Consider the following 140,961-nt stretch of genomic DNA (forward strand, 5'->3'; position numbering starts at 1 on the left):
GCAAAAAATTTTTCATCTTGACAGGCATGTGATTATGAAGAGAATGCTCAAAACTTCTTATTTTCCCACAACTGAATTTCAATTGATACACTTAAGTCCTTAAGTTTTTGAGCATTAAGCCTTCTTTCTGGCAGGAAATTAGGTACCTAAAGGAGCTTCTTAATTCTGTCAAATATTAAGTCAGAAGCCAAAGCCACCGGCTCCAGATCTCTAACTTCTTCACTTATTACTAAAAACAGCCTTAGGGGCCAGGGAGCCTGGACTTTCCCTGCACTTTTATGAGACTTTCCTCCATCTTAGCTGAATTAACTCAAAATCTATATGTGACTCAGTCAAACTGTTACGAATCCAATAAGAAGACGTTTGCATTCTGGGTTAGAGGCACAAGAAAAATGCTATAATAGTTTAAAAAAAAAACCTCACATCTCCCATAAAAGGTGTATTAATTCCTTTTTGAGTTTTACCAAACGAAAGATGTTTAAATCTCGTGAAGATGGCCAGTGGTTCAGCTCTACCCTTTGTATCTGTCTGTGTCCTAATCTCCTTTTCTTGTAAGGACACCAGTCATAATGGATTAAGCCCACCCTAATGACCTCATTTCAACCTAACTATCCTCCTTAAAGACCCCATCTCCAAATACAATCACATTTCAAAGCACTGGGGGTTAGAACTTCAAAGTATGAAATTGGTGGGGGGCACAATTCAGCCCACAGTAATAACTAAATCGGGTTAATTAAGTAATTTCAGAGACACAAAAGAAGAATAAGCCCAATGAAGGAAACTATGATGGAAAATTAAGAAATCAGAGTAGAACTGAGAGACCATGGTCACAAAAGCCAAGAGAGAAGAAAGGTTGAAGAAGGAGGAAGTGTTACACAGTGCTGCAGAGAATTTATGTAAGATGAAGTGTCAGGTGCCCTTCCACCAGAGGAAGATGCTATTCCTGGAACTAGGATGTTGCCCTCTGCATCCCTGAGCTGTATAACTGTCAGATGACCTCTTCTGTGAAACACTAGCTAGGATGATCCTGTGCAACTGGAAATCATAACTGGGGAAAGAGAATACCTCAGTGTCTCAGAGTTCTGAAAATGTCTAATAAATTTCACTGAATAGAGGCACGTTTAATCCTTTCCAGAGTATCTTTCAATCCACTTTTTAAATCCAAAAGACCTCACTCTTACTTAATATTTTGAGGTTAAGGGTTTACTCCAGTAGTAAAATATGCCAGATCAGATTCTGAGCTCAGGAACTCAGAGTGAAAACATTTCTTGAGAGATATTCTACTCGTAACATTAGTTATGGCAAGACACAGTTTGCTATACAAAAGAAAGATGCTGTTAAGAAGCCAAGAATTATCATTGTGCCGTGTCTCCATTCCCTTTGTAGTCCTCAAAAACCTTGTGAAGTTATGAGTCTATAGAAAGTAAACCATGTTCACTCAAGGGGGAATGTAAAAATAAAACCATTTACCCTTATCCTGATGGGAAATGTGAATTTTTAAAATGTTCTAATGTTATTTTTGCAAGTCAGTATATAAGCATTACTGGAAAGTCCAATATTGCCTGAGTTTTATAGCTCCCAGCTTTTAGGAAGACATTTAGATCAGAAAACAGTTTTATCTAATCCTTTGAGTTAACACAGGTTTTGATAACATTGACTGAATGTATGGATTAGAAGTTAGAAGTATTACTATAATTGATCCTTTTCTGATATATACTTTTCCTCAATAATTCATCAATTCCTGACAAAACAATTAAAACTGAGCATTTATGGAGAGCTCACCTTGTTGCAGACAGTGGGCTAAGTACTTTATATTTATATCCAGGCCCTTTCTACCTGCCTCTCAAGAAGCCTCATCCTTCACCCCACATCCCAGTGACTAGAAAGCTCTCCCGTCTATCACACACCAGACCTGGAGATGATAGAGGGTCCCTCCTCAATCTCCTTCCACTTCCAGATCCTTCTCCCTCCCTTCTACTTTAAATCACATCATTGCCCCTCATTATTCCCCACCTTTTCCAGCAATATCAGTTCCTGGCTCATTGGTGCCCTCTCTACCATACCTCCTGCCTTCTCTTAGCATGTCCAATACAAGGGTAATAATCCTTCCTGTGCCCCACCCTTTCATTCCACTGAACTTCTACCTTCCCATCACCTTGACTTCCTTCTTCACATAAACAGCCGCTGATTTCCACGGACACACCCACATCTTGTCATGACCAGTTATTATGGTGCTTTGCCCCTCCGGACTTCTAAGTACTGGAGAGTCCCCAGGCTCAGTAATCGGTCCTCTTTTTGTCTCTGTCTCTACTTGCTCCCTGGAGATCTCATCCAAGTTCATGGCCAGAAATACCATCCACACGCCGATGATGCCCAAATGAGTATCTCCAGTCCTGTCCTCTATCCTGAACTCCAGAACTGGACATCCAGTAGTCTACTCATCTTTTTCACTTGATTATATAATACATGTCTCAAACTCACACGTCCACAACTGAGCTGGCTTCCCCCACCAAGCTTGCTCAGCCACAACATTTCCCATATTAGTGGACAGCAATTCCATCCTTCTGGCTACTCTAGTCTAAAACTGAAGTCTCCTTGGACTCACCCTTGACTCCTCTTTCTCTCACGCCCTATATCCAATCTATCAGGAATTTCCATTGTCTCTTTCTTCAAAATATACCTGGAGTCATCAAGAAAGCAATGAAAACAGAAGTCTGCACTTGAAACATTATTACATAAATCTAAGATTAAAATATGTAATCTGTTCTGCCAACTCTGTTTCCATACTGAAATGGCTTGTGTACTTTTTCCTGCATGATCATCATCATCTTGTCAGGCCACTTCTCAAAACTGGAAACATCAGAAACTCAATGCTTAAGTTTTCAATCTAATTATCTGTCACTCACTCAGTTTTCAGTGTGGGCTACAGGCAGCAACACATGGCTATGAAGGATTATTCACTAGATTAAATACACTATATAGTAAATAAACACTCAACACCTTTAGCAAAAGGAACAAGAAAGTCATTTTAACCTCATTTTGGCCAATAGCTTCCTAACTGTCCTCTATTTTCCTCCCAGTGGTCCACAAGGACCAGACATTGGCAAAGCCCAGAGCAGGTCAGCAGCAGGGCCTAGAACCTGAACTTAGCACCCTTCCCAATGTGTGTCTATGCTGTGATGAGGGCAATAAATCAGGCACAACAAGAGACATCTTGGCCCTTGCTTAGTCCTGTGCCAAGAAGGCTGTAAAAGTCGGGCTTTCCATCCTATTCCTCAGCCATTCTTTTTGTCATTTTATTCTACTTATCTATTAACAAATAACCAATTTGGGAACATTTCATGATCGTGGTTGAGAAAACTCTGGAGTGTTAAGGAATTGGCTGAGTGTTTTGATAACTTTTCACGGCATGTTTGGCCATACTGCATAATTTACTTCATAAACATCCCAATGTGAACTTAATTAAGTCTGGTGCGAAGCAACAACACTCTCAAGAAATAAGAGAACAGCAACCAACATGGTTCTTGGCTCTTGCAAAAATTAGATTTAGACTACTATAAATATACTCCACTGCGCATACTGCCAAATACTATATTTCAGTGTTTGTTCATAAAACATAATTTGAAATACATGTCGGATGATAAACAGCCTTTTTGTAAAAGGAAGTTATTATCTGTGATAAAAGCAGTTGTTGACATTAGAAATGTGGATGTGAGGATCCAGATGGGAAATTTAATAAAAAGAAAACAAATGTGGCAGGGAAAAGGGGGGTTAACAATATGGCAAAGCAAAGCCAGATCTGGCTGAAAATATCCGCCTACAGGCAAAACCTGGACTCCTACCTTTCAGATGTGCCATCAGGGGCCACAAGAAGCAAAACATGGCCTCAGGTTTAGAAAAGGAAAATAGACTATTCAATGTATCACTGCTTGCTTAGCAGGAATCCTGTGAGTAGACATAGGTACCTGTTAATTCTGAAGCACCACTTCTTTTGGTGTCTAATGTTAATTGCCTGTGGATTTCCACTTTGCCAACCTTCCTCATCCCACATCCTCCAGCAGGCCCAACCCTTAGTCTGATGAACTGGCTTTAATTATAATCCCCAAAGATTTGCAGATATGAGACCACACTGTAGGAACTGTATTTCAACATGTTTTCCTAGGCTCAGCTAATCTGTTAAATGTTAGCTTCTTTAAATAAAACCCACTGGAAAGTTCTCCCCTCTCCACATCTGTGCAGTTTCCTCCTGGAAGTGATTAGCACGGATCACCAGGATCCTGTGAGACTCCCAGCGTGTCTTCCGGATGCGCACCATAGCAAGCCATCACAGTGGATGCAGCCACTGGTGTTGATGCTGTTTGGAGCTCATGTTTTTAGTACTTCCTGTAAGACAGTTGTGTTTTTCAGCTAGTGTTTCACCCCAGGCTGTCTGTAGCAGGGCTTTTTCCTTAATGTCCAAAAGAATTCCACGCCTACACAAGTAACTGAAAATTCATAGGTTTTCCAAAAGGGGTTTGTGGGGTACCAATTAAAATTTGTCACTGGACTCCAAGGGTTTACTTAAGATTGGCTTTTAAGTTAGACATTTGTTCTAAAACCCAGAAAGGATATACTAAAAGCATCAAAGGAGAGTCAAGTTTTCTGATGTATTTTTAGTACAGGTGCAACCCTTTCAAGATGGAAGCTCTTGAGAGTTCTCCAAACTTCAGCATAATTTAGCAAACCACTCAACGATAACGCCCTTTCAGGTTTGAGAATTCCTATCACTCAAGGCAACCCGTAATCTTGAGTACCACAGAGCCCCTGTCTTTTCCTTCTCTTCCTAAGTAAATTGCTGGAAGATTCAAATTATAATAGAACTAATGCACATGAAAACTGTGGGTGGTGTGGAAACGTTTGGCCCTGCCTCAAACCCACAAAAACTCCAGAAGGAAGGCAGCACCCAAGGGTGTGCATACGACATCACAGAAAAGGACAGACCTTGAGATCCTGAATGATTTCCTATGTTTCCTGTGTGTTCCATAGCACAGAAATGTTTCTAATAAGATGATTCTCAATAAGAATCAAACACTTCTTCAAGTCTTGCCATGAATGTATTTGAAAACAATAGCCACATGAATAGAAATCAGATCTGGAAAGATCTACCCAGGTTGATTTAAGGGCATCCAAGCTAGGGAGTTTAAGAAAGTTTAGACCTTTCAACATTTTCAAAGCAGTATTAGGCAGCACCCAATTGCTAGTCGAGACCCACAGCAGGGGGATGGAGGTCCTGCATTGAAACTCTCAGACTTAGGGGCCATTTTCAGCCTCTGGGTGAAAATCCAGAGCTGGATCTTTGGGTGGTAACTGCCTCCCAATCCTCTCTGCTGATGTGGGTTGGCAGCCCCACAGAGCAAGCACACATGGAGCCAGCTAGTTAAATTTTGGGCAAATAGTAACCTTAAAGAGGGCACTTTCAGGATCTGGGTATGAACATGTAATTATTTCTTTTAAAGATTTCAAACCTGCAGGATATTGAATAAACAGGTAGTTAAGAAGGTTGGGGAAAAGCCAATCTGAATGCAAACCTCAACTTCAGAGACACTCAGTACATTCATTTGTGAGAATGCTGTGCTCGCTGTGATACAAAACAAGATGGTTATGTACAGAGACTACTAGTCTTTCATTTTAATTCTAATTATTTGCAACTTTTCTTATTGCAACAGGAATACATGAACGTAATATAAAATCTTAGAATATATATATGCAAAAAGGAGAAAATTGGTGTCATCTCTGATCTTAGCCCACAGAGGTAACCAATGTTAGAATTCTGGTGTATGTCACTCATTCCTTTACTCCTTTGTTACTCAGTTCTTTATTTAGCACCAATTAAGGGCCAGGACTACATATATTCTTTCTGTTCTTTATCTATAGATAAATATGCATATATTTAAAACATGGAAATATTTTCTACATAGGACTTTAAGCTGATATATACTAATATATTAAAAACATTTTATATCACCTACTGTATACCATATTAATAGCTATATAATATTCCATTAAATGTATTGATGGACCATTATTTAAACAAACTATGATTGCTAAGCATATGCCTTTTATGTAATTAAAAGTACTATGCTAAATGGAAGCTGTACACACATCGATGACGGTTTCATGATCGTAAGTTCTTATAGGTAAGCTTACTATATCAAAGAACACGTTTTTTAAAGGATTTTCCAAACTTATTACCAAATTATCCAATACTTATATTTTATATTCCCACCAACAGTATGTGATTTCTGTTCCAAAAATTGATCCTTTTTTCAAATTTTACCAATTTGCTAGGTAAAAATGACACATCATTTTGACCTGCAGTGTTTTCAATTATTAGGGAAATTGAGCTTTTTCTCATTTGGCTAGCTTGTTCCTTCAATCAACAATAAAAGGCACTTATTGAGTACCTATTATGTTACAGATCAGTTCTAGGCTCTGGGGAAGATTAGTGCTTTGCAAATCATGTGAAGAATAATGAAATACTAGGAGACATAACACAAAGCAAATAAGACTTAGAAGGGACAGTCATTTCAAGAGCTACAGTATGAAAAGGAAATTGGATCAGATGCATTTTTTTCTTCTTGTAATCTCTTTTTAAACTTTTTGTTTTGTACATATACTACATACAACAAAATACATACAAGTTAACATTTTAAAGAACTATAATTTGAAAATAAATGAACCAAATGCCCACACACCTATCACCCAGCTTAAGCAACAAACACAGCTGACTACCCTGAAGCCCTCCTATGATGCCTCCACCTGCCCCTCCTTCCTTCCAAGAGGTTAGCTGCTGCATCTTATATAAGCCACTCCTTGATTTTCTTTCTAAATTTTCCCAGATGTGAGGGTATCCCTGAATAACATACTGTTGAGTTTCGCCTGGCTTTGAATTGTGTGTAAGTTCTTCCGCAAATTAGTATTTTGTTTGTTTTGTTCTATTTGGCTTTTGCATACACTGTGTTTTTACCTGATCTGTGTTGACTACAGATTCATCATTTCCACTGATCTAAAGTCTTCCATTGCATAACACACCCCAATATGCATATCCATCGTGCTGTCAGTGGACACAGAGATTTAGGGCATTTTCTCTTCAGAGCTGCCACAAGCAATACGGCTGTGAATAATCCTCCACGTGCCTCCCAATCAAACAGTGCGAGAGATCCCCTAGGATATCGCTTAGATCTGCCCACATGAAATGATCATTTTTGAACGTTAAAAGTGGTTGAGTGATTAGCTTGTAGGATATACATGTGTTAGACCTAACTCCTAATAAATTGTTTCCTAAATTGGTTTCATCAACTCACTCAGGAACAGCAGTGTTTGAAAGCTCCTTTTGTTCCAAACAACACTTGCCATTGTGAGACACTTTAATTGGGGCCAGTGGAGGGTGTACAGTGACATCTCATTGCCGACTGTCCTGATAACTAGTGAGGCCAAGCACTTTTCACGTGTTCAATAGTTCCTCATTCCTCTTCTGTGTCTTCCCTCTTCATAGTTTCTGTCTCTGTTTTAAGTGGGGTATTCATCGTTTCCCTATTAATTTGTAAGCATTTGTATGTATCTTCAGAATACTAATCCTTTGCCAGGTATGTGTTGAAATATCCCAGATTGTGATTTGCTTTTTCACTCTCTCACTGGTGCTTTTTGAAGGCCAGAGGGTCTTAACTGTACTGTGGTTTAATTTATCCACTTTTCCTTTATGGTTCCTGCCTTTTGTACTTGATAAGAAATCCTGCTCTAGTCCCAAAGTCGTAAAGATATTCTTCTATGTTTTCTTCTAAGTATGTTAAAGTTTTGCCTTTCACATTTTGGATTTTAATCCACCTTGCCCTCTGGCTTCAGGATTGTCATTTGAATCTGGACTATGAGATAGCTTTTATGATTTTCCCATATACATAACAGACCCCAGCACCACTTGTCCAATAACCCATCATTTCCATGTGGACCTGCAATTGTGAGCTCTGCTATTTATGAGATTTCTGTTTTACAGGCATATTTCTGGGTTCTCTATTCTATTCCTCTGGTCTCATTGTGCTGATTGTGTCTTAACTGCTAAAACTTTATAAAAAGACTTGTTATCTTATAGAGTTATATGTTCTGCCTGGATCTTCTTAAGACTGCCTTGGTTATTTTCATCAATTTACCCTTCTATTTAAATTTTAGAATCTGCTAGTCAAGTCCCACAAAAAATATCCTGTTGGAATTTTTATTAAATGGCTTTCAGCCTCTAATCAGAGATCGAGAATTGACAGAATTTGCGTCAATTGAGAATTTAATAATCAGTGGTAGAGAACTGACATGTTTGTGATAAGTCTTCCTACCATGAATATGGTTCTTTCTCCATTTACTTAGTTTCCTTTATTGTGGTTGAATACAACTGTATGTGTCTACATTAAAGGACCTGCAGGGCATTTGTTAAATGTGTGATGGGCATTCTCCCTTTGCCCTCGAAAGTGCCCTTCACCATTCCCATCATGCCCTGTGCCCAGGAGATGAACTCTGTAGATGCTACATCAGGAAGTCCCTGCATCCTGACTCCCAAGAGGGATGGAAATAAGCAATGGCCAGGAGATCACAGGAAGAGAGTAAGCCTAGGCGTTGTCCTCCTGCCCCCTCTCTTCAGGCAACTGGTCAGAAGGGCTGTGCTCTTCTACTGAAACACTCACCTCCCACTTTCAGTAGTTGCCTAAAGCTGCAGCTCCCCCTCCAGATTCTGTTAGCCACTCCCCACGCTCACCCACCGAAGATCTGAGGGTCCTCTGGTGTTACTTACCCTGGGGGTTTGGCCATCTTTGTTGGTGTCCCTTCACCCAGCCTGCATCTTTCTAGTCATCAAACTCTACCTTGAGAATGCTACCTATTCCCTATGGAGACTGTGACTAGATACAACAGTGTGTGTGTGTGTGTGTGCGTGCGTGTGTGTGTGTGCGTGTGTGTGTGTGTGTGTGTATGCTCTCTAATCCAGCAATTTCACTTCTAGGAATAAATTCTAAGGAAATAATCAAATAAGTATAAAAAATGTATATACGCCCCAAACATTTAACATAGTATTGTTTATACTACATTGGAAACAAATGTACATAAATAGGGGACTGGTTAAATAAATTCCAATACTTTTTGAATTAATGAAAAACTATACAGCTACTAAGAATAACATTTACTGAAAGGAAAGATAGCCATACTATAAATAATATTAACAAGTTAACAATATTAAAGTGACTAAAAATCAGGCTGTTAAACAACTTGTAGAGCAGGATCCCTTTTATGTTAAAATATAGATAGGAAGGTAGATAGACAGACAGGTAGGTATGTAGATAGACGATAGATTACCTAATAAAGAAAAATCCACACTGGTAGATAAAAAGGCAATAATGGTTGTCTGTGGGGGATGAGGTTGTATTCAGTCTTTCACTTCTTGGTAAATGCAAGTAAGGTTTTAACATTTCATAATATAATATGTATAACATAATATAACATTAAGTTATACATTTTATGGTCTGATGGTTTTACAAACATTTTTTCTTCGATACAACAGAAACAGTACAAGCCCTTTAAATTGTACATAAGATCTCCTAGCCCCTCCAAAAAAAGATAATGGCCTATTTAATTCTCTGTGTTTAAATCATTCACTATAAAGGAAGGTTCAAAGGAAAGGTGGCCACACGTGCTGGGTGTCCCATGCTGGTCCTGGGTTGCACACACTGTCCTGCCATAGTTATTAAAACTGTCCACTTCCACTCTCAAAGTTTCCTGGTTGGGGGATAAACTATAAGATCACGCCACTCAAAGATGAAATCTACAAATGTAACACTGCTAAATTTTATCCTAATACACAGTTTGGCCAGTCTCCCAGAAGTTCTGTTTGCATCCTCCAGGCCCCTCAGCCTTTGCTGTCTAATCATTTCATGTATTATTTATAGACAGAGACCAACCTAAAATATCCTGCCCTTTGATTCCCTCTAGCCAACAGCTGAAGGAATTTACCTTTGCCTTCACTGAAGACTAAATTGTCTCATTAAGGCTTCCATCTAAACCTTGTTATTTTGACTTTTTGACTTGCTTTGCACTCTCTGACATATAAAGTAGCAACAATTTCTACAATGAACAAGTGTATTTGTCCACCAGAAATTCTTTCTGTCCCTCAGCTTCCTAATGGTTATGTATCTGATAATCTGAAAAATTGCCTCTCACGGTTTAACGAGAGCATTTAAACAGACTTTCCCTACAAAGCTTATCAGGTAGTTACTTAACCTGTATGAATAGGTTAAATATTTTCCATAGTATTTATACAAATATGATACCTGGTATCATGTTCAACCTAATAAAAAGGAAGTTATTCTTTCCTTAAATTACTCCCGTTTCTTTCATTTTTTTCTTTCCCTTCTTTACAACCACTTGACTAACAGAAATGCACAGGGCAGATGTGGAAATGTCGCTTTATAAATACAAGATGCAGCCAGTATACTGTTGTTGTCCTTGTTTTGGGGAAAGAAAAGATAACTATTCCTCCAGGATGTACGCTTTGGCCATGAAACTGAGGTCTAAAATCAAGTCAAAGGACTATGTCAAGTTAAAAACAACAACAACCTGGAAATGAAACAATCTATGTGCTGCATCCAGAGTGGTGATGCAGAGGCTAGTGTGATACACAGAAAGTATCCCAGCACGTTCTGGGTGCTTAACAAAGCGCTCCTTGTTTCTGTTATTTCCCAAAGGCTCCAAGCACACATACGCTGCAAATTCTCTGCCAGTGGAGAAACGCTCTGCTAACGGCTTCATTCATTCCCACAAGCTATATTTATTCATTCTTCAACCAAAGTGGCATATTGAACATGTATTCCTGGAAATTCCTGAAATCCATTCATTAGGCTTTCAGCTAGCTTCTCATGCACCTCCACATGCCAGGAGCCAACCCTAGCAAACCCAAGTCCCAGATGCTCCATGGTCAAATGCCTTCATATCCAGCGCCAGGCAAGGAAAAGGCCTTTAGGCCAAGACTGCATGATGGTGAGTGATCAGCTAGCCCTGCATGTAGCCTTTTAACTCATAGTAAACCCAACCCCCTATGACACCACCCAAAATATTGCCTTCCGTTGCAGGTCCTATGCCTTCTGCCTTCTGTTTGTTTCCCTAAACTCAGAATAGAAGCAGATTAGACCAGCAGATGGCTGACACGCTCTTGTGATCTGGGACAGCCCTTGAAAGTAGGAAGCTGGGAGGGAACAGCTTCAGACCAGCAGGTCGCCCACTGGCAACCTCACCTCGATCATTCCGTGCAGCCCAAGAGACAGCATGTCATTCAGAGGGTAGACAGCGAAGACCCTGACAGCTACAGCTCGAGGACCATCGTGCCCCCAGCACAATTTACATTTCTCAGTAAACAGGGAAAGAAAGCCCCCTGGAAACACATGTGAAATTGGGCAGTTTCTAACAGAACTAGAACTAAAATGTAAACCTTTTTTAAATTACATTTTCCCATTGTAAAAATTTCTAATTCGGAAAGACTATGGTTCTAGTGCTTCAGTTTACCTATAAAACCAGAAACACCGCTAAATACAGCTAATGACAAGTGACCTCACAAAGCTGTCACAGCTGATGTCTGGAACAGCAATAGGATATAGGGGATAGTCCCCCAAAAAAGTTTAGAGACAAATGAATTATTCCATGAACAAAAAGAGGGGCCAATCTAAACATCAGTATATGAGACAAATACTACATGGTATCACTTACATATGCAATGTAAAAAATACAACTAGTGAATATAACAAAAACACAGACTCACAGATACAAAGAACAAACTAGTGGTAACCGATGGGGAGAGGAAAGGCGGAAGGGAAATACAGGGGTAGGGGACTAAGAGGTACAAACTATTAGATATAAAATAAGCTACAAGGATATATGGTACACCATGGGAATAGAGGCCAATATTTTAAAATAACTATAAATGGCATATAACCTTTAAAAACTGTTAATAACTATAGTGTACACCTATAACTTATATAATACTGTACAGCAACTATGCTTCAATAAAAAAATAATAATTTAAAAAAACCAAAGTATAAACATGCTATATGAATGCCTCCATGAGAAAAACACTAGGTTGGGAGTTAGGAGACCTAGGTTTCAAGTCCTGCTCTGGGGGTCATCCAACATATGACCTCAAACAACTTAATCCCTCTGGGTTTCTATTTCCACATCTATGAAACAGACATTAGATTTGATGATCTCTAAAATCCCCTTTCTGCTTGAAATGCATATCGTCCTGTAAGGGACTGGATTTTCAATTTAAACCCCTGCAGCCCTGCAGAGAGTTCTGAAGCTACAAAGCCCCGGGATACCTTTTCCCTGTCTTATAAGCAGCCCACAGGCTGTGTCTCAGATTCCCACACTGGGTGCCCAGGGGCTCAGCTGTCCTGGGGAACGCCTGAAATTTAGGCAGGGGCCGCTCTGGGGCTGAGGGAGCAAAGGGTGCAAATACTAAGATGAAATGCTGTGATTTTCACTGAAAAGTACCATATCCAAGCAAAGCTAGTGTTCACACTTTCTCCTTAGCTTAGAGGTCTTTCCTGGAAAAGAAAAATCACCAGCAAAACCACAGTCCCTAATCAGTAGGCCCCAAACCCAATCTTTCAGCAGGACGAGAAAGGTTCAGGGAAAGCCAGAGCTGTACTTCCCGGCCCACAGCCCACCATGATCCAGCCCAGCATCAGCTCCAAAGGTTGGGAGGGGAGAGGCAGGCCGCTTGCAGCCTCCTCCTGCCTGACCCAGCTTCACATGGATGGAGAAAGAGAACCCGCTTCTGGATTCTCAGCCTGCACAAGCCACAGCTCCTCTGATTCTATCCCTTAAATCCAGTCTCCATCAGGAAGCAACCAAGAAAATGTGTTCTGTCCCGAGGCTGATTCTGGAACAGGGGAGATAGGTGACCTCCAAAGAATCCAGAACAGGGGAATGTCTTCAGCTACAACAGAGGGCACTTGCGCTAGATCTAACAGCTCTGCTTCATGAGTTTAATAATAATAAAGAAAAGCCCAGAGATCAGAGCCACTGACTAAGGCAGCTGTGCAAAAGGAGAAGACATCCTCTGTGGAAACATTGCTCAGTGATCTATCAGTGAGGGTACTTATGCTCAAAACTAAGTTACATAAACAAGGGCCAGAGTCAATACAATGAGGCCTGCACCCCTACCAAGCACCACTGAAGGGAAGCCGCTTGTAGCTCCAAAGTCAACGGCAAAGTTTTATCAAGTAAAATAGCAGAAAAGGGGAAAGCAAAAACGTAACCTGTTGTCACAGATATTTGAAGTATTTGAAAACAAATCCGACCAGAATGAGCAACTCACCATTCAAAACGTAATTCAAGAAATTGCAAGAAAGTATTTGAGAAGGAAACACAAGTAAAAAGGGCAAGAGTTCTACCCTGGGTACAGCAAGAAAATCTGGAAACAACGTGTTCGTGTCCTGGGGAGAGAAAGCTAACCCTGAAGAGATGAAAGAGGCACTCACAGAGAAAGGAGGACTAGCAGATAAGGGGAGGCGAGATGGGGCCTGGGATAAAAGGGACCCACGTCAGTGAGGAGCTTCAGAAATCTAAGTGACAAAAAACATGCAAAGACCACGTACACAAATTGTCTGCTGGGAGGCAGCCCAGTTCCCACAAGGAGGGCCATTGTCATCGGCACCGAGTGAAAGGGTAAGACGTGATTCCACCCTGCCCGGGGTCCCTCTGCCCTAGTCCTATCTTTTAAACCTGAAACAGGAAACTCTTCTTGGAAGTAAACAGAAGAAGCGGGGTGAAAAGTGTCAGGCTTGAGCTGCCTGGCACTGAGGGCAATTAGAATAAAGTGGAGGTGGCACATACAGTGAGATATTCTGGGGAAATGCTTATTTTCAAGAGAAAAATGAGACTCTGGTCTCAAAGAAGAGGAGACTAGGCATAGCCCAGTGTGAAGCCTGAGGAGGGGCAGGAGGGATGGGAGCTGCCCTCCTACGGCTGCCACCAGCTGGAGGGAGAACCTGGCATGTGGGGTCCACAGGGAAGGGATGGGCTCTGTCTTCCAGGGTGAAGCTGTGCCCCAGGATGAAGCTGTGCCTGGACACAGCAGGACTTAAGCTAAGGTATCCTTCCTCTGCTTGTCACTCACACCCTAGGTGGACAAGAAGATGTCTCCTGGAGTTGGGAAGGAGGAAGACAGAAAGGTAGCACTACGACATGCCCGTTCACTCCTGCATGTGTGATTCAGCCCAGCTATGAAGAAGTCACTGGCATCACTGCCACCACCCTGGTCCTGGCCCTCATTATTTCTCCCTGGACCATCATGATTAGAGTCTTCCACACATCTCTTCTGACCTAACTCTCCCTACACCTCAGCCCCACCAAATCTCTGCCACACTGCTTGCCAGCAGAGTACGCTTTCCAATGCACAAATCTGATAACGTCCTTTCCTGCTTAAATGTCTACAATGCCTCCCACTCTCTACAGCGGTCAGCAAGCTGACCTGTGGACCAAATCTAGCCTGCAAGTGACAAATGGGTTTAATGTGTTTAAAGAGCTGTAATAATAATAATAATAATAATACTGGAATACTACTCAGCCATAAAAAAGAAGGAAATAATGCCATCTGCAGCAACATAGATGGGCCCAGAGATTATCTATACTAAGTGAAGTAAGTCAAAGAAAAATATATGCTATCACTTATATATGGAATCTAAAATATGACAAGTGAACTTATTTATAAAACAGAAACAGGCTCACAGACATAGAAAACAAACTTATGGTTACCAAAGGGGAAAGGGAGAAATAAATTAGCAGTTCGGGATTTGCAGATACAAACTACTATATATAAAATAGATAAGCAGCAAGGTCCACTGCAGAGCAAGGGTACTATATTCAAAATCTTATAATAAACCATAATGGAAAAAAATATATATATCCGAATCACTATGCTGTACACTAGAAATTAACACAACACTGTAAATCAACTCTACTTCAATTAAAGAAAGAACTGTAAAAAAATAAAAAAGGAATATTTGACAGAGATGTATGTTCCCTGCCAGGTCTGAAATATTTACTATCTGGCCCTTTTCAGAAAGTTTGTCACCCCTCATAACTTTGGCAAAGAGCAAAGCAGCCAAGTATACAGCAGATCTTTCATGATCCTGCCCGGCTGCTCCTCAGCCCCCTCCGCCCGGCTCTCCCGGCTCTGAGCCCCCCGGCGACGGAACCATACCTGGCCCTGGTTCTCACGGTGCTCTGTCCCGTCGTCCCTCCGGGAAGGCCAGCTCCTGGCGACGATCGCTGACTCAGGCTTCCTAGGGAACTGCACCTCCGGAAACAGGGCACTTCGGCCGCCCCTCGCAAGTCTTTCCTTTCTTTACACCCATCGGGCCATTAATTCACAGGGGTGGGTTTCCGCGGGGCTTCTGCGAGGCTTCCGCGGGGCTGGCTCCTTCCCCTCGGCTCTCACGCCGCCTGCCTCTGGCCCGGGGCAGGCTGCCGCCTCACTGGAGCCCTCTCCGGCTTCCCTCTTTCTCCGACCACTCCGCCGACACGAGTCAGGAAGCGCTTCCGCTCCGCGCGACGGGAACCGGGCCCTCGTTCGTTCACAGCGATGCCAGCAGCGCGCTGGGTACCGCCGCCGCCGCTTCGTGGTGCCGTTCGCGGGGCCTGCCTTTTCCAACAGTACCTATGCCCTCGAAGGCTCCAAGGCCCCTTTTCTTGTAACTCCGCGTGTATGGGGCCCCAGGAGCCACTCCACGCTTGCTAAAATGCCTGGAGAACACACAGCGCGCACCGCTCCGCTTCCCCTCGGTGTAGGTCCCTTCTGGAAGCCGCTGGAACAAGGCGGGGCGGGGGCGGGGGCGGGGGCGGGGGCGGGGCCCGCCCCGGAAGAGGGCGTGGCCACAGGGCCCGCCCAAAAGAAGGGGGCGTGGCCACGGCGCCCGCTCCAAGGACCCCGGGTCAGGCTGCCCTCCGCGCCGCCTGAAGAAAGGCAGCCACACGGTGCTGACGGTGTTCCAGTTTCTCCCTGATGCCAAGGCACCTGTCCTGATTCTTTGGGGACATGCCATCATGTGCAGGCCAACGCTGCTGCTTCCTGCTGCCCAGATTCACCGCCCTTCTCCTCCAGGGGCCCGATTCGGCCACCTGGAGCCCTGGAAAGGCTGGCGTGTCCGTAACCGCCCCCTGAGGTCCGCACCTGCCGTGGGCGGCTGGCTCGTGGGCACGACGTCCGTCTGCCCCTCCCTCTGTTGGCCTCGGTACCCTAAGCAGAGAACCTCCCTCGGGCAGGACTTTTCCAAGGATGGGGAGTTCGGAGACGCAGGAAGGGCCGGGAACCGCTCAGCACCCCGTCTGTCTCTTTCTCTTGCAGCCTGCAAGTACGCCTGCCACAGGACATGTGAAGCCAAGGTAAGCGCCGCCCGGCTCCCGAGGGGCTGCTGGGGCCGCCTGGCCGCTTTGGACAGCGTCGCGGGGGGCGCTTTGGGCCGCGGCCACGGGCACGGCTGCTCGAGGCTTTCTGATACGGGTGTATCGTTTTCAGCCCAAGAATATGCCCAGTCGCAGTGAAATCCGTGTTTTCGAATTATAGAAAAATAACTCCGAAGAATTTGGTTTCAGATAAGACTTCGGTCATTGTGTCCTGGCTGTGTGACAGCTTTTTCTCCACAACAAATGATCCCTTTTTTCTGCCGCTTTTTGGGGCAGGGCGGGCGTGGGGACGAGGTCGAGGGCACGCGCCCGGCATGGGGATTTTCTGGCCTCTTTTGAGGGTAGTTCAGAATTGGGATGGGGTTTCGGGCTGTCACGGAGGTCTGGGGCCCTGGATCGGGCTGGGTGCCTGCGTTTGTGTCTTCTCCGGAGGGGTTCAGTTGCTCGGTTGAGTTGGGACTTAAGTTAGTAGGAATGAAGGTTCCTGGAGGTGGAATGTGCCTGGGCCACAGTGTCTGCACCGGCCAGGGGGTCCACGTACGATGTTACCCATGGATCGCCCCTGCTGACTGGCCAGCCCCACCTTTGCGGACCCCTCAGGGGTCCTGCAGGCTGTGCCTTGGGTGGAGGTCCAGGGAGATGGGGTTTTGGGGAGTGTGGGGATTTTGTCACTCCTGAGAATTTCCAGCTGGTCCTGGGGCTCCAAGCGGAAGGGGCATACGTGCGCTGCAGGCTGGCTTGGTGACGAACCACGAGCTGGCTTCACATGCGTGTGTTCTCCGTGTGAGGACCAGGGTCCTGGCCCCTCCACACTCCCTGCCACGTGCACAGGCAGGAAGACGCACTCACGGGGGTCCCCGTAGTGCACACCTCCCACACACACGCACACCCATGGACATGCACCCACCCACACGCACGCCCGTGCACACGCACCCACACACATGCACACCTGTGCACGCACACCCACACACATCCACACCCGTGCACACGCACCCACACACCAGCACGTGTGCACGCACACCCACAGACATGCACACGCAGAGTTGGAGAAACCAGAGGTGGGTCCAGCCCTGCTTTTTTCCAAGAAAGTGGTTAAATGACTTTTCCTGTGTAACTTTCCATTTTGGAGCGTTTGGGGCCCACACGGGAGTCGGGGAGGTGAGCTGGGCTCCGTGGGACCCGTGGCCCAGACCCCATGCTGGCCCCCCACCTCTCCCGAGGTGTCATGGGATGTGTGCTGTAGCCCGTCTGAGACCAGGCCCCACTGCAGGCGTTTCCAGTCTTGCTCTGGAGAAGCTTCCCCTTCTGTCCGAGGCCAGGCGCTCCCGCTCACACCCACCCCTGGCCTGACTGATTTCTGACCCGGCTCTCCTTGGGGTCTGCTTCGCCTGCAAGTGCACTGTTCTCCATCCCCGCTGCGTGCTTTACGCCTCACTGCTGGTGTCTAGGGGTGTGCCCTGGTGGGAGGGAGGACGTCCCCTTGGGGGAGGATTCTGAATTTCGGAGAGGGTTCCCCACCCCTTGTGAGGATTTATCTGGGCCCCCAGCCCCCGAGGGTCTCTGTCCTGTGTAGCTCGTGGCTCCTCACCCAGGTGGGGAGGCTGAGGGGAGAGCCACCCCCAGGGGCACAGCAAGATGTGTCATTCTGCATGTGTGTGCATGCATGTGCGTGTGTGGACGTGTTTGTGCACGTGTGTGCATGCTCGGGCGTGCACGTGGATGTGTTTGTGCATGTGTGTGCATGCATGTGTGTGTGTGCGCGTGCTCGGGTGTGCCTGTGCGGGCCCCCACCTGTGACACTCTGGCCAGCCGGCAGCTCCGGACCTGCAGCTGCACACGGCACCGGCTCCTAAAAGGCAGCCCAGGACCAACGCCCCAGGGGATTGAATTCTTTGGTTCAAAGGAAACTCCAGGAGGCTCTCCTATCCCGGATCCTGGCATCGCGAGCCCCGTAACTGCAGCGTGCTTGGCTAGGTGAGCTTTTCTTCGTATTAGATCATGGTCGGGGGAAGCGTATCCGTGTCCATTTTTTCGATAACGCGGCTTTGAATGGCAGGAGAGAGCGCCAAGCAGCGACAAAGGCCCTTCTGATTCCAGAACCGCAGCGCCGTTGCTGCTGGGCAGACGAGGGCCGTTAAATTCTCAGCCGCCCCCGGAGGACGGGTGGTCAGGGGGCCGCTCAGTCTCCCAGGATCTGAGACGTGCTCTCTGACGGCTGGTCCCCGCTCACTCCGGGTGTGCACCTGACTGTGTGTGCCGGGTTTCTCTGGGGATGCTTTGGTCAGGAACATGGGCTTCAGTCTAACATCTGGTCCGTCCACTTACTGACTCGGGGGTGGAGTGGCTGCAGGTCCCTCTGCCCTCCTCTGCGGCCCTGGGGAGGACCAGAGGGGAGGGCTCACTCTGCGGAGCATGGGAACCCGCCAGTGTTGACGTCATGCCGACGCCACCAGGGCCACCGTCAGAGGCTCCCAGAGGGCCTGGATGGCCCCTGGGGGACGTGGGAGGAGAGGGTCCTCCTGCAGAAAAGGGGTCGGGAAGTTGGGCTGGGAGCTCGCATCAGGCCACTGTCTTCTGGGTCTCGGGCCTCGTGTGTGCCGAGGTGAGGCTGCATGGTCCAGTCCAAGGGCACTGGGAGGCAGAGACCTGGGCTGCATCCCAGCAGGGCACTCGTCTGCTGGGGCGCGTCCACTTCCCCGAGCCTCAGTTTCTTCGTGCATCAAATGGGTGCATGATCCTTCTGCAGTTCCCCTGAAGCAGCTTGCTGTTAGCTGTTAGTGGCAGTGACTGTAATCCCTGAAGCTTTAAGGACGAGGAGTCACTCATGGGTGCCCGCCGGGGAGGCTGGAACTCCGGGGGTCTTGCTCGCTGGGGGGCCGTGCGCCTTCACGGCCACGTGTGCTCTTGGGGCATCGTGATTTGGCTTTTTCCTGGCCGCTGTTCGCTCCTGGTGAGAGGAAGAAGGAAGTGGGAGAAACCAAGCCGATTCAGGAAGGTGGACGATGGAGAGCGGACGGGAGGGCGGGGCTGCTGGCAGTGCCCTCAAGCTGTGACAGAGGAGGGTCCTTGCTGGGCCACCTGTCGCCCAGGCCTGTCCCTGCCCGGCCCCTGCTCTGAGAGGCATCCTGGGTTCAGTCTCAGAGGCTGCACAGACCCCCAGAGGTTCCTGCTACTGTCGGCCCCAGAGCTGGGAGCACGTGCCACTGGCTCAGAGGATGCCCCTGGGCCCCTCTGTCCATCTGGGCTACACAGCACGCCGGCCGGGCCCCTTTCTGGACCTGCTGTGATGGGCGCCTGGTCGGAGACACAGCCCAGGACCGACCACGAGTGCTGCCTGCTTGGTTTCAGGATGGGAGGGGCGTCCCGTGCTCTGCCCAGCCCGCCTGGCTCCCGCGGGGGCCGCTCCCTCCTCCATCCTCCCTGTGGCTTCACGTGGTGTCCCAGCTGGGGGCCGCCGCCCACTTCCGCTTCACACAGAAGCAGAAGTCTCTGCCCTGAGAAGGAGCATAGCACCCTGCCGCAGACCGCCACCCACTCTGCCTTTGCCATGGCCCCAGGGACCCACGTCACGCTGATGGCTGATGCAGGAGCTGCAGTGACTTGGTCGGACAGGCCGTCTTCCAGATGGCATCTCTGTGCCAAGGGACGGATGAGGCCCAGAGCCGGCGACCTCCCCAGCACCAGCCACCACGCCTCGCCTGGGTGTCCACAGGTACCCACTGGCTTCACGCACGGGTCTGTTTGGTTTTTAATTGAAGGATGGTGGATGACCAGTGTTGTGCTGGTTTCTGGTGTACAGCGTTCAGTACATGTGTATCTGTTCTTTTTCAGATTCTTTTCCATTATAGGCTATTGCGAGGTATTGAATACAGTTCCCCGTGCTGTACAGTAGGACCATGTTGTTTATCTCTTTTATATACAGTAGTGTGTGTCTGCTAATTCCGAACTCCCAATTTATCCCTCCCCACCCTTTCCCCTTTGGTAACCACAAGTTTGTTTTCTGTGTCTGAGTCTGTTTCTGATTTATAAATAAGTTCATTTGTGTAATTTTTTTAGATCCTACATATGAGTGATCTCATGTGGTATTTTTCTTTCTCTTTCTGGCTTACATCACTTAGAATGACAATCTCCAGGGCCATCCATGTTGCTGCAAATGGCATTATGTTGTCTTTTTTATGGCTGAGTAGTATTCCATTGTATAAATATACCACAGTTTCTTGTTGATGGACATTTAGGTTGTTTCCATGTCTTGGTTATTGTAAATGGTGCTGCAATGAACATTTAACTTACGACCTGTAAACATTAACTTATATGTCTGCTGGTTGACCTTTGTCTTCAGACGGCTCTTCTCCGTGTAAGAAGGTCAGTGGCTTCCCTTCTGGGGCTGCTGTGTCTCTGGCCTGGTTGGTCACTGGATGAGATCCCGCAGTGACATGACCCACCCACTGTCACACGACTTCCAGATGCTGGCGTTCAGGGGCGCTGGGTTTCTGAGTTCAGGTTTCTGCTGTTCCGGGTCGCTTTGGTGCTTTGCGTCCCTCACACATCGGCCATGGAGCTGACGTGAGTCTGTGTGTGCTCCTGGTGGAAGCCCCCAACCGTTGGGAGCTCCGGCTTGCTGCCAGTCTCCTTGGAACCCCCACCCGCAGGCTCGGGCCTGGGCTTCCCTGCGCTGCCCGGAAGGATGCCCCGAGGACCCAGGCGCCTGCCCGCCCCTCCCCGTGGCCCTGCTCACCTCATGTCTGTGATGTCTTCCCTGAGACCCCGGCCCTCCCCGGAGACACAGGCAGGAGAGCATGTCTCCCCGGCTCCCGGCAGCTCCTGGTCAGCTGGGCTGGGCCTGAGCTGCTGGGAATGTGAGTGTGGACGTCCGACGGCCTCGCTGCTGGAGCCCGAGACAGCCCTGCACGAGGGAGCTGGGGTGCTGAGCCCCATCCTCCTGCCCAGCCCTCCCGTCCCTCGAGGCCCCAAGCCCACTAGCCAGCTCCGATCCGGGCAAAGCGCCCCCCTTTGCCCGCACTGAGCCTTCAGAGGCATCCGGTGCAGGAATGAACTGGTCTCATGGTGGGAGAGGGGTCTGCCTTTACCTCCCGCAGGATGTCGGCTGTGGCATTCCTTCTCCTGGGAACAAATGACCTGAGTTAGTAAAAAGGAACGAGGGAGTTTTCTCTAAGACCCCTGGTCCCACGAGCAGGGCGCCTGTGAGGGTCTGTGTGCGCGTCACCCCGGCCCCACGTCCACGGGCAGCCTGACAGCCTCGTGAAGCACAGTGGTGCCTGTGACCCAGCGGGTGGCTTTGGGGTGAGGAGATCGTGCAGCCCAATGTGGAACCAGCAACTGGCCACTAACACATCTCAGAAGTGAGAGCCGTCAGCCACGTCCCTGAGGGTCATCCGTGACAGTCTGTCTGTGAGCACCACGGCCTCTCTGGGAGGTTGTCCTGTCCTTGCCCAGCCTCCAAGGAGGCCCGGGGCTCAGCCTCTGTGTCTCAGGAGTGTTCACCCCGCCCTCCCCTCCTCCCACTCCGCCCGTTAAGGGAGGAGCCGGTTAATGTCTAAACTGCCCAGGTTAGCAATGTTCCCAGATTTGCTGTGGGCCAGGCCCCAAGCTGGCTGCCAGGGCCACGTGGGCTGCCGCCATCCGGGACCAAGCAGGGAGGTCAGTCTGGGTAGAGGTTCCGTTGATCCACGTGTGCATGCGTTTTCACATTTGGCCATTTTTTTTTTAATGAATAGTTCTGTTTTAGGGCAGTTTCGGGGTCGCAGCAAAATCGAGGGGAGAGTACGAATTCAGGGACTCGCCCAGAGCCCTCTTCCCACTGGTGTGCGCGCAGGCACAGTGCCACCTGTTCAGCGACGCTCCAGCACTGCTGCCTTATGGCTGACGGAGTCCGCAGTGCACACGGCGGCTCACTGTGTCGTTCGCCCCGCGGATCTGGACAAGCGTCCGATGACATGTACTCCCCGTTAGGGTCCCACAGAGAGCAGCTTCCCTGCGCCGCACGTCTTCGGAACACCGCCTGTTCCTCCGTCCTCCCCCGACCCCTGGCAGCCCCTTTGCTGTCTCCATGGTTTTCCGTATGGGGGGAACCATGCCGCCGGCAGCCTTTTCGGACTGGCGTTTTTCACTTAGCCACGTGCATCGAAGGTCCCTCCCTGTCTTCTCGTGACTTGACCATTCACTTCTCTTTACTGCTGAATAATATCCCCCTGTCCGGAGGAACCGCAGTTTATTTATCCATCAGCCACGGAAGGACATCCCAGCTGCTTCCCTGTCCTGTGTTTCATTTTCACAAGTTGTCACTGTGGTTGGAAGAGCCATTAAGCTCCCGTCCCTTTTCCTGTAAGACCGCTTTCCTGGTAGGCCGTCCCCACCCATCTTTTTTGATTTTTTTTTTCTTTAATTGTGTTCCACATTTTTATTTGTTTATTTTTGGTGAGGAAAGGTAATTAGGTTTGTCTGTTTATTCCTGGAGGAGGGGCTGGGGCTCGAACCCAGGGCCTCACGCATGCTGAGCGTGTGCTCTACCACTTGAAGTATACCCTACCCCTTTTTTGGCTTTTTAATTAGAAGAAAGTCACTCTGCACATTGCAACCCCGAAGCTGTTACCCCAAGGCCCAGAGTTTGGGGGCTGCCCCCACCACGTGAATTCCTACCAGCAGAGGCCGTGGCCCACGCGCGGGGGCTGCTCGGGAGGTCAGCACGCCTCGTGCAGCCGTGCCAGGGAAGTGCTAGTTTTCTGTAAACACAGCGGCTTCCTTTGTGCAGAAATTTGTGTTTTTAAAACCACGAGTCATCTGGGCCCGAGCTGGGGCGTCGGTCTGGGCCTTGGGTCTGCCTTGAGCTCGGAGGCAGCCAGCAGGACAGGTCCCCCGGGGACCGGCTGGCTCTGCTGTCGGTGGCCGCGGGTCCCCATTCTCCGTGCCCGTCTCGGGGGCCTTGCTGGGCACCAGGCAGGCTGGTGGCACCGCGTCTGCCGTTTCACGGGAGGAGACAGAGGCCGACGTGGAGGCCGGCATGGATGTGGTCGCGTCATTGAAAGTCTCGCCCCCCCATGACTGATTCGCTCCCCAGTGCAGCCCACGTCTAAGTGATGTTTATGTAGGATTCACCAGCCTGCCCCCAGAAGAGCCCAGAAGGGAATTCTAATCTTTTGAAATACATTCATTTTAAGTAAATCATAGAATATAAAAACCTGCCCTGTTTTCCCCAAATCGTCACTTTTTGTTCCACATTGTGGAGTGGGTGGCCCACGAGGCAGGGCCCACGCAGACCCAAGGTAGACCTGCACTCACCTGCTGCCCGGCAGCCTCCTTACCTGGGGAACAGGAGGCGGTGGGACAGCCTGGGCCACCACACGTCCAGACGCACTCTGCTATTTATACATGGGAGGCGCCCTGGGAACCGACTTTTGGGCCACATCCTTCCCACTCCTGGAGCCACGTGTGTCACACATTCTTACTGGAGAGGCCATCCCTGAGGGGAGGGGCACCTGGGCCTGGGGGCCGCTTACGTTGCTCAAAACAGCGTCTGAAATTCTGGGAACACGCGTTTCTCCGCATTCACTGGAGGCGGCTCCGTGCTCCAGATGTTTGATAAACCCCTTGACCGTGGGTCCTGGGACCCTTTGTCACAGCGGTCTGCTCCTGGGCCTGACTCAGGCCCTTGGTCAGTCCCAGCGGGGTTTTAGTTCCATCAGCTTTTTTTGTAGTCATAACACAGTTGGATGCTAGACACATGGTGTCTCCAGGTGAGCCTTGGAGAGCTGCGGTCATTTAAATGTGTACATTCTGGAAGGTTCCTTCCAGCACCGTCATCTTTGGCCAGGCACCTTGTGGTCCTTTATAGGGAGACCAAGGACCAGGGCCCTGTCCCCGCCCCCACCCCATCCCGAGGACCTAGGGGGACAGGATGGATGGTAACAGCAGTGTTTTGAGAGATATTTTAAACAAAGTGATTCCAGTTTTCTCTGGGACCTGCCTTGGGCACAGGGGACCCAGTTTCCCGGGAGATGGTCAGACACAGGTGAGCTGGCTCGCTGAGGCCGGAGGCGGGGAGCAGAGGGGCGCCTGCCTGCGGGGCATCGGGAGGGCTGTCCCACCTGACCCACGTGGCCGGGCTTTGGGGACAGAGTAAGGGCAGCAGGACCGCGAGGCCCCTCGATTCAAAGCAGATGTCCCTCTGGTGACATGTCAAATGCGTGTCCTGGTGGGTCAGGCGGTGAGGCGGGAGCCGGGCCGAGACAGGCCCCTGCAGCCCTGAAACGTGCTGTGGGCGGGGCACCTGCCACTGACGTGTAAACAAAAACAGGACGACGCCCTCGGCCGTGATTATCTGCCCTGCTGCCTGTCAGAGACGGGGCTCCCTGTGCATGGAACCCTGTCTCAAGTGGTTGTTTCTCTCCCTGCAGCCGCGCCCTTATGGGGGAACAGAAGTAGTAAACGGGCGTGTCCATGTGTGGCTGTTGGAAGCTGCCCCTCGAGCCAGGGGACCCCCGGGGAAGGACCCCCGGGACTGGGTCTGGGTTCTGATGGCCCCGTGGTAGCTCGTGACTATGGTGGTCCCCCTACAGCTAAGAGGATGGCAGCGAGTCCCTGCCTGTCCCCGGGTCTGGCAGGGTTTTGTGTCTTCCGCTATCCGCAGATCGGTCCTCCCGGCCCCTCCTCCCCCCTGGGCCGTCTGTTCTGGAGTCGGGCCTGCAGTCCCTGGTGGTTTGGGGGTGGTGAGGTCATGACACGTCCTGTCCGGGAGAGGGGGTTCCAGCCGGGTCATGGTCTCCAAGGTCCCCCCTCTGCTGCCCTTTCCCTCTGTTGTCTCCCAAGCGTTACATTCAAGCTGGGAGGGGTGACAGAACCCTGTGCCAATGTCAGTGTCCCCTGTCCCCCGTGGGGAGGACAGGCTTGTGGGCTGTGGGACCTCTGCTCTGCAGGCCTCATGCTCAGGGCACTGGCTTTGGACCCGTCCACACAGCTCTGGACACCCGGTGCCTCGTGTCAGACCCCCTCCCCACCGCATGTGTCCGTGGGCACCCCCGCCACCTTGGGGGGCCCCCCCACCGATGTCAGGACTGTGGATGGACACGCGGGGGTTTCATGGGGTCTGTGGGCTCCCTCATGCCTCCTGTTTGAAGTTACTTGTAGTTGGAGGAGAGGAAGATTTCTAACCAAGCTGCTGGCAGTGCTTCTGCGAGGCTGCTTGTACAGGCTGGGTTTCAGCTGAAAAAGCCCCGGTTTCTCCTTCTTTCAGCTCCATTTTGAGCAGCAGGATGACAGTAGTCAGCCACGCATTGGAGTCCCCGCCTCCACATTTTAATTTGCAGAGTTAAACTCCAGTCTCGCCCTGCGCTTTCTTTTCTCTCCAGAGAAGCTGTTTATTTTGAGCAGGGATTCAGGATGTGCCCGCCTCCGTTTTCCGTCAGGCACAGAAATAGCTCCTAGGGGCCCCTCTGTCCCCTCGGGGTCTCGTCGGCGTGTCTCAGGGCATTCTTCTTCTTCTGTGTCTCTGCTCTGCTCACCCCCCAAGCCCCCCTGGAACTTCCCAGAGCAGGTGTGCCGTGGTTTCTGCCCGGGGCTGTGCACGGGGCTCTGGGCGGCCGGCCTCCCCCAGCCCCACTCAGGGCTTCTTCAGAGGAAACTCACCCGGCCTCTCGCAGGGTGGAAGGCAGATATCCTGGTTCTGGAGTCTTAATCTGAAACCTTTTTCTCCTTAGAGATTTCCTCCTTTACTTGGGAAAAGCATTTTGTGGGAGAAGCCTGTGGGGGAGCTGGGAGCTGCCCAGGAGAGGGGAGGGCTGGGTTCTGGGGAAGGGGCGGCAGGAGGGAACTGCTGGGCCTTTGAAGGAAGGCCTGGCAAATGGAATGGGCCCCGATCAGAGGGGCTGGGGCTGCAGGCAGTTCTTAGGCTCTTGGGTTGGGATTCTGGGTGGAGAGTGACCCCCATGAGCAGGATTTAGCAGACGTGGGTGGAAGTTTCGCGGCATCAGGTGAACCCAGGCGGGTTTATGGGACATGGGTACGTGGACATTCAGACTGAGCTAGCTGGCCTTATGTGGCTAAATCTGCAACATTTTCTTCTAAGATTTTTTTTTTTAATGGAGGAACTGGGCACGGAACCCAGGACCTCATGCCTGCTAAGCACACGGTCTACCACACGCTCTACCACTGAGCTATCAAAAAGTACCCTCTTTTAAGATTTTTTTTACTTTGTTTTATTTATTTATTTTAACTTTTTTTATTGATTTACAATCATTTTACAATGTTATATCAAATTCCAGTGTAGAGCACAATTTTTCAGTTATACATGAACATACATATATTCATTGTCACAGTTTTTTTCTCTGTGAGCCACCACAAGATCTTGTATATATTTCCCTGTGCTATACAGTATAATCTTATTTATCTATTCTACATTTTGAAATCCCAGTCTGTCCCTTCCCACCCCCCGCCCCCTTGGCAACCACAAGTTTGATTCTATGTCTATGAGTCTGTTTCTGTTTTGTTTTTTGTTTAGATTCCACATATGAGCGATCTCATATGATATTTTTCTTTCTCTTTCTGGCTTACTTCACTTAGAATGACATTCTCCAGGGACATCCATGTTGCTGCAAATGGCGTGATGTTGTCAGTTTTTATGGCTGAGTAGTATTCCATTGTATAAATATACCACCTCTTCTTTACCCAGTCATCTGTCGGTGGACATTTAGGCTGTTTCCATGTCTTCGGTATTGCAAATAGTGCTGCTGTGAACACTGGGGTGCAGGTGTCTTTTTGAAGTAGGGTTCCTTCAAAGGCTTGATCTCGAGAATATATAAGCAGCTCATACGACTTAATAAGAAACAACCAAACAACCCAATCCAAAAATGGGCAGAAGACCTAAACAATCAATTCTCCAAGGAAGAAATACAAATGATCAATAGGCACATGAAACAATGCTCAGTATCACTAATTATCAGAGAAATGCAAATCAAAGCTACAGTGAGGTATCACCTCACACCAGCCAGAATGGCCATCATTCAAAAATCCACAAACGACAAATGCTGGAGAGGCTGTGGAGAAAGGGGAACCCTCCTCCACTGCTGGTGGGAATGCAGTTTGGTGCAGCCACTGTGGAAAACAGTATGGATATTCCTCAAAAGATTAGGAACAGACTTACCATATGACCCAGGAATCCCGCTCCTGGGCGTATATCCAGAAGGAACCCTACTTTTTTTCTTTTTTTTTTTTTTAATTGAATCTCTTTTAAGATTTGGTGGTAAGTTGCAAGCTATTAAAATTTGTCACTTTTTCCTTTTCTCCTCAGACCTTCCCTGGATCAGAGGACAGTTGGAAAAGGCCAGGCTGCTCATTGTCCCATTTTTAGACATGTAAATTGTGTTCTTTTAGGTATTTTGGGGGAAATCCCCTCGGTATCCCCCTTTGTGGACTGCACCATTTCCATCCTTAAGCAACTGTTGTTTCTGTTTGCATCTTTTATTCCTTTCTGTTTGCAACAAGGAGGGTGTGAAAAAGTCGTGGGGGTGGCACCATATCATTTTTAAGCTCTTCTTTTAAGAAAAAGGAAACGTCCCCCCTTTATTTGTCCTGAAGTTTCAGTGCAGCTCATGGTCCCGTGTGTCCTGGCTCTGCCAACCTTGTGCACAGAGACTGTTATCTGGGCCAGTCTGGTCGAGGTGTTCAACCCTGAGGGATGGTGTCCTGATCCCTGTCCTGGGCCCTGGGTCCCTGGCTGCAAGGACGCCCTGGCCATGCAGCTGTCAGCCTGCAGTGTTGGGGGGAGGGGGCTTGGTGTGGGAGGGTGAGGGGAGGGGCTGGTGCCTGTGTGATGGGTGGGACATCCCCCCCCAGGAGGACACCTGCAGTGGTCCTGTGGGGCACAGACTGGCCAGGGACAGATGCTCCAGGCGGGATAGGTGCATGGGTACCCTGCTCCTGCCCTGCTGTTGGGGGTCCTCAGGGCAGTCCTGGCTCAGTGCTGGGGTCCCCTCCATTGTCCCCATGTGCCTTCTCCTCGGCCAGGACCTTAACTTTTATTCTGAGTATGAGTAAATTGAAGCAAAACGTGCTCCTTCACTCACTAAGACCACCAGGCAAGTTGTTTTCCACGTTACCTGCCAGACCTGACATCCAGACAGGTCCTTCCCCAGAAGCACATGGAATTCCGGGGAGCAGCAGGGGTCCTGTCCCCGCCGTGGGACACCACCTTTCAGGTGTCCTCCCCTCCCGGACCCACCCAGGCAAATGCCAGCTCGCTCCCTGCTGCGGGTGATTCCAGAACCAGCCCTGCTGCCAGAACACGCTATCTGTGCTCTGCAGGGAGTGTCCCCCAGCTCAATGGGATGGTCTTCCTTCACTGTCCCCCTCTTGTAGGGATCTGGGTGCCCCCCACCCGCTTTATCAAAGCTGCTCCTGGTATCTCTTGGTTCATGGCCCCGCATCCCCCAGGAGGTGGGATCCGCATTTCACAGCCAAGGAAGGCTGAGTTCACAGAGCAAGGGCTCCCTGAGTCAATCGGGCAGGGGCGCTCCAGAATTTAAGGTCCTCAGCCTTTTCTGTTCTATCCAGCTGACTCTGTGGCACTGGAAACTAAGCATATATTTGAAAATCAACTTTATTTAAAATTGAAGCCCACATTCAGAAAAGTCCCATGTCCTAAGTGTCCAGCCCAACGTGTTTTGATGCTGGACGCACCTGTGTGATCAGATCCCAGGTGGAGAGATGGAGCATGCCCGGCGCCCGGAAGCCCTTCTGCGCCTCTGTGGACCCCGCCTGCTCGGACCCTGCTTCTTCACCCTGGAAGCGGGCGGGCTCCTGGGGAAGGGTGTGCGCCTCTGCCCTGAGTGGGGGTCTTTGCGTCCCCCTCCCAGCCCTGTGTCTCGTCTCTCCTGGCGGGGTGACCGGAGGCGCCCCGGGGGGCTGTCAGAGACGGCCGCACTCCTCCTGGAGAAGGAGCCCCACATTGGCCCTGGGCATCCGCAGCATGGCGGCTCCCTCGGAAGCCAGGTGCAGGCTGCGCCTTTGTGGGGTGTTCGCTCACTGTCACACGCACAGTCACACGGGCACACTCACTCCCATTCCCCGGGGCACGGTTGCTCCCGCCTGCAAGGCCCCCTCTGTCCTGCCCACTGGCCCACGCGGCGGCTCCGGGGCAGGCTGCTGCTGATAAGGGCAGGCAGCAGGCGCCCTGCAGGCGGGTGCGGCTGGGCGCAGCCCTGTTTGTTTGTGGTCGTCCTTGGTAACGGCGACTCGCCCCACGTGGACCTGTGATAGGGCCATGAAGTGCAGGCCTCTGGGGCCCCCTCTGCGGCTTCCTTAGTCACTAGTGGGCACTGGCTCTGCCTCCTACCCCATCCCTCAACGTCGCCTCCCTGACACCCTTACCGAGGCTTCCGTTCCTGTCAGGGGAGGAATGTGGAGTTTGGACCCAGCGTCGCGCCTCCTCCCTGTAAGACCAACCTACGTGGCCCAGACGGGACGCTCAGCAGCTTCCCAGGTTGTGCGGCAGCCAGAAGGGCCTGCAGGTGTGCCTGGACCTGTTGGGACTGGGCCGAGGGCATCCCCATCCACACATACCGAATTGCACATCCCGGTCCGAGCGTTCGTGCAGGTGCATCCCTGTCCGTGCATCGCTCGCTGCATGTGCATCTCGATCCCTGCATCTCCGTCTGCGCATCTTCCGCGCATCTCCCACGCATCTCTCTCCGCGCGTCCCTGCAAGTGCATCCCTTCCGCTCCTCTCTTTCCGTACATCCCGGTCTGCGCATTCTTGCAGATGCATCCCCAATCCCTGTATCCCCGTCCGCTCGTCTCCCTCCGCGCATCCCCGCAGGTGCATCCCCGTCCGCGCATCTCTGCATCTGAGTCCCTTCTGCGCATCCCCATCGGCTCGTTGCTTTCCGCGCATCCCGGGCCTTGCGGCTGCTGGAGGAAGCTGTCCTCATCCCGCCACTTGGGCGGGGAAGGGGCTGCTCAGGGGAGGCGCCTGCCCAGACCCCGAGGGGGTGCCTGGTGCCCCCGAGCACACTGGTCTGGCCCTTGGGTGTGTGGGCCGCACACACAGGGTGGGATTGAGGAACAGAGCCGCGTTGGGACCCCCACCCTCCCCGGTCCTGAATGTGTGCTGGCTGCCCCCTTGGTTTTCAGCCCCATCAGTGAGTGGGGGCGGCCCTGCAGAGGCTGAAGAGACTCTTTCACGCGGAGGGTGCCCAGGCCACCTGGAAACGCCCTAGCGCCTCGGTGTTTCTGTCTGTCCCATGAAAACAGCAGGAACCCAGACAGCACTGCGAGGCGTGTGGTCACAGGTCGCACCGGGGACCGGAAGGGAAAGCCGTGAGCTTGCGCCGCCGCTCCTGACCCGACCTGAACCCAGGACAGCCACCGCATGGTTACTCGGGGCCTCCATCCTGAGAGAGCACTGCTTCCGACTGGGAGGCAGGCAGGGCCTGGAGGTCAGAGGGGCAGGTGGGGAGCCTGCAGCTGTGTGGCTCCAGCCCTGGGTCCCGGGAGCCCGGTGCTTCTGTCTCTGTGGTCAGGATGCAGAGCTGGGGGCTGGGGGCCGCCTGAGGCTCCAGGAGGTGCAGCCAGGGTGCTGACTGCACTCTGCTCACACCCGTAGTGCCGAGCACGGTGGTCCAGCTCCAGGTGCTGCCAGGCTGTGGTCAGCCACCCCCTCTTCCTTACCAGAAGGGAGGACATGTCACGTGCAGGTAATTCCCATCCTGGGGTTCTTTGTGCCATGTGGAAGGAATGGGTGTCCGTGTGTCCAGTGGTCGGTGGCCTTTACTCAGTCAGGTGTCTGCAGTGCTGATGCAAACGTTAGTTTTCTCCTCCTGGCCGGTGGCTTCCCCCCAGACACTCTTGTCTCCAAGTCAGTATGTCCTGTGCATGGTCATTTGCAGGCATTCTGCCCCGAGGCCTTTCCTCAGACGTTTGCTGTCTGCCTTGCACAGCAGTGCGTGTGAAAGACAGACAGGAGGGTCGGAGTCGGTCCTCTGGCCCCTTTCTGGCAGGAACCCCGGGGAGTTTTGCTCCTCTGAGCTGGGAACCCCGCTCACCCCGCCCCACGCCCAGCTCACGGACTGACGGAGGGGACAGTCCATACGGTGTGTGGGAGAACTGCCTGCTCCCTGAGGGCTTGTCCATTTGTGTAGTAACGTGTGCCCGACAGGAGAAGGCACTCTGCAAAAGTGACAAGACTGGTGCAGCTGGCACAGCTCTCAGTGACTTGACCACAGCCCAGACTCACTGTGCTGGCCGGGGAGCAGGGGGCCCGGGGGTGCCCAGAGCACAGCACCCTGCCTCGTGTTCTGGAGGACTCCCTAGGCCGGGCCTGCACCCCTGCAGCCTCGGGGCAGGTCCCTGGCAACCTCTGATCTCCTTTACCGTCTCCACGGTTGTGCCTCTCCCAGATGCCACAAAGTTGGACTCATTCAGTACCTTGCCTTTTCAGGTTGGCTTCTTCCATTTAGTGAATCAGCAGTTGAGGGTCGTCCAGGTCTTTTCATGGCCTGATAGCACATTCCTTTTTATTGCTGAATAATATTCCACTGTGTGGAATTCAGATAGTGATTTTTTCAAAGATGGGAGCTCTGATTCCTTGCACGTTCCTCACCTGTGTCAAGTGTTTAGTGAGGCACCAGGACACAAGCCTGTACCAAATGAAAACTGGACAAAGGATGGAATTAGTCATCCTGCTCCAGTAACCATGGGGCTCCTGGTCTGACTGCCAGCACCATCCTGTAACACCCTGCTTTTCCAGATTGTTCCTGCTTCCCGGGAATTCTCAGTGTCGAGCAAAGCCAACTGTTGGGTCAGCCACTCTGGGCAGTGGGAGGGGCTGTGGAGTGTGTGGGGAGGGGGCTGCTGGGTGTAGGGGAGGGGATGGGGTCCCAGGTAGAGGGCCCTGCCCCAGGCGAGAGCGTGAGTCAGAGTCCTGGGGGAGTAATGACACGCCCCAGACAAATGAATGACTGTGTGTCACGTTCCTTGAGGAACTTGGTAAAAGAAGTTCCTTGGCATAGGAACTATAAATAGTCATCAGGGCAGGAGCCAAGGTCACCGGCTGCACACTCCAGCCCACAAGGACAGTTCGTCAGATCCCTGCAGTTTCTCCTGCTGTGCACACTTTCAGAAAAATCTCTGAGGATGGGGATGCAAGGAGTCCTGGGGGAACAGAGCCAGGAGGCAGCTCACGGGAGCTGGTCTGTCTTGCAGTGCCAGGATCTGGGCCTTCTGGAGCTGCACGAGCTGGTCCCCTCCCCTGCCAACCGCCCCGCCTGCCTAGGGAGGCTGCCCTGTTCTGAGACCACAGGCTCCTGCTCCCTGAGGCTCTCGGACCATGAAGTCGAGGCCCAGGGTGATCAGAGCCCGAGGCCCCATGGCCAGGAGGGGGCGGAGCAGGGGTCCCACCTGCTCCGGGGTCTTTATCTCCGTTAGGTCTGTCGTCCCGGCTGCCGGCAGCCGTGTCTCTCATGACCTGACTGCAGTGGTGGCCTCATCACGCTGGCCCGTGTGTCTTCCTCCGTGCACTCACGTCTGCAGGGGCCGGTGGTGGTGGCGCCAAAGGGACCCCCTCCCACCGGCTCATGCTCAGAGCTCCAGCCTAGGGTGAAGTGTCCGCGCTGAGCTTGCCTCCTGTTCGACTCTGTTTTCAGTTCCACTTGTGGAAATCGTTCTAGGAAAGGCAGTCGCTTCATGAATGGGAGCCCTGGGTGTGTTTGTGGGGGGGGCGGGGGGCGGCTGGAAGACCCCCAGGTGGAGCCCCGCCTCCTTCTCCTGGCCCCGCTCCCCCCACTGCTGGGTGAGGAGGGCTGGCACCAGCTGGGAGTCCCCCAGGTCCCCCCCATTAGAGATGAGGGTCTGTGTTTACGAGCCGTGGGCACTTCTCTTGGGGGCAGGCGCCCTGGTTTCATGCAGTCTCCAAAAAGCACCCCGACTTTACAAAAGAAGTGAGCAAAAGCTTGCACTCGCTAAGTCGGGTCTTTGTGTCCTGTGATGCTGGGGCTCTGGGGCCGTGCCTGTGGTCGGGGTGGATGCGGGCATGGGAGCCTCACCTGGCCGTGATGCCTCGTTTTCCCTGGAGAGAGAGGACGCATCTGCTGACCGTGTTTCTTCTCCCTCCAGTTGGTGAGTCCCCACTGTGCGCGAGCCCACCTGGAACAGGTAAGCCCTCAGCCTCTCCTGGGGCTCTTCCTGCTTTGCCCTCTCTGGGGAGCCTCCTGGTCCCTCGAGGGTCCCGTCCGTCTGGTTAGCTGCAGCTTCCACTCACGGGGCTCGCAGGGATCCCGGACCTCCCCGCACTAGTCACGTGCACGCCGTCCTGAAGATGAGCGAACCGTGCACGCCTCCGTAAGAGCACCTTTTGGATCCGTGAGTTACCTTCCAGGATTCAGTCCCTGAGCCCGAGTTCCCCGGCCGTGACATAAAGATGCGGCTTGCCTGTTTCTCTTAGTGATAAAGGCGTGGGCAAAGCCCTGTGCCCAGGGTTCTGTGTGGGTGGCACGGTGCCGCGGCTCCGGAACAGGACGCTCTGTCAGATGGAAGGTAAACACAGCAATGACACTGTCTTTGGCAAACATGAATGGCTGTCTGCTTTTTAAGTGGAAATGTTCTTTGAACGGCCTGGTCCCTCTGGGTGCTGTCTGCTGACCCTGATGGTTGGCGACCGGGGGTTCAGCCTGGTGTGGAGGACTGAGTGGGGGCTCCCAGGACCAAAGGATGGCAGATTCCCACACATGGAGGTGACTCACCGTGGGGGCGCCTGCCTTCCCAGCCTCACCTGTGCGGGGAGGAAACAGGTGTGCCTGTGTCTCCTCCGGGCCACCTGCTGGGTGAGTCCGCGGTGCTTCCCAGAGAGGATGCGACCCCGCGCCCTGGGCCCCGGTGTTGCCATTTACAGAACCAAAATCGTGGTGGAACTTTGCCACCTGCCTGCTTCCGGTGCCTCTGATGGCTGAGAGCCTGGTGGCCTCTACACCCAGGGGGGCCTTCCCTGCAGCAGCAGTGGACGCCTTCCAAGGGGCTCAGCTCTGTGTCCTGGGTGTGGCTTCCTCCCGGAAACTGGCGGGGTGCCTGTCCCTGCTGGAGGGGGAACGGTGGGACGGGTGCGGGCAGGGTGGTGTAAGCGGCCGGCTGTGTCTGGTGGAGCTTTGGGGACACCCACACGGTGTCACTTCTCGGGGCAGAAAGCACAGAGGCAGCCTTTCCCTTCCCGGCCCTGCACCGGCCAAGAAACTCCTGGCGCCGTGGACCTGGCATTTAGGATCAGCACGGATGCACCTCCAGGTGACGCCAGGCTTCCGGATGCCACCTTGGGAACCACAGGCCCGACCAGGCCACCTGAGAGCCTGGTCCCGCTTCTTTCTCTGTTACCTTCACTGAGTTCCTGCACTGCCCCATGGAAGGCCACCTCGGCTCACCCAGAGACGGGGGCACAGGGCTGAGAAGGGTGAAGGGGGCTCCCCAGGCCGCAGACCCTGAGCGGCCATCACCTCTGGTCTTGGCCTCTTTTGCTGGCCCCTGGACGTTCGAGGTGAGACAGGCTTGTTGGCCCTGCTTCTGAGTGTTTGAACCCCACAGGGACACCTGAGCAGGGACCACTCTGTCTGTGTGGCTGGAGAGGACGTCGGTGGTGATTCCATGCCCCCTGGGCTCCAGACCCCAGCTGCCCTTTCTTTTTATTTTTTAATTCAAAACCGTTTTGAAAACTTACTATTTCTATACCTGGAAAGACTGCTTTTTGTTCACGTTAACATCCATGCATTTTGATTTTACTTCCCTCATTTTTAGCAACTGTAGCATTTTTTTGAGTACTTTTCACGTTTGCTGAACACGGCGTGCAACGTCACCGTGTGAAAATGCCCCGCGGAGATGAGGGTGTCAGGCCTCCCCAGCCCTCAGCCCAGCCCTCTTGGCTGAGGCGCACAGGGTCCATAGGGACCTGTCCCCGTCCCGTCCCTCCTGTATCCACGGTGGTCGTGGGCAGCCGTCCGCCTCCGCCTTAGGGAGCAGGTGTCCTGCCTCCTTGACCCCCGAGGCTGCGCTCAGCAGCCAGCTCTGGGTGTGACTGTGCCTTCCCACACATCTGTGTTGGCCCCCTGACCGGCTGCATCCCATCACCTGCGGTGCGGGGCCCCTTCTCCTGGGGGCGCTCCGCTGCTGTGGGATGTTGCCGCATGCAGGGAGCCCTCCTGGGAGGTGGCGGGGCAGCTGCACCTCAGCTCCCTCTAGGTCTCCGAGCCGCTGGGTCTGCTGAATTCCTGGGGCGTTGGCTTGCGGCACGAGTGTTCGGACACCCCCGGTCACCGTTCACCGTTCCGGCCAGAGCGGAGGCGTTGGGGGTGCCAGCCGGCTTCCTGTGACTGCATCGGGCCCGCGGTTCTGCTCTGCCAGGGTCTTTGTCAGCCAGGCGGGTGCCCTGGGGACATGCGAATGAACCAAGGACCCTTCCTCTGCGGGTCGCATCCGCACCCTTGGCCGTTTGCCCTGGTGCCCGCTTTTCTAGAATGTTCCCGGTAGCAGGCCCTTTGGTTTATTTCAATGGTGTAAAAAGTGGGTGTGAGGTTCCAGGAACACATGGGCTAAAAATGGAAACCTTTTGGATCCGTGACAGTTACTTTCTGGGATTCACTCCCTCTGTGAATGGAAACCTCGCTGACGAAACGTGCTCCGGCTCTCCTGGGAGCCGCGCAGCAGGGACGCGGCGTGATTGGCACATGCCTTCGCAGCGCAGAGGGGGAGACAGTGCCCCATGGGAAGTTATGCCCTCCGGTGTGGGCTGTGCCGGCGGGGACGGGTGCTGACCCGCAGAGCCCAGATCCAGTCCAGGGACTGTTTTGGGGGGCGGCAGACACAGGCTCTGTGGCTTTACGGGGCTGGATGCTCTGCTGTCTGTCTGGGTCACACATGGGGGCCTCGCCCGGGATGGGTTCTGCCAGCTCGTGTGGCAGGTGCATCCCTGCTTTGCTGGGTGACTGTGATCTTTAGCGATGGGCGAGGGGGCAGGGTCGCCAGGACCGAGTCCCACGTGTGTCCTGGCCGCTCTGGAGACGCGCACGCTGCTCACACACACAGTGTGCAACAGAACGGGGGGCTGGAGCCCGGCGGGTCCCCCCGCCTGTGACCGTAGGACAGCGAGTGACCCTGGCCTGAGTCCTCTCGCTCCGGGCACCACATCCCTCTCCTGGAGAGTGGGGCCGCTCCCACGTGCCCCACGGGCCCCTGTGCGGATGGGGGCAAGTTCCAGGTGGAGATTCTCAGCGGGGGCTGGGCCCCCGGAGCGGGCACCGTGGGTGGCAAAGGGCCTCAGCCGGGGTCCGGTGGCTTCGGGAGGGCGGCCCAGTCCCTGTGGCCTTCGGCATTGGAGGCTTGTTTTGGATCATTGCTCTTCTGCCGTCGGCCCAGACGGAACCAGTTTGGTCAGTTCCAGAGCGTGTCCTTGGCTGCGGGAGGGTGAGGGCCCTTCCAGACAGAGGCTGCCCGGAAGCCGATGGAGAGAGCCCGCGGGCAGGATGCAGTTGGCGGGCGGGGGCGATCGCAGGGCCTTTTATGACGCCGGCCTCATGACACGCCAAACGTGGCCTGACAGCTTTTACAGACTGTCCAAAGCAGGGCTGTTTGTTTTTCCACCTTATCTTTGCCTTTTCCCTGCTGCCCGAGGGCGTGGACTCAGTGCACCAACGGAAACTCTGCTGGGGGGCAGGTGTCGCTGTCACTGGGACCCTGGGTCCACGTGTCTGAACCAGCCGCCCAGCCACACCCACGGGCCACCCCCGGGGCCGCCGTCCCCGGCAGGAGAGGCCCCCAGTAGCCGCCCTGCGCGAGTCGGAGAGGTGCACGCTCTTCAGAGCAGCCGCCGTCCTTGAAAGAGGCCGCAGGCCGCGTGCAGGAGGCGGTCGGGGCGGCCCGGGGGCAGCGCAGGCGCAGCTCGGATGCAGGTGCAGGCCCTCACCTGGCGCTGGCACTGGCTCCCCCATTGTCTTTGCTTGGCCCTGGCGGTTTCTCACGCTGGAGGAGAGGTTGTGCGAGAACAGCTTCTGAAATCTGAGTCCTCTGTTTACCGAACACTGATGGCTGTTTGTCTCTGTTTAATTAAAGTGAGGACAATGGGTAGTTTCTGCCAAAGGTGACACCTGGAGTCAGGTTACCGTCTGAGGCTAGCATGTGCAAGCTGGGTGCTGGCAGCTGCGTGTGTGTGTGTGTGTGTGGACTTTGTCCAGCCTGGTTTGCTTAAACTCACAAAGGCAGAGGACGTGACCGTGAGCGGCGAGGTTGACCCAAGGGCGGCGTGACTTCAGGACACGTGCCCGTAAGCACGGGCTGTCAGGGTCACCTTTCCCTCCGGTGGCCCATGACCCATTCTCTCCGAAGCACTGAGCTGTTGCAGCAGGAACGCCCACCCGACTGCGTGACTGGAATCGCGGGATGGAGGAGAAGGCATCTCTTCAGAGCACGTTCCCTTTATTTTATTGCAGAATTAGGTAGAAACAGCACCGTTCCCACGGTCCACCTGTCCCACCCTGATTTGTAAGGAGGTGTCCCTGGGGCTCAGGGAACCCCGGTCTCCCCTGCCGGCTGCAGCCACGCAGACTGTGCGTGAACTTCTTGTCCCCGTGGTCACTCAGTGCAGGTGTTCCTGGGGTGCTGGTTCTTCTGCGGCCCCTGCAGTGAACTTCAGAAGTCTGGAGGCGGGGTGCCTAGACGGCAGGGTCTCAGCTGAGTGAGAAGCGCTGTGACCTGGGAATCACAGCCACGTGGACACGGGCTGTCCAGACCCGCGGCCCGGCTAGGGTGGGAGGGGCGTGCTGGGCGCACCTCTGCAGGAGGGGCCCGGGTCACAGGGGTAGGAGGGGGCGCATGTGAGGTCAGCATGTGTGGGCCCCCCTGCCCTCCCAGGTGGCTGGAGGGCCTGTGTTTGCTCTCGGGGAGCCTCTGGCCATTTCTCCTGCTGCCACTTCCACAGACGCTGGCTGGTTCTGCGTCATCTCGGCAAGGACGGACGGAAGGGTGCACAGAGTGTCCTGGGATGTGCAGCTCGGGGGAAGGGCGGGGGCGTTGAGGATCCGGTGAACCTGAGTTTAGATGTGGCCTGGGGGCTCCGTGTGCCCAGGGCCCCCTCGGTGGTGCTGACCCCTGCCCCCGGCCGTCCCAGAGCAGGTGCACGGGCTCTGGGGCTGGGCTGGTGATGTCACTGCTCCACTTCAGTTCTCAGTTGCGCACTGGTTGTCATGAGTCCTCTGTGGAGGTTGGGAGCTGGACTGGCGTCAAGTCCCCGTGGGCCCAGGTGGGGCAGGGAGACCCCTTCCCTTCCTTCCAGGCCAGACTGGCAGAGCCCAGCCCGTTCCCATTAGGGGAGAGGGCCTGACCTTTGCCCCGGCCTCTGCCTGCCACTGTGTGGTGGCCCCCCGCCCCCACACACCCGGGAAGAGGCACGTGCCTCCGCCCTCCCCTAGCCCCAGGCTCCGCTCCCTCCCACACCTGAAGCAACACCCTGGCCTGCGACCTCGTTCAGCCCCAGGTGGGGAGAGTTGCCCGGGTTTCTGGGAAAGGTGGCGGGGAAGGGGCCAGGCTACATCTGGTTTTCCTTAGTGGGGCCTCCCTCCAGGTCGGCCATCTGGAGCCTGCCCTTATGTCTCACTTCGGAGGCCGAGGGACTGCCCTCCACAAATTAAGAAAAAGCCCATTTAAGCTACCCGCCTTGTCCCGGGGTTTGAAGGCCGGAGGGCCACCTGCTGTTGGTGGTGGCCAGGCCCCCCCGCAGGTGTGGGGACCTTGAGGAGATGCTTCAGGGACACCTAACCCGGGGGCAGCACAGAGCCTGGCTGATTATCAAATCCGCAGGGACGCTCACCCTGTCTGTTCCCGTCCCGTCGGCCGTCAGCGCCCCTGCCCGCCCACTGCCAGGTGGCCCACATGGCCCCGCATCCCCCCATCTGCGCTCCGGGGTGACAGCTTCCAGAGTGGCAGCTCCCCCCAGTAAAGGGCCGAGGAAGTGTCCTCAGGGGACAGGTGGGTCTGCCCCACATCCAAGGCTGGACGTCTGCAGCGGGTGGAGAGGAGCAGCTTGGTGGGTCTTGCTTTCCCTCACGGCCTGGGTCCCGTGGCCGTCGTGGGGGTTAAACGTGGGGGTGTGTGGAGACCGAGGTTCTGGGTGATCGGTGGTGGGAACTGCAGGACTTTTGAAGGGAAGCCACTGCTGCTTTTTTTAATCCCCTAATCAATCGGGTTCCCACAGCACTTGAATTACCAGAGTGTATTTTCACCCGCAAGAGGGGCTCGTTCGAAAAAGCAGACAGCAGCAAGCTCCCCAGAATCTGTCTCTACTGGGGAGCAGCGGCTGGGGGCCGGGTGACCCTGCCCGTCCGTCTGGGAGCCCAGAGGGGGTGGAGTTAGACCCCCCCAGGGTCTACGTGCCCCGGACCACCCCCTCCAGCCCTGTCTAGTCTCCATAACTGGGTCTGGAGCAGGCGTGGAATCCGGGATCAGGGGCCCCCATCCGGGCTGTCACAGCTTCAGCTTTGTGACGGCGAGGCGTCCTTCTCTGACCTGCACAACCTAACAGGTGCTTAAAGAAACGACAAGTCCTTGTTTGTTACCCTTGATGGGGTGCTGGGGGGCCAGCTCGTGGAATTGGGTGCAGAGACGCAGAAAATGTTTAAGCCTCATTTCTTGCACAAACAGCACTTCAGGGTTAAAAATAGATGAAGAGAGAAAGTTTTCGTTTGGTGAGGAATTCCGCCGGCTGCCGAACGTTGAGAAAGCGGTGGACTGAGACCAGCCCGTGTCTCAGACTCTGGTCACCAGACCGTGGGCTCCAGGCTGTGACCTTCGGTAGCCTTCTCAGTCACAGAAGGAAGCGGGTGAGGTCACGTGGGCCTCACGTGAAGGGCAGTCTGCCCGTCCGCTTAGTCCCTTCTGGAGAAACCAGAACTGCAGCGAGGCCAGGCCCACCCTCAGCTTGCAGGAAACGCAGGGCCGGGGTGACCTGGGAGATAATTCCGGTGCGGTCAGTGGCTTCCAGAATGGGGAAATTCTTACTCGGTGAACAGAGCCCCTGTGGTTTTCAAATAAATTGCCAGACAAGGAGGAGGAGGAGGAGGTCCCTGCATGGTAACGGGACTGAAGAGATGGATTAAATCAACGTGGTGGGACTTGATTCCGAATCAGACGGTCAGACCGTAACCAAACAAAACCAGAGCGAAACTTGTAAGACAGGGACCTCTGAGCACTGATTACACATTTGTGTGCAAGTATGATTGCGTGTTTGGTTTTCATTTAAGAGGGATGGCTAATGTATTTTGCGGTTGTATTTACAAAAGAAGTCTGTTTCCTGCAGATGCAAATTGAAGTGTTTTCAGATGAAGTCACGTGATGTCTGAGGTGGGCTTTGCATGTGAGCTCTGGGTTCAGGGGCCGGGGATGGAGGCCCAGCGACCGGGAGCTGTTTCCCGTCGTATGGTTTGCCCACTGTGTTTCACGGTCCACAGCCAGCTCACCAGCCTGCACCATTCTCTCTTCCAACACCCGATGGCTCAGGACTCACCCGCGAGTGGCTGGTGTGGCCGCCTCAGGTTCCCCTGTCCTGTTTTTGCATAATGTCCACCCACGATGATGCCTCTAAAAGTCCCGTTTGGGCGTCCTCAGGGCTTTGTGAAAGCTTAGAGGGACCCTGGAGGTGATCTGGCTGCACCAGCCCTCTGGGTCAGCTCCCCACCCTGGGTCTACCCGCCCCGATTGGGTCTGAGCTCCGCTGAACAGGCCTCCTCCCCTCCCAGGATGCAGGGCTGACCAGCCAGGGACTGATGGGGGCCTGCAGGGCTGCTTCGCTGGGACCTCTTTATTTGGTTCTTGGGGGCAAGACAGTTTAATTCCAGTCAGCAGACCGAAGGACCCAAGCTTTGACGTGGCTTTTCTGGCTGCTGCAGCCAAGACCCGCTTTCCATTTTAATGCAACATGTGTCTGTCTTTTCTTGAACGTAATCCCTTGTCATCCAGCCTTTAATTCCAGTTTCTGTTTACCAGCCCCCCATGGTAAGCATCTCAAACATGGGGAATACCCTCGCCTGTCAAAAGGGAGCCTCGTTTCAGAGATTCTCCCAAATGGCAGGCCTGCCTTCTCCGGAACCCTGGTGTGCACCCGACCAGGGCTCCCTGGCCGCCCTCTGCAGGGAGACCCCTGCTTGGGGAGGGGGCACGGGGAGGGGGCCAGCGGCCTGCAGACCCGGCCTTCGGCTCCTGGGCCTCCCTCAAGGGCCTTACTTTATTTCCACAGACACACGGGCCCTGCTTGGGACACCCTCGGTCCTTGGAGCTGGCGGCCAAGCCCATGGGGCCTGGTTTTGATTTGCGCACTGTTTGTCCAGGGCCCGCCCAGCAGGGGCTGCCCCTCGCTGTGTGTCACTGGACAGACGTGTGAGAGGACGGAGGCCCTGGTCTGCCTCCGTGTGTCCAGCGCGTGGGGCTGGCGGGGACGCCTCTGCCGGTCTCTTCCCTGACCCACTCTGAGCCCGATTCCTCCAGCTGAAGTTGGTCCGTGGTTTGTCCTGGAGCCCAAGAAGGCACCGTCCTGTCCTGGGCTGCATGGACATCCCAGCAGGGCAGGCTGGCGGGCTCCTCGGGCCCCTCCCGGGACCCTGAGCCCTGCGCTTAGGCCAGATCCTGGCCACGGGGGGGCCTGCCCCTCGGCCCGTGCTGTCGGCACCTGAGGGTCTCTGGCTGTGTGGGGTGGCTTTGCCGCCCCTCGGTTTCAGTGGGGCCATCCTGGTGGGAGGCCTGGGCTGAGGCAGGGTGGGCCTGCAGGGCCAGACGCTGCCTGGCTGGGCCCCCTGGAGTGGCCTCACCTCCCTGCTGCAGATGCCCTCCCTCTGTGGAGAGCTGACCTGGCCCGGGGTGAGTGATGGACGTTCTAAAGAGGGCACCGGGTCTCTGCTGGGCCACAGGTCACCCCGGCCTGCTCCGAGCATCCTGCGTCACTCACGTCAGGCTGGGCCGCTGTCCGGAGGCTGCTGTTGGGAACTGGGCGTGTCTCTGAGAGCCGGGGCCCTGCCCCGCGAGTCCTCCATGCCCACCGTCCTTGGGGCGCCTCATCATCGTGATGTGAAATGCCAGAGTTGGGCTGAGCCCCCTTCCCATCCCGTGCCGCGACGGTGAAGGGTCGGGCTTTGTGCTCTGGGACTGGGGTCTCTGGACCTTTCTGCCCTCCCAGGAGGCCTGTGAGATGGCCACTGCCCGCCCACTTCACGGGGCTGGGAACTGATGCTCAGAGGGGTGGAAAATCCCGCTGACATGGAGGTAAAGGGACGGGTGGCCCGGTGACTCCTCGCCCCCACAGTCCCGCTCAGGAAGCCCCTGCTGTCCTGCAGGGACGGCGCTGGCCCAGGTGGAGATCCCCGTGGTTTCCTCCAGAGCCCCCCAAGGCCGTCATGCCAGGGGTGGGGCTGTGAGGGCCACGTGGGACCCCCGCCCTTCCCGTGGTCCTCGTGGGAGGAAACGCCCCGGTAGGAAGTACTTGATACAAAGAGAAACCTGTGTAAGACGGGATTATAGAATGAGCCATATGCATCTCCCTCTCAACTTAGGGGACAAGCCCCTCCACCGGCCTGCAGTGTAGACAGCTGGTGGGGGCGGGTCTGACAGCAGGGCCGAGACTCCGGTCTGGGCAGCTCCCTGTCCCTGCCCACAGCTCCGGCATCCAGTGAGCCGGCTGCGTCCGGCCCCAGGCAGGTCGGGTCACCTGCAGTCCTCCTGGTCTGACGTGCGTCCAGGTGCCACCTCCCTCTTGTTTTCGCCGCCTGGGAACCCGGCGCCCAAGGAACAAGACGTTTCTGGATGTAACGGAGGTTTCACAGCACCCGCTTTTCCTTTCTGGTCCAGTGATGAGCTTTGTTCTTGTTTTTGTGTTTGCTTCCTGGTTCTGAGCTTGTTAACAAGGACAGAAGGTGGGCGGACACCTGCTGGGTTCTGGGACGCCTGCCTCCCAGGATGGGGAGCCAGCTCCCCTGGAGGCGGGGCTCCTGTGCCAGCAGGACACAGCCTCCTGCTCAGTCCGGGGCTTGTGGGTCCCTCTGATTCCTGCAGGGCCCTGGCAGGTGGCCCTGAGCCTGGCCCGTGTCCCTGCCCTGCACGCTGGGCCCCCTGCTCCCGTGTGCCTGCAGCTCCTGGTGTTGGAGCCCCGAGCCCGCGCTCCCAGCCTGGCCACCTGCCCTGGGCCCGCGGCAGGGTGTGCGGGGGCAGCTGCTTCTGGACAGGAAGCCCCTCCATGCCCCCTTCCCAGCACAGTAAGTTCCACCCGAGGGGGACCTGCAGCGGCCCCACTGCATGCGCTTGGCACTGAGCCTGTCCCCGGCGCCCTCCTCCATTTGTTTGCTTCCATCCTCGTCCCACGGCAATGGGTGGTGACAGTTTCCTGGAGCGCGTGGCCTGCCGCTGGCCCCTGCCCGTCACTTCCTGGGGGCGGCCGCTGCCTGGGACCTCTGCCCAGCCAGCCCCTCTGGGGACAGAGGAGTTGACAGAGGAGCTGGTCTCTGCCACCTGTCCTGGGGACACCTCCCTTCCTCCTTTCATCAGTGTCTGTGTCTCAGAAATCTGAGTGTCTGGGGGACACATCAGCACAGACAGAGCCTCAGCCTGAACCAAACCCTCACCATGGAGTTGGGGGCAGTGTGCCATCACTGTAGCTCCCTAACTTCGGGGCGGGGCGTGTACTTTTTTTGGTAACCCCCGTGATCGCTGCTCACATGTGACAGCGTTAAGAAGATAATCAGTTTGGTCCCCGCGTCCTCGCTCTGGGGGACATGGTCTGGCTGGCCGGGTGCCTTTGGGGACAGCTCCCCCTGAGTCTCACTGCTCTTGGCTGGTTACTGCATTTGTGGCGGAAGTTGCCAGTCCCTTCTGGCATCCACACACGGGGCGTGGTGTTTATCTGTCACGTCCCACATGCCAGGGGCTTCTCTGAGCTCTGCGCGTGTGTCTCCTTCAACCCTCCAGTACCTCCACTTCCCAGATGAGAAAACTGAGTCACAGAGGTCGCTTCCCGAGGTCAGGCTGCTCGGGGCAAGACCCAGGCATTGGATTCTAATCAGGGTGCTCGACCGCAGCCTGCGCCCCTCCAGGATGTGTCGTGCGAGCTTAATTCTGGGGAAATTACAGAGCAAACCCCGAATGGTTTTCTGGAACCTTCTAGCCAAGCCAGGAGAGGAGCATTTGGCAAGATGGGGGCTTTAGGGGGCTGTGTCGGCAGTGACGCAGGAGCCCCGCGGGCAAAGCAGCGGCGAGGCGGCCTGGTCACGTGGTGGTCAGTGCTGGGACATCGCAGGTACCCAGGCCCCTCCACTCCTCGGGGTGTTGCTGTCTCTCCTGCTTTGCTTTGTCCCCATTTGTTTGCACAACCTGCTGACGAGAGTTTGCAGCTCTTAATGAAGACGCAGGCAGTTTGGAAAGGACCAGGGGACGGCTCGGTCCCCCCGTGCTGGCCTGCCGTTGCGGGCGGCGGTCCCCATCAGCGCCGGTGGCCCCTGCAGGGCTGAGACCTGCTGCTATCTCTCTGTGGTGGGGCCTCGGGGAGGGCCAGCCGCTCTGTTCAGTTATGAGTTACGCGCAGGGCCCACTGGGCAGACGTGTTGTGTGCACTCCTCACACACTCAGTGTAACGCAGCTCGGTGAGCGCGGCTGCTGGACCCGAAGGAACAGCAGACAGTAGACGGTGCTTCCAGGAGGGCACCCGAGTCCCGTGACGGCAGCGGGGAGGCCAGAGTGCCACGCCGGGAGCTGGAACTCCATCTGGGCCGACCCTGAGGTATTGTGCCGCCTCCTGCCAGCTACAGAAGTAAACTGTGCTCTAAGGAGGAAAGGAGAAAACGCCCATGGAAGAAAAAGTAAGGAAAAAATATAAACGAACGTTCAGAAGCCAACCGCTGCCCCGTCCACCCGCCGTCTGGCCAGATGTTTCCGGGTGTGTGTTCGAGTGGGAGTGAGTGCAGGTGTGATCACCCACCCTTCCCCGGGGAGCGGGCTTGTGGCCGGTGGGGGCAGGCATCACGGCCCCTCTCGGGCCCCCGTGGGCCTCTCTCTCGGCCACATGGTCTGTCCTGTGTCACTGAGGCACGTGGCTGCCCTCCCAGCCATGTTTCTCCCACGTAATCGAGGCATGTGGCCACCCTCCCAGCCACGTGATTTGTCCCGTGTCACCGAGGCATGTGGCCGCCCTGTTAGGCTGTTGTCTGTTTTGTGCTCGGTGCAGTGAGCACCCTGTCCACGTGGACTTAGGGATTTTCTGGTCATTTCCTCAGGAGCATCCCTCATGTTGCTAAGTCACCAGCTTCAGGCCTTTTAAGGGATTTTTATATGTGCAGACACGCTGTTTTGTAAAATGGATCAGCTTACGTTTCACCAATACTTAAAAAAAAAACAATTTAAGATTTTAATCTCTGCTGTTCTAATAGGAAAAAAATCTCATTATTGGGGCCTGTCTAACTGGAGCCCACCGTGGCCAGCGTTGATTGAGCACCTCCTGTATACAGGGGCAGTCTGAGCCATCAGTGGCAGAGCCAGCGTGGGGCCCCGGGGAGGGTGGGTCTGCGAGGTCGGGGAGATGCAATGGGTGGAGGGCTTGGTGGTTCTGCGCCCGGCCCGGCTGTCAAGCCTGCAGGGAGCCCCCAAGGACAGTCAGCCCCGTCGGTCCCCAGCCCCCTCTGTTAGAGGAGACCACCTCGGCACGTGTCTTTGCCAGGGAAGAGTGGACAGCCCGGGGCCCCTCTCATGTCTGCACGGAGGAGGGGGCTTCCGGGTCCTGCGTCTGTTCGGGGCTGAGCTCATGACCTCTGGGGTTGGGGGCTGGCCTGGGTATGTGTTGTGCGGTTGCAGGACAACATCTGTGACCATCGCTGAAACAGCCTTTATCTTCATCCTCCATCCCTTCATTTCACACCGTGGGGACCACGTGAGCCAGGTGCCCAGTGGGGGCACTCACCGGGCTTGGGAGTGGCGTCAGCACAGAGCCGGGGGATCTGTCTACCCACCCGGAGCGTGTGTCCTGGGCTGGGCCACAGAGCAGGGTGGAGATGTGGCGGGCAGGCAGGGCTCATGGAGGAAGGCATTCAGGAGAGCCATGACAGGGGCCCCAGGGTTCTCCCCTCCATCCCTGTGACAAGACCGCACACCCCTCTGAGCCTGGGCGTCCCCACTTCTGACACCGCAGAGGTGACTCGTCCTCACAAAGCTGGGGGTGCATCTCCTGAGATACTGTGCCTGCTCCCTAGACTGTAACTAACACAGCCCTCACCACACGCACACACGCACACACGCACACACATGCACAGGGGAGGGTGTGTGAACCAGAAAGTAATTACAACCTGACGCTTTCCCTGCTGTTGGATAAGCTTTAAAAAAAAAAAGAGCAGATAAAATTGAAAATTCTCTCAGTCATTAGCTGGCTCATTCACGTCAGCGCTGACAATGATGATCGTCATGGGGGCCGGCGTGGACTGAGCGCCTTCTGTTTATGAGCACATTTACACGTGCTGGCCCAGGGCATCACTTCGTCCCCCTTGGAATCACGCGCTGTTGGTTCCCAGAATCGTGTCCCCTGTGTGTGGAGTCTTAGCGCCGAGAGGACCTGCTAAGTGGGTGACCCTCCAGGTGGGGAGGTGGCCGGTAGTGGCGGCTGTGACTTAATGTTTACGATTAAGCTGCAGAGAGGCCGCGGCCCCTCCCTCTCCACGGGGCTTGCAACGTGTGGGTGGCGGGAGACTCCAAGTGACCGTGTCTTGTCATTTGCAGGCTCTGCGGGCCCCCTCGCTGGCCACGTCTCTGTGCTGTGACAGACCGTGCAGGTGAGTGTCGGTCACCCCGGCTCCTCGGGGTGCCCCTGGCCGCGGGCAGACCTCCCAGCATTACCCGTGGTCATTGAGATGTCGTCTTCAGTTTTAAGATGAATGCTCGAGGGGGCGTCACGCCATGGCGCTGTCTCTTTTTCTGGGTGTGATCGCCCAGCGTTAGAATCCCTGACTGTGGAAACGCTCAGTAAATAATTACATAGCCGCAATTTGATGGTGAAATGCAATTTGGGACGGGGGCCAGGGGTGAGTTCCAGAGCAGACTCCAGCCCGCGGAACACGCAGGTGCCCGGGACGGCCCCAGCCAGCACCCCACGCGCACGGGCCCCCAGGGAGATGACGGTTGTCCAGGACACACTGCTGTTTTTTAACACCAGTGTCAAAAACCACGTGACTTGGTTTTCAAAAAGGAATCAAAACTCTTTCACATCCATGTCTGGGGCATAAGGTAGAGAAAAAAACCTTGGCCATTGTGTAGATTTGAATAAACCCACTTTGAAAGGTTCATGATGTTGAGTATTTGACCTTGTAGTAGATATCTCTCAAACTTGTCTTTGTTGTTTAGAAATAAATGTAAAAATGTTCATCCCTGAGGCCACCCGCCTCCCCGGGGCCTCTGCTGGGAGGTGACCTCGGGCTGCGGTCCCCCGTGCAGCGCGTCCTCGTGATGGGAAGCGGGGCACTGCCCGGGTTCCCCGGGCCTCCCCACACCAGCCAGCTCTGGCCAGGGGCTGCCCTCTGCCACCGGCTTCATGCCCTGGGCGTTTCTACCCCCCTCCCTCCCTCCCCAGACCCCATCCTCCGGTTCCTGCCATCTGCCCTGGTCTGCTCGCCCTCGGTTCCTGCAGACGTTAGCTCTCACCTCCCACGGCTGGGATTCCTCCCCAGCCCGTCCCTGGGCCTGCGGCCCCCACACCTGGCAGGGGCTGGTGCACACAGGACTAGCTGCCGGCATAGATGCCTCCACCACCCACCCCACACGATGGGCTGCTTCTTCCCAGCTCCCTGCCGCGGGCCTGACGCCCTAGAGTGAGGAAGGCTCCTCACTCCAGGGTCCCGGCTTCCTGAACCCGGCCGGCCCGCTGCAGGCATCTCCATCAGGCCCACAGCGCTGCCGGGAGCCCCTTGTCCTCTGCATACGCCCTGCCCCAGTCTGTTAAGGCCACTGAGACGCGGGCCCTCCCGTGACGGGAAGTACTCAGACTGTGGACAGGAATCCTGCAGGTGCCGGCATCAGGTCCGGCGTGCACAAAGCGAACGTCCCCCCTCCCCTGGCCCTGGTCCTCAGGGCCTCTCCTGAAAGCCGCCCCTCCCCCAGGCCTGCGACGTGGAGCCCCACCATGGAGGACGGCCGCGAGCTGGACCTCACCTACATCATCGAGCGCATCATCGCCATGTCCTTCCCCGCCGGATGCTCCGAGGAGTCCTACCTGCACAACCTGCAGGAGGTGACACGCATGCTGAGGTCCAAGGACGGGGACAACTACCTGGTAAGCGGGGCTGGGGGGGCATTGAGCGTCGGGGTGGGGGGACGCCAAGTGTGGGGAACGCTGAGTGTGGGGACGGGGGTGGACACAGGGTGAACACACTGAGGGGAGCCCTGATCACGGGTTCAGCTGGGAGGACACTGAGTTTGCTGAAACTTGAGGAAGCCGCCGCCCCTGTGTCCTGGGGGCCTCTCTGGCCGTCCGTCCATCTTTCCACAGGTTGGTGCTCTGGGACCCATGGGTCACGAGCAAGGTCCCCAGGGAGCAGGACTCACAGGGCCGTGGTGGTCCGGGCAGGGCCGCCCTGGGGGACGCCCAGGTCTCCTTGGGCCAGGGCAGCCATGGGCAGGGCAAGGCCCGCCTCCCCGCTGGGTTGAGGGTGGTGGTTGGCCTCCCTGGTGTGGATGCCTGCTTTCCGTCCCCCCGAGGTCAGCTTGGAGGACCGAGCATTGCCCAGGTCCACTGTGAAACGCGGGGCATCTCTGGCTGGAGTCCACAGTGAGGAGAAGTGGGGGACAGCATCTTCCCAAACCCCCTCCGTCTCCCCCAACCCTGTGCCTGTCAGTGGCCCTGTGTCTGTGTCCTCCGTGGGTTCTGATCATGACTTGACTTAAATTCCAGCTCCTCGCCTCCCTGGACCTGCCGGGTGTGGCCTCGGGTATCTCCTTGAAGCTCTAATCTTTACCCCAAGCCGACATCCTTATCAGCCCCCTCAGGTGACGAATGGCCAGGCAGGACCCAGAGGCAGCTCGGCCAGGGCCACACATGGAGGCAGTGTCCGGTCCTCCTCCCTGCGGGCCGTCTCCTCCTGACCCCTCCCAGGCAGTGTACGTGCTGAGCCTGGTCCCTCCTTCCTCCCTGCTCCAACTCACTGTCCACAGGGGTCTTGCCAGGGCCTGGGGCTGGTGCTGGGGGGCAGGTCCTCCCCTGATGCCAGTGGGGCCTTGTCGAGGCCACAGCCCCTCTTGCAAACAGCAAGAGTGTGGGTCCCCACCACTTTTGGGAACAAGGAACTCAGAAAAATCGGAGGAAAGACATGCAGTGTCTTCTGCAACTCTAAGGACCCCAGACTGCGCCTGTCTTCCCCAGGGACATCTGAATTGTCTGCTCTGATAGGTGACTGCGGGGACAGAACGTCCCCACCGGCACGCTGACCCTCCAGGGTGAGGTGTGTTAGCCCCAGGCGCTGGCCCTTCAAGGGAGGTGCTAAAGGGCACATGTCCCAGGGCATGGGAGGCAAAGAGCCAGGACCCAGGTCTGTGCTGAAGTACCCCCTTGTTCCCCTTCTGCTTTCCCAGGGGTGTGGTCGGTTCCACAGACCACACTGGTCCAGGGGCGCAGCATGTGGCCCTGGGGTCTCCCAGACCAGTCCCCTCGCAGCTCCAGGGCAAGGACAATCTCCTCACCCTGCTGCCATCCTCCCAGGAATGCCACGCCCTCTGGGTGTGTCTGCTGGCCTGAAACATCCATTTGTTTTGTTGGTTTTTCATTCCGTGACAGTTACACGCCGTACACCTCAGTCTTCCGTCCTCCTTGATATCTCAAAGGCAAATGGCGCTGAGAAGGCAGGTCTCTCTTCTCTGACCCCTGAGGGTGACAGTTTGACTAACGGCTGCTTCTTCCCCCCGTAGGTGTTAAACCTTTTGGAAAACAGATGTGACCTGACAAAGCTTAACCCAAAGGTAGGTCCATGATGTTTGTCCTGCTCATATGAAAGTAGTTTGTGGCAGTGCTGCAGAAAAGGTGTGACAGCTCAGTTGTGACAGCAACCTGGATCCAGGCGAGAGACCAAGCAGCACTGGGAGGGGTGGAGAACTCAGGTTTATTACACCAGCGGGCCCAGAGGAGTTAACACTCCAGGCTCTGGACCCCGGCTGTAGGTTTACACAGGTGTTTATAGGCTGCCAGTTTACACTTTGCAACATCATATGCAAATAAGGTATAACGAAAGTTGACTAATTAGGAACAAGCTTTGTAAAAATGGACCAATCAGGAGGGAGAGAAATAACCAATCAGGAGTGAGGGAAATGGACCAATCAAGAGTGAGAGAAATAACCAATCAGAAGTGAGCTCCATGCAAAAGAAATACTACACATGGACCAATCAGGAGTGAGGGAAATGGACTAATCAGGAGTGAGAGAAATAACCAATCAGGAGTGAGCTCCATGCAAATGAAGCACTACAAATGGACCAATCAGAAGTGAGCTCAGGGAACCAATAGAATTTTAGGGGTAAGTAACCTGGTTCAGAGGCAAAAAGTGAGACAGAGCCTCTGGGATGGTGCCAGCACCCAGATGGTGCCAGCAGGAGAGCAATGGCCCTGCCTGGGGGTCCTGCCCGTCTTTTTATGGGGCTTCCCGCCTCAGCAGGTCTTTGTGGGATACGACGTAAGAAGGGGTGTTAGGGACTGTTCACATCCAGGACTAATTTTGTTTCATCTGTTTTTTTTGAGAGGGGGAGTTAGGTTTGTTTATTTATTTATTTTTGGAGGAGGTTGTGGGGTCTGGACCCAGACCCTCATGCACGTGAGCTTGTGCTTTACCACTTGAGCTATATCCTCCTCTCTATGACTAATTTTTTTTAATTAACCTTTTTAGAGTTCAAAATAGTTATAAACTCACAGGAAGTTGAAAAAAATAATACAGAGAGATCCCACAGAGCCCTGGCCCTGTCTTCCCTGGGGGTCATGTCTTGCATAACTCAGAGTAAAATATTAATGCCAAGAAGTGGACCTTGGTACCATCCACAGACTGCATGAAGCTTCCACTGGGTTTCCCTGCAGCTGTGTGTGTCTGAGACCACCGCCACGATCAGATCCAGAACACTTTCACCTCAAAGATCTCCCCCCTCCATCCATTATTCTTTTTTTTGGGGGGGACATAATGAGATAATTGAGTTTATCTATCTGTTTAATATATTTAATATATTTACTTAATGGAGTTCCCGGGGGTTGAATCCAGGACCTTGCGCATGCTAAGCACGTGCTCTACCACTGAGCTAGACCCTCCCCTCAATATTCTTTGTTTTTGGTACAGTGTTCTTTTTAATAGGCAAGATTTAGGGGACATTTTGGGGATTGTTGTAAGTGTAAGTTATGGTATATATGGTGCATGTATATATATATATATATATATTCCACATGTTGGGATATTTGGAACCATTGGAATACAAAGCAGGGCACAGTGAGCTGCCTGTGTCACTGCTGGTCAACAAGGCAAAAGCAAGGATTTAAGTCTTAACAGGGATTCAGCTCTGCACAGTGTGCACAGAAATGCAGTGCAAGGGGGTCATGGCACTGTACAGCTGTCGGCTCCGAGTGGGGAAGGGGTGTGTGACTTTCTCTGCTCCCGGCCTGTTTCTGAATTTCGCCATCACTTGGCACAATTTCTATTGCTTTTATAAGAAGTCAGAGCTCTGCCTCCCCTCCCCGCTGAAAAAAGGAGAGGAAAGCAAAGATGACACCCTTGCGCCCGCGGATGTAGACCGGGGTGTGTGTGTCTGTGCACAGACCTCGTCACATGACGATGGCTTTCTGTGTTTCTCGGTTGTGACCCAGGTTCGGAGGCCTTCCTCTCTGCGGGGCAGGGCCCTCTCCTCTGAGGAGAAGTTATCTGCCCCGTGAGTGGGCGCAGGGGTGGCTTGTGAGCTTTCCCAAGCTGCCATTGCAGTCTGAGCAGAGGAATCTTGGCAGCGGCTGGGGCCAAGCACCCCTGACCCAGGGCTGGCCAGGCGGGGCTTCTCCCTGTGAGCCAGGCATTCAGCGGCTCCCGAAAGCCATTCCCCGAGTTGCCCTCCCAGCTGCAGAAAAACAGCTAAGACCCCGGGGGAAAACACAATCTTTCATGTTCTTCCGTCCAGTAAAGCAGCCTGGCCGCAATTCCCACTACGTTTTAGAAAAGGAACAGGCAGTGTTGTTCTTGACTCTAAAATGAAATATTTTGCTAAATTAAAAAGAAAGAAAGAAAGAAAGAAACACTGTCGACTGGAAAAAAAAAAAAAGCACAACCTAATAGTTGAGAACGAGGTTTTATTCAGTGGAAGAAACTGAGGACTGAAGCCCGGGAGACAGCGTCTCAAATCTCTGGGTGGGACTTCTCTGAAGAGGTAAGGGAGGAGCCAGGATATGAGATGTTGCATCAAAGACGGGGTAGTTGGAACATGAAGCGATGCCTGTTAATTAATGAAAACCAGGCATCTCAGGTTAAGGAATTTAGTGCTTTTTTATGTACGGGAAGGTACAAAGTCTGGGCTCATTGGAATCACCTTGGATGTGCACCTGAGCTCTCCAGGGCCAGTGTCCTGTCCCCCCCTGTCCTGAGTACCCCCGGGCACCGCCGGGGGTGGCGCAGCGGCTGACGGCTGGACGGCGTCGGCATCCTTTGTTCACTGATGCAGCGGGGCACCCTTCTCATTCGCACCATCATCACCTTCTCTATGTGCCCCGCAGATCCTGGACGTGGGCTGGCCTGAGCTGCACGCGCCACCCCTGGACAAGGTGTGCACCATTTGTAAGGTGCAGGAGGCCTGGCTGAACAGCGACCCCCAGCACGTGGTCATCATTCACTGCAGGGTGAGCGCCCGCCCACTGGGGTTTGTGGGTCAGTTTTCAGAAACCATCCTTAGGGGAAAAAAAACCCAAGAGTCTTGCAGCCTCCCAGCATCCAGCTTCAGCACGTGTGGGGCTGAGCTGCACGCAGTAAAATACCGCAGGAGAGCGCGTGCCTTCATTTCCACGCACTGTTATCAACGGAAGCCCCTTCTCCAGAAGCAGGGCGCTGCTACGACACGGGCCATCTGCTCTGCACGGCCGAGCTGGCCAGACACGGCGGACAGGCTGCTTCCCCTGCAGGCTCCCGACGGGACGGGACGTGTCCACCCTGGCGTGGGCAGCATCCGGGCTGCCCGGACCTGCTTCCCTCCCTCCTCCCGTCTCCTGCTTCTGCAGCTTCTCGGCTGCCTTGGAGTGTTCCCAGCCTCCCCCGCAGCCCCCGATTCTGCATGCCTGATCCTTTCCCCAGACACCACCATCTCATGCCGCGCCCGGAGAGGAATTCTTTGCCCAGGGAAGGTGCGGAGGGCGGGCTCCGGCCCGGAGGGAGGGGCTGCCCCTGCTCTGTGCATTTTACACTGAACTCCGAGGCCATCAGCATGTCTCGTAGGTGAAGACGTCTCTGCCTGGAAGTGTTTCTTCTCTCCGACTTGGCACGCTCAGAAGCTGCACAAAACCCTCTGCATCAGGGACCTGCATTTAAAAGAGCCGCCCCTTCGTGTTGTGGCCCCGCAGGAGCCCTGAGACCGGCCCCGAGGGTGAAACAAAGCTCCCACGCCCCGGGCACCTGACGGTCGCTTGCCCGAAGAATAGCCGCCGGGCGCACAGAAGGCGTCTCTCTGCCTGTCTTTCTCTCGCATCTGACGTGATCACATTGTCTCGCCAGCAGCCAGGTGGTTCCAGTGGTTCTCCTGCCAAATTAACCAAGTTAAAATGGAGAAACAACAGAGAAAAAGTAGTGAAATCAAAAGCTGCGTCTTTGAAGAGACAAGCGAAGCTGATCATCTCTGGACCACAAGGGACTTGGCATTCAGTGACCTCCAGAGCACGCCCTTTCCTAGACAGCGCTTGGCTCTCCAGACGCATCTTGTTAATGGGATTCACCGGCAACACCTTGAAGTATCTCAAGAGCAGTTTGCCCACCTCACACTGTCGGGGAGGCCGTGAGCCCTTCCCGAGACGTTCTAGGAAGCGTGCTGTGGGGGAGAAGCAGCCTCGTGATTGGGACCTGCAGGCGTGGACGCTGAGGGAAGTCGGTCACCCTGCTGCAGGCGGGATATTGTGGACGTCTGTCCAGACGTGCTGGGCCTGCAGGTGTGCCCCTCCTCCCAGGAGAGGGCCCAGTGCATGGGGCCGACGGGCCAGCCTGCCACGGCCCTGCCCAGGTGGGTACACGGGGTGGCGTTCACGGGGATGTGTCCCCAGACTCCCCTCACTCGCTGGTACCGGTTGAGCAGAACCACCCCGCGATTCTTCTGGATGGTTTCGCCCCCTCTGCACCGTTGAGTTTGGAGTCATTGGAGAGGAATGTTCACGGCGAATCCTGCGATCAGTGATCCAGATGAAAACTTCAAGTCCCAGAGACGGTTGCTTGTGCTTGAAGACTTCCTGCTCGTCAGCAGTGCCCCGGAAACAGTGGCTGGTGGTTGGGGACAGCCGCGCGGAGGCCCCCGCGGATGCAAACTGGGCGGAGGTGCTGTCTACGTGCAGGGATTGACAACAGAAGCCCCCCAGGGGGTGCACGGTTCCAGCTGCAGGTGCTGGGGTCCAGTGTGGACGGCTGGCTGTGCGTCTGCCCCAGTGCACTGAGTGTCCACGAGGACACGGGGGTCATGAGGCCGAGGGGAGGATGCTCCTGATGCCGTTCACGTGTCAGGATCCAGCCCCAAGTGTCCTCCGTCCTCCCTTGTCCAGGACGCACCGGGGACCTGCGTGCTGGTGGCACAGCCGTCTGGCCCACGTGATTCTGGACCAGGGCTGTTGCCCACTGTTCTGGAGAGACCCAGACGAGCACCCACAGCTCTGGGCCCCGTGGGCCCGTCACACCTCCTGTCGCCGGTGGACACAGCCCCGAGGTTCCTGAGCAGCCAGGCGTGGCCGTGTTCTGACAGAGTTTCCCCGGGGACACCGACGTGTGACGTTCACGTGACTTTATGTGTCATTGGAATGGCATCCTTTCGGTTTTTCTTCAGCTGTTTGAAAGTGTAAAAACAGCTCTTAACTCACAGGTGGCCGGTGCTCCGGGCATGGGCAGAGGTGGCTGGTCTGCCGACCGCTGTCCGGGGTCGTGGCGGTGTGTTCCGGAAGGTGGTGGTCCCTGGTTCCACCAGGGGGAGGGGGCCCGTCACGGAGCCCAGGTGCCTGCAGCCAGCTTATGGTGGTAGCAGAGACCTCGGTCCTGCCGGGCTGCCCTGTCTGGGCTCCTTGGTCCTCTGTGATGCTGGCGGCTGGCTGGGCTCGGCTTTCCTGCTCCTCTGGGCCGTGTGTGCAGCCCTCCGAGCCCTGGGCCTGTGCGTGGGGCATGAGTCGTGTCCATTGCTTCTGCCCCGGCTTCACTGGGACACGGGGAACCGAGTGGCCGCCTCTGTGCAGACCAGCCTGGGGGGCATCCTTGGATGCCCAGGGAGCACCTGCTTCAGCCGGCTGCCGGCCAGCGGCCTCCCGTAGGCGTGTGCCCCGCCCCAGGGCAGGTCTGCACAGAGGACGCTCCCCTCCAGACAGGCTCCACGCCACGCCACGGGGTGAAGGGCTGCGCCCCGCTCTGACCACCTCTCTCCCCTCCTGCAGGGCTGGAAGGGACGCATCAGAGTGGTCATCTCATCCTACATGCACTTCACCAACATCTCCGCCAGGTAGGAGGGTGTCCTCGCTGCCCTGGGCATGGGGGGGAGGCGGCGCGGCCAGGACCCGACCTGCAGGCCGAGGACGGCCGTGTGCTCGGCGCGTCCTGGGTGCCCGGAGACCCGGCCGCGAGCTCGGGGCGTCCGGCCGTGAGAGAGACGCTTTCCTAGGTGTGGGGCGAGGGTCACCCCGGGTCCTTCTGCGGGAGATGAAGCGAGTTAGCAGAGCCAGGGCGGGGCCGTGTCACTGCTCACCTGCGCTCTGTGCACCGTCACGGCAGGGCAGTCCTCACTCCCACTTCAGAGGTGAAGACACTGGGGCCTGGCGGGCGCAGGCAGCTCGCTCGCAGTCTCATGGCCCATGAGCGGGAGGGGTCCGGGCCCCTGGGGACGACGGGGTCCATAGGGTGGGGGACCACATGCATGTCCCCGTGGGTTTGCGTCTGCAACTGAGGCTGCGTTCAGCAGCCCCTCGCAGGGCATGAACCCCTCCTTTCTGACGGGATCCAGGCCCATTCACATCGGCCCATCAGCCTCCCTGTCTCGTATTTGGGAGTGAAACCTGACTTTCCACGTGTTTTCTCTGGAAACACACTGGGGGCGGGCCATGCTTGCCAGGCAGGAAGCCCAACCCCCCGGTGCAAATCAGAGCCCTTCCTGGGGACACTCAGCACCTGTGTGTGCAGACCACCTGGCTTCCTGGTCACCCCGCCTCCCTCGACAAGCCAGGGACTCGGTCAGGGAGCCGGTTCCGCCCGGCGGGCTGCGGGGCACACCTCTCTTCTCTGCCCGCGACAGGGCGGCTCTGTCCGGAGCCAGCATTCCGGCGCCCTGGGCAGGCCCGCGTTTATGGAAAGCGCGGACACGCAGCTTTTTCACTCACAGCACATCACCGATACCCTCCTTAAAAGCCCTGCTCTTTCCAAATAGTCAGTGCGTCTCAGCTACGCCTGTCAGGAGGCCCTCGTGGGCGGCTCCGAGCCTCGGGGCCTCCCCTGGGAAGTGGGCTCGACGCTGGTACCTCGCAGGATGCTGTGACACTAGCCCAGCGGCCGTGCTGGTACCGGTGGGGGTGACGCTGGTGCCCCCTCCCTAAGACGGAGTGACCCACCACGCTCGCTGTAACCCGCTTTCCTCAACGAACGCTCCTTCCTAAATGTCTTTCCTGACATCATTTCAGTGGCTGCACCGTTCACCGCTCGGTGTGCAGGGTGTCATGTATTTAAGCATTTACTGACACTGCCTCTCCGGGTCGTTTGAAGTTTTTCTTTAGAATTTTGGTTGCTTCCTTCTGTGATCTTGTGTCCCTAATGCATGCATGAGATGCATGCGTTCTCACCAGCACATCTTTTTTCCCCACATTAAAAAAAAAAAAAAACAAAGTGTAGTCAGTTTACAATGTGTCAGTTTCTGGTGCACAGCATCACGCCCCAGCCAGACACACAGTAAGAACATCTCAGTCATTCCTACCACTTCCTCTTACACGTTCTTCCCAGAAGCAGAGCAGTCCTAAGGAGCAGATGTCTGGAAGGCCTTTGCCACACACCGTGCACATCTTGGAGCAGACACTTCAGGTCATGAAGGAGGATGAACATTCTTGTAATGGCCCCAGGAAGATGAGGGTCGATAAAGCGTCGGTTCTGACGTCTTGAATGCTGGCCACAATGCAGTGTCAGCGTTTAGTAGAAGTGAATTCCAGGGGACCGAAGGCTTAGAGATGCACGTGTGGGTATGGAACTCTGCTTTGTGACTTAAAACACATGCACATGCAGAGTCTTAGATATTCAGGGCGCCTGCACCTACCCCTGCCTCCGTGCAGGCCCCACCCAGCCCCTTGTTAGACGGACGTGAGCAGCCCATCTGTGCACCTATCTCTGCGTGCTTGTCTAGGTCTTTCTGGTGTCCACGTTCCTGCACGCCCCGTTTTCCGGAAGGGGCACGCGCACACACACACAGTCCAGGGAAGGGCCACATTGTGTGTGATCAGGGTTTCAAGGAAGCTTTGGGCTCAGGTGATCTGAGGACTTTGTGCGTCCTGCCCCTCGGCTTGTGCTGAGGTCAGATCAGGAAGCTGCATGAGTGCCCGTCTGGGGTGAACCTGTGGGCCCCGTGTGGCTGGAGTTTAAGGTCCCGTGGGCTGTTGGAGAACCGAGTGGCCGTTGTGGCGGTCACTTCGGAGACATGGCCTCTGTCAGCTCTCCGCCCCACCAGCTGAAGCCTTCTCCCCATCTCAAGGTGTTCCTAGACTGGAACTCAGAGTGTCCCCTGCGGGTCCCAGACTCGCCTCGTGGGGCTGGTGGGCGGCACCAACCGCAGGGCGTGCAGGGCCCCTCCTGGTCCAGAGGCCTGGGTGTGCCTGCTGGCCTCCGCAGAGCCCACTGATGCTGCCCCCATGTGGCGCCCATGTGGCAGGAGAGTGGACGCCGGGCCTGAGCCCGCCTGTGGGAAGCAGGGGTGGGCGACCCCCTGCCAGCATGCGTGGGGCCCAGTGATGCCCAGCAGAAGGGACTCAGACCCTGCAGGCCTGGCCCCCTCGGCCCCTCATCTTCTGGCGGGGGAAGAGGCCCGAGAGGAGGTGCTGAGTGGGTGTGCCGGGCAGTGGGGCTCCTGAGGGTGCGGGTCCCTCAGAGCAGCCTGGGGGCCCCCATGGTGGCCGTGGGGCTAACTCTCTCCCTCTGCCTCCCCAGTGCTGACCAGGCCCTCGACAGATTTGCCATGAAGAAGTTCTATGATGACAAAGTCTTGACTTTGATGCAGCCTTCCCAGAAATGATGCGTGTCGTCCCAGAGTCAGAGCGCAAAGGCCGACGAGGCCTCACACCTGAGGACATCGGGGCGGAGGGGGTGCCTCCTGGGAGCGGCCGAGGCAGGAGGGGTGGTGGTCGGTGCCCGGGGTGGATCCGGGGTGGATCATGACCCGCCCTGGCCGGCTCTGGCGTGGACCCAGGGCCCCTCCCTGCGCTCAGTCATCGGTCCCTCCGTGCACTTGGCTGGTGTCCTGCCTCCAGGACCAGGGGCAGGGAGCTGCATCTGAGCTGAGCGGGGGGCCACGCAGCCTCTGCCAGGGTGGCTGCGGGCGGCGGGATGCAGCCGCACGCTCTCCAGGACGAGTGTGGACACATGCAGGTTTGGGGTTGGTGGACCCTGCACCCGGCGTTAGCCTCAGAGGCAGAAGCTGCGGGGGGCCGGGGAGCAGGCCCCACCCAGGTGAGCCACGCCGCCCTCAGGCCCGTGGAGCAGCGCCGGGTGCCGGCAGCCCGTGCCTGGCAGACACCCTTTCTCTGCAGGTGGGGCCAGGGGGCTAAGGACACGGTCACCGTGTTTTCACTGTAAAGTGAACAGTTACTGAGACGGTTTTCCTGAGCTCACGTCTGTTTCCCCAGGGCTGAGGGCTGGGCCCACAGATGCAGGGCACAGAAAGTTCCAGCCGCACCTGGGGGGAGGCAGGGCCACAGGTGTGTTGGTCCAGGGCCGAGTCGTGATGTTTACACTGGGGAAGGAGCTTCGGGGACCGCAGAGGCTCCTGCTGCTCCATCCTGGGAGATTCTCGCGGCTGGGGCATGTGTTGTGGGTGTGGGACCGTGGGACACGTGAGTCACCGAGGAAAACCAGGATTTTATTAGCCTTGCAGTTAAACGGCCCCGTGTTCTATTTTGAGCCAGAGAGTGTCATTTCTGGGCTGAGCTTTTTCTAGAACGGTGACATTTGTACGCGCCCCAGCGGGAGGGTGAGCAGGGGTAGTGCAGCCCAGAGCGCAGTGCTCACTGGGGACGGGTGCTGGTCACCCTTCCCTGCAGCTTATTAACAGCACTGATGGAGGAGGGAAACTTCTCCCTCTGACGTGCCCCAGTCATGGTGCATCTAGTGAGGATGGAGGCCGGAGCGTTGACGAGTGGTCAGGGCGGCGTGGATTACGTTTGCACTCCGAGGCTCATCTCCAGCCCCGCAGGTCACCCCGCCCAGCGCCTGCCGGGGAAGATGCTGGTCACACCATAATCCAGCTGGTCACAACTGAGCGAAGCAATGCAGGAGCATCTGAGACCTCCAGGAGGCGTGGTGACCATGTCCGCGGGCACAGGCCAGGGTGGGAGCCGTGGCTGTGGCCCCAGATGGCCCCGAGGGCAGGCCTTGCAGGCCGTTTCAGGACTGAGCTCAGGAAACCATCTCAAAGCCAGTCTGGTGGTGAGAGTGGATTCATGAGCTGAGGCTTGTGGTTCTGGAAGCTCGGAGCCTGGCAGCAAGGCTCCTCCAGCCTTCACGTGATTAGTTTATGGGCCTGGGAGGCCGGAGGCCCGTCTGACGGATGGCAGATTCTCTGTCACTTTGTGCCTTCCTCCTAAAAGCCACCGAGCAGGCGGCCTGTGGCAACAGAGGCCCCTTGGAAGTCGCTGGTTCCCAGTGGGGTTTCTGGGCGGGGGTGCCCTCTCCCCGCACCTGTCACCTGAGCAGACCGAGGGCAGCGGGTGGAAGCCCCGGGGCGGCCTCCAGCGGAGGCCGACGGCCCTGCTGCGTCAGCGTGGCCCATGAACATGGAGGCCCCTTCAGTTTGATGGGGAATTAAGAAAAGAAACTTCTTCTCCGGCCTTCGTCAGCACAGCCCGGCGGGAGCGATGAGTGAAGTGGTGGCAAGCTCACCCTTTCTCCCACTTCCCTGTTCCCAGAAGGAGCAAGACGGCACACGCTTCTGGGGTCCCCCCTCTGAGAGCGGTGGGGGATGACGGGTGACCGGCTCCTTTGGGGCAGCAAACCCCTCGCAGGGGTGCGGACAAGAAGGGACCCTGGGGAGACCCCGGTGGGGTGGTTCCCATGTCCCCTCTGTGAGGCGAGGGGGAAGCCAAAAGTCCGGGTACACCCCAGGATTCCTGGGTGTCTAGTAGCCGAAAGTTCCCCAGGCTGTAGGATTATGTGGTTTGGAATATTTCTGTCATTTTGGATGGAGGGGAGGTAGGTAGTTTTACTGAATTATTTTTAGAGGAGGGGCTGGGGATGGAACCCAGGACCTCGTGCCTGCTAAGCACGCGCTCCACCCCTGAGCGACACCCTCCCCATTTCTCCCGTTTTTGACACGATGCCGTGAGTGTCCGAGAGGACCTTGGATGGGAAGCAGGGAAGGTGCAGAGGGCACACGTGCAGGTCTTCTCTCCGGAGATTTTCCTAAAAGGCCGTTCCGATCCCGGTCAGGTGTCTAACAACCGGGTGGTAAAACTGCAGTGTCACAAAATCCAGGCCTGGGGCTCGGGAGTTACGGCTGCATCGCATCCTGTGAACAAGTTGCCTGCAACGACTTCAGCTCCACAAGGTCAGGCAGCAGGATCGCCGGGAAGTGGCGCTTCATGAATAGGAAACACTGACTTACAAAATGACTTTGTGTTTCTTCCCGACAAAGGAAGCGCGGGGAGGAAGAACTCGGCTGCATTTCATCCTAACACTTTATGTCTTTGATTCACCTAGAAAGGTGAGAAGTCTGCATGCACAGCAGACGTCTGAAATGGGCAGGTGAGAATTTACACATGAGCTGCTTCAAGAGGAGGGTTTTTGGTGCAATGCCATGAGGAACTGGCCCCACTGGGCAGTGCGCCCGGGGCCCAGGCAGGGGGATGCCCACCTCAGTTCCGTCTCTGACCCCTGGAAGCACGGCCTGGGCTCTGGGAGCTTGCAGGGAAACGGTCTTCTTCTGCCGTCACCCTGACCCTTGACCCTCCTCACCCGAAAGAAGCAACGTCCATGCTCCCTCTGGCTGCTGGGTGGCAGTGGTGGCCGGGCTGTGTCAGTGGAAGTGGAGGACCCTCCGTACGTGCACAAAAATGTGAAACAAACTGACCACCACCCCTCCTTCCTGACACCTGGTCTGTGTGCTCATGGGTCCCCGAGTGAAGGGCCACCTTGTCCGGAGTGACCAGTGCAGGCGGAGCGAGCAGCCAGGTGCCCACAGAGGAGACACACTGGCTGGGCCATGAGGAGGCCGAGGGGTCAAGGGTTGTGACCAGGGCTGCCTGGCACTGCAGGGAGGACGACCGCTCTCTGGAGCCGGCGATGACCACGTCCGTGGTCCCTTCTCTTGTGCTCAAGACCAGGGAGCTGCAGGGCCTGCAAACTGCAGGGTGTGCACTGGGTGATAAGCAGGCAGATGGGTCCTGAGGATGGAGACACCCGTGTCCCTCAGTCTGCATGAGAGGATGGACACCTGTGTCCTCACGTCTGAACAGGAGAATAAAGACACCTGCTGTCCGGCTAGAAGGTGGGACAAGAAGCCGAGTGGAGCCACCTGGTGATCCATCCCTGCAGCCACGGCCCGGCCACGGGGCCGCCCACCACCCAGGGCTTCCATCCAGCCTTGCCATCCTGCGGTGAGGTCTCCGAAAGGGAAGAGGGGCATCTGCCACCCGGAAAGTGGAAACACTGCAAAGGACACCCAAGCTGAAGCCAATGTTCTAACGTTTTTTCTAAAAGGATAGATTATAGGTAGGGGGTTTTTTGGTCTTATTTGTGTGTGGGGGGGTAATTCGGTTTATTGCTTTATCTTTAGAGGCGGCACTTGGGATTAAACCCAGGACTCGTGAGTGCTAGGCATGTGCTGTATCCCTGAGATCTACCCTCCCTCTACTATAAGTGGAGGTTTTAAACTTCTGTTTTTACAGTTTACTAGAAATTTCCTTCTTGTTCTGTTTGCTTTGCTTGCAAATTAAGCAGCTTGAGATAACGGACTGCCTCTGAATTGCTGGGGTCAATCAGATACTTTTAAAAAATGTGAGTGTGCCCAGCATGTGGCGTTGTGTAAGTTTAAGGCATACACACATTGATGTGATGCATTCCCGTCCTGTGAGGAGACCTCCAGGACTCACTCCTCCTCCGTGCAGGTCTGTACCCTCAAACCCCTCTTGTCCCCAAGCCCCCAGACCCTGGGGACCACCATTTCCCTTTCTTTTTTTAAAAGTTTGGCTCTTTAAGATTCCATATATATGACTGACACAATGTGAAGAGACGCTACCTCCCACCATTCAGATGGCCGTCATCAAAAGGATGAGAAAACGAGCATCGGCGGGGACGTGGTGGGAAGGGACCCTCGTGCACTGTGGGTGGGGATCTAAACTGGTGTAGCCACTGTGGGCGACGGTGTTGCAGGATCCTCAAAATATTAAAAACAGAACTGCCGTGTGACCCAGCAGCCCCAATCCCAGCTGTACACCTGAAAGAATGAAAGCAGGACCTGGAAGAGACGCCTCCACCCCGTGTTCACTGCAGCATCGTCCACAGCAGCTGAGATGTCGGAGCACCCAGGTGTCGCTCCGGGGATGAGTGGACGAGGAAGATGTGGTGTACACACGTGAAAGAGGACTCAGCCGTAACAAATGGATGAAAATGTGCCACCTGTGACAACGTGGGTGGACAGTATGCTGAGTGAAATAAGCAGACAAGTTTCTTAGCATAAGTACGCTGAGCCTGGCAGGGGTCCCAGTCATGGGGCGGGGGTCCCTGGCTCCAGGGGGAGTGGACGGGGTGGGGGGGCATGGAGGAGCCCATGAGTCAGCGGGCGCCTCCTCCCTGCACCTGGGGGGTTCTGTGTCGGCGTTGGGGTTCCGAGGTGCACGGAGGTGCTGCGTACCGTGGGCTTTTGGTTTGCTCCGGAGTGAGGCGCTGCAGGGGGAGGGAGAGGCTGAGGCCAGGCTGTGTGTGAGATCCCGGCAGGTCTGCGCCCACCTGGGGTCACAGCCAGCACCTCGTGTCCCGGGAGGAGCAAGGGGGAAGCACTCCTTGGGTAGGGTCTCTCTGGACCGCCAGGTGCACCCACAGGGCTGTCAGCCGGCAGGGTCTTCAGAGAGCAGGGTGAGACAGGCCGTGGGGAGGGCAGGCACAGAGGAGGAGAAGGCAGAGGGCAGGAGGGCAATGCAGGAGCTCATGTGGGGGCCCTCACCATCAGATGTGTCACGGAGTGCGGACCCCCGTGCCTTGGGTTTCCCAGGGAGAGCAGGATGAGAGATGGGTTGGGTGACTTCAGAGGTGTGAGCTGGTTCAGAGAACACGTGCATGGGACCGCAGGGCTCCTGCTGTCCCGTCTCCCGGCCTGGGGACCGTGACAGTGCCATGCCCTGGCCTTGCCTGGCTTGGGGTTCCGTGGACAGAGGTGGTGCCCGGTGCTTGGGGTGCAGAGCAGGTGGTGCCCAGGGTTCTGTGTCCAGGTCGTGGGCCACGTCAGCGTGGGGGCCCGGAGGTTCTCAACGGGTGTTGGGCCTGGTTTGCGCTCCAGGGCGGGGACCAGAGCCTGGGGTGCTGGGACCCCTCCCGGCTGTGAGCAGTCACATTGAGGTCTCTCCTAGGGCTCCTCCCTCCTCCCCAGGGGGCCCCCCCAGGGCGTGGGGGCGGGAGGGACCTCACGGGCACTCTAAGCCGCTGCCCTCCGCAGGTACGTTCAGTTTCTCAGCGGGCTCCTGTCAGGAACGGTGAAGATGAACGCGTCACCCCTGTTCCTGCATTTCGTCATCCTGCACGGGACCCCGAACTTCGACACGGGTGGAGGTGAGTGTCTCCACACCTGCTTCCCAGTGCCGGCCCTGCCTCCCGTTCCCTCCTGAGATGTCCACGCCGGGGGCTGGTCCTCAGTTCCCCTGGCCCCTGACCACACAAAGCTGCCAGGGTGCGGCAGGGCCGACCTGCCTATCAGGGGCACCGGTGGCCAGTGAGGGGAGTGGGACCTGCCCCGGGAGCGCGGTGTCCCTCGCTGTGGGTGACTCCAGTGCTGCTGCCCCAGGCCTCGAGGGCAGGCCCCGGCTCCCCTCTGTCCACGCATCCGTCCGTCAGACTGCGGTTCGCCTGTTGGCTTCGCATCTTTACAGAGCACTCTGTGTGTCTTTCAGCCTGCCGGCCCTTTCTGAAGCTCTACCAGGCCATGCAGCTGGTGTACACATCGGGGATCTAGTGAGTGGGTTGCCTGCGTGGGAGCACTGAAGAGCGAGTGAGGGGCCTGGCCAGGAGTGGGGGGTGGGGGTGGGGTGGGGGCGGGGGTCCCACTGCAGAGCTGGGGAGGGGCCTGGGCAGGGTGGGGCAGGGTAGGGGTCCCACTGCAGGGCGGGGGCGGGGGCTGTGGCAGAGCCCAGATGGACCCCCAGGAAGCCGCCCGGGAAGCCGAGGTGGGGGACCTCCGCCATACCTCTGGCAGGCGTCTTGCTACTGTCACAGCGGTTGGCTCCATCCAGGGGCCCGGACGCTGGGACCGGAGTGGGGCTGAGGGGCCCCATGCTGCATGGAAGGAATCGGATACGGCTCTCATTTGGGGGCCGACCACAATTTGCCTCTCTCTCCTTTTTGCGTTTAGACAAAGGGCAGGCACACATTTCCAGAATGTGTATGAGTTTCTAGATCTTTTTGATTGGGTTTGTTTCTGTTTGGATGAGCATTTTATGCACATTGATGGAAAATGAACAAAGGTGAAAAAAAGGCTTCTCATTGCTCGGAAGGAGCTGTTACCACGTGTCTGGACTCCTGTTGGACCCGGGCGTTGGTGACACGCGGGTGGTCACACTCTTAGCTTATTACAGAAGCGGGGCTGTGAACGCCCCTGGGTTCCACGCTGCCTGGGGTCTCTGGTGTTGCCCCCAGGACCTTGCCGGCCCCATGGCTTTTTCGCACCTTTTGGACCCATTTCCGCAGGGGAGAGTCTAAGGATTTGGGTTCCTGGGCGGAGCAGGGTACCTTGTGTGATGTCCATCATGGGGCTGCTGTTCTCAGAATGCATTCTTCCCACTAAATCACGAACCCTGTGACAACGAACCTTTTTGTTTGTTCTGAAGCAACGTTGGCCCAGAAAACCAAGGCAGGGTCTGCATCTCCGTGGAGCCGGCCCAGCTCCTGAAGGGGGACGTCATGGTGAGTGGTCCCCTGCCCCGCTCTCCCACATCACACCCCAAAGGCCCCCGCCATCCCCCCACCCAGAGAAAACCCACAGGAAGAGTGAGAAGCAAGCCTTTCTCTTTAGGCAGTTGGTTGATTTTTTGAGTAAAGCTGTGCAGGTTTTTGTTTGCTTTTTTTTAAATTGAATATAGTTGATTCAGTGTTAGTTTCTGGTGTACAGCATAGCGATTCAGTTACACATACTTGTTCCTTTTCAGATTCTTTTTCATTATAATTTATTACAAGAAATTAAATATAGTTCCCTGTGCTGTACAGTAGGACCTTGTTGTTAATCTGTTTTATATCCAGTAATTTGTACTTGCAAATTCCAAGCTCCTAGTGTATCCCAACCCCCTTCCCCCTTTGGTGACCATAAGTTTTTTTTGTGTCTGTGAGTCTGTTCCTGCTTTTGCAGTGGAATACTATTCAGCCATGAAAAAGAAATAATACCTTTTGCAGCAACATGGATGGACCTAGAGGTTCTATACTAAGTGAAGTTGGTCAGACAGAGAAAGACAGATACCCTATGATACACTTATATGTGGACTCTAAAAAAAATGAGGCAAATGACCTTCTTTACAGAGTGAGTACAGCCTTTTTAACAAAGGGAGTAAACAAGGCTACTTGCAATGTGCACCCTTGAAGTTGAAGTCCTAACCCAGCCACTGCTCTTTCCGGGTTCCCACTTCTCGACCGTAATGCCCGTCTTTACGTGACCCAGGCCTCCCAGGCGTAGATGCAGATGGAAAGTGTTCATTCATCATTAGTAGTCTGCCCCCCGGCTCTGGGCCCCGGCTCTAGTCCTCCAGCCAGAAGGAGGCCAGAAGACCCAGAGAGGCCGAGAGAGAACGGCGAGGCTGCTGTTGTGATGGGCACCCAGCCGCTGGCTCCAGGCCTCGCCTCCAGCCCATGGCCTGGGGGAGAGCCTGCTGCTAGCATCTCCAGGCTGGGGGCTCGCTGGGGTCTATGGTGGGTCTGTGGACCCACAAAGGGCCCAAGTCCCTTTGTGATGGCCTGAGGGAGGTGGCCAAAAGCCCGGGACGTGGCGGGTGACTCCCACACCAGGTCGTGGGGTCCTCTCCCAGAAGGAGCGCCTGACTGTGGGCTGGAGGCTGCAGGTCCTCCCCTTGCCTGGGCCAAGGGCCCGTTGTCAGCCAAGGGCCTGTTGGGGGCCTCACCAGCCCTGCCTCCGTCCCTCCCTTTCCCCTTCCTTCCTTCCCATTAATTCATTTGTCCAGCAGCCCTTTCTGAATGTTGGTAGCTTTCTGAGTGTCTGCGTGGGGCCCTGGCACTGGGGGGGGTGGGGGGACATCTTTGTCCTGGAGGAGCCTGGGGAGTGGTCATCTCCAGGAGGGGATCCGGAGAGCCCCGCAGAGATGGTCCTGCCAGACAAGGCTGGCGGGCCAGGGGCTCCAGGAGGACGTGCCCTCAGGCCGGGCGCAAGGCGCTGGGCGGGGTGTGAAAGGCGCAGCGCCGACCCTGAGGGTGCCACTGTGGGGGTTAGCTGTCCTGCGAGACTGAAGCTGGGTGGTTCAGGGCTTTTGCAGCTTGCTTCTGGGAAGCGTGGTGTTACCGAAGCTCTTTCCCGTGTCCTGACGATGCACTGAGCTACACCCGAGGGTCCCCGCCGCAGGACTGAGTTGGAGGCGCGGTGGTCAGGGGAGAAAGCCCTTGGTCTCCGACTGAAGGCACGCTCCAGCCACAGCGGATTTGGCCAGGACAGGCCTCGGCCCATGCCTGGGCTTCCGCCAGGTTTGCGGCTTAAAGGGACTGGGTGGCCTTGGATGGGTCACTGTCCAGACCCGAGCCCCCCTGCTGCATGGGAACCACATGGGGGTTCGTGAGGACGCGATGGGTCAGCGTAGCTGGCGGGGTGAAGGCCACTCGATGTGACCTTGGGCCTGCTGCGGCTTGGCCTGGGGGCCTCCACCTCGGGAGACCCCCGACCCCAGGAGGCCCCAACCCACCGGTCTTACCGCTGCCCAGCCCTGTGGTGAGCTGACGGGGCGCTCCGCCCGGGGCCCCGTCCACACCTGACAGTCCAGAGCCCACCCCCGGCTGGAGTCCCTGGGCAGGCCCACAGCCCACAAGCACTGTGGGCCACTGTCTTCCCCAGGGGACCAGCCGTGGTGCTGCTTTAGGGACACGTGTCCAGGCCCGTCTGCATCACAGCACAAGTCGAGGTGCAGGCACCCCGGCAGCTCGAGGGCTCGGGAGCCTCCTGGGGGAATGTTTCCAACATAAAGACATCTCCGTGGTTTTCTGTTCCTGGGAGAGATGCCGGCAGGCAGATAGGGTCTCCCAGACCCTTCCCAGCACACAGCCCCTCCGTAGGCCAGCCCCTCCCACACCTCTGTGCTCTCCCAATGCAGAGAATTTTGGGAGTGCATTATGACTTGCTTTGTACTTCCTGTGTTTACTGTTCACTTTTGCACACTCTGCACTTATTTTTGCAGCATTATCAGATGGGAGGAGGAGGATGTGAGTTACAGCTGGAAAGGCGTACTTTTCCATCACACAGGGTGGGTTCCCCTTGTGCCGTTTGTAGAAAGGAGGTTTGGTTTACTGATCGAGGAGGCCTCCAGGTAGCTGTGACCTCCCATGTTGGTGTTCCCCGCGCTCCCAGGACAAAGTCCCGCTGCCTGGGGGCTCAGACAACCCGTGATCATCCTCTCCCCATCCTGGAGGCCGGAGCCCAAGAGCAAGGTGTCGGCAGGGCTGGTGTCTCCTGCAGACACTGTCTCCTCCCTGAGTCCTCACGGGGTCTCCCTCTGCGTGTCTGTGTCATCTCTGCTTACAAGGACACCAGTCCCATGGGGTTGCCCCACCTCAATACGACCTCATTTTATGTTAATCACCTTTAGGACTTCAGTGTATGAATTTGGGGGGGACAGAATTCAGTTCCTAATACTTGTGTCCATCAAGTAAACCTGCCCTAGTGAGATCAGCGGTGAAATCGGGCTCATTGTTCCCCCCTCCCCCCGCCCCGGGCTGTGACCTGACCGCTCGTTCATTCTTAGAGGACGAGAGGGTGAGTCACACGCAGCCCCCACTCCCGCGAGTTTAGATTCCAGCTGTAGAGTGGGACGAGCCGGCGGATCCTCGTGCGTGCTCACCTGTGCACAGAGACACACGGGAGGCTCGCGCCGGGACAGTCACGGCGGGAGTGGTGATCCCAGCCTGGGGAGGAAGAGGCACTCGGGGACAGGCCCCGGGTGTCAGCGCAGCCACACTCAGAGCGCAGTACATTGGCTCCTTGCTCGAAACCCCAGGGCTGTTGGCTCCACCTGAAGACAGCCCGAGAAACCGCACGGGAAGGGCAGGTGCCCGGAATGTCCCTCGCAGTGGCAGAGCGTCCTGGGGGCGGCCTGAGCTGCCCTCCTGCACGTCTCCTCCCAGCCTCTCCCAGCTCGGGTGAACTTTGGTTTGCCTGGTCCTGCATTCTGGCCAGTTAGCGCCTGGCGTCCTCCTCTGTGGACCCAGCAGACGGCCCTCGAGTGGAGGAAGCTGCGTCGGGGGAGGGGACGCTTCAGGGCCTTTTCTGTGTAAAGGTTCAAATACACAGGCGTTTTCATCTCTCAGCGAGAACCTGGCAGAGGCCGGGACTTGGACGGACACCTAGCTGCAGGGAATGAGTGTCTGAGTTCCCACCACAGGGGCTGAGGGCTCGGCCAGGCTGTCTGTCTGGTGTGTGCTGGGCTCTGGACGGCAGGAGGGGCTCCCCGGGCCGGCTGGCGGCCCCGGCCACCGTTCTGAGACGACATTGTCCTCGGATTTTTCCCTCCTGGAGTTTGGTGAATGCATCCTTGTCACAGGTGCCGTCTCCTCCCCGCATCCTCACGGGGTCTGTGGGCTCATCTCCTCTGCTTACAGGGCCGCCCACTTCCCGCCCCTGGGATTCTGTGTCAAGACCGGTTAACACGGGTCTCAGGGGTCGAGTTCCGAGAGGTAAGGCCGCGTCCGCTCTGGTGGGTTGGGAACACTGTGTGGGAAGGTGGAGGGCTCCGTCCTTCCTCCCTTCCCCTGGGGGGCTGGCGGGAGGGCTGTCCCTCCCTCCCTCTGCACACCCCCACCCCACCTCCCCGTCTTTGCACTGTGCTCGCCCGAGGGCCAGATTTTCGAGGCCACCCCCTCGGGTGCTCAGCAGACTCGCTGCCATTGGGGTCTGCCGGCGTGTCGGTATGTAACCTCGCTGAGGAATCCGCGTGGGCGCGGCCGCCGGGAGCCTGGCCGAGGTCCAGGCCCTGAGGGCTGGTAAACAATTTCTCAGACACGTGCCTTGTCTTGCTGTCTCTGCTGGTGCCCCGTGGCCGCTGAATCCCACCGCCGTGGTGGCAGCCCCAACCTGGCCCCAGCAACCAGCCTGTGTAGCTCCTGCTTCCTACTCAGGGCACTTGGGTGACGTCCGGGCGGAGGACGCGCCCGGGGTCCCCGGACTTGCTCCTGCGGGGGCTGTTGTCGGAGGCGGTCGTGTGTCTGTCTGTGTATTGCCCTGCGAGTATGTGCTGTCAGGCGTCTTTCTCCCCCGTTGGGCCGCGGGGCCCTACCACCCTCTGACATCACTGTGACCTCCATCTGAGTGAAAGCACGCTGGCCCTGGCTAACGCAGGCACTCTGACACACCAGGGCAGCCGACAGGCTTGTGAAACCTTAGGGTGTGTGGCTGTGGCTGTGTCTTTGAGGACACACGTTCCTTGGGGCCGTCTAGACGGCCACCAGCAAAGTGGGTGGAAACAGGTGACCCTCTTCCTGGAGGGGGCACATGGCAGCTTTGATGACTGAGGGAGGATGGAACTGAAGAGGGGCCTCCACTGACCAGGCTGGGACCCCAGAGGGCCGACCTCTGACCCTGAGGCAGGTGCTCCGGGGAACGCGTCCTCTGGTTTGGAATTTCTAGAACGCATCAACCCTTGGCCTTCAGATTTTAGAATATTTGCATTTGAAATGACAATTCCAAGAGCTGGGTCTCAGTTTTGCACGTGGGGAAAATACCCCTTGGTCCAAGGTGCTTTTACTCCTGTAGGTGGAAAGTGTGAAATAAAAACACACCAGTGCCACCTCAGGATTAAGCAGGTCTGGTAGTATATCAGTCATTTAAATTTTTTTTTAATTTTTTAAATTAAAAAAATTAAAATGTGTCAGTCTTTAGGCTCCAGATTGTTGGAGAATGTTTCTCTCAGGGCCGTTGGTAACAAGTGCATAAAACGCAGCAGATACAGCGAATGTTTGGATTCACATACTGTGTTCCTACATGGTGCTGATTTGATCCTTGTCACAAATTCGCAAGGCCGTGATTTTAAAACAGAGAAAGTCGTGTCGCCAGAGGAAGTAAGGGTGTTCCCCGAGCCGCAGGCCCACCCCGCCCACACCGTGTGTCTCCGCTGTGGGCTTTGGAGGATGGCCTGTGACAGCCGATGGCCTTTGGTGCCCCACTCACTGTTTCAATTTTTCCCTCTGTTTTCCCACTGTTTCACTGGTTTCCCCTCGTGCAAAGTTGAGCACTGGCTCTTGTGAGTGTCCTTTCAAATGCAGATAGTCTAAAATCTGAAGGCCAAGGATTGCCATGTCCTAGAGACTCACTGGGGAGACCTAGGTAAATAAAACTGCTAACGTAGATGGATGAGGGGTAAATTGCAGACCTTGGTGGCTCGAATCTTTATGCAACGTCACCAACACTTGATATCTTCAGCAGTTCTCCCATGGCACGTAGACAGGTGATTCTGGTCTCTTGTCACCAACACCACCGAGGTTGGCCGTCGTGGACGGTGATCAGTCCGGCTCTGCGGAGGCCCCCCGGCAGGGCTCCTGTAGGATGGGTCCATCCCCTCTCTGGTCAGAGCCGCCCAGACCCCGAATGAGGGAGACACCCGTGGTCTTCTGTGCCTTCGGGAGACAGCCGGGGTCATTCCTGAGGTGCCCAGGAGTGGGACAGGTGGGGGGTCCACCCTAAGGAGGGGGGAGGGAGGTCCATCCACCATGAAACAGTGGGAGGGCTTCGGGGGGGGCTCAGGTCTCAGGAGGGGGCTGTTCTTGGGAGGCTCCCCCTCCCTCCCCCTGAGCCCTTCTTGTCCCTGGAAAAACTAGGCATCTTCAGACACCCAAGTCTCGCTGGGCCCAGGGAGGTGCCCGGCCCCGGCTCCCCCGGGCTCCACCTGCCCATGGGCACTGGCCCGCTGCTGGCGGTCCGGGGTGCCATCTGCGGGCTGGCCTGGCCTGGGGCCGCCTGCTTAGGGGAGATCAGTGCCTGGAGGCCGTGTTTTGGGCAACTGGGCCGCACCTCAGTGTTTATAAAGACTTGAGCGCCCAGACTGGGGCATCTCTGAACCTCTCTTTCCTTTTGTCCAGCTCATCCCCTCTCTTGCCCTAACTTCCAAGGCACCACGGGGAGAGGGCAGGTGGGTCGCGTCAGCCCGTGGACACAGGCTCGTGGGGGACCACCGTCCTGTGGGGTCTCACCTGCGGCACTGGGGTGGGGGCCTCGGCCGAGCGGTCAGTGCAGGACGTGGGCCCTGGTGCAGTGAGGGGCAGGCAGCACATTCTGGAAGGAAGCTGAGAAGTCAGCCTCTGATCCAACCCTGCTGAGGGGCCGGAGGACGTGTGGCCGGCGAGCCATCTGCTGTTGGCAAGCAAGTTGAAGTTTTCACGTTTCTGCAGAATTCTTGTTGGCTGGTTCCAGATGGCTGGGCAGGGCCCTGAAGCCTCCAGGTGCCCCTTCTGCTGGGCACGTGGGGTGAAGGGAGTGCCCCCTCCATTCTGTGCATCTGAGAGCAGAATCCAGGCTGATTCTGGCCGCAGACCCCTGGGGGCCCTGGAGAGGAGCCCCTGCCCTGCTGTGGGAGGGAAGAGGGGTCCCCTCTCTGCAGCACGCCGCCCCTCTGTGGCCTTCTAGCCCTCCCCGTGGCCAGCGCTGCCCAGGTTGGGGTGGGAAGTGATGCTCAGGGCCCCTCCCCTGCCTGCCCTCCCCTGGTGGTACCAGGTGCCTAGAGGGGTGCCTCCACCCTGTGCGTCAGTGCGGTCAACCCGGAGGCCTGAGCTGCACCCCGGGACCCTGGGCCGCCACAAACAGCCCAAGGTCAAATCACATCCCTGGTGCTTCTGGAGGCTGGTCTCAAATGACCACTCAGGACGCCTGGACAGCCTGGCACTGGAATTTAAGAGCCAGGCCTCTCTCCCCTCCCCTCCCCTCCACCCCGCGTCTCCGTCTCTGTGTGAATTACAACCTGCAGAGAAGCATCGAGCACATTACAGGAGGTCCTGACCAGCATCTTCTTCCCCGAGGACAGGGAGGCTTTAGGTGAAGCACGGAGAGTTCAGGTCAAACTAGGAAAAAGAGGCCACAGAATTTCATTCTGTGGATGTCTCTCAGAGTTAGAGGTGCAGTGCACCCGAGTTTGCAGGGCTGCGGGCTTCCTGCCCTGCTGGGACAGCTCGGCGTACTTCAGAGGGACCCACACCTGGGGCGGTGACGCCAGCAGCCCGACTCGGGGGCGGGGCGCTCCCTGGGCCCTCCTGCAGTGCTCTGCCTGTGCGCCCCTTGAGTGTCACCCGTGGTCTAGTGTCACCCATGGTCCAGTGTCTGTGGTCCAGTGTCATCCGTGGTCCTAGTGCTGTCTGTGATCTGGCTGTTGTCCGTTGTCCCGGTGTTGTCCATGGTCTGGTGTTATCCATGGTCAAGTCTCGTCCATGGTCCAGTGTCATCCGTGGTCCAGTGTCCACAGCGTGCCCTTGTTTCCAGGTGAAGTGCTACCACAAGAGATACCGCTTGGCCACCCGCGACGTCGTCTTCCGCCTGCAGTTCCACATGGGCACCATCCAGGGCTATGGCCTCATGTTTGGAAAGGAGGACCTGGACAATGCCTGCAAAGGTGAGGCCCCCCCACCAGGTGTGTGCAGACGTCCCCTGCCGCCACCTTGTGCCTCCCTCCCCACCTCTGTAAATTAGCCCATTGTTAAGTTATGCAGTTCCACAAAAGACTGATTGATCCAGCAAGGAAAAAACTCTTGCATAGTGAAGCTACCGGCACCTTCTCGGCCGTGGGCGCACTGCTGCGGACGTGGGGGTGGTGCTGCCCAGGCTGGCCTGTGAGGTCAGAGTCAGGCCCACCGCGAGTCCGCGCACGCAGCAGCGCCTGGGCGCGGGGGTTGTTCGCGCGTCTGGCTGTTGTGACTACAGCCGCGGGACGCTCTGTGCACGTGTTGACCCCATGCTGTCCCCCACCGCTGCTGGTCTTCCCTCCCACGTTGTGAAGTTTCCGCCTCTTGTCACGTAGTCCTCATAAGGTTGTGCTTTCTGGGTGCCTTCTCTGTGCTTTCGGGCCCCGCACCGGGGATCGCTCGCCACGTGCCGCAGGCCTCCCGTCCGCAGGGTCATGCGGGAGAACCTCCAGGTCTGCTCTGGGTTAGCTGCGGAGGCCCGGGCACAGAATCCCCCCGTGCAGCATTGGGAGGCCGGAGGCCCTTTGGAGCATGGTGCCCAGAGCCCCCCGTCGGCCGCACAGACCCCGCCGTTGCAGGGGAGCTCAGCTGTCATCGCCTGCCCGCGTGGGCTGCATGGTCGGGCCCCGCCGCTGGGACCCGGGGACAGGGCAGCGTTCCCAGCGCGAGTGCCCGGAGGCCATCTGCAGCGGCACCGCCGAGACCTGATGCCCGCTGGCACCCCTGCCACGGACTCCTGGAGGCCATCCCAGCGCTTGTGTGACGCCCCTGCTGCAGGAGGAAAGCACGCCCCGAGCCCCAGGCAGTGGGAGACGAGCCCAGGCTCCCTCTGACACAGCTGGAAGTGGAGAGAAGAGACCAGACTGCCGCGATTTCGTCCCTTCCTCGTCATGGGCACCTTAGCTGGTGTTTTCCGCACGGCTGTCAGCCTTGGGATGGAAGGGTCAGCTTTGAGGACTCCGTCTTTCAGGAGGCGGGGGACCCCACCCGCTCTGGCACCCCAGTCCTCAAACCCGATCGTTCAGAGTTCCGTTTCTAATCTCGTTTCTTTTTCTTTTTGTTTTTTGGGAGGCAGAAGTAATTAGGGGTCTTTTTTTAATGGAGGTGCTGGGGATTGAACCCAGGACCTCGTGCACGCTAAGCACACGCTCCACCGCTGAGCTAGCCCCTCCCCCCATCTCATTTCTTCCAACGTGAGCTCTTCGGAGGAAAATGAATGTGGTCAGTCCGACCCTCCTTTACTCGCAGTGGCACTGTTATTTGTGAAGTGGGCCAGTTCCCTGGAGGGGAGGCGGGCTGCTCAGTTTCCTCCACCCAACACCAGGCAGAGTGGGCCCTGCCCAAGAATTGCAGTGTGTCCCACAGCAAAAGACGCTTTCTCCACGGTGCAAATGTGCCGCATGCCGGGATGGCTGTTCCAGGGGCGGGGGGCGGGCCGTGCTGACCTGCTGGCTGTGCTCCATGTCCCTGATGGGTGCTGATGTCTGTGAAGTTCCGGCATGTTCTGGCATCAGAGGGGGCTCTGCTGTTTGCTCGGTGTGTTCTGTGCATTTAAAGACTCAGAGCACCTGGTCAGCCGCTGGCTGGAGCCCCCTCAGCTGCACAGACCACAGCCCCAGCAGGTGCTGGGGCAGGGCATGCCCTGGCTCACGTGCTGAAGAACCAAGTGAGGCTAGAACTGCGTCGGTCAAGTGATGGGCTGGCTCTGGCTCCTCCCATCAGCCTCTCAGCTCGGGGAGGGACACGCTGGAGGGAAGCCCTTGCCCCACCTCCTCCTCTGCCTCCAGGGTTCAGATTGCACTCCACCTGATTGCAGGGAGCCCCACCCTCCTGTTTACGTTGCCCTGGCTTTTTTTGGTGGAACCAAAGTCCGTCACTTAGCGGATCTTCCTCCTTCTGCCCAGACTAGAGAGGGAGGCCAGGTCCCTGGGAGGGAGGGGGACACGCCCCCGCCCCGGGGATGCTGTGTTCTGGGCTGGAAGGCTTTCCTTCGTGGAAGAGAGGGGTGAGCAGTTGTGGGCTGAACGGGCTGCCAGGCTGGTTGGAAGGAAGGTAAGCAGGGAGCCTGTGTGCATGTGTATGCATGTGTGTGTGTGTGTGCACGCGCGCACACACTTCTGCTAGGCTGTGTCCTTGAGACCAGAGGGGCAGGACGGCACCCCGTGAAGGCAGAGGGCTTCTGATGACACGCAGTGAGCTGAGGGCAGTTTTCACCTGGCAGCGGGGAGGTCAGGCGGCCTCGGGGAAGACAGTTTGCAGGTCAGGGGCGTCGGGGCTGCTTCTGCCCTTGGAGGTCAGTGATGGCCAGAAGCCTGTGGCTGCTCCGTGGCTGGCTGGCCGGCTGGCTGCTGAGTCAGCCCCGGGCACCCCCATGTCCCCGGCCGGCCATGGCTCGGTGTGTTTGCTCAGTTAGGAGTGCTGTTGACGGGAGGCCCGAGCGTGGGTGTTGGGTGGGCAGGACAGGCGCCCATGGGAGCGGCCCTGCCAGCGTTCCATTTGTGTGGGCTGTCCGGGCGTGGTCACTGGGGTGGGGACACGCCTGCCCCAGCCCTGCCGCGAACCCCAGCAGCCCTCCAGCTCGTGTCCCCAGCCAGGGTGCCAGGAATCTGTGATGCTGGTGGCGCCGCCCCCCCTTTCTGGCTGGAAAACCCCACTCTCGCCCTAGTTTTTCTAGTCTGGGTTTCTCAAGGCACTTCCAGCCTGCTTTGTTTTTAGGAAACTTTTACAAGGGAGGGAGCACTTTCCATCCGCCCCCTGGCAGGCCAGGGGTCTCAGGGTGTGAGCTGGCCACTCAGGAGCAGTGAGTGGTTTCTGGAACTCGGCCCTAGCAGAGGAAGGGAGTCGAGGTGTCTGGAGGTTCCTGGCCATCCAGCACCATGTTTGGCCTCTAAGTTCGAGGAGCAGGCACTTTGCATCTCTCCCAGTCTCTGCTGCTGTAACAGGACTAAAGATCGTAGGCTCAAAGGCCCTGGCGTGGCCATCACTTTAGAGGTCTCGATTTTCTTGGGAATAGAAACTGATTCAGTCCACGTGCAGGGGAGTCTGTAATTAGCACAGAGGCAGATTCCTGCTGCAAGAAAAATAAAAGCAAACCTTGTTTCCCAAGAGGTTACAAACACCACACTTGCAAACGTCCAAGTGGAAGAAATGAGAGAGAGATCTCAGTGTGAGTGACTTGGTGAGATGACGGGTCTCCCCTAAGAGGGACACCGGCCAAGCCCAGGCGTTTCCCGTGGTTGTGAGGCGAGCCCTTCGGCCCCCGAGGGAGGAGGCATCTTGGGACACTTCCAAAGCCATCTGCAGTTCCACACCTGGTCAGAGGGCGTGCAGGGCCGCTCACCCCCTGGAACAGCCTCCTCTCTGGGCCCACACCCCTTCCAGCTGCCCGGTCGGTGATACCCCGTCCACGCCTCAGAGGCCGGGACCCCTCGGTGCATGAGACTGCGGGCACTGAGATGCCTGCCTGCTTCTGGGCACCTTGCAGGGCTGGACCAGTGCCACTGGGCCTGTTCTCAGAACTGAAAGGTGGGCAGTTTGTCGCTGGTCCTGCAGCTGGTCACTGAAAGCAGCAAGCCTGGGAGAAACGGTCTCTGACCCCTAGGCTGAGGGTTCCCAGGTGCACCGAGGGGGCGAAGGCGTGGCTGACACCCTCCCCCTGAGCCCTGTGGGCCGGGGCACGGCCCCACGATCCCCCGGGTCCAACAGGGGCCAGTGAGTGTTGAAGCTGCGGACAGTGCAAAGGCCCGGGGGTCGCTCAGGGTCATCGGTCCCTGAAGAAGCAGAGACGGCCGACTATGGGGCTCAAACGGTGTCCCAGCTGGTGAGAGCTGGAGGGGGCTGTCTGGGGCCAGAGGGCCACCCTGTGCAGATGTGCAGGACAGTTGACACCTGGCAGTTTGTGTCACTAGAGACAATCAGTGACATAGAGAACTTTCCGAGAGGGTTTAAAGATTCCATTTTTTCTTTACATTTCCATGAAAAAGCAATTCCTCACCATAATCCATCCCAGCTAACGAGGCTGAGTTAAGAACAGTCATTGCCTGGACACCATGAGGCATTTTCGTTCCCGGGCTCTGGGCCAGCGGGAGCGCAGGCAGGAACCGGTCACCAGTGCAGTTGTGGGGACACGCAGGATGGGGGTCACACAGTGCCCACCCCTGCTATTCCCTTTGCCTTGGCCTCTCCAAATCGCCACGGCCACCCCAGGACAGCCCTCATCACACACCCCGTCACCAAGCAACTGCTCTGCCAGTTAGGGGAGTGAAGCACAGAGAGGTTGAGTAACTCACCCAAGGCCACACAGCTGTGAGGAGTTTTAATCGGGACTCACGCCTGGGTGGGACTCTGCCAGAAAGTCTAGAAGGGGACAGAAGATGTGCCCATAAATTACATCGAAGAGAAGGTTAAAACTATCTCTGTTCCACAAGGTGGGCACAAAGAGACCACAAAGCTGCCCCGAGGAAGAGAGGCATGCACTGTCTCAGGGAGTCCAGGAAGAGGAGGCAGGAAGGCCCTGGGAGGGAGGGGGAGGGTGGAGGGATGGTGGGGAGGGGGACACGGCAGGGTGGGCCCTTGGCACGGTGAGTTTCATTTCTGTCTTGAAGTCATCATCCTTTTTAAAGTCGAGGCATGGTTCACAAACAGCAAAGTTCACTCTGTTTACCGTGCACTTCCAGGAGTTCAGCGTCCTCTCCTGAAACCCCCGCTACAACTAAGATACAGAATGCTTCTGTCACCCACACAGTCCCCGATGCCCATCTGCCACCTCCCCTCCCTTCCCGCCTTCCCGGCACCCATCTCTGCCCACGGTCGGAGCCCGCAGTAGAAGCCTTTGGAATGTGGGTGCTTCCACTCAGTGCTCTGGGGGCAGGTGCAGGTGGTGGTGTCATCTGTGTCCTCATCTCGCACTCTTTCCCTGGGAGGACCCTCTGCGGGGCTCATGGTGTCCGATATGGGCATGTCTTGCTGCTGCCTGGGTTTAGCCGGGTGGCCCCGGGCCATGAGTTATTTCAGGGGCGAGTGGGAGGCGGTGTTGTAGGACCAGAAGTGAGCACAGTGGTCAGCAGTCTGTGTCCAGAGAAACAGCCCGGCTGTGGTGAGTCAGGGCGGGCCGGGAGCCTTCCCGTTACCAGGCCCCCCCACCAGGCGCTGTGGGCGCGGTGTGCGGGAACCTGGGAGCAGGCCGTTCATGGTCAAGACAGAAACACGCAGCCCGCCCCGGACTCCCAGCAGGTGGACAGTCCTGCCACCATCCCCCAGCGGCCTCACCGCCCAGACCACTGTCCCTGGGCCATGCACCATCTCAGGATTTAGGGAGGAAAACACAGCGTGCTTAAGTGGTTTCTGAGGAGTGTATGTGTGAGAGAGAGAGCTGCAAAGAAAACATTCAGGCAAATTCCCTTCCAAAATTAAACTGTTAATTTCACACTGAAGTGGTTGGTCGGGTTTAGAATTCCAGCGTCTTCAAAAAGGAAAGCGTGGACGGTGGAGGGGGTGGAGGCAGGCTTGAATTCCAGGTGATCTATTCAGGAGACTTTATTCTAGGGAATACTCTGTTTTCTCCTCTGAGAAATGGGTTTGTGGGTGCCTGCTTCATGAGAGGGCTTCAGGAGTTGGGTGAGGCCATCCCGGGAGCAGAGCGATCCTAGCACATCCTTCAGCAGAGCCTGGCTCCAGGACGTTGGCCACATCGCAGGAGTGGGTGTTCCCCACGGTCCCTCTTCCTCTGATGATGGGCGTGATTCCTGTGGCCTCACCTGGATGCACCCCTTCCTGCAGTCCTGCTCCCCTTTTCTGCCTCCGCTGACCCACCAGAGTCCAGGAAGCATCCCTGCCCCCCTCCACCTGGCCCTCCTTTCCCGGATCCCAGGCTGGTCCGCTCGCACACAGTCAGGACTCTGCTGAATATTCCGTGTCCGCCTCCTTTCCCAGCTAACTAGCAGCCGTGACCAGTGCCAGGTAAACTTTTCTGGAGAGGATTTTTCTGTTTTCCTCCATTGAAGACTTGCAGGGAGGCTGTGGTGAGTGCTTTTGAAATGAAAAGTTGCTTTTTAAGCGAACCTGTCACAAAAGTACAACATGAGCTTCGTAGACTTGATACGTAGAAGAGAGGATGGTTACAGGGAGCTTAATGAACCCCTCAGGTTTTGCATCAATTTTTTTGTGGGAAGTGGGGCCTGGGCAGCTGAACGTATTCCAGGTCAGTTCTGCACCTTTTTAGTGGCTGAGTGGCTGGTACGTGCAAGGAGGTGGAACTGAGATGCAACCCTTCACACACCTGTGGGCACACACCTGTGGTCACACCTGTGAGCACACCCCTGTGAGCACACCTGTGGGTGCACACCTGTGAGCACAGGTGCACATTTATCAGTCTGTGTTCAGCTAGAATGGGGATTTTTTTTTTTCATTTTCATTGTTTTGTTTTTCCTGTCTTCCCCATTGTCTTTGCTTAGTTTTGCCGTATTTTCTGTGTGTCTCTCTCCCTCCTGGTGAGATCGCCCCCTTTCAGCAGTCACGGGGTGAGGGGTGGGAGTCTGTCCTGCAGCCCCTCCTGGGGCAGGACCGTCCACTGGTTCTTTTCCAGACAAGAACCTCCCTGGTGGGTCGTCAGCAGAAGCGGCCAGAGCTGTCACGCTGTTTGATGGTGCACTGGGCTCTGGCTGCAGGGAAACCATTACCAGACAACACGCAGGCCTCCCCTGGAAGGGCCGGGGCTCTGGTGGTGGGGGCGGTGGGCAGGGGGGATGTGGAGGGAGGGGTCCGTCCCGAGCTGAGATGGGCAAAGGCTCCCGTCCTGTGTCTGCAGTGGAGAAGCTGGGGTCTTGGGCGTGTCACTTCCCTGACTGGGGACCTGGGTCCTCATTTGCAGAATGGGGATCAATTCAGACTACCCCACATGCCCCTGAGCTGGACACATGGTGTTCAAACAACTCGTTCAAATGTCCGAAAGGATGCCTGGGGCAGGAGTGAACAAACCCACTTTGCAGAATTCGCGTCCTGGCCCCACACCCACACCATGGCTTCCACCTCCCCCTGAGTTCTGAGCTGGAGCAGAGCTTCGCAGCCCCGAGCCTCCTTTCCCTGAGGGAAGCCCCTGGGGTGGGTGGTGGTGGCAGGGCCCCAGCTCCAGCCTTGCCAGGGACCCCAGAACAGGGTTTGAAAGTTAACCTTCTGCGTCAATTTTCCTGAGCTGGGCCACAGTATAAGGGGCACTCCGCCATCAGGTAAACCAGGGTGCCCTTAATGACTGACCAGAGTTCTGGGGGGCTTCACATGGCAGGAGTGGGGTTCCTGTCCCGTTTCACACGGAGGGCTTGGCAGTCGGCTCTGCAGTACCCCCCTGGAACCCCTCAGGCTCCCTGAATAAGTTGTGCTCCTGGTTGTGATTCTGGCCTCATTGCTCTCGCCCTGCAGTTCTCACGCGAGGGTTTCAGAAGACAGGACCCCAGCCCGGGTGGGCCAGCTCGTGCCCTGTAGGTGTGGTTAGAGGTGGGTGGGCCACGTTCAAGTGGGGGGACACGGGTGCGGGTGGGATGGGCGTGCCCCCTGCCCGCTGGCGCCCGCCATGTGCCTGGGCCTGTCTGGTCCCCATCACACCCCCAGGGGCTGCACAGAGTGTCCCGATGCCCCTCAGACCCTTGGCCCCTCTGCCTGCTTGGCGGGCACACTGGGCTCACATGGCATGTACATTCACAGCGTCCGTTTCCTTCAACATCTTGGAACCTCGCGTTGAGGGGCTTCAGCTCCTTTCCAGTCTTGTTCGGGGCATTTGAGTACCAGCCAGGAGGGTGGGGAGCGGTGGCATCCCTGGAAATGCAGCTGGCGGGGCTGTGCCGCCCGCCATGGGGAGAGCTTGTTCTGATGTCCGGTGGGGAGGCCCAGGGGCAGCAGGGAGAAGGGGACGTGGGCGCGTTGACCTTCGGGAAGGGTGGGCTGGTTTTAGCTTCCTTTGCCCACTGAGGCAGCTGCCCATCTTTCCATAGTGGCTCCTGGGGCTTTGCCACATGAGAACACGCTAGAACGTTCTGCCTCTCGGTGACTCGGTGCCCCTGGGTGCAGGGTCTCAGTGACTCGGTGCCCCCGGGCGCAGGGTCTCAGTGACTCGGTGCCCCCGGGCACAGGGCTGGTCCCTAATGACGGGGACACCATGGGGAGTGAAAAGGGGACTTCGCTCCCGGAGCCCACGCTCCTGTGGGGGTGACATTGGACACATATGTGGGATGTCACATGTCAGGGTGTGCCACAGACCAACACCCCGTGGGCGGGAAGGAAGGTCAGGAGAGCCCATCCCGAGGAGGCTCGGGAGCATGCCAGGACCGCTCTGGAGGCAAGGCACAGCTCTGGCAAAGGCCCTGGGGCAGGCGCGCCCGCTGTGGTCTGGGAGCAGCAGGGTGGGCCAGGCGGCGGTGAGAGCAGGTGGGACATGCCAGGCCTCATCCACCCCGGGAGGAGTTTTTAGTAGTTATGGCTGGGGGCCCAGGACCTGGGGATTTCGTACGTGTCCTCTCATTCTTGTAACTGCACTGAAGGATACAAATAATCTTTCTCCGTCATAACAGGAGAGTTGGGGGCTTGAACATTCATGTTGTGCCCAGGAAGGCAGAGCCAAGGCAGAACAGGACCCCCCCACCCGAGGCTGTTGGGGAAATCGGGCATCTCGTTTGTCCATCGGGAAAGTCAGTCGGACTCCTTTGGCCAAGAATGCAGGGCGGGGGCAGTGGATGCTGGAGGCCCTTTCCTCCTCGCACCCCCCAGTCCGACTCCCCCTCCCTGGGGGCGCAAAGCATGGACGAGGTCCCGACAGCCCCCGCCCCCCCCAGGGCCCTGTGAGCTCCTACAGAGAGCTTTGGAAGGTTGGGCGGGCCTGTCACGAGGGTTCCCTGATTTGGTTCACACTTTGCTGTAGATGTGACTTTCACCGGGCGTTTTCTGCTGCGGGCAGTGATCTGTGTGCATGGTAGGAAGTTGGGAAGAGTCCGTGGAGGCATCTGGCTGTGTCCCGAGCTCCCGGGGATGGCAGCCTGTGCCCGCCCGGCCGCGCGGGCCAGGGAGACCCAGGTCTGGACGCTCAGCCACCTGCTTACTCCAGGCAGCCGTCATGTTTTTATCCTGAGTTCACTCTTATTGTAAGATTTCTCCTACTAATGCAAATGACAAGAATGAGATTCCTCATAGCTCCCCGGCCAAGGGACTGTCCCGTCCTGTCTCCCGCAGGTGCTCCCGGGCCTGCCGTCTTCGGCCTGGGGCTGCCCTGGGGCCCCAGTCAGACTGGTGACCCTGCACTTGTGGGCACCACCCTAACTCGGATCAGAGGCATTTTCACCCAGCTCATTCTTGGCTTCTTTCTTTTCTCCTCTTAACTCATTGTGACGGTCCATTTTCATTCCAATTCAGGGAGAGGGACGTAGACGCCCAGCCTTTGTGCTATGACATCTGTTTCTAGAAATCGCAGACTCCCACTGACCCCGCCCCTCGCCCATCCAGCTGTGAGACCAGTGGTCTGTCCTCTGGCGGCCCGCCCTCCCAGGCCTGGCGCTGGTCCGACCCTCCGTTCTGGGGGGCCTGGGGTTCTCAGGGAGCGGAGTGTCGTCCCCACTCACACTCAGCAGAAGAGACAAGAGAGACCTGGCCCCCAGGCTGCACGCTGGTTGCATTTTCCTGGCCACCCTAGCAGGTCCCTCTCCAAAGCCAGGTTAAGCTGGTGTTTCCTCAGGGCTAGAAGGACACTGGTTCATGAGCTGTGACCTCTGGGCCCATGCTCGGCAGACGCAGGGTGGTGGCCCTGGGGTGGGGTGGGGTCGAGCCAGGATGTGAGGACGGCTGTCTGATCTTAGCTCCAGCCCTCCTGCATGACCCAACAGCGACCTGAGTGATGACCTGGAAACACACATGCAGGTTCATGTGGCACCTTCACGGTGGTAGGGGTGATGCCGGCAGGTGCTTGCTCCAAATGCTCAGTCCAGCTGCTCCCCTGAGGCACGCACGTCACCAGGTGCCCATCTATGGCCTGGTTTATGGACAGCGCTGTGTGCGCCGTTTCTCCGCCCAGCTCTCCCCGCCGGGCACGGCTTTAGGCTGAGTCACTGAGATTCCACCCCGGCCGGGACCCCAGTGTCCGCTGTCCGCATCACTTCTCACCCTGCTTTCCCTGGGGTGCAGTTGAAACGGGAAGGAAGCCCGGGGTCGTGCCTGCCCTTGGCCCCGCACCCTGCAGACCCCACAGGTCTCTGTGCTCAAGTGTCACCTCAGTGCCTTCAAAAAAGCTGGGGCCACTGACGGTGCAGCACACCCAGCACACTGGGCCTCTGCGGAGTGAGCGGCTCCAGGCCCCGTGGCCGCTGGTACTCAGCGCCCCCCGGGGCCCACACGGCGTGGGTCAGGCCCTTGCTTGGAATGCAGTTTCATGGTTGGGGAAATGGGGACAGAGGAGGGTGGCGGGGAGGTGCTGATGGTAAGCCTCCTACCTGTGGGGCGCCCTCCCTCCCAGTTATCAGGGACTTCGGCAGCAGTTTGGGGCTTGGGGGGATGGCTGACTGAGCGGCGCAGTTTCCCATCAGAGGCCGGGCTCTGTTTTCCCAGCCATCCCGATGCGTGGAGGTCTGTGGTTCCAGACCTGGTCCAGTGTTCTCAGGCCCTGCCCTGTGTTCATGGCACCTTCCGGGCCCAGAGATGCTGCACTTATAGGAAGGCCCGAGGCCTTCCACTGAGTTCCGTTTTAGATTTCAGCAGCTACCGACTCAGAGGCTCTGTTTGCTAGGACTTTGGTACCCAGCGCCCGGGGAGGCGCTCAGCAGAGTTGGCAGGAGCTCCCTCTTGTCTGACACACGCCGTCCATGCCTGAATCTGGGGGGTTTGTGAGCTGAGCTGAGCTCAGCATTCAGACGAGGGGTAACATTAATAGTGAGTCCTCCAGTCGGGTGACGCCGAGGGTGGAGAATCCCATAGCTCTCTAAGGGACCCTGTGCCCTTTGCATGAAAAGGTGGAGACGAGTCTGGGGCCGAGACGTGTGAGTGTGCTAACTGCTTGGCGTTCACGTCGCAGGGGTGTATGCAGAGCTTTGGGGAGTCTCCGGGCCTGACTGTTCTGGATTGTCTGCTGTGAGATTATTTACGTCTTCAGTCAGATGAGCAGACCCCTTCCAAGAACCTGGAGCGCCTTTCATCCCTGACTCACCTCATTTTCTCCCCACCAGTGCTGCACACGCAGGGCCCCGTCGATGACAGCCTTTACGCCAAGGTGAGAAAGAAGAGCAGCTCGGACCCCGGCGTCCCTGGTGGGCCCCCGGCTGTCCCCGCCACCAGCAGCCCGAACCACAGCGACCACACCCTGTCCGTCAGCAGTGACTCCGGCCACTCCATGGCCTCGGGGAGGACCGACAGGACCGAGGAGCACCCGGGCCCAGGACCCAAGAGGGGCCTGAGCCCCCAGGAGAAGGCTGAGCTGGACCAGCTGCTCAGCGGCTTTGGCCTGGAGGACCCTGGAAGCCCCCTGCAGGACATGAGCGATGGCCACAGCAAGTGCGGTGGGACCCACCACGTGGTGCCGGCCCAGGTGCACGTGAACGGGGACGCTGCCCCCAAGGACCGGGAGATGGACATTCTGGATGACGAGATGCCCGGCCACGACCTGTGCAACGTGGAGAGCACGGGGACGCTGTCCTCCTCAGAGGGCCACGCGTCCGCCCACTTGAGCCCCTTCGCCTGCCACCAGAGCAGCCAGAACTCGCTCCTGTCAGACGGGTTTGGCAGCAGCACCGGCGAGGACCAGCACGGAGCCCCTGCCCCCGACCTGGGCCTGGGCGGGGACCCCCTGTACGAGCGCGAGTGCGCCTTCTGGGGCCGCGAGCCCAGGCCACCACAGCCCGTGCTCAGGAAGCCCCCCGCGCCTGCCCCGACGCAGGCCTATGGGCAGAGCGGCTACTCCACGCAGACCTGGGTGCGCCAGCAGCAGATGGTGGCTGCCCACCAGTATGGCTTCGCCCCCGACGGGGAGGCCAGGCTCGGCGGCCGCAGCCCGGCACAGACCCAGCCCAGGGTCCCGGTCACCCCGACCCAGGGGGCCAGCAGTCGAGTGGCCATCCAGAGGGGCGTGGGCCCCGGGCCACATCCCCCCGACACACAAAGACCCCCTCCCGGCAGAGTGGCCTTCAAGCCCAGGGCTCCGGACGTTAGTGTCGTGAATGGCACCATCCCGGAGCTGAGCGCAGACCCCTCCCCGGGCTCCCCAACCCTGGACATCGACCAGTCCATCGAGCAGCTGAACAGACTGATCTTGGAGCTGGACCCCACCTTCGAGCCCATCCCCACCCACATGAGCGTGCCGGGCAGCCCGGCCAATGGCCCCGCGCCCCCAGATGGCGTGGGAGGTGGACTGCGGGCCAGCGGCCACCTGCAGGACATTGGGGGAGGCCCTGGCAGGGGCCCCGCGAGACAAGGTGAGCTGGCATTTCACGGGAGGTGTGCTGGTCAGCGTCTGGGTTTGCAGGATGCCTGGCTCCTTACTGTGTCTGGAGCATGGGCTTGTGGGGGCAGGGGAAGAACTGCCCCAACTGGGTGTGGGAGATTCTCCGAGCCAGGACTGGGGAGGCTGTTCCTGGGGCAGCAGCCTACAAGCCAGAGGAAGAGGGTCTTGGGAGCGGTGACCAAGGGGCAGGTCCAGAGAGTCGGGGCTGAGAGGTGCAGCGGAAATCCAGGCCACAGAGCAGTGGGGGCCGTGCTCCATGGTGGCCGGGGCTGGCAGGCTGTCACCCCTGGGACGTGGCAGTGCAGCGGCAGTGCCAGGCCTTCCTGTCCTGCTGGGAGGCCTGGAAAGGCCAGGGTGGCTGTCGTGGACAAGGTGACCTGGGTTCGTGGCTGCATGGACGTGGGGGCAGGCACTGGGGTCTGAGACAGGCTCTTCAAGGCGGGAGACACAGGCCATGGGGCCCAGGAGAGGTGGCCAGGGTGGCCTGGAGGAGAGGGCACTGGAACAGAGTGGGGGCATCTGGCTCTAGGAACGGTGTGAAGTCACAGGGGAAGGTGTGTCTAGAGGCTTCCACATGGAGGAGAATGGGGCCGGGTCAGGCATCCAGGCGTGGGTGCCCTGAGGCCTGGGGAGGTGGAAGGAGAGGGGCTGCGAGGACCCAGAGGCCACCTCAGGGCTGGGTGTGGGGCACCCGGTGAGGCCAGGCCCTCCCTCCAGTGTCAGCATGCCCGTATATCCCCACCTGGGGCATCACTGGTTCCTTGGTGGCCCTGCCTCTAAATCTGAGGACAGGAAGGGTGAGGAAGGAAGGGCCCCACGGCTGCCTCCTGCTCCCGAGTCTGCCCGCATGCCGGCCAAAATCCGAGCTGGGATCACCGATGGGGATGGACCACGCTGCCTTGTCCTCAGGCCCTTCGTCCTCTGAGGCCCCTCGGTGCAGGGACCTCCCATCTCACAGTGGAGCCTCCGGAGGTGTCAGTTAGTGGCCTGCCCAAGGTCACACGGGTCGTTGGCAGAGAACAGGAATCGGCCCCTGTGGCTGCACCCAGGGACCCTGCCCGCTTGGTAGTCCAACGGGGAGGATTTCAGACCCTCCCGGGTCCAGGTGGCTGGGGGAACCTCAGCTCTGCAGACCTGGGTCCTGTTTAGGGTCCCCTGTGTGACTTGAGTAAAGGACTTCTGTTCACTTCATCTGTTAAAAGAAACCCTGTCCCGTGCCCGGGTGATGGGCGGGCCAGGGAGCGCGGGTCTGCACGCAGCATCCTGCACCTGCATCAGGAGTGACATCCCGGCCCCCCGAGCACCTGCGACCCTGGGTGTTGGTGCGCAGAGCTGGGCGAAGCTGGAGGGGTCCCCGGGAGGAGCTGACCACAGCCCTGATGGCAGCAGCTGAATACGGCCAGGCCCGGGTGCGAGGGTTTGCCTTGTGGACTCGCTCGGTCAAGTACGTTCAGGAGATTCTGAGTTTAAAACACGCTTCAGTGGGAATAAAACTGTCTCAGCTCGCTGAACCTACTTAAAAGAAAGCACTTGGGAAAGTTAAAACCGGAAATCTTATTTTTCCTTCGATTGAAACCTCCTTTGAGACCTGGAGGAGGTCGGAAGCATGCGAGTATATTGGGGGAAAGAAGTCCAAGGCTCCGGTTACTGTCTGATGGCCTCTCTCTCCCATGATGGGTGTCAGTCCTCATGACGACCGTAAAGCAGAGAGCCCGGGGTTTGAGGAAGTCCCTCATCTCCTCCCCTTCCACGTCCTCATCTCCCCTTCTAGGTCCTCATCTCCCCTTCCAGGTCCTCATCTCCTCCCCTTCCAGGTTCTCATCTCCCCCCGTTCCAGGTCCCTCATCTCCTCCCCTTCTAGGTTCTCATCTCCTCCCCTTCTAGGTCCTCATCTCCTCTTCTAGGTCCTCATCTCCCCTTCCACGTCCTCATCTCCCCTTCCAGGTCTTCATCTCCCCTTCCAGGTCCTCATATCCTCCCCTTCCAGGTCCTCATCTCCTCCCCTTCCACGTCCTCATCTCCCCTTCCAGGTCCTTATCTCCTCCCCTTTTAGGTCCCTCATTTCCTCCCTTTCCACGTCCTCATCTCCTCCCTTTCCACATCCTCATCTCCTTCCTTCCCACGTCCTCATCTCCCCTTCCAGGTTCCTCATCTCCTCCCCTTCCACGTCCTCATCTCCTCCCTTCCCACGTCCTCATCTCCCCTTCCATGTTCCTCATCTCCCCCCTTCCAAGTCCCTCATCTCCTCCCCTTCCACGTCCTCATCTCCCCTTCCAGGTCTTCATCTCCCCTTCCAGGTCCTCATCTCCTCCCCTTCCAGGTTCTCATCTCCTCGCCTTCCATGTCCTCATCTCCTCCCTTCCCATGTCCTCATCTCCCCTTCCAGGTCCTCATCTCCTCCCCTTCCAGGTCCTCATCTCCTCCCCTTCCAGGTCCTCATCTCCCCTTCCAGGTCCCCATCTCCTCCCCTTCCAGGTGGCCATGCTTCAGTGACTTGATAAACTCACTACTGGAATTACTGGAATTTTTATTTTGATTTTTAGATCTTCTCCAGTTCCTTTTATCATAAAAATAATTCAGTGTCATTTTTGAAATGAAAGGACTTGAATACGTCAACAGATCCGTAACACTCAGCATGTTTGGTTATTAATTATGCAGATCCAATTGGAGTGTTTCTTAATCCATTTCTTGCCTGGTAGGAATCTCGGGCATGCGTTGGGTTTTTTCCCCTGTGCTTTTAGAGCTCTGGTGGTGTCTGGGGAGTAGAGGTGAGCAAATTGGATGCTCATCCTCAGAGACCTTCCTGAAGTTTGGAAGTGAGCTTCTGGTAGGAGCACGAGGGTGGCTCATGGCTCAGGGACTGGCCTCCCACCCCAGAGCCGGTGTTCCACCCACAGTGAGCTCCTGTGTGAGGGCAGTGCCAAGCTGGGAGGTGCAGCGCATTGGGACTCACACGGCATCTGATGCAGCTCGTGGACAGTGTGGGGGGCTCTCAGAACAGCCTGCACGCTGACTTCTGGTTCTCCTTCTGGGACATCTTGTCTTGATAGAGATCTTGCCAAGAATGCACACATCTGTAGCTCTCAGCTATTAGAACTGAGGGGGCAGGAGACCGTCCTTCCCTCCCTGGCAGGTACAGAGAGATTTTTGTTTGATTTTTAAAATTTTTAAATTGAAAAAAAAATTTTAAGTATAGTCCAATTACAATGCTGTGTTAATTTCTGGTGTACAGAGTAGTGATTCATTTATACAGATAAATATTCCTTTTCATGTTCTACTATTATAGGTCATTACAAGGTATAGAGTGTAGTTCTCTGTGCCGTACAGCAGGACCTCATTGTTTACCCACTTGATTTTAATACTTAAATGTCGGTATTTACATCTCTCAGGTGCAGAAAGCTAGATCAGCCAGGGAGAGGAAAAAAGTCACTGATGCAAGGGAAGTCATAAAACTGTAGAGTTGCCCTGCTGACCCTGAGGCGTGGAACATTGCAGAAGGCTTGGGGGTGCTGGAAACCTGTGCTTTGAAGGCACTCCAGCCCCAGCAGGTTTCCTTCCCCCAGATTGGGGAGCCAGGGCTGTGCAGCTGAGCCGGTCCACACATGGCTCTCAGTCCAATCTTACTGAGTTGGAGGGCGCAGCGAGTCTGAAAGGCCCCGTGACACGCTGAGGACGGTGGCTGTCACCCCCAGAGGTGTTGTTCCATGTCTGTGTGCCTGAGGCTCAGCCCTCTTGGGACGGGATAGTGTCTGATCAGAGCCACCTCCAGTCTTGCTTACAGATGGGAAATAGGCTGGAAAATTCCAAGACGCTGGCTCTTCTGCATGAGACCCTCCCTGGCCTGCCTGGCATCTTGACCCCAGGTGCTGACTGCCACACGTGTCTTCATTCTGGCTGTAGACAAGGGGTCGTCACAGAGACCCCAGTGTCATGAAGTTAGTAAGGATCATACAGGTAATGCCCTGAGGTGATGATGATGGTGGTGATGATGGTGGTGATGGTGATGGTGGTGATGATGGTGGTGATGGTGGTGACGGTGGAGATCATGGTGATGATTGTCAAGACGATGATGGTGATGGTGATGATCATGGTGCTGATGGCGATGATGATGGTGGTGCTGATGGTGATGATGATGGTGATGATAGTGGTGATGATGGTGGTGATGATGATGGTGATGATGGTCGTGATGGTGATGATGGTGCTGATGGCGATGATGATGGTGATGATGTTGGTGATGATGATGGTGATGATGATGGTGGTGATGGTGGTGATGATGGTGATGATGATGATGGTGGTGGTGATGATGGTGATGATGTTGGTGGTGATGGTGATGGTGGTGATGGTGATGGTGGTGATGAGGATGCTAGTGGTAAATGTGCTGGTAAGCCCTGCTGCTCTGAGCACCTGTACTACTCCAGGCACTACACTGAAGCTTGTCGGCGTCACCCTGGCCTTCACACTCACCATGATGTGTAAACTGAGCTTCTGTGTATCTGACTCTGCATCCCATGGCTGTGTCCTTATTGCACAGTCTCATGTTTTGCCACCAGCCGTATAACCCCTCAAGGGCAGTGCCAGTGACGTATTCATCTTGTTTCCTGGCACGTGCTGATGTTGTGAATAGAGGGTGCGGTGCTGGCGGAAATGCAGAGGACTCTCCCGGGTCCCCTGTGGCTCCACTGGGTTGGCGTGGGGACCTCAGCGAGATTCATCATGGGACAGGTCAGGGAGCCAGTCTCCCTACAGGACAAGAGAGAGGCCCTGCAGAGGTGGGGTCTGGTCTCAGAGAGCCTCGGAGGAGCTTGTAAATGGGCTGAGATGTGGGGGCATCTCACGGTGCCCCCGTGGCTACCCGGCTCTGGTCTGGGCGCCCTGGGACCTGGTGCCACCCCACACCCCAGGTCTCCCCGCTGCTCTGCCGCCCTGCCCACAGGGGTTTCTTCCATCACATCCTCTACATGGGGGGAGATTTCAACGGATGGTACCCAAGAAACAGAAGAAGTCTGTGACAATTAAGGATGAATGGCAGGCAGCCCTCCGTTTCCCACATACCTAAGGGCAACTTGCCTCCTGTTGTCCAAATACCGTGTTTCTGTTACATCAACCGCCGCCAACAGTCGCAGGGCCCCGGCAGCCCCCCGTTCTGCTTACAGACACTCTGGGACGTCATGGCCAGTGCTGCCTTCGAGGGCTTCTGCAGACACAGGTGTCTTGCCTGCGTCCAAGGACTGATTTATGCTGCAGGCAGTTCAGAGCAGTGACAAGTACCGACTTCAGCTGCTGACAGTGGGAGCCCATCAGTTTAAGTTACGTAAAGCTACACGTGCCCCGCCACAGGGATCCAGTGTGGAAAGCGAGGACCTCAGCCATGGATTCCCACCGTGTGGGTCTCCGGGGGCGTGTGGCGGGGAGGTGGCGCGCACGAGCCCCAGGTGGTGGGCGGGGCAGAGAGCCAGGGGCACTGGGGAGCAGGAAGCATGGACTTTCCTGGAGGATGGCTGCCCCGGGCTGTGCAGACGCGGGGAGAGCCGAGGTGTGGGGAGTGCACGGGTGTCCCAGGGCTGGGGGGCCAGGTGCCCGGACAGGCCCCTGACCCGGTCAGGAGATGGAACGGCTGCCCTCGGGGTCACCTCCTTTCCCCGGGGACGCAGACTCTGCAGGCTTCTCAGAAAGGGCATCTCAGGCCGACCCCACAGCAGCAGGACCCCCGCCTGCTGGGGACCCCAGCCCGATGCCGCAAGACTGCGCCCCCTCTGCGGCTCTGGGGAGCAGCCTCGTGCCTGCCCAGGCACGGGACAGAGGAGCTGGGCTGCACAGAACCAAGGAGGCGGCGTGCGCGGGGCACTCCTGGCTCCTCTGGGTAGACGCGCCCAAGGATGGGCTGTCCTGTCCGTTCAGACAGGAAGCGCCAGGTCAGAGAGGGTGGGTGACTCAGGCTCAGACCCGGCCTGGGGCACTTCCTGCGTGGCCACCCTGTGTGTGTTCCCAGGCATGTCCGGGAAGAGGGTCCCAGCTCAGGGGCAGAGCCCGAGGTCTGGGGATGTGTGGGGCCAAGAAGGAGGGCTCCGGCCTCACCTCTCCACCCTCGGGCCTGTCCTCCTTGCCCTTCCAAGTCCAGGCGACCAGCTGCAGACGGGGCTGCTCCTGGGTCCTGGGGGCGGGCCGGCCCGGTGTCCCCGCGCGGCAGCTCTGTGTCCCGCCTGGCAGAGGCCCAACGTTGGCAATGGCAGGCGGTCTCAGGGACAAGAGGGTGGAGGTCACGCCCCCGGTCACCCGGGAGACAGCAAGAGCTCACCCCCTGGAGCCACGGTTCGGTTCTCTTGGTGGGTTTCAGACCGCGAGGGGGCCTGGCCACAGACAGACCTGTCTTGAGATGTCAGGCTCTCAGGCCTCATGCAGCCTGGATTTGGGCTCATTCATGCTGTTTTAAGAGCTGAGCAAGTCCCCAGGGTCAGCCCAGGGTCACGTTCTCTCTGAGATGCCTCCCGACCCGTCTCTTCCCCTTGTGCCCAGGGGTCCCAGCTCCTCCCAGACACCACTGTCCCCTCCCCCATCAGGAGCTCCTGCAGAACAGGGGGCCCCGGGAATACGGGGGGGCTGCTCCTGCCAGGCCCACCAGGGACCCAGGATGGGGGAGGTTGCGGGCTGAGGGCCAGCGACCAGGGCCAGGGGGTCGGTTGTGTTCCTGTGAAGGACTCTTCCCTCTGTTCGCAGCCGCAGACAAAACTGGAGTTTCTCCAGCTGAGCTCTCATTGCCTGAGATGAAGGGGCGGGTGGGATGTGCTTGTGCCGTGAGATCTAAAAAGACACTCCTGCCTGGGGTCCGGACGCCGGGCGCCCCACGTGGCTTCAGACGGATTCTTCAGGACTGTGAGCAGGGGCCGCGAGTCGGGTGCCCGCAGGCACGTGGAAGCTCCGCGCTCCGGGTGGGAACATCCTTCATGGTGGGAAGTAAGGTAGCTCTTGTTGGAGCTGCTTTCTGTTTTTCTGCAGAAGCGCCCTTTGAATTTGGGGTGAGTGACTCAGTTCCTTTTGCCCCCAACGACCCTTGCTCCACACACAGGGGTTTCGGGGCCCCACGAGGTCACCTTGACGGGCGTGTTCCCACGTCCCTGGATGCTGGGCTGGCCTGCAGCTCTGGTTCTGAACCCTCCCGGGCCCACGGTCCTGCTTTTAGAACTTCTGTCTCCTGGCACCGTCTTCACCATCGTGAAACCAAGGTTGTGGCTCCCGTAAGCTGCTCACACACGCAGCCATCAGAGATCTGTGGATCACCCTCACATTCTCACTGCAGAAAAATACATGTGACATAAAATTGACCATTTTCACCGTTTTCAAGTGCACAGTATCGTGACATCATGTGCCTTCCGTGTTGCGTAGCTGTCCCCACTGTCTGGGTCCAGGACACTTCTGTCATTTCAGGAGGAGTCTGCACCCACTGCAGTCGGCCCCGCTCCACACTTCCCCAGATCCCACCGCCCCCGGTCTGCCTTCTGTCTCCGTGGATCGGCCTCTTCGGGGTGTTCCGTGTCAATGCAGCCATAACTAACATTTGTCGGGTTCATCCCTGCTGTGCTCAGGGCTGAGTGGCGTTCCTCTGCACAGCTGCACTGCGCTGTGCTCCGTCCGTGGGTGGGGACCTCCAGTGTTTGTGAGCAGGGCCGTGTGAACGTTCGTGCACAAGTGTTCGTTCCATCACCTCTTCTCAGTTCCCTGGGGCACACACACGGGAGTGGGGCTGCCGGGCCACGTGGCAATTCCTTCTTTCCTTTTTCTTTAACAGTTCTTTTCTGCTGGGGATTGAACCAGGACCCCGTGCCTGCTAAGCTCATGCTCTACCCCTGAGCTATAACCCCCTCCCCCAGTGGCTCTTTCGTTGACGTGCTGAGGAGATGCCTCCTCAGGTGCTGGCAAGCCCTCTTTGGAGACCCCGGGCGTCCGGTGTCGGGGGCATGTTTCTGGAAGCTCTATCTCGGCGTGGTGGACACGAGCTGGTCTGCACGGACGTGACCCCCGATGCACGATGGGCCTTCACGGGCGAGACGTGGAATTTGCCTCATCCCGGGGTGGGTGGTGGTGAGCCCCCTGGGTCAGGACAGGGAGGAGATGATGGGAAGATGGCCCGGGACCCGAAGTCCTGTGCCATTCCTCCTCACCGCCATCAGCCGTGCGTGCCTGGGGCTGCACCTTCCTGGCTCACCTTCTGTGGAAGGAGGCCCCACAAGTGGACAGTCCTTGTGACCGTCCTGAGGTGTGTGGTGGAAACATCATGCTTCCTCAAGTGTTTGAGGAGGCGGCCGGTGAGATCCAGGGCTCTGGGGCGGGGGCGGAGCGGGCAGGCAATGACAGAAAAGGAAGAGACTCAAAGAAGCAGAAAGGAGTGGAAAGTAGGCGCCAGCCTCTGCCGCTGGCGCCCTGAGGGCAGCAGTCCCATGGGGTCTGTGCCGTGAGTCGCAGGCATGCCTGCGCAGGACACGGTCTCCTGCACTCCTCGCAGTGCAAGGGTGCGCCTCCTAGCTTTCTGGACATGATCATTTCCATTAAAAAATGTCTTTAGAGGAGAGGCTCCCTCCTGCCCAGCTCTTCTGCGTTTCCCGGTGCGGAGGACATCCAGTCCCACAGTCCTCAAGGCAGCTGCCCTCCCCGGGCCTCTGGGCACAGATCTGCAGAGCCTGCTGGCCTGGTTCCCACGTCCCCTGAGGCCCTGGGGTCGGATGGGGACTAACTGACAGATGTCTCCGCTCCCTGGGAACACGCCCTGTGGGGGAGTCCGTCTGCATTTCCGCGTCAGGGAGAGCAGAGCCGCTTGAATCAGTCTGGAAGCGCGTTTGGGCGTCTCCTTGTTGCTCTGCCCTTCTCCCATTGACACTCGCTCTGCAGAGGAAGCACGTTTATCCGAATGGGGAGCCTGGAGCTAACTCGGGGGCAGGCCGTCTGCGTGCATCCCTGGTGGTGGCTTTTGCTCCCAGGAATGTGAGGGAGTTTCCAGAACCCGTGGGCAGGCCCCCGTGTGAAGATGCTGCCCCTGGCAGCCACCCAGGTGGAGGCGAAGGTCGTGCATCCGCCCGCTCGGCACTGCCACCTGGGAGTGTGTCAGTCGCAGGAGCTTTGCACATGCCCGCGGGCTTCCCCCAGGAGGTTGGGGTGAATTGGCCTGGATCCTTCTTGGTGTCAGAGTGATTTTAAACGCTCCCCCGTGCGTGACTCTATGCTGGAGACTGGCCCTGGTCCTCCTGCTGGTTTGTGTGTTTGGAAATGCTGGGGAATTTTACGAAGACGCCAGCCTCCTGGCCTCACTCCGCAGGCTGTGACTTCACAGGGCAGGGTCGGCCCGAGGGTCCAGACCACGAATGTGATTCCTGCGCGCAGCCAGGCGGCCTGAGCGTCGCCTGGAGCCTGTCTGTGTTCGTCTGTGTCCTGGCCACCTGGAGCCTGGCTGCTGCCCGGGGACGGGGCACTTCTGCCTGCTGGGGGCAGTTCCAAAGCTGGGAGGACTCAGACGTCGTTACCCGAAGTTCACGAGGGGTGAAGGACATGAGAGGTGGAGGGGGCGTCCACGGCCGCGCTGGCATGTGTGCAGAAGGAGGGGTCCCCGATCTCAGCCAGGGGTCCCCCCTACTCCATGGTCCACATAGATTATTCCTTTTTTGTTGTATTTTTGTGTTTATTACATTCTTTATTGAAGTGCGGTCAGTGCACAACGCCGTGTCAGTTTCTGGCACGCGGCACGGTGATGCGGCCACACATGTGCTTAATCACTGACGTGCCCACAGCACCGCCTGGCTGTGGAGGTGTGTCCTGCCTCCCAGGGGATGTTTCCGGGGCCTGGAGGAAGCCCAGGAGCGGGGCCACCCACAGATCCGCACCAGCTGCAGGGACGGACGGCTCCTGAGACTGCCTGCTCGGCTCTGCGTGTTTCCTCGTGGGCCCTGGTCCCACCCGGATGTGTTTTCACAGCAGTGCCTTTGAGTGCATCCTTGAGGCTGGTCTCATACACAGGACCGCACGCTGGAGGGGGCCTCGGTTCCTGAAGCCCTCTGGCTCAAAGGTCAGGGCTGAGGTCACATCACGTGGAGGTCAGGGTGCAGGTTGTCCTCTGCAGGCCAGCAGCAGACCCCTGGGGAGCACCCACACCCTGCTCCCAGCGTGCTGGCATGGCCGCAGTGGGCCACGTCTGCAGGACACCGTTTCTGCCCTGCCTGTCGGACAGAGGCCATCTCCTGGTCCCCCCGTCCCTTCCAGGAAGGCCTCTGCATTTCTCAGCTCTGATGGGCCGCAGGAGGCAGGTCAAGGGCCGCCCCGCTGTGCACCATTTCAGAGCAGCACCTTTGGGTGTCTCCCTGGGTGACATGCTTCGCGTGCTGTGACCCGACAGCCTTGGGGGGCATCAGTCATCCCCTCCTGGGGTGGCCAGGCTCACAGGGTCCTCCTGCCCATCACTGACTGACACCCACGGGCGTTTCCACCCGATCCACCTTCCAAAAGCGCTGGGCCCCCACCATGCACCTGTCCTGCCCTGGGAATGGCGCCTGGGCCCTGCCTGTGCCGGGGTGGGGGCCAACCTCCCTCCGGGGCCCCGCACCCCCCTCCCACGCCCTCTCTGTAAAAACGAGAAGGGGTAAAATGTTTCTAAAAGACGCAGTACAACATGTAAAGAAGGCGACCGACCGTGTAGGCAGGTGGAAATGTGTACACGTTCGTGACCCAAGAAAAAGACGTCTGTGTCTGGTCAAAGTGGCTGTTCCCTCCGTGGTGGTCCTGAAGCGGCACGCAGGCCCTCTGGCCTCAGAGGTGCCTGCAGGTGCTGCAGGAGGGGGCGCTGAGCTCGGGCAGGGGTCTCAGACTGTGAGTCCCCGTGCCTGTGGCCGCCGGGGCCTTTCCAAGCTCGACCACCACGGAGAGTCCTTCTTGCTGACTCTGGGGGGTGGGAAGCGGGCTCGGTCCAGGGCCCCGGGTTCCCCCACCCCGTGCTTCCTGAGCCCCCGCTGGGTGCCCGGCCAGCTCTCGGTTCTGGGGAGCCCGCTGGACACAGGTCCTGGTGGAACCGGTGGTGGGAGAGACTGACAGCGGGTGGTAACCGGTCATGCCGGCGGAGAGCGGCCGGAGCCCCGGGGTTCCCTGTCAATGAAATGTCCAAACAGGCAAACCCGTCAAGACGGAAAGTGGGTTAGTGGTTGCTGGGGCCGCGGGAGGGGGCTGGGGTTTCCTGTCGGGCGAGGAAGGTGCTCTGGAACCAGAAAAAGAAAAAATAATGAATCGAGTGTCTCTGAGAGGTTTAAAGTCGGTCGCGGTTACGGGCTGGCGGTCTGCCCCGCGCGGAACGCGCCTGCAGCCCACGTGTTTCCCTCCCTGCAGGTGACGAGCCCCCGAGCGGAAGGTTCCAGAAGCTGAGCGTTGGGCAGTATGACAATAACACCGGGGGGCCCCCAGCCTTCTCCAAGTCCAAGTGCGGCTGGGGGAAGCCCACCAGCGCGGAACAGGCCCCAAGCCTGGTGTTCTTTCTCTCTCCAGCCAGCGCCAAGGAGGTAGCCACAGCGCGCCCGGGGCCTGGCCCGAGGCAGGGTGTGGGTGCAGAGCACGGGTGCGCGGTTGCTGTCCCGAGCGGGCCCTGGGCGTGTGCCTCGCTCTGGTCATCGGACCTCTGTGTTCTGACCCGTGGGAGGGATGAGGGCCCGGAACTCCGCGGGCGGACAGCAGCCACCAGCCGCAAACAGACTTCCTCCAGGTCCTCGCAGGGGGGCCCAAGTCCCCACCCAAGGCCCCTCGGGGTCCCCGGGAGGGGGGCAGGGAGAACGTGTGGGTCAGTGTGGACATGGGACGCCCGCCCCACCCCCCGTGGAGAACATCAGAGCATCTTCCGGGAGGCATGGTTCAGGGTTTTAACCAGAATCGAAGTAGGACGGGTCAGCAAGCCCCCAGACCAGGAACCCTTTCAAGTCAGGTTTCACGTGCTGTCCAGGTGGGAGCGCTGGGGCCCAGAGCAGACGGGGAGGAGAACGTCACCGTTAATGTTAACCCAGGCACCGAGCCAGGGCCCATAGAGGAAACGGGTCCAGGCAGCCTCTTCCCTGAGCTGTGGGTTCAGTGCACCATGTGCGTACCTGCCTGGGGACACACTGCGGGCGAAGGTCACTCACCTACTTCATTCCCCGGGCGCTCACCCCCACACAGACTCCCCACCAGCTCCACTCACCACGTGGCTGTCACCAGCCGGACCACCCGACGCTCCCCCACCTTTATGGCCACTGCACTTCCTGGGTTTCCACCCCTGCCTCCTGGGCCCGCGCTCAGACCAGGGCTGGCTCACCTGACCCCCACCCCGTGCCACTTCCAGACGGCGATCCCCGCGTACCCCCAGGACCTGGACGGGGTCGACGGCAGGGTCTTCTCGCCCACTGGCAGTGGCAGTGAGACCCTGCCCCTCACGCCTGCGTTCCCCATGTCTCCGGAGACGCCGTACGGTAAGGAGGGAGCATAGCTGGCCGCCTGCATGATGGCCCCTCAGGGAGGACTCGGGGACGGACGGCGCCTCACTCTGCTTTATTCCGCAGTGACGACCCCCTGTTACCCTCCATTCAGCCCCCCAGGGCCCCCGATGGGTGGCAGCAGCCTGTACAGAGGAGCTCAGGTTAAGACCCCGCTCTCTTCCACCCTGGGCGTCCTCTCATGCAGGAGCACCGCCACGTGCCTGGGTCGCACCGCAGCAGCCTGGACGGCAAGGGCAGCACTGGCCATGGGGTGGAGGGGTGCAGGGGTGAGCTAGGATCTGCTGGGGCGTTGGACCTCTGCCGCCTCCGGGGCCCTGTCCTGGCTCCTACGTCCTGGGTGTGGTCCCCATCCTGGGTCCCCCAGCACAGGGGTGGGTCTGCTCCCTCCTGGGCACCTTCCATGCCCCTGCGCCCACCCCACGGAGGGAGCGTGGATGCGTGCTGGTTGGGCTACTCAGCTCCGCCTCCCGGGTAGACGCCACTTGCCTGGAGAGTCCATAGTCAGGCGGTGGAGGGGCTGCGGCTCAAGCCGTGTTCCCATTTAAAAATCGCTCTTCTCAGTCATCGTGGGTTCTCCATGTCGCTGCTTTCTGCCCCGGAAAGTGGGGAGGGGGTCCCTCAGGTGCACCTCTGGGAAGGTGGGAGGCTGACTGTGTGTTTAATCCCACTTCTTGTCCTGGGGACGATGGCCGCTCCACTGCCCCTCCCTCCTGAGGAACCCAGATCCCAGGTCGTTTAACAGAAGGGCCGTCTGTCCTGCAGAGTTTCCCGTGTGGCCCAGTGTGCACATGCAGAGACCAGCTCCTTAGCAAGCATGAGTGCGTGGAGGGTGTGGAGAAGTGTGTGCTGTGTTGGCGCCTCTGAACGTCGAATGCAAGGATGGCGGACAGGTGCCCACGCTGCCGTGTGTAGCCTCGTGCGTGTTCTTCTGTTTCAATAACTCAGACGCAAAGGGATGGTGTCTCCGTCTCCACACAGCCCCGTCCCCTGTCCCCCACGATGGGCAGCTCACTGGAACCCAGTTAGTGGGTTTGGGCCAAGTCAGTGGGTGCCACGCCGCCACAACCGGGTCCACCGGAGACACGCTGGTCCGGCTGCCGTGTGCAGAGCAGTGCCAGGCGGGTGGAGTGCTCGGGCCGCAGTGGTTTCTGGAAAGAGGGGAGGACGGGGCTGCACTTGGGGGAGATGCGGGTGGTTCGAGCAGCTGACCTGACTCGGGGCTCCGTGGCTGTTCCCAGTTTGCCTGGTTGTGATGTTATGGTCTCAGCTGGGCTCTGACTTCTGACTAGTGTGTCTTCCCACATCGGACTGAACCGGGTGCTGGCTTGGCGTAACCCAGACGTGTCGGGTTGTCCCCCAGCCAGCCAGCCGATGAGGTCAGGGAGAAACAGAGCCGGACACCAGTCAGTGGTGCGGGGAGAGGTTTACTTGGGGCTGGGGTTGTGGGGGCATGGGGCGGGGCACGGCCAGGTCCCAGGGCTGGGCGGAGCCCCGGGGATGTGCCCCATCATGTGAGGGTCCCTGGCTCCATGCAGGAAAGAATTCAAGAGCAGTGGAGTGAAGGTAGATTTATTCAGGGGGACGCACCCCACAGACAGAATGCAGGCTGTCTGGAGAGGCCAGAGGTGGCCCCGGAGCACGGGGTCGTCCAGGAAACTGAGATGAGCCCCGAGGTGCCCCAATAACTTCATATGCTAACAGGCAGGAGGGTTATTCCAGCTCCTTGGGGAAGGGGTGGGGTTCCCAGAGATTGGCCCCCCGCCCCGTGGTTGCTGCCCCCCCCACCCCTGCCGCGTGTCACGGTCTCACGTCACCACCGGTGTGGCTGCGGTGTGCAGTGGGTCAGGAGGGGCGCCCAGCCCTGCCTGTCGGGGTGGAGGGGTGGCAGGCTGTCCCCGATGGCCCTCCTGTTCTCAGGGGCACTGGGAGGGTGGGCTGGCGGGGAAGAGCCTGCAGGAGGCAGAGGCCTGCATGGGGTTTCCGTCTCTGCCCCCTTTAACTTCCAAACTGTCCTCCGTCTGCTCCTCACTCACCCTTACGTTCTCGGCATCCAGCGTCCAAGAGGTTCTGGGTGAAACTCTGTTGTTTTTAAGGCGTGAGCACCTGTGAGTGAGTGGGAGGGAGACTCTGTTCCCTCGGGGAGCCCGGCGCACGGTGGCTGCGGACGTGGGCGGGAGGGTCGGCGTTGCCGATGGGACGCTGTGTCTGCACTGGGTGGTGACTGCACAAGGGGTGAGTGGGCGCCCACCTCCCTCTGACCCAGGTCCTGGATGCTTCCTGGGGGCAGCACGGTTTTAGGGACGAGTTTTCTGAATGTGACCTTTCATGGGAGTTGCTTCCGCCTGGAGCACGCCCGCGCCATCAGCCGAGTCCCCGCTGCTCCCACCCTGCCAAGCAGAGGGGACAAGGAGGAAGGGCAGGCCAGTCTGCAAGCGTCTGCACCAGAGCTGCCCTGGTCACAGAGAGGCTGGACACAGCACAGAGGTGGCATCTCAGAAAGCGGGCCCGGCTGTCCCCTCTGCCCACCCGTGGGCTGCCCCGCCCGCACCAGGGGAAGGACCCACCCTGGGGAGTGCTGTCCATCTCAGCCCTTCCTGGGCCTGGCTGCCCTGCTGGATGGCCGCCTTCCTCTCTGTTCGGGGAGCCGTGGGCCACGGGAAAAGCCCGTCCGTCCGCCGGCTGGGCCTGCCCTGGGCTGTGGCCGGGCATTTCCTGCAGACCCTGCAGGCCATAAACAACCCAGAGGAAGTGCCCTGCGTGGCCCTCAGGGTGGAGGGTCCTTGGGGTCTTCCTGGCCTCGAACTTGGGGAGGTGGGCCAGGCGTCCATCCTGTGAGAGGTGAGTGCCTGTGAGCTTCCACTGGCTTGGTAAGTGGGTCAGAGGGTCACGGCAGGGCTGCGCAGGGGTGACTCTGCACGGCGTGGCTAGAAGGTGTCCTGGAAGCCCGCCACGTGCACCGTGCCCGGTGCCTCCGTGCAGCCCTGGAGGTGGGGCGAGTGCTGGCCCCCTGGCCTCCCAGGAGGGTCATGGGTCCCTCTTCCAGGGAGGACTTCAGGGAATGTGGCGTCCGCACTAGGATTTGGCGGACGAGTGGGACTGTGCCTGGCCCGTGAGGCAGGAGAGGCGAGGGGTGAGCACCCACTCTGTGCTGCACTAGGTGGATGTAGACCTCGTGATACACTGCCTACCACCCGGGACTTCGATGTCAGAGGCCACACCCAGGACAAGTCCCTTCTGCTCTGCTGAACGGACTTCTTACAGTCAGATCTGAGGCCATGAGGGATGGAGCATGGACTTACCTGACTGAGGGTGGACAGTGTCCCAAGTGTAGGGTCATTTGAAATGGGCTTTGACGAGTATATAGGAGCTCGCTGGATTGCTTAGGGTCGGGGACAGGGGAGGTCTTCCATGTAGAGGGAAGAACTTGAGCAGAGCAGAGGGAAGAAAGGGATCTAGTGTGTTTGAGCTAAGCCACTGGCCAGGTGAAGCCGGCTGATTGGTTGGAAAAGAGAGTCAGCCAGCAGGAGGGTATGGGAGCCACTGCTGTGGGAGGAAGCCCTTCGGGGTTTGAGGAAAGCGCTCACCCCCGGCTGCCCCGGGCAGGGGATGGAGTGAAGGCCTGGGGCGATGAGAGGCGGTGCCCTGGTCCCAGGGAAGGGGACAGGGCAGGAGGCTTCGCTGTGAGCCTGGGATCCCAGGGAAGCGCGTCTGCCTCTGTCAAGGCGCAGGTCCTGGACGGGGGCCTTGGGGGGCTCGTTCGGGGTGGCTGTCTCCCTGGGGTCCCAGCCCCACAGACACTCGCGCTAGCTGCTCGGGTGGCACTGGCCGTGGGCTGGAGCCCAGTGGTGCAGGGTTCAGCCAGGAGCCTGGAGAGATGAAAGGGAGGGAAAAGGAAAAGGGGGAAGAAACGGAGAGGAAGCAAACCAGGCAGGGAGCGGGTGGGGCCGGCCGTGCCATCGGAGGGAGGCACTCGCTGGGCAGGCCGCCCGGACAGCCAGATTCTTTCCTCGGAGGAGCTCTCCCGCCACCCTCTGAATGGGCCTCCTCGGAGGTGGCCGCCCCGCGACCCGCCCCGACTCCCCCGGGACACCGGAACCAGAGTCGCCCGGCCCCGGCGGGTGGGGGCCGCCTCTGGGGACAGCCCTCCTGCAGTCGCCTCCCGCTGCCCGGTCTCCCGGCCTATCCTAGGACTGCCCGGCGCCCGCGGCGTCCAGGTACACGCCGGTCCCCTCCCCACAGCCTCTGGCCATGTCTCTGTGAGGCTGAGAACTGACCTCCCGGAGGTGGGGGAGGGGCGGAGGGGAGCGGGAGGGGCTGGGATGCGGGCGCAGGGCCCGATGGGGGACCCAGCTGCTGAGGGGCCTGCTCTTCCCAGTGTCCCCGGGTCCCACGGCTGTGGGACAGGACGCCCGGCCCTGCAGTCCGGAGGCGCCTCCTTCCAGAAGAAAGCTCTGCTTTGTCTCAGCGGCCAGGGCTCCCGGGGCAGAGGGAAGCCTGCTTACAGATGTGCGGTCTGGAGCCGGCTGCTTCCCGGCTCGGATCACTCCTCCGCCTGCCCGGTTCCTCCCCGGCCCAGAGGGGTCGCCGGCTGCCCCGGGAGGACGCAGGGCCCAGGTGCTTCTTCACCTTCCTGGGAGAGCATTGCTTCACTCGGCGCCGAAAGCCGGCCTGGGGGTCAAAGTGGGGGCTTCTGAATGAGCCTCACCTTGCCTGTTGGAGGGTTTCAGAGCCCAAGACTTTAAAGCAGAACACACAGTCAGCAAGGTAACCCACCCGGTTGTCACCAGGGCTCCCAGAGGCTCACCTCTGCAATCTCCAGGTGAGCCTGGCGGCTTGTGGCCCAGGCTGCCGCGGCGGGCGGGTAGGCACGGGCCTGGCCAGAGTGACGAGGCCTGTGTGCGTGTCTCAGCTGGAAGGACGGGAGGGGGGGGGGCGATTCCGGGGGGGGGGCGATTCCGGGGGAGGGGGCAGTCACGCTCAGCGCAGCAAGCCTGGGCTGGTGCTCCCACTGCCCGCTCGCCTCTCCAGCCTGAACGTCCTGCGAGCAGTGCCTTCCAGGTGTGGGAGACTTAACTTATCCGTGGCTGAAGGGAAGATAATGTCTCTCCAGACATCTCCCGTCACTTTAATGCCATCTGTATGCATGGCAGTAATTTTCCACGCGCTCCATGTGGGTGTTGACATGTTAGAAACTGTCCGGGTGGGACAGAAATCTTTTTCCAGCTCCAGAGGTGAATTTAAGAGCATTTTGGCCCCTGTACATCCAGGGAGAGAGTGGTCTCTCTCTGCTGCTGACGGTGGCTGGCGGGAGCCCGGGAGCCTTGGTCCCAGGGCTGCAGGCTACCCCGGAGGCCCCGGGCCCCATCCACGCGCGGGAAGCTGGCTGGCGGGCCCCTCCGAGGCAGGCGTTCCACTGCTTTTGGAGCAAAGAGGCAGTTCCTTTAGGACAGGGCTGTTTTATTGCGTTGAGGCTGCTGACTTTGAGATTTCCCTGATGGAGGGGCAAGGGTGTCTTGTTGGAAAACACAGCTTTCAGGCATAGAGATGAGCTGACCGCCTTTGAGCAAGCTGCATTCTTTCTAAATGAAGTGTAGCTGATTTACAAACTAGTGTTAGTGTCCGGTGTATAGCACAGAGATCCATTTATATATATATTCTCATACTCTTTTTCATTACAGGCCATGACAGGGTACTGAATATAGTTCCCTGTGCTGTTCACCTTACGTATAGTAAGTTGTTTGAACAACTTTGTTTTTTCCTTTTTAATTCTTAACACCTTTGCGGTGGTGTGGTTCCTGTCTGCAAACCACACATGTTTCAGATGCTCAGGCTGATGGATTTGGTGGAGGCGTCCGCACCCAGGAAACCACCACCACGGTCACGACAGCCAGCATTTCCATCCGTCCCCAAGAGCTGCAATTCCCCGAGCAAGTTTCTTGAGCTCCCCTTTCAGCAGTGCTCTCCTCGTCCGTAGGAGGGGGCGACCCTTTTCTGTACAGCAGTAGGCGCTCCGCAAAAGCCACTGTCTCTCCAATTTCTGTTACTGTCCTCGCTATAAAGGAAGTTGGTATATGTGACGTTGCCCAGATTTAAAAACGTCTGAGACACTCATGATTTCAGAGCCGCGGACACTCCGATCGGCGCCTGGGGACGGGGGGGGGTGCGGCTCTGAGAGCAGGAGGAAAGTGAAACCGGGTGGAGTTTGGGTGTGATGGTCAGTGTGCATTCTAGGCAAGCAGTGCGCGCACTGAGGACCATTAATCGACGGTCATTCTGCTGCCGCCCACTTGTCCCCTTCAGCTTCCCCTCCCTGTATTTGAAGAAAACAGTTGAATGACATCCAAAGGTGTGAAGCGCTCAGCTGAGTCGGAATCCCCACGTGGGGGTGAGGGGGGTGTGGCCACAGGGTGTTAAGGCCAGTCAGGGGTTGGCCCTGGCCCCGGGGTCCCACCTGCTTTGCAGACGGCCCACCTAAGCGTCGGCACCGCAGGTCTGATCTTGGGACTCAAAGGTAACCGAGTGTAGTTCATGGAGGCGCTGGATGTCCAAAAGCCCCTCCCCCGGACCCCACTCTCCCGTGTCCTGCTTCAGGCTGGTCACTGCCTTGTCCCGGCCTGAGGGGGCCGGGAACCAGTTCACCTTCCAGCTCTGCTGCTGAATACCAGGCACCTCTGGTATCTGATGTGCAGGTCGCCTCAGGCAGGGCAGGGGCCGGATTGGCTACATGAAGGCCCGTTGGCTACATGAAGGCCAGGCGGGCCTCACAGACGCAGTGGGAGGGGGTGGAGGGGTGGGAGGACTGGGATGAGGGTGTGACGGCTCTGGGACGCACTGGGCAGCCAGCTCTCCTGGGCGCCTGGGCGCACAGAGACACGCTCCTAGAATGCCGGGGGTCCCGGGCAGCCCTGTGAAGGTGAGCGCACGCTCTGGTCCTGGAAGGTGTGGGTCTCGGGGTCCCTCCTGGGTGTCTGTGGGTGTCTGTACCCCGCCATCCCGTCCCTCTGCTCCCGAGGTCCTGCCGCCTGTGGGTTTAGGTTGTACCCTGGACTTCTCTGGTGTGCGCGCCCGAGCTCTGGTTGCCCCCTTGTTTTCAGGCAGCGCACCTGCCCGGCGGTGGTCCTGAGCCACGTGGGTGTTTGGATGTTCAGACGCACCTTCCAGCCGGCCGTGACCCTGGGGCAGTGGGGTGGTGGGTGCAGGGCTGGCCCTCGGACTTGCAGCCCTGCACTCGGTCTGGAGGCTCAGTGGGGGGCGCCAGCTCTCCCTGCACCCTGCGGACCCTGCCCCACTGGGCAGCCAGGGCCACTGCTCCTGTGACAGGGTTGGGGGTGCTGGTGACATGAAGGGTCCACTTTCCGCTCGGTGTGGTATGGTGGGCTAGGCTGTGGGTCCCCTGGGTGTTGGGTCAGAACAGGGCAGGTATTGCCGAGGTTTGCTGCTGTTACAACACTGTTTTTGTTTCTGTTTTGGGTCTTTGGTTAGCCGCAGGCTTTCCCTGGAGCTGTTTCTGTCTGACGGTCCGGGATCCCGGGAGGCAGTCAGGGCACCTCTCCAGCCTGCATCCTTCCTTCTGTCTGTCAGCATCCCCATGCCCGTGGCTGTGTGGTGCCCGGGGCTGTGGCTGGACATGGTGGGACCCGGGAGGAGTGGGCTGCTCTGTTGTGGCCAGAACCCGGTTCCCAGGCCTGATACTCGTTTTTTAAAGATCAGTTGGTGGGGGGGTTGTAGCTCAGTGGTAGAGCGCGCTTAGCACGCGCGAGGCCCTGGGGTTAGGGTTTCATGGGGATGGCGCTCCTGTTTTGCAAGAGAGTCCCGGAGAGCGGTGGGCGGAGGGCTGCCCCACATGTGAGCCGTCTTCGCACCCATGACTGCGCACAAGAAGCGTGTTGTGTCTGGTTTGGCTCAGCTTTTTCTAAAGAGGAAAGCGTACGAGGGCCCCAGAGGGTGGTCCTGCCTCAGGCTAGGAGACACGAGGGCCCCTTCCCCGGCCCCCGTTCCGCAGCCCCGTGTGCAGGCTTTGGGGGGCCTGCAGCCCCGAGGCCATTCCTCCTTACAGCCCGCAGGAGAGCAGGGGTGTGTTTTCCTGAGCCCGGTTTGCGGTGTGCTCGTTCCTTGCCGGTTGCCAAGTGCCCTCCATCATCAGTGGAGAAGCTGGCTTCTCTCCGGGCATCTTGCAGAGCAGACACTGCTTGGGCAAGACTCACTGTGAAGAGAAAGCTGTTCCCACATTAGGATTCCCTGCGCAGCACCCGTGGAACGGGGCCCAGTGTGTTTTCTTCCCAGTGTGTTTGGATCGAAACCTCTGAACAGAAACGGGATGTCGTCAGAAGACGAGAAGGAACAAGGTCCCAATTGCAGTGGGTGGTTTTGCCTGCATTCTCGGGTTCTTGTGTGTTACTGAGTGAAAGGAAGGTGGTGGTGGCGTGTTTTTTGGAGGGGTAACTCCAGTTTGGATACGGGGACTTCACAGAAGAGTCCCCGGCTGTGGGCAGCGCAGGGCGCCCGACGTCTGCGCTGCTGGCGCCTTGTCTGGCTCTGTCGGGGGTGATGAGGGCGTGGACGCTGCAACAGGAGGGAGCGGGTTCATCCTTGGGAGGGCCCCCCGCTGGCCTTCACCCACAGGGCACGTCCGTGTGATGTGACTGTTTGACATAAGGATTCACAGAGGAGAATTTTCACTCAAAGCCAAGGAAGTGTGTGTTTATCCATTGGGGACCATTGATCATTTCCTTCTTACTCCTTTAGTAATTGAAGTGCAGTCAGTTACAGTGTGTCAATGTCTGGTGCACAGCACACCGTCCCAGTCATGCATAGACACACGTGTATTCGTTTTCATATGCTTTTTCATTATAGGTTATTACAAGGTATTGTCTATAGTTCTCTGTGCTGTGCAGAAGGCATTTGGTTTTTTTAAAATCTATTTTTATAAATAGTGGCTAACGTTTGCAAATCTCAAACTCCCAAATTTATCCCTTCCCACCCCCTTTTCCCTGGTAGCCATAAGTTTGTTACTATGTCTGCCAGTCTGTTTCTATTTTGTAGCTGAGTTCACAGTGTCCTTTTATTCTCTTTTTTTAGATTCCACATGTGGTATTTTTCTTTCTCTTTCTGGCTTCCTTCACTTGGAATGACGATCTCCAGGTCCATCTGTGTTGCTGCAAATGGCATGTTTCATTCTTTTTTATGGCTGAGTAGTATTCCATTGTGTAAACACACCACACCTTCCTTATCCAGTCACCTGTAGATGTGATCATTTCCTTCTGTGAGGTCTTTGATTTTCATCAAAAAACAGCTGTGGCATCACTTTTTCAGTCTTTAGGGAGTTTTCTCTGCTAAATTGTCTTTATATCTGGCTGCCTGTGCCTCATTCCCCTGCTTGAAAGAAGGTTGGCGAAATGGTCTGCTGTTTGTAGACAAACGAGAGGATTATAAGCTTCCCTTTAAAAAAAAGATCACTGCTATCAAACTTCTTGTACGCTCTTGCTTTTAAAATAATACTTTAAATTTAGAGTTTGGCAGCTGGAAGAGGACTGTTTTACCTATGAGATGTTTTGTGGGAAATTCGTGGTAACCAGAAGGCAAAAATCAAGAGCTCAGACATGAAACACAGACTGAGCGATTCCCCGTGGACGGAAACCTCCGATTTACAAAGGGAGATGGAAGGAGAAGGAAACAGTGGGGAGGTGAGCTTGGAGCCAAACCCACCCACCAATGCGTCGACTCTGCTGATGGGATTCTGAGGGTGAAGCAGCTGGGGTCCCAGAGAGGGGCACCATGCTCCGTGGTCTGCGACCGGAACCTGGAGGTCTGGGCTCTCCTTCCAGCAGCCCCGAGGTTCACACCTGGAACTAGAGAGAAAGGAGGAGACCAGAGAGGTGTTACTGCTTCATTTCGCAGAACTCTCTCAAATGGTGGAGACAAGAGCTTCCCAGTTTGGTGCCTCACCCCAGAGTGTGACCAGGAGGAAGGGGTGGAGGGATGGAGACAGGGGGTGGAGCATAGATCTGGGAGGCAGATGGACAGCAGTCGATGAGAGATAGATGGAGAAGACGGATGGATTATAGGTCGGAAGACGGATGGATTATAGGTCGGTAGACGGATGGATAGACAGACAGACAGACAGATAGATAGACAGATGTATAGACAGACAGACAGATTGGTAGACGGTTGGATAGACAGGTAGAGAGACAGAGAGACAGACAGACAGACAGACAGATGCAGGTGGTCTCACTCACTTCTAAAAGTTTACCATGAATTTGTCTGTTTATTACGGGCCAGAGGTGGAAGCTGACTTTCCAGGCAGTTAAATAACAAAACTAAAGTTTCTTCACCTGGATGGGCAAGTACAGTCTTGACCTCAGCTAAATTTATTTTCTTTTTCGCTAAGTCATAGAAAAGATTGAACGGCAATTTGTAATTATTGAGAGTAATTTAATGCACAAGTGAATACTTTTTATGTTTTTAAGATTTTTTTAAATGTAACTAGGAAGACAAGGAAATGTTTTTGTTTTGTTTTTTGTTTTTTTGTAATGTCACGTGCCTGACTTTTGTTAAAGGTGGTGGGTCCTGCGTCTCTGAGAAGAGCTGCGTGTGGGTGAAGGGTGATGTTTGGCCCCCTCTGTCATTTTTTCTGCCTGGCCACTCCCTCCGGCCAGCACCAGGCTGTGGAGGACCGGCAGCCAGGGCCCCGCCTGCAAGCAGCACGAGTCCCCTTTCTTCCTGGGAACTGACATGTGATGTAAACTGTGGCGAGCAGACAGCACACACGTCAGCCAGCTTCCCACGGAGCCTCGGTCAGCGTTCGGACCCCTGCCCGGCCTGACTGGGTAAAGGAAGTGCAGGGAGGGGGCTGGACATCCCCGAGCCCAGCGGGAGAGGCCCGCTCCCTCCTTCCGCCCGCGGTGCCCCAGTACCCCATCTGCTGGGAACCAGGAAGGGGGACGAGGCGGATTTCCAAACTGAAGGTGTCATCGTCTGTCTCTGGGCGTCACCAGGGAAGGTACAATGTGAGAACATGGTGAGGAGGAGCCGGGAGATGCCGGGACTGAGAAGAGGCCCAGAGCAGGTTGGCCCAGAGCTGTGACGGCCATTAACAGAGGAGGTGATCCCAGGAGCAGGGGCTGCGCGTGCCCTCCGGGCCGCGACCTCTCCACGTGGCCCAGCAAATGCTCGCACATCCCTGAAGCAGGTGCACCAGACTCGATGGATAAACGTTCTTCTGATGCCACAGTTCTGTGCTGTTTCTTGTCGCGGGACCCTGGGGGCTGATCAGCTCCTCTCCTCCCCCGCCTCGGGCCAGCCCCCGACCCATATTTGCACATCGCGCCCTGAACTTTCCCCTTTCACCTCTTGGCCTCTGTGGACTCACTCACTGATTCACAGAACCACTGACCCGAAGCCCCCGCCAGCTGCCAGCTCCTGTTCTGTGAGCGCAGAGCCCGGGAAGCTGCCCATCACACCCCTACGCGCACAGCTTTTGGTCCGTCAGAATCCCGCCAACCTTCCAGGCTTCTAGCAGTTACCACTTCCTCCAGGAAGCCTTCCAGCTCTCCCCAGACAGAAGCAGTTCCCCCCACAGGCCTTTCTGAAGCTCATGGGCCCCTCAGTGTGATGCTAATGCCAGTCTCCCCATGTGGACAAAACGCTCACCTGGCGGGCAGGGGCCTGGTTTCCCACAGCACCCAGCGTGGTGCTGGCAGGTAACCGCTCAGCAGACACACCTGAGGGGGAAGGTGGACCCAGGCAGACGTGAGGGAGGAGTGCAGGGGCCCTCTGCGACACCAAGCGTCCGGTTTCCTATCCCAACTTTGATCAGCAGGGCTGAAGGGTGGGCTCTGAAGACCATCTGGTTGGTTAATTAATTCAGCACACATTTGTCTTAGAATATATATATATGTGTGTGTGTATTGACCGGGGGTGTCACCCTGGCTTGCGCGCCGCCTGCCGCTCGAGCCTAACGGCTGTGTCTGCTCTGGGGACTCATGGGTGAGTCTGGGCAGCAGGCGGGCACCAAGCGCAGCCCGGGGTGCCCACGGAGCGTTTGCAGGGGATGCGGGAGGCAGTGCCCGTCCCCAGGGCTCACAGAGTGGGTTGTACAAATGAAACACCAGCCCCGGACTTTCCCATGATGAAAAGTTGACTAAATATTAAAAAAAAAAAAATCATGCTGCATTGGGCTCCCCCCCTTGAAGTGTCTGTCTTTGGTTTCCCTAAGTTTTACAACTAAGTGAATATGCATACTTTCCTTTTCATTGATCCTGCTTAGAAGCCATAAGTTGGTTTTAAACCTGTGGCTTGATTTCTTCGGTCTGTTTTGGGAAATTCTCTGGGAAAATCTTTTCCAGTCTGCTTCTGCCTCGTTACGTTTCTCCCCCCTCTTCTTGGACTCCAGTTATGCACGTGTCAGCACCTTTCACCACATCCCCTGGGGTTTTCTGCTCTTTTCCGTGTTTCCATCTTTTCCCTCTCACTGCTTCAGGCTGGAGATTCGCGTCCGACTTACTTCCCAGGTCACTCATCATTCCTCCTCGTCTGATCTGCCCACGGAACCACCGACCCCGTGCTCACTGGCGTTAATTTTGTTTTGAAGTTCTGGGGTTTCCACTGGATTGTTCTTAATGGACTTCAGTCCTCTGGTGAAATTCTCCTATCTGTTCTTACATTTTCAGCTCAGAGGCTGTGTCTTTTAACTCCCATGTTTATACTGGTTGTGGGCATTTTTTATCTTCTTTTTTTGTGTCTTTTTATTTCTTTGTTTTGTTACGTGGCATGCCTGATCAGGTTTTCTATTAAATATTTGATATATCAAATGCCTAAAAATGATAGATGATTTGATGGGTGGATGGATGGATGGATAGGTGGATGGATGGTTAGATGGATGGATGGATGGATGAATGGATGGTTAGATGGATGGATGGATGGATAGATGGATGGGTGGATGGATGGATGGATGGATGGGTGGATGGATGGGTGGGTCGATGGATGGGTGGATGGATGGGTGGGTGGGTGGGTGGGTGGATGGTTGGATGGATGGTTGGGTGGGTGGATGGATGGATGGCAGACAGACAGACAGCGGCAGGCTCTGGATGGTGGTGTATTCCCCAGAGGACAGGACCGTCTCTTGGGCAGACTCTTTAGCCCTAGGCAGGCTGACTTGTGACTAGTGCCTGTCCTCCGGGGCTGCAGCCTTTGGGGACCTGCCCTGGAATCCTCGCAGTGTCTGCAGAGTCCTCTCTTCCTGCTTCAGTGCCTTGAGCTCCCCCGCCCCCCAGGAAACGCCGAGCTCCCCGCTTAGCTTTTGTTTCCTCAGCTGCTGTGTTTGTGTTGGTCACCAGGCAGACGCCTCAATTCCTGGCTGCCTGGGTCATTCTGGACCCGTTTTTACCTCCCCAGAACTGTGGGGTTTCACAGGTCTGTCTGGCCTCTGTTCCCTCTGCTCCCAACGGGTCCGGGGCTGGGGACAAACCACCAAGGACAAACCACTTGCCTCGGTGCCGTCCTGGTCCTGGAACTGAGTAACATGAGTGAGACGGAACTTTGTAGTATTTTCTGATCAGTCCCCCCTTGTTCTAAGGCAGAAAACAAAATAACCTGTTCTCAAAATATTATTTTCTTGAGTGTGGTGGATCTGTCGGGTTCTCAAATCTTAGTGTTTTTCTTAAAAAAGGCAACATTTAAAAAAATACCCAGAAGTAGTGGTGATGCGGGGCCGTCAGCCGGACAGACACCTGTCAGTGGGACGTGCGATGGCTGGGTGGTTGGATGGATGGATGGACGGGGTGTGCGGGCGTCGGAAGGCAGGCTTTCCTGGTTCAAGGCCTCTGGATCCCCGGTGGCGGACGGGGGCCAGGCAGGGTGGTCTCTGCCCCTCTCTGGGGCGAGGACATCATTGGCAGGGCTGTGCTGGAGGTGGGAAGTGTTACCCCAGAGCACGCGGCCCAGCCTGGGGCACAGAGGGAGGTCAGGCGCCCCCGGCCCGCAGCCGCTGTGCCAGCACTTTATGCGAAGTGTGTCTTTCCTTTGAGGGCCCGGTGGCTGGTTTGCACAGGGGCCGTGCCCTTCCCAGAGTGGAGGCAGCCGGCCTCATCAGCGTGGCACCTGCATCAGGGTAACTGGGGCCCACGCTGTCACGGACGCGGGTGCCCACTGGGGTTGTTCCTTGTGCTTGGAGAGAGGCAGCCGCGCTCGGTGGCACTTGTCACCTTCTGCAGCAGAGAGCTTCTGCAGGGACCCCGTTCCTCACAGCCCACCCTGTGTCTCGCCCCAGAACCAGGAGGCTGCCCTGAGATTCTCGGTCACTCCGTGGGGATGTCACAGAGCCCGGATGGACCCACGCCCACAGTGTTCTGGGCCGACGTGCCCATGGCGCCCTCCTTGCAGCGGGCCTTCTTGTCCTCCTGCACGGTGTCCGGCGGCAGCCCCAGCCAGTGGAGGGAGAGGTGAGTGGGCCTTGCAAGCCAGCACAGCTGCCCCTGCCAACGCTGAGTGCCAGTGCCGTGGCGGGGAGGCGGGTGGCCCCCACATGACACCACCATCAGTCTTCAAAGGGGCCGTCAAGGTACGGACTCCTGGGAGGGCACCCTGGCAGTCAGCAGGCGGGGTGCCCACAGGGGGGCCCTGCCCTGAGAGTCCGGGGACAGTGCCAGCTAGCGGCTGGGCATCCGGAGGGTGTGGTCTGAGCTGAGGCTGGAGAGGGGTGTGGGGGCTAAGCCAGGGCTCCGTCTCTGGGACGCGGAGGCCAGGCCGGGAGGGAGCCCACCTGCCCGGGGCTGCAGAGTGCGGAGGCCTGCTTTCCCCGGGGACATGGAATTTGTGCTGGGGTGTGGGAACACCCCCGCCTTGGGATCCAGGGAACAGGAAGGAGGGACCACGGACATAGGAACATTCTGTTTTGCTTCTGGAAGGACTGCCGTTGAGCAAATTCAGATGATCCGGGTGGGACCCACTTCTTCATGTTTCCCTTGTGTGTGGGGGCCTGGGGCTCAGCCCTAACCCCCCTTCGTCCCTCCCCCTTTCTCTTTACAGAAAGGGGGGCTCCTATCAGGACTTGGCATCACGCACAGAGCACGTGTGTGTCTGCTAGTGAAATATTTCTGTGTTTCTAAATGCAAGGGAATTTCTGAGATGCTTAATGCCGGCATTTCCGATTTTCAACATGGAAATCTCCTGTTCTTATCGGTACCCCTTCATCAGCTGGGTGTCCGGCAAGCACGTGATGGAAACTGACTGCGCAGGCACCTCTGTCGGCATCAGGGGGAGAGCGGGACAGGGGGGTTGAAGCAGACACGTGGTCGATGCACGTGTGATGGGACCAGAGGGAGTTCCCGCACACGTGGACGCAGTTCACCTTTGTCTTGAAGAAGAGAAGGGTCTTCCACGTGAGGGCTGAGGGAGGCGGAGGCAGGGCAGATGTGGAGCCAGTCAGGGCTGCCCGGGGTCCCCAAGGCTGCACACTGTGCCTCTGGGGTGAAGGGTCGAGTGGGTTCCGGAATGCAGACCCAATACGCCCTTTATAAAAGCAAATATTGTGTAGACCCCCTTCCCTTCCAAACGAGGCACTCTATCTTCAACTATAATTTTTAAGTAAATTTAAATCAATTTAGAATAATGGAATATATGTTATTGTACATTCATAAGTATACTATATTCCTATTCCTACACCCCGCTTAATTATAATAAGTAAGTTAGGATCAGGGAAAGCAATATGAGAAATTATCCCACACGGGAAGTTCAGGAAAAATGAAAGAGCAAAGGCAGAGATGGACTCTCAGCTACTAGCAGGCCAGTTTTATCTGTAGACGATCACAGACAAAGGGGGAAAAATACTTAACTGGAGTATGTATAACATGCTAAGATAAATGACAATCTGTCAATGTTGACCAAGAGTGAGGAAGTTTGATATTCTTGTGAATGAGCTATTTATAAACGTACTTATAAAACAATTCAGTGCGTTATGACACGAGTTAAGAGTGCCAATGAAGTGCCCTGGAAACATTTCATCCCAGAGCCAGCCACATGTCCAAAGATGCATTCAGTCTGTGGTGGGAAAGAAAAGTGGGCCGGGGGCTCCAGATGAGGGGAGCCGTGTAGCAAGTTGGGGCAAGGACGCAGATGCCAAAGCTGGGCCTGTCCGACAGGGAGCTCAGGAGGGACTCAGCTGCTGCTTTGGGAGGTGGCAGGAGGTGGGGGGAGGGGATAGCCCGACCCTGGCTCCTGAAGCACCCCTCCCCTCCCTTCCTACTTGGGTCCCACACAGCGCCCCTCACTGCATCCTGCCTTGGCCTACCTGTGCCCCACATACACCCCGATGCTTCCCTCCCCGTTGCCTGACCCCGAGCCTCCCTGCCTGCCTTCGACCATCCCCAGTACCCCCATCGTGCCGTGACCTACCTGCACCTGGGGCTCCATCCTGCTTCCCTGCTGGGGACTGGCCTTCTTGGACATGTGCGTCTCCTGGCAAGCTCTGGAGCCCTGAAGTACCTGAAATAACCGTAAGTTCAGGAAAAGAATAAAGCTCAATGATAAAGAAAATCTCTATCATTTTATTCATTGAATCATGTTGTTTATGTTTACATATAAAATATGCATATCTGTGTGCATATGCATGGCTATATTTTGGGTTTTTATGTAATAAAATTACATATTAACATTTTATTTCTTCAAAACATTGAAGCATTGTGGCAAAACGTTAGCATTTAAAAATCTTTCTTTTAAGAAATCAGATCATATACAAATGCTTGAAGTTTCTTTTTCACCTTTCCTTTATCCCATTCCCTTCTTTGCATCCAAAGAGGTAACCGTTATCCTGAAGTCAGTGTTGTTTTACTTTCCCAGCTGTTTTTTTTTTCGCCAGTCCCGCGGCCTGGGGAGGGTGGGGCTCCGGCGAAAGGACGAGGGGCGGGTTCCCCTCCCGATCTCAGAGAAGCTCCCAAAAGGGCAGCGGCGTGCCCACCTGCCGCCACCTCGGGCGGCCGCGAACCATTCAAATCGCCCGCGCCAAGAGGTACCCGGCGCTCGCGATTGGCTGAGCCGGACCAGCGCCCCTGGGCGGGGCCGGCCCCCTCGCAGCGGCCGCGGGTCCCGCCCCCACGCAGGGGCCCGTGCCCCGCCCCGCTGGTGCGCATGCGCGCAGTCCCAAGAGGAAAGAGTCTGCGCACACCCCCGCCCAGCCTCCGACTCGCGCTGCGGCTCCCTCCAGTTTCCGCGGAGGCTTGTCGGCTCGGCGAGACAGCAAGAGCTGCGGCCGGCAGGGGGCTGTGCGGACCCAAGGCGGCTGCGGTGGCGCCGGCCTGTGGAAAATGCCACCAGGCGGCGCTTCGGTTCGTTGCTCGTGTGACGGCCGTTCCCCGCCCCCCCATCCCTGAACCCCCTGCGACCGCCGGGGAAGAACCGGCCCGCGCAGTGAGAACCGCACCAAGACGCTTCGGTGGCAACGAGGCCGACGGCCAGCTGTGCCGGTTGCGCCCCTGAGGTGAGTGCGGGCGGCGGCGGCGGCGGCGGCGGGGCGCGGGAAGGACGGGGGTTGCGGCGGCTGCCACCCCCGGTCCCCGCGGCGGAGGGAGGCCGCGCGGGCCTCTGCGGGGCGGGGAGGGCCGGCGCCGTCAGTGTTTAGTCTCAGCTATTCTGATGTCTAGTTTTGTGCCCTTTGCTATGTCCAATCCTATATGAATTTCTGTTTTTATCTGATCCAATGGGACTAGCCCAGTGGTTCTCCAATTGGCTGGACATTCAAATTGCTTGGAAAACTTTTTCAAAACATAGGGGCCTGCAGCCTTCCCCAGACAAGTTAATTCAGAATTTCTGAAGGTGGGGCTGAGGCATTAGTATTTTCTTAAGCTCCCTGTGTGATTATAATGAGTCCAACAATCACTCCCAACTCTAATAAAACGTTCTGACATTTTATAAAACTTGCCGATTGAGAACCTCAGCATGTGTTTCAAATGAGTTCAGAGGAGAGAATTTCCAGTGTTAGGTGTTGGTGTTTGTTCTATCAGTTGCATTCACAATGTAGGCTGACAAGGGGAAAAAAAAAAAAAAAAAAAAAAAAACAAGAAAAAAAAATTCACAGGGAAGGTAGACAGGCCATGCAAACGAGAGCTCAATCACAGAAGAGCTGTCTCCAGGAGGCCAAAGTCATGCTCTTTAACATTCTAAGTGATTGGTTTGTGCAGTGAACCAAGTCTGAGCAGTTCCAATGTTTGAAAATGTAATGACTGAAATAGAAATAGCAATATACCCTTCAAGGTCATGAAACAGTTCCTTGGCCTTAGGAAACATGTAACTTCTGTGAGCTCATGTAGGTCAATTTGATGGGCCTCTTATAACCTTAAGATTCATCTTGCTCCTTATCTTTCCTCTGCATTAAAATATGTTATTACCAGCTTTGGAATCAAATCAATTCTTTTCTTTTAAATCTGCCTTTTTAAAACTTCCTTTGTATTTGCAGAATTACAAAGGAGTTGTTAAAAATTACCGTATTTTCTACCTCTGAATGAAATTAAGCAAAGACCGAAGTACGAAAAGGTCTTCGAAACAAGAGACTATAAAAGAAACCTGAGAATAGCGGTACCTTGCTAATAATAGCCTAAAATTCAATTTAAAGTCAGTCCTGAAAATGTGTAATGATTAAGGATTGAGTTTCTATCCTCATCCACATGTTTAAAGAATCTTCTGTATTGGCTATCTCTAACCAAATTAGTGGGAATGGGAGAGGGCGGGGAACAGCTCACTAAGAATCTACTCATCTATAGTCCTTTTATCTTTTCATTTAGAAGGGTAAGCTACAGAATGTCATATATATAATGCGGTACATAAAATGTGATAAATGCTGCACCTAACACACAAAGTCTACAATAGACCATAGATCTACAAAGGACTATGATCTATGCATCAGAACTAGCAGAGTTAACATCAACCCAGTTCCTAGCAAACGTTGCTAACTTATGGCCATAGCTATCATTTCGGACCCAATACCCCCTTTATAAAAGCAAATATTCTGTAGACCCCCTTCCCTTCCAAATGAGGCACTCTATCTTCAACTATAATTTTTAAGTAAATTTAAATCAATTTAGAATAATGGAATATATGTTATTGTACATTCATAACTATACTATATTCCTATTCCTACACCCCGCTTAATTATAATAAGTAAGTTAGGATCAGGGAAAGCAATATGAGAAATTATCCCACACGGGAAGTTCAGGAAAAATGAAAGAGCAAAGGCAGAGATGGACTCTCAGCTACTAGCAGGCCAGTTTTATCTGTAGACGATCACAGACAAAGGGGGAAAAATACTTAACTGGAGTATGTATAACATGCTAAGATAAATGACAATCTGTCAATGTTGACCAAGAGTGAGGAAGTTTGATATTCTTGTGAATGAGCTATTTATAAACGTACTTATAAAACAATTCAGTGCGTTATGACACGAGTTAAGAGTGCCAATGAAGTGCCCTGGAAACATTTCATCCCAGAGCCAGCCACATGTCCAAAGATGCATTCAGTCTGTGGTGGGAAAGAAAAGTGGGCCGGGGGCTCCAGATGAGGGGAGCCGTGTAGCAAGTTGGGGCAAGGACGCAGATGCCAAAGCTGGGCCTGTCCGACAGGGAGCTCAGGAGGGACTCAGCTGCTGCTTTGGGAGGTGGCAGGAGGTGGGGGGAGGGGATAGCCCGACCCTGGCTCCTGAAGCACCCCTCCCCTCCCTTCCTACTTGGGTCCCACACAGCGCCCCTCACTGCATCCTGCCTTGGCCTACCTGTGCCCCACATACACCCCGATGCTTCCCTCCCCGTTGCCTGACCCCGAGCCTCCCTGCCTGCCTTCGACCATCCCCAGTACCCCCATCGTGCCGTGACCTACCTGCACCTGGGGCTCCATCCTGCTTCCCTGCTGGGGACTGGCCTTCTTGGACATGTGCGTCTCCTGGCAAGCTCTGGAGCCCTGAAGTACCTGAAATAACCGTAAGTTCAGGAAAAGAATAAAGCTCAATGATAAAGAAAATCTCTATCATTTTATTCATTGAATCATGTTGTTTATGTTTACATATAAAATATGCATATCTGTGTGCATATGCATGGCTATATTTTGGGTTTTTATGTAATAAAATTACATATTAACATTTTATTTCTTCAAAACATTGAAGCATTGTGGCAAAACGTTAGCATTTAAAAATCTTTCTTTTAAGAAATCAGATCATATACAAATGCTTGAAGTTTCTTTTTCACCTTTCCTTTATCCCATTCCCTTCTTTGCATCCAAAGAGGTAACCGTTATCCTGAAGTCAGTGTTGTTTTACTTTCCCAGCTGTTTTTTTTTTCGCCAGTCCCGCGGCCTGGGGAGGGTGGGGCTCCGGCGAAAGGACGAGGGGCGGGTTCCCCTCCCGATCTCAGAGAAGCTCCCAAAAGGGCAGCGGCGTGCCCACCTGCCGCCACCTCGGGCGGCCGCGAACCATTCAAATCGCCCGCGCCAAGAGGTACCCGGCGCTCGCGATTGGCTGAGCCGGACCAGCGCCCCTGGGCGGGGCCGGCCCCCTCGCAGCGGCCGCGGGTCCCGCCCCCACGCAGGGGCCCGTGCCCCGCCCCGCTGGTGCGCATGCGCGCAGTCCCAAGAGGAAAGAGTCTGCGCACACCCCCGCCCAGCCTCCGACTCGCGCTGCGGCTCCCTCCAGTTTCCGCGGAGGCTTGTCGGCTCGGCGAGACAGCAAGAGCTGCGGCCGGCAGGGGGCTGTGCGGACCCAAGGCGGCTGCGGTGGCGCCGGCCTGTGGAAAATGCCACCAGGCGGCGCTTCGGTTCGTTGCTCGTGTGACGGCCGTTCCCCGCCCCCCCATCCCTGAACCCCCTGCGACCGCCGGGGAAGAACCGGCCCGCGCAGTGAGAACCGCACCAAGACGCTTCGGTGGCAACGAGGCCGACGGCCAGCTGTGCCGGTTGCGCCCCTGAGGTGAGTGCGGGCGGCGGCGGCGGCGGCGGCGGGGCGCGGGAAGGACGGGGGTTGCGGCGGCTGCCACCCCGGGTCCCCGCGGCGGAGGGAGGCCGCGCGGGCCTCTGCGGGGCGGGGAGGGCCGGCGCCGTCAGTGTTTAGTCTCAGCTATTCTGATGTCTAGTTTTGTGCCCTTTGCTATGTCCAATCCTATATGAATTTCTGTTTTTATCTGATCCAATGGGACTAGCCCAGTGGTTCTCCAATTGGCTGGACATTCAAATTGCTTGGAAAACTTTTTCAAAACATAGGGGCCTGCAGCCTTCCCCAGACAAGTTAATTCAGAATTTCTGAAGGTGGGGCTGAGGCATTAGTATTTTCTTAAGCTCCCTGTGTGATTATAATGAGTCCAACAATCACTCCCAACTCTAATAAAACGTTCTGACATTTTATAAAACTTGCCGATTGAGAACCTCAGCATGTGTTTCAAATGAGTTCAGAGGAGAGAATTTCCAGTGTTAGGTGTTGGTGTTTGTTCTATCAGTTGCATTCACAATGTAGGCTGACAAGGGGAAAAAAAAAAAAAAAAAAAAAAAACAAGAAAAAAAAATTCACAGGGAAGGTAGACAGGCCATGCAAACGAGAGCTCAATCACAGAAGAGCTGTCTCCAGGAGGCCAAAGTCATGCTCTTTAACATTCTAAGTGATTGGTTTGTGCAGTGAACCAAGTCTGAGCAGTTCCAATGTTTGAAAATGTAATGACTGAAATAGAAATAGCAATATACCCTTCAAGGTCATGAAACAGTTCCTTGGCCTTAGGAAACATGTAACTTCTGTGAGCTCATGTAGGTCAATTTGATGGGCCTCTTATAACCTTAAGATTCATCTTGCTCCTTATCTTTCCTCTGCATTAAAATATGTTATTACCAGCTTTGGAATCAAATCAATTCTTTTCTTTTAAATCTGCCTTTTTAAAACTTCCTTTGTATTTGCAGAATTACAAAGGAGTTGTTAAAAATTACCGTATTTTCTACCTCTGAATGAAATTAAGCAAAGACCGAAGTACGAAAAGGTCTTCGAAACAAGAGACTATAAAAGAAACCTGAGAATAGCGGTACCTTGCTAATAATAGCCTAAAATTCAATTTAAAGTCAGTCCTGAAAATGTGTAATGGTTAAGGATTGAGTTTCTATCCTCATCCACATGTTTAAAGAATCTTCTGTATTGGCTATCTCTAACCAAATTAGTGGGAATGGGAGAGGGCGGGGAACAGCTCACTAAGAATCTACTCATCTATAGTCCTTTTATCTTTTCATTTAGAAGGGTAAGCTACAGAATGTCATATATATAATGCGGTACATAAAATGTGATAAATGCTGCACCTAACACACAAAGTCTACAATAGACCATAGATCTACAAAGGACTATGATCTATGCATCAGAACTAGCAGAGTTAACATCAACCCAGTTCCTAGCAAACGTTGCTAACTTATGGCCATAGCTATCATTTCGGACCCAATACCCCCTTTATAAAAGCAAATATTCTGTAGACCCCCTTCCCTTCCAAATGAGGCACTCTATCTTCAACTATAATTTTTAAGTAAATTTAAATCAATTTAGAATAATGGAATATATGTTATTGTACATTCATAAGTATACTATATTCCTATTCCTACACCCCGCTTAATTATAATAAGTAAGTTAGGATCAGGGAAAGCAATATGAGAAATTATCCCACACGGGAAGTTCAGGAAAAATGAAAGAGCAAAGGCAGAGATGGACTCTCAGCTACTAGCAGGCCAGTTTTATCTGTAGACGATCACAGACAAAGGGGGAAAAATACTTAACTGGAGTATGTATAACATGCTAAGATAAATGACAATCTGTCAATGTTGACCAAGAGTGAGGAAGTTTGATATTCTTGTGAATGAGCTATTTATAAACGTACTTATAAAACAATTCAGTGCGTTATGACACGAGTTAAGAGTGCCAATGAAGTGCCCTGGAAACATTTCATCCCAGAGCCAGCCACATGTCCAAAGATGCATTCAGTCTGTGGTGGGAAAGAAAAGTGGGCCGGGGGCTCCAGATGAGGGGAGCCGTGTAGCAAGTTGGGGCAAGGACGCAGATGCCAAAGCTGGGCCTGTCCGACAGGGAGCTCAGGAGGGACTCAGCTGCTGCTTTGGGAGGTGGCAGGAGGTGGGGGGAGGGGATAGCCCGACCCTGGCTCCTGAAGCACCCCTCCCCTCCCTTCCTACTTGGGTCCCACACAGCGCCCCTCACTGCATCCTGCCTTGGCCTACCTGTGCCCCACATACACCCCGATGCTTCCCTCCCCGTTGCCTGACCACGAGCCTCCCTGCCTGCCTTCGACCATCCCCAGTACCCCCATCGTGCCGTGACCTACCTGCACCTGGGGCTCCATCCTGCTTCCCTGCTGGGGACTGGCCTTCTTGGACATGTGCGTCTCCTGGCAAGCTCTGGAGCCCTGAAGTACCTGAAATAACCGTAAGTTCAGGAAAAGAATAAAGCTCAATGATAAAGAAAATCTCTATCATTTTATTCATTGAATCATGTTGTTTATGTTTACATATAAAATATGCATATCTGTGTGCATATGCATGGCTATATTTTGGGTTTTTATGTAATAAAATTACATATTAACATTTTATTTCTTCAAAACATTGAAGCATTGTGGCAAAACGTTAGCATTTAAAAATCTTTCTTTTAAGAAATCAGATCATATACAAATGCTTGAAGTTTCTTTTTCACCTTTCCTTTATCCCATTCCCTTCTTTGCATCCAAAGAGGTAACCGTTATCCTGAAGTCAGTGTTGTTTTACTTTCCCAGCTGTTTTTTTTTTCGCCAGTCCCGCGGCCTGGGGAGGGTGGGGCTCCGGCGAAAGGACGAGGGGCGGGTTCCCCTCCCGATCTCAGAGAAGCTCCCAAAAGGGCAGCGGCGTGCCCACCTGCCGCCACCTCGGGCGGCCGCGAACCATTCAAATCGCCCGCGCCAAGAGGTACCCGGCGCTCGCGATTGGCTGAGCCGGACCAGCGCCCCTGGGCGGGGCCGGCCCCCTCGCAGCGGCCGCGGGTCCCGCCCCCACGCAGGGGCCCGTGCCCCGCCCCGCTGGTGCGCATGCGCGCAGTCCCAAGAGGAAAGAGTCTGCGCACACCCCCGCCCAGCCTCCGACTCGCGCTGCGGCTCCCTCCAGTTTCCGCGGAGGCTTGTCGGCTCGGCGAGACAGCAAGAGCTGCGGCCGGCAGGGGGCTGTGCGGACCCAAGGCGGCTGCGGTGGCGCCGGCCTGTGGAAAATGCCACCAGGCGGCGCTTCGGTTCGTTGCTCGTGTGACGGCCGTTCCCCGCCCCCCCATCCCTGAACCCCCTGCGACCGCCGGGGAAGAACCGGCCCGCGCAGTGAGAACCGCACCAAGACGCTTCGGCGGCAACGAGGCCGACGGCCGGCTGTGCCGGTTGCGCCCCTGAGGTGAGTGCGGGCGGCGGCGGCGGCGGCGGCGGGGCGCGGGAAGGACGGGGGTTGCGGCGGCTGCCACCCCGGGTCCCCGCGGCGGAGGGAGGCCGCGCGGGCCTCTGCGGGGCGGGGAGGGCCGGCGCCGTCAGTGTTTAGTCTCAGCTATTCTGATGTCTAGTTTTGTGCCCTTTGCTATGTCCAATCCTATATGAATTTCTGTTTTTATCTGATCCAATGGGACTAGCCCAGTGGTTCTCCAATTGGCTGGACATTCAAATTGCTTGGAAAACTTTTTCAAAACATAGGGGCCTGCAGCCTTCCCCAGACAAGTTAATTCAGAATTTCTGAAGGTGGGGCTGAGGCATTAGTATTTTCTTAAGCTCCCTGTGTGATTATAATGAGTCCAACAATCACTCCCAACTCTAATAAAACGTTCTGACATTTTATAAAACTTGCCGATTGAGAACCTCAGCATGTGTTTCAAATGAGTTCAGAGGAGAGAATTTCCAGTGTTAGGTGTTGGTGTTTGTTCTATCAGTTGCATTCACAATGTAGGCTGACAAGGGGAAAAAAAAAAAAAAAAAAAAAAAACAAGAAAAAAAAATTCACAGGGAAGGTAGACAGGCCATGCAAACGAGAGCTCAATCACAGAAGAGCTGTCTCCAGGAGGCCAAAGTCATGCTCTTTAACATTCTAAGTGATTGGTTTGTGCAGTGAACCAAGTCTGAGCAGTTCCAATGTTTGAAAATGTAATGACTGAAATAGAAATAGCAATATACCCTTCAAGGTCATGAAACAGTTCCTTGGCCTTAGGAAACATGTAACTTCTGTGAGCTCATGTAGGTCAATTTGATGGGCCTCTTATAACCTTAAGATTCATCTTGCTCCTTATCTTTCCTCTGCATTAAAATATGTTATTACCAGCTTTGGAATCAAATCAATTCTTTTCTTTTAAATCTGCCTTTTTAAAACTTCCTTTGTATTTGCAGAATTACAAAGGAGTTGTTAAAAATTACCGTATTTTCTACCTCTGAATGAAATTAAGCAAAGACCGAAGTACGAAAAGGTCTTCGAAACAAGAGACTATAAAAGAAACCTGAGAATAGCGGTACCTTGCTAATAATAGCCTAAAATTCAATTTAAAGTCAGTCCTGAAAATGTGTAATGGTTAAGGATTGAGTTTCTATCCTCATCCACATGTTTAAAGAATCTTCTGTATTGGCTATCTCTAACCAAATTAGTGGGAATGGGAGAGGGCGGGGAACAGCTCACTAAGAATCTACTCATCTATAGTCCTTTTATCTTTTCATTTAGAAGGGTAAGCTACAGAATGTCATATATATAATGCGGTACATAAAATGTGATAAATGCTGCACCTAACACACAAAGTCTACAATAGACCATAGATCTACAAAGGACTATGATCTATGCATCAGAACTAGCAGAGTTAACATCAACCCAGTTCCTAGCAAACGTTGCTAACTTATGGCCATAGCTATCATTTCGGACCCAATACCCCCTTTATAAAAGCAAATATTCTGTAGACCCCCTTCCCTTCCAAATGAGGCACTCTATCTTCAACTATAATTTTTAAGTAAATTTAAATCAATTTAGAATAATGGAATATATGTTATTGTACATTCATAACTATACTATATTCCTATTCCTACACCCCGCTTAATTATAATAAGTAAGTTAGGATCAGGGAAAGCAATATGAGAAATTATCCCACACGGGAAGTTCAGGAAAAATGAAAGAGCAAAGGCAGAGATGGACTCTCAGCTACTAGCAGGCCAGTTTTATCTGTAGACGATCACAGACAAAGGGGGAAAAATACTTAACTGGAGTATGTATAACATGCTAAGATAAATGACAATCTGTCAATGTTGACCAAGAGTGAGGAAGTTTGATATTCTTGTGAATGAGCTATTTATAAACGTACTTATAAAACAATTCAGTGCGTTATGACACGAGTTAAGAGTGCCAATGAAGTGCCCTGGAAACATTTCATCCCAGAGCCAGCCACATGTCCAAAGATGCATTCAGTCTGTGGTGGGAAAGAAAAGTGGGCCGGGGGCTCCAGATGAGGGGAGCCGTGTAGCAAGTTGGGGCAAGGACGCAGATGCCAAAGCTGGGCCTGTCCGACAGGGAGCTCAGGAGGGACTCAGCTGCTGCTTTGGGAGGTGGCAGGAGGTGGGGGGAGGGGATAGCCCGACCCTGGCTCCTGAAGCACCCCTCCCCTCCCTTCCTACTTGGGTCCCACACAGCGCCCCTCACTGCATCCTGCCTTGGCCTACCTGTGCCCCACATACACCCCGATGCTTCCCTCCCCGTTGCCTGACCACGAGCCTCCCTGCCTGCCTTCGACCATCCCCAGTACCCCCATCGTGCCGTGACCTACCTGCACCTGGGGCTCCATCCTGCTTCCCTGCTGGGGACTGGCCTTCTTGGACATGTGCGTCTCCTGGCAAGCTCTGGAGCCCTGAAGTACCTGAAATAACCGTAAGTTCAGGAAAAGAATAAAGCTCAATGATAAAGAAAATCTCTATCATTTTATTCATTGAATCATGTTGTTTATGTTTACATATAAAATATGCATATCTGTGTGCATATGCATGGCTATATTTTGGGTTTTTATGTAATAAAATTACATATTAACATTTTATTTCTTCAAAACATTGAAGCATTGTGGCAAAACGTTAGCATTTAAAAATCTTTCTTTTAAGAAATCAGATCATATACAAATGCTTGAAGTTTCTTTTTCACCTTTCCTTTATCCCATTCCCTTCTTTGCATCCAAAGAGGTAACCGTTATCCTGAAGTCAGTGTTGTTTTACTTTCCCAGCTGTTTTTTTTTTCGCCAGTCCCGCGGCCTGGGGAGGGTGGGGCTCCGGCGAAAGGACGAGGGGCGGGTTCCCCTCCCGATCTCAGAGAAGCTCCCAAAAGGGCAGCGGCGTGCCCACCTGCCGCCACCTCGGGCGGCCGCGAACCATTCAAATCGCCCGCGCCAAGAGGTACCCGGCGCTCGCGATTGGCTGAGCCGGACCAGCGCCCCTGGGCGGGGCCGGCCCCCTCGCAGCGGCCGCGGGTCCCGCCCCCACGCAGGGGCCCGTGCCCCGCCCCGCTGGTGCGCATGCGCGCAGTCCCAAGAGGAAAGAGTCTGCGCACACCCCCGCCCAGCCTCCGACTCGCGCTGCGGCTCCCTCCAGTTTCCGCGGAGGCTTGTCGGCTCGGCGAGACAGCAAGAGCTGCGGCCGGCAGGGGGCTGTGCGGACCCAAGGCGGCTGCGGTGGCGCCGGCCTGTGGAAAATGCCACCAGGCGGCGCTTCGGTTCGTTGCTCGTGTGACGGCCGTTCCCCGCCCCCCCATCCCTGAACCCCCTGCGACCGCCGGGGAAGAACCGGCCCGCGCAGTGAGAACCGCACCAAGACGCTTCGGCGGCAACGAGGCCGACGGCCGGCTGTGCCGGTTGCGCCCCTGAGGTGAGTGCGGGCGGCGGCGGCGGCGGCGGCGGGGCGCGGGAAGGACGGGGGTTGCGGCGGCTGCCACCCCGGGTCCCCGCGGCGGAGGGAGGCCGCGCGGGCCTCTGCGGGGCGGGGAGGGCCGGCGCCGTCAGTGTTTAGTCTCAGCTATTCTGATGTCTAGTTTTGTGCCCTTTGCTATGTCCAATCCTATATGAATTTCTGTTTTTATCTGATCCAATGGGACTAGCCCAGTGGTTCTCCAATTGGCTGGACATTCAAATTGCTTGGAAAACTTTTTCAAAACATAGGGGCCTGCAGCCTTCCCCAGACAAGTTAATTCAGAATTTCTGAAGGTGGGGCTGAGGCATTAGTATTTTCTTAAGCTCCCTGTGTGATTATAATGAGTCCAACAATCACTCCCAACTCTAATAAAACGTTCTGACATTTTATAAAACTTGCCGATTGAGAACCTCAGCATGTGTTTCAAATGAGTTCAGAGGAGAGAATTTCCAGTGTTAGGTGTTGGTGTTTGTTCTATCAGTTGCATTCACAATGTAGGCTGACAAGGGGAAAAAAAAAAAAAAAACAAAAAAAAAAAAAAACAAGAAAAAAAAAAATTCACAGGGAAGGTAGACAGGCCATGCAAACGAGAGCTCAATCACAGAAGAGCTGTCTCCAGGAGGCCAAAGTCATGCTCTTTAACATTCTAAGTGATTGGTTTGTGCAGTGAACCAAGTCTGAGCAGTTCCAATGTTTGAAAATGTACTGACTGAAATAGAAATAGTAATATACCCTTCAAGGTCATGAAACAGTTCCTTGGCCTTAGGAAACATGTAACTTCTGTGAGCTCATGTAGGTCAATTTGATGGGCCTCTTATAACCTTAAGATTCATCTTGCTCCTTATCTTTCCTCTGCATTAAAATATGTTAATACCAGTTTTGGAATCAAATCAATTCTTTTCTTTTAAATCTGCCTTTTTAAAACTTCCTTTGTATTTGCAGAATTACAAAGGAGGTGTTAAAAATTACCATATTTTCTACCTCTGAATGAAATTAAGCAAAGACCGAAGTACGAAAAGGTCATCGAAACAAGAGACTATAAAAGAAACCTGAGAATAGCGGTACCTTGCTAATAATAGCCTAAAATTCAATTTAAAGTCAGTCCTGAAAATGTGTAATGATTAAGGATTGAGTTTCTATCCTCATCCACATGTTTAAAGAATCTTCTGTATTGGCTATCTCTAACCAAATTAGTGGGAATGGGAGAGGGCGGGGAACAGCTCACTAAGAATCTACTCATCTATAGTCCTTTTATCTTTTCATTTAGAAGGGTAAGCTACAGAATGTCATATATATAATGCGGTACATAAAATGTGATAAATGCTGCACCTAACACACAAAGTCTACAATAGACCATAGATCTACAAAGGACTATGATCTATGCATCAGAACTAGCAGAGTTAACATCAACCCAGTTCCTAGCAAACGTTGCTAACTTATGGCCATAGCTATCATTTCGGACCCAATACCCCCTTTATAAAAGCAAATATTCTGTAGACCCCCTTCCCTTCCAAATGAGGCACTCTATCTTCAACTATAATTTTTAAGTAAATTTAAATCAATTTAGAATAATGGAATATATGTTATTGTACATTCATAACTATACTATATTCCTATTCCTACACCCCGCTTAATTATAATAAGTAAGTTAGGATCAGGGAAAGCAATATGAGAAATTATCCCACACGGGAAGTTCAGGAAAAATGAAAGAGCAAAGGCAGAGATGGACTCTCAGCTACTAGCAGGCCAGTTTTCTCTGTAGACGATCACAGACAAAGGGGGAAAAATACTTAACTGGAGTATGTATAACATGCTAAGATAAATGACAATCTGTCAATGTTGACCAAGAGTGAGGAAGTTTGATATTCTTGTGAATGAGCTATTTATAAACGTACTTATAAAACAATTCAGTGCGTTATGACACGAGTTAAGAGTGCCAATGAAGTGCCCTGGAAACATTTCATCCCAGAGCCAGCCACATGTCCAAAGATGCATTCAGTCTGTGGTGGGAAAGAAAAGTGGGCCGGGGGCTCCAGATGAGGGGAGCCGTGTAGCAAGTTGGGGCAAGGACGCAGATGCCAAAGCTGGGCCTGTCCGACAGGGAGCTCAGGAGGGACTCAGCTGCTGCTTTGGGAGGTGGCAGGAGGTGGGGGGAGGGGATAGCCCGACCCTGGCTCCTGAAGCACCCCTCCCCTCCCTTCCTACTTGGGTCCCACACAGCGCCCCTCACTGCATCCTGCCTTGGCCTACCTGTGCCCCACATACACCCCGATGCTTCCCTCCCCGTTGCCTGACCCCGAGCCTCCCTGCCTGCCTTCGACCATCCCCAGTACCCCCATCGTGCCGTGACCTACCTGCACCTGGGGCTCCATCCTGCTTCCCTGCTGGGGACTGGCCTTCTTGGACATGTGCGTCTCCTGGCAAGCTCTGGAGCCCTGAAGTACCTGAAATAACCTTAAGTTCAGGAAAAGAATAAAGCTCAATGATAAAGAAAATCTCTATCATTTTATTCATTGAATCATGTTGTTTATGTTTACATATAAAATATGCATATCTGTGTGCATATGCATGGCTATATTTTGGGTTTTTATGTAATAAAATTACATATTAACATTTTATTTCTTCAAAACATTGAAGCATTGTGGCAAAACGTTAGCATTTAAAAATCTTTCTTTTCAGAAATCAGATCGTATACAAATGCTTGAAGTTTCTTTTTCACCTTTCCTTTATCCCATTCCCTTCTTTGCATCCAAAGAGGTAACCGTTATCCTGAAGTCAGTGTTGTTTTACTTTCCCAGCTGTTTTTTTTTTTCGCCAGTCCCGCGGCCTGGGGAGGGTGGGGCTCCGGCGAAAGGACGAGGGGCGGGTTCCCCTCCCGATCTCAGAGAAGCTCCCAAAAGGGCAGCGGCGTGCCCACCTGCCGCCACCTCGGGCGGCCGCGAACCATTCAAATCGCCCGCGCCAAGAGGTACCCGGCGCTCGCGATTGGCTGAGCCGGACCAGCGCCCCTGGGCGGGGCCGGCCCCCTCGCAGCGGCCGCGGGTCCCGCCCCCACGCAGGGTCCGCGGGTCCCGCCCCGCTGGTGCGCATGCGCGCAGTCCCCAGAGGAAAGAGTCTGCGCACACCCCCGCCCAGCCTCCGACTCGCGCTGCGGCTCCCTCCAGTTTCCGCGGAGGCTTGTCGGCTCGGCGAGACAGCAAGAGCTGCGGCCGGCAGGGGGCTGTGCGGACCCAAGGCGGCTGCGGTGGCGCCGGCCTGTGGAAAATGCCACCAGGCGGCGCTTCGGTTCGTTGCTCGTGTGACGGCCGTTCCCCGCCCCCCCATCCCTGAACCCCCTGCGACCGCCGGGGAAGAACCGGCCCGCGCAGTGAGAACCGCACCAAGACGCTTCGGCGGCAACGAGGCCGACGGCCGGCTGTGCCGGTTGCGCCCCTGAGGTGAGTGCGGGCGGCGGCGGCGGCGGCGGCGGGGCGCGGGAAGGACGGGGGTTGCGGCGGCTGCCACCCCGGGTCCCCGCGGCGGAGGGAGGCCGCGCGGGCCTCTGCGGGGCGGGGAGGGCCGGCGCCGTCAGTGTTTAGTCTCAGCTATTCTGATGTCTAGTTTTGTGCCCTTTGCTATGTCCAATCCTATATGAATTTCTGTTTTTATCTGATCCAATGGGACTAGCCCAGTGGTTCTCCAATTGGCTGGACATTCAAATTGCTTGGAAAACTTTTTCAAAACATAGGGGCCTGCAGCCTTCCCCAGACAAGTTAATTCAGAATTTCTGAAGGTGGGGCTGAGGCATTAGTATTTTCTTAAGCTCCCTGTGTGATTATAATGAGTCCAACAATCACTCCCAACTCTAATAAAACGTTCTGACATTTTATAAAACTTGCCGATTGAGAACCTCAGCATGTGTTTCAAATGAGTTCAGAGGAGAGAATTTCCAGTGTTAGGTGTTGGTGTTTGTTCTATCAGTTGCATTCACAATGTAGGCTGACAAGGGGAAAAAAAAAAAAAAAACAAAAAAAAAAAAAACAAGAAAAAAAAAATTCACAGGGAAGGTAGACAGGCCATGCAAACGAGAGCTCAATCACAGAAGAGCTGTCTCCAGGAGGCCAAAGTCATGCTCTTTAACATTCTAAGTGATTGGTTTGTGCAGTGAACCAAGTCTGAGCAGTTCCAATGTTTGAAAATGTACTGACTGAAATAGAAATAGCAATATACCCTTCAAGGTCATGAAACAGTTCCTTGGCCTTAGGAAACATGTAACTTCTGTGAGCTCATGTAGGTCAATTTGATGGGCCTCTTATAACCTTAAGATTCATCTTGCTCCTTATCTTTCCTCTGCATTAAAATATGTTAATACCAGTTTTGGAATCAAATCAATTCTTTTCTTTTAAATCTGCCTTTTTAAAACTTCCTTTGTATTTGCAGAATTACAAAGGAGGTGTTAAAAATTACCATATTTTCTACCTCTGAATGAAATTAAGCAAAGACCGAAGTACGAAAAGGTCTTCGAAACAAGAGACTATAAAAGAAACCTGAGAATAGCGGTACCTTGCTAATGATAGCCTAAAATTTAATTTAAAGTCAGTCCTGAAAATGTGTAATGGTTAAGGATTGAGTTTCTATCCTCATCCACATGTTTAAAGAATCTTCTGTATTGGCTATCTCTAACCAAATTAGTGGGAATGGGAGAGGGCGGGGAACAGCTCACTAAGAACCTACTCATCTATAGTCCTTTTATCTTTTCATTTAGAAGGGTAAGCTACAGAATGTCATATATATAATGCGGTACATAAAATGTGATAAATGCTGCACCTAACACACAAAGTCTACAATAGACCATAGATCTACAAAGGACTATGATCTATGCATCAGAACTAGCAGAGTTAACATCAACCCAGTTCCTAGCAAACGTTGCTAACTTATGGCCATAGCTATCATTTCGGACCCAATACCCCCTTTATAAAAGCAAATATTCTGTAGACCCCCTTCCCTTCCAAATGAGGCACTCTATCTTCAACTATAATTTTTAAGTAAATTTAAATCAATTTAGAATAATGGAATATATGTTATTGTACATTCATAACTATACTATATTCCTATTCCTACACCCCACTTAATTATAATAAGTAAGTTAGGATCAGGGAAAGCAATATGAGAAATTATCCCACACGGGAAGTTCAGGAAAAATGAAAGAGCAAAGGCAGAGATGGACTCTCAGCTACTAGCAGGCCAGTTTTATCTGTAGACGATCACAGACAAAGGGGGAAAAATACTTAACTGGAGTATGTATAACATGCTAAGATAAATGACAATCTGTCAATGTTGACCAAGAGTGAGGAAGTTTGATATTCTTGTGAATGAGCTATTTATAAACGTACTTATAAAACAATTCAGTGCGTTATGACACGAGTTAAGAGTGCCAATGAAGTGCCCTGGAAACATTTCATCCCAGAGCCAGCCACATGTCCAAAGATGCATTCAGTCTGTGGTGGGAAAGAAAAGTGGGCCGGGGGCTCCAGATGAGGGGAGCCGTGTAGCAAGTTGGGGCAAGGACGCAGATGCCAAAGCTGGGCCTGTCCGACAGGGAGCTCAGGAGGGACTCAGCTGCTGCTTTGGGAGGTGGCAGGAGGTGGGGGGAGGGGATAGCCCGACCCTGGCTCCTGAAGCACCCCTCCCCTCCCTTCCTACTTGGGTCCCACACAGCGCCCCTCACTGCATCCTGCCTTGGCCTACCTGTGCCCCACATACACCCCGATGCTTCCCTCCCCGTTGCCTGACCCCGAGCCTCCCTGCCTGCCTTCGACCATCCCCAGTACCCCCATCGTGCCGTGACCTACCTGCACCTGGGGCTCCATCCTGCTTCCCTGCTGGGGACTGGCCTTCTTGGACATGTGCGTCTCCTGGCAAGCTCTGGAGCCCTGAAGTACCTGAAATAACCGTAAGTTCAGGAAAAGAATAAAGCTCAATGATAAAGAAAATCTCTATCATTTTATTCATTGAATCATGTTGTTTATGTTTACATATAAAATATGCATATCTGTGTGCATATGCATGGCTATATTTTGGGTTTTTATGTAATAAAATTACATATTAACATTTTATTTCTTCAAAACATTGAAGCATTGTGGCAAAACGTTAGCATTTAAAAATCTTTCTTTTAAGAAATCAGATCATATACAAATGCTTGAAGTTTCTTTTTCACCTTTCCTTTATCCCATTCCCTTCTTTGCATCCAAAGAGGTAACCGTTATCCTGAAGTCAGTGTTGTTTTACTTTCCCAGCTGTTTTTTTTTTCGCCAGTCCCGCGGCCTGGGGAGGGTGGGGCTCCGGCGAAAGGACGAGGGGCGGGTTCCCCTCCCGATCTCAGAGAAGCTCCCAAAAGGGCAGCGGCGTGCCCACCTGCCGCCACCTCGGGCGGCCGCGAACCATTCAAATCGCCCGCGCCAAGAGGTACCCGGCGCTCGCGATTGGCTGAGCCGGACCAGCGCCCCTGGGCGGGGCCGGCCCCCTCGCAGCGGCCGCGGGTCCCGCCCCCACGCAGGGGCCCGTGCCCCGCCCCGCTGGTGCGCATGCGCGCAGTCCCAAGAGGAAAGAGTCTGCGCACACCCCCGCCCAGCCTCCGACTCGCGCTGCGGCTCCCTCCAGTTTCCGCGGAGGCTTGTCGGCTCGGCGAGACAGCAAGAGCTGCGGCCGGCAGGGGGCTGTGCGGACCCAAGGCGGCTGCGGTGGCGCCGGCCTGTGGAAAATGCCACCAGGCGGCGCTTCGGTTCGTTGCTCGTGTGACGGCCGTTCCCCGCCCCCCCATCCCTGAACCCCCTGCGACCGCCGGGGAAGAACCGGCCCGCGCAGTGAGAACCGCACCAAGACGCTTCGGTGGCAACGAGGCCGACGGCCAGCTGTGCCGGTTGCGCCCCTGAGGTGAGTGCGGGCGGCGGCAGCGGCGGCGGCGGGGCGCGGGAAGGACGGGGGTTGCGGCGGCTGCCACCCCCGGTCCCCGCGGCGGAGGGAGGCCGCGCGGGCCTCTGCGGGGCGGGGAGGGCCGGCGCCGTCAGTGTTTAGTCTCAGCTATTCTGATGTCTAGTTTTGTGCCCTTTGCTATGTCCAATCCTATATGAATTTCTGTTTTTATCTGATCCAATGGGACTAGCCCAGTGGTTCTCCAATTGGCTGGACATTCAAATTGCTTGGAAAACTTTTTCAAAACATAGGGGCCTGCAGCCTTCCCCAGACAAGTTAATTCAGAATTTCTGAAGGTGGGGCTGAGGCATTAGTATTTTCTTAAGCTCCCTGTGTGATTATAATGAGTCCAACAATCACTCCCAACTCTAATAAAACGTTCTGACATTTTATAAAACTTGCCGATTGAGAACCTCAGCATGTGTTTCAAATGAGTTCAGAGGAGAGAATTTCCAGTGTTAGGTGTTGGTGTTTGTTCTATCAGTTGCATTCACAATGTAGGCTGACAAGGGGAAAAAAAAAAAAAAAAAAAAAAAAACAAGAAAAAAAAATTCACAGGGAAGGTAGACAGGCCATGCAAACGAGAGCTCAATCACAGAAGAGCTGTCTCCAGGAGGCCAAAGTCATGCTCTTTAACATTCTAAGTGATTGGTTTGTGCAGTGAACCAAGTCTGAGCAGTTCCAATGTTTGAAAATGTAATGACTGAAATAGAAATAGCAATATACCCTTCAAGGTCATGAAACAGTTCCTTGGCCTTAGGAAACATGTAACTTCTGTGAGCTCATGTAGGTCAATTTGATGGGCCTCTTATAACCTTAAGATTCATCTTGCTCCTTATCTTTCCTCTGCATTAAAATATGTTATTACCAGCTTTGGAATCAAATCAATTCTTTTCTTTTAAATCTGCCTTTTTAAAACTTCCTTTGTATTTGCAGAATTACAAAGGAGTTGTTAAAAATTACCGTATTTTCTACCTCTGAATGAAATTAAGCAAAGACCGAAGTACGAAAAGGTCTTCGAAACAAGAGACTATAAAAGAAACCTGAGAATAGCGGTACCTTGCTAATAATAGCCTAAAATTCAATTTAAAGTCAGTCCTGAAAATGTGTAATGATTAAGGATTGAGTTTCTATCCTCATCCACATGTTTAAAGAATCTTCTGTATTGGCTATCTCTAACCAAATTAGTGGGAATGGGAGAGGGCGGGGAACAGCTCACTAAGAATCTACTCATCTATAGTCCTTTTATCTTTTCATTTAGAAGGGTAAGCTACAGAATGTCATATATATAATGCGGTACATAAAATGTGATAAATGCTGCACCTAACACACAAAGTCTACAATAGACCATAGATCTACAAAGGACTATGATCTATGCATCAGAACTAGCAGAGTTAACATCAACCCAGTTCCTAGCAAACGTTGCTAACTTATGGCCATAGCTATCATTTCGGACCCAATACCCCCTTTATAAAAGCAAATATTCTGTAGACCCCCTTCCCTTCCAAATGAGGCACTCTATCTTCAACTATAATTTTTAAGTAAATTTAAATCAATTTAGAATAATGGAATATATGTTATTGTACATTCATAACTATACTATATTCCTATTCCTACACCCCGCTTAATTATAATAAGTAAGTTAGGATCAGGGAAAGCAATATGAGAAATTATCCCACACGGGAAGTTCAGGAAAAATGAAAGAGCAAAGGCAGAGATGGACTCTCAGCTACTAGCAGGCCAGTTTTATCTGTAGACGATCACAGACAAAGGGGGAAAAATACTTAACTGGAGTATGTATAACATGCTAAGATAAATGACAATCTGTCAATGTTGACCAAGAGTGAGGAAGTTTGATATTCTTGTGAATGAGCTATTTATAAACGTACTTATAAAACAATTCAGTGCGTTATGACACGAGTTAAGAGTGCCAATGAAGTGCCCTGGAAACATTTCATCCCAGAGCCAGCCACATGTCCAAAGATGCATTCAGTCTGTGGTGGGAAAGAAAAGTGGGCCGGGGGCTCCAGATGAGGGGAGCCGTGTAGCAAGTTGGGGCAAGGACGCAGATGCCAAAGCTGGGCCTGTCCGACAGGGAGCTCAGGAGGGACTCAGCTGCTGCTTTGGGAGGTGGCAGGAGGTGGGGGGAGGGGATAGCCCGACCCTGGCTCCTGAAGCACCCCTCCCCTCCCTTCCTACTTGGGTCCCACACAGCGCCCCTCACTGCATCCTGCCTTGGCCTACCTGTGCCCCACATACACCCCGATGCTTCCCTCCCCGTTGCCTGACCCCGAGCCTCCCTGCCTGCCTTCGACCATCCCCAGTACCCCCATCGTGCCGTGACCTACCTGCACCTGGGGCTCCATCCTGCTTCCCTGCTGGGGACTGGCCTTCTTGGACATGTGCGTCTCCTGGCAAGCTCTGGAGCCCTGAAGTACCTGAAATAACCGTAAGTTCAGGAAAAGAATAAAGCTCAATGATAAAGAAAATCTCTATCATTTTATTCATTGAATCATGTTGTTTATGTTTACATATAAAATATGCATATCTGTGTGCATATGCATGGCTATATTTTGGGTTTTTATGTAATAAAATTACATATTAACATTTTATTTCTTCAAAACATTGAAGCATTGTGGCAAAACGTTAGCATTTAAAAATCTTTCTTTTAAGAAATCAGATCATATACAAATGCTTGAAGTTTCTTTTTCACCTTTCCTTTATCCCATTCCCTTCTTTGCATCCAAAGAGGTAACCGTTATCCTGAAGTCAGTGTTGTTTTACTTTCCCAGCTGTTTTTTTTTTCGCCAGTCCCGCGGCCTGGGGAGGGTGGGGCTCCGGCGAAAGAACGAGGGGCGGGTTCCCCTCCCGATCTCAGAGAAGCTCCCAAAAGGGCAGCGGCGTGCCCACCTGCCGCCACCTCGGGCGGCCGCGAACCATTCAAATCGCCCGCGCCAAGAGGTACCCGGCGCTCGCGATTGGCTGAGCCGGACCAGCGCCCCTGGGCGGGGCCGGCCCCCTCGCAGCGGCCGCGGGTCCCGCCCCCACGCAGGGGCCCGTGCCCCGCCCCGCTGGTGCGCATGCGCGCAGTCCCAAGAGGAAAGAGTCTGCGCACACCCCCGCCCAGCCTCCGACTCGCGCTGCGGCTCCCTCCAGTTTCCGCGGAGGCTTGTCGGCTCGGCGAGACAGCAAGAGCTGCGGCCGGCAGGGGGCTGTGCGGACCCAAGGCGGCTGCGGTGGCGCCGGCCTGTGGAAAATGCCACCAGGCGGCGCTTCGGTTCGTTGCTCGTGTGACGGCCGTTCCCCGCCCCCCCATCCCTGAACCCCCTGCGACCGCCGGGGAAGAACCGGCCCGCGCAGTGAGAACCGCACCAAGACGCTTCGGTGGCAACGAGGCCGACGGCCAGCTGTGCCGGTTGCGCCCCTGAGGTGAGTGCGGGCGGCGGCGGCGGCGGCGGCGGGGCGCGGGAAGGACGGGGGTTGCGGCGGCTGCCACCCCGGGTCCCCGCGGCGGAGGGAGGCCGCGCGGGCCTCTGCGGGGCGGGGAGGGCCGGCGCCGTCAGTGTTTAGTCTCAGCTATTCTGATGTCTAGTTTTGTGCCCTTTGCTATGTCCAATCCTATATGAATTTCTGTTTTTATCTGATCCAATGGGACTAGCCCAGTGGTTCTCCAATTGGCTGGACATTCAAATTGCTTGGAAAACTTTTTCAAAACATAGGGGCCTGCAGCCTTCCCCAGACAAGTTAATTCAGAATTTCTGAAGGTGGGGCTGAGGCATTAGTATTTTCTTAAGCTCCCTGTGTGATTATAATGAGTCCAACAATCACTCCCAACTCTAATAAAACGTTCTGACATTTTATAAAACTTGCCGATTGAGAACCTCAGCATGTGTTTCAAATGAGTTCAGAGGAGAGAATTTCCAGTGTTAGGTGTTGGTGTTTGTTCTATCAGTTGCATTCACAATGTAGGCTGACAAGGGGAAAAAAAAAAAAAAAAAAAAAAAACAAGAAAAAAAAATTCACAGGGAAGGTAGACAGGCCATGCAAACGAGAGCTCAATCACAGAAGAGCTGTCTCCAGGAGGCCAAAGTCATGCTCTTTAACATTCTAAGTGATTGGTTTGTGCAGTGAACCAAGTCTGAGCAGTTCCAATGTTTGAAAATGTACTGACTGAAATAGAAATAGCAATATACCCTTCAAGGTCATGAAACAGTTCCTTGGCCTTAGGAAACATGTAACTTCTGTGAGCTCATGTAGGTCAATTTGATGGGCCTCTTATAACCTTAAGATTCATCTTGCTCCTTATCTTTCCTCTGCATTAAAATATGTTAATACCAGTTTTGGAATCAAATCAATTCTTTTCTTTTAAATCTGCCTTTTTAAAACTTCCTTTGTATTTGCAGAATTACAAAGGAGGTGTTAAAAATTACCATATTTTCTACCTCTGAATGAAATTAAGCAAAGACCGAAGTACGAAAAGGTCATCGAAACAAGAGACTATAAAAGAAACCTGAGAATAGCGGTACCTTGCTAATAATAGCCTAAAATTCAATTTAAAGTCAGTCCTGAAAATGTGTAATGATTAAGGATTGAGTTTCTATCCTCATCCACATGTTTAAAGAATCTTCTGTATTGGCTATCTCTAACCAAATTAGTGGGAATGGGAGAGGGCGGGGAACAGCTCACTAAGAATCTACTCATCTATAGTCCTTTTATCTTTTCATTTAGAAGGGTAAGCTACAGAATGTCATATATATAATGCGGTACATAAAATGTGATAAATGCTGCACCTAACACACAAAGTCTACAATAGACCATAGATCTACAAAGGACTATGATCTATGCATCAGAACTAGCAGAGTTAACATCAACCCAGTTCCTAGCAAACGTTGCTAACTTATGGCCATAGCTATCATTTCGGACCCAATACCCCCTTTATAAAAGCAAATATTCTGTAGACCCCCTTCCCTTCCAAATGAGGCACTCTATCTTCAACTATAATTTTTAAGTAAATTTAAATCAATTTAGAATAATGGAATATATGTTATTGTACATTCATAACTATACTATATTCCTATTCCTACACCCCGCTTAATTATAATAAGTAAGTTAGGATCAGGGAAAGCAATATGAGAAATTATCCCACACGGGAAGTTCAGGAAAAATGAAAGAGCAAAGGCAGAGATGGACTCTCAGCTACTAGCAGGCCAGTTTTCTCTGTAGACGATCACAGACAAAGGGGGAAAAATACTTAACTGGAGTATGTATAACATGCTAAGATAAATGACAATCTGTCAATGTTGACCAAGAGTGAGGAAGTTTGATATTCTTGTGAATGAGCTATTTATAAACGTACTTATAAAACAATTCAGTGCGTTATGACACGAGTTAAGAGTGCCAATGAAGTGCCCTGGAAACATTTCATCCCAGAGCCAGCCACATGTCCAAAGATGCATTCAGTCTGTGGTGGGAAAGAAAAGTGGGCCGGGGGCTCCAGATGAGGGGAGCCGTGTAGCAAGTTGGGGCAAGGACGCAGATGCCAAAGCTGGGCCTGTCCGACAGGGAGCTCAGGAGGGACTCAGCTGCTGCTTTGGGAGGTGGCAGGAGGTGGGGGGAGGGGATAGCCCGACCCTGGCTCCTGAAGCACCCCTCCCCTCCCTTCCTACTTGGGTCCCACACAGCGCCCCTCACTGCATCCTGCCTTGGCCTACCTGTGCCCCACATACACCCCGATGCTTCCCTCCCCGTTGCCTGACCCCGAGCCTCCCTGCCTGCCTTCGACCATCCCCAGTACCCCCATCGTGCCGTGACCTACCTGCACCTGGGGCTCCATCCTGCTTCCCTGCTGGGGACTGGCCTTCTTGGACATGTGCGTCTCCTGGCAAGCTCTGGAGCCCTGAAGTACCTGAAATAACCTTAAGTTCAGGAAAAGAATAAAGCTCAATGATAAAGAAAATCTCTATCATTTTATTCATTGAATCATGTTGTTTATGTTTACATATAAAATATGCATATCTGTGTGCATATGCATGGCTATATTTTGGGTTTTTATGTAATAAAATTACATATTAACATTTTATTTCTTCAAAACATTGAAGCATTGTGGCAAAACGTTAGCATTTAAAAATCTTTCTTTTCAGAAATCAGATCGTATACAAATGCTTGAAGTTTCTTTTTCACCTTTCCTTTATCCCATTCCCTTCTTTGCATCCAAAGAGGTAACCGTTATCCTGAAGTCAGTGTTGTTTTACTTTCCCAGCTGTTTTTTTTTTTCGCCAGTCCCGCGGCCTGGGGAGGGTGGGGCTCCGGCGAAAGGACGAGGGGCGGGTTCCCCTCCCGATCTCAGAGAAGCTCCCAAAAGGGCAGCGGCGTGCCCACCTGCCGCCACCTCGGGCGGCCGCGAACCATTCAAATCGCCCGCGCCAAGAGGTACCCGGCGCTCGCGATTGGCTGAGCCGGACCAGCGCCCCTGGGCGGGGCCGGCCCCCTCGCAGCGGCCGCGGGTCCCGCCCCCACGCAGGGTCCGCGGGTCCCGCCCCGCTGGTGCGCATGCGCGCAGTCCCCAGAGGAAAGAGTCTGCGCACACCCCCGCCCAGCCTCCGACTCGCGCTGCGGCTCCCTCCAGTTTCCGCGGAGGCTTGTCGGCTCGGCGAGACAGCAAGAGCTGCGGCCGGCAGGGGGCTGTGCGGACCCAAGGCGGCTGCGGTGGCGCCGGCCTGTGGAAAATGCCACCAGGCGGCGCTTCGGTTCGTTGCTCGTGTGACGGCCGTTCCCCGCCCCCCCATCCCTGAACCCCCTGCGACCGCCGGGGAAGAACCGGCCCGCGCAGTGAGAACCGCACCAAGACGCTTCGGCGGCAACGAGGCCGACGGCCGGCTGTGCCGGTTGCGCCCCTGAGGTGAGTGCGGGCGGCGGCGGCGGCGGCGGCGGGGCGCGGGAAGGACGGGGGTTGCGGCGGCTGCCACCCCGGGTCCCCGCGGCGGAGGGAGGCCGCGCGGGCCTCTGCGGGGCGGGGAGGGCCGGCGCCGTCAGTGTTTAGTCTCAGCTATTCTGATGTCTAGTTTTGTGCCCTTTGCTATGTCCAATCCTATATGAATTTCTGTTTTTATCTGATCCAATGGGACTAGCCCAGTGGTTCTCCAATTGGCTGGACATT

General features: G+C 55.6%; 1 protein-coding gene across 1 annotated transcript; it reads left to right on the forward strand.

The window, feature by feature from the left end:
• Nucleotides 1-16,339: 16,339 nt before the first annotated feature.
• Nucleotides 16,340-115,070, forward strand: LOC116150648 (tensin-3). Its single transcript, XM_064480931.1, has 16 exons — nt 16,340-16,449; nt 33,589-33,627; nt 47,239-47,291; nt 48,613-48,784; nt 50,413-50,463; nt 53,229-53,351; nt 56,118-56,182; nt 64,571-64,683; nt 65,022-65,082; nt 65,955-66,030; nt 73,790-73,919; nt 85,182-86,423; nt 97,808-97,977; nt 98,787-98,913; nt 113,207-113,378; nt 113,965-115,070. The coding sequence occupies exons 4-16, from the start codon at nt 48,635-48,637 to the stop codon at nt 114,020-114,022; spliced, it is 2,538 nt and encodes an 845-aa protein (XP_064337001.1). The 5' UTR covers nt 16,340-16,449; nt 33,589-33,627; nt 47,239-47,291; nt 48,613-48,634; the 3' UTR covers nt 114,023-115,070.
• The last annotated feature ends 25,891 nt before the right edge of the window (nt 115,071-140,961 follow it).

The sequence above is a fragment of the Camelus dromedarius genome, chromosome 30 (genome assembly GCF_036321535.1).
Source record: "Camelus dromedarius isolate mCamDro1 chromosome 30, mCamDro1.pat, whole genome shotgun sequence".
Classification (NCBI taxonomy): domain Eukaryota; kingdom Metazoa; phylum Chordata; class Mammalia; order Artiodactyla; family Camelidae; genus Camelus; species Camelus dromedarius.

Excerpts from the sequence above, each read along its gene's own strand:
- LOC116150648 (XM_064480931.1), top strand. The coding sequence starts at position 48,635 with ATGGAGGACGGCCGCGAGCTGGACCTCACCTACATCATCGAGCGCATC. Across the intron at positions 98,914-113,206 it reads GTCTCCGGAGACGCCGTACG|AACCAGGAGGCTGCCCTGAG; the intron begins GTAAGGAGGGAG and ends GTCTCGCCCCAG. Across the intron at positions 113,379-113,964 it reads CCCAGCCAGTGGAGGGAGAG|AAAGGGGGGCTCCTATCAGG; the intron begins GTGAGTGGGCCT and ends TTCTCTTTACAG.